At 39.6% G+C, this 129,272-nt stretch overlaps 4 protein-coding genes and 2 pseudogenes across 25 annotated transcripts; 5 read left to right on the top strand and 1 right to left on the bottom strand.

The window, feature by feature from the left end:
• The first annotated feature begins 5,752 nt into the window (after positions 1–5,752).
• LOC105034761 (leucine-rich repeat receptor protein kinase MSP1) lies at positions 5,753–10,052 on the top strand. Its single transcript, XM_073261323.1, is given in 4 exon segments — positions 5,753–7,757; positions 7,760–8,029; positions 8,032–8,265; positions 8,268–10,052. Coding segments are annotated over 4 exon segments (3,894 nt in total). The 5' UTR covers positions 5,753–5,824; the 3' UTR covers positions 9,725–10,052.
• A 9,904-nt stretch (positions 10,053–19,956) lies between these two features.
• On the top strand, positions 19,957–36,256 carry LOC105034763 (GDT1-like protein 4). Of its 2 annotated transcripts, none has more exons than XM_010910031.4 (9): positions 19,957–20,455; positions 20,544–20,615; positions 20,722–20,844; positions 20,952–21,050; positions 21,226–21,298; positions 25,900–25,934; positions 33,187–33,270; positions 33,556–33,615; positions 35,849–36,256. In XM_010910031.4, the coding sequence occupies exons 1-9, from the start codon at positions 20,354–20,356 to the stop codon at positions 36,035–36,037; spliced, it is 837 nt and encodes a 278-aa protein (XP_010908333.1). In that variant the 5' UTR covers positions 19,957–20,353; the 3' UTR covers positions 36,038–36,256. The 2 variants fall into 2 exon arrangements, with proteins under 2 accessions (XP_010908333.1, XP_010908332.1); XM_010910030.4 differs by having other exon boundaries at positions 19,965–20,455; positions 25,849–25,934.
• Positions 36,257–46,885: 10,629 nt separating this feature from the next.
• Positions 46,886–48,224, top strand: LOC140859332 (pentatricopeptide repeat-containing protein At1g06140, mitochondrial-like; annotated as a pseudogene).
• Positions 48,225–48,263: 39 nt separating this feature from the next.
• LOC114913151 (putative pentatricopeptide repeat-containing protein At3g23330) lies at positions 48,264–51,562 on the top strand (annotated as a pseudogene).
• A 90-nt stretch (positions 51,563–51,652) lies between these two features.
• Positions 51,653–53,962, top strand: LOC105034764 (CRIB domain-containing protein RIC4). Its single transcript, XM_029261713.2, has 3 exons — positions 51,653–51,971; positions 52,061–52,432; positions 53,717–53,962. Exons 1-2 carry the CDS (start codon positions 51,842–51,844, stop codon positions 52,426–52,428), a joined length of 498 nt encoding a protein of 165 aa, XP_029117546.1. The 5' UTR covers positions 51,653–51,841; the 3' UTR covers positions 52,429–52,432; positions 53,717–53,962.
• Positions 53,963–68,239: 14,277 nt separating this feature from the next.
• On the bottom strand, positions 68,240–104,833 carry LOC105034765 (uncharacterized). Of its 21 annotated transcripts, none has more exons than XR_012142907.1 (9): positions 104,419–104,708; positions 103,601–103,860; positions 90,912–91,547; positions 90,679–90,800; positions 71,530–71,587; positions 70,766–70,870; positions 70,653–70,681; positions 68,852–68,926; positions 68,240–68,697 (listed from the first exon to the last, which is right to left on the bottom strand). XR_012142907.1 is itself a non-coding variant. In XM_073261150.1 (9 exons), the coding sequence occupies exons 4-9, from the start codon at positions 90,932–90,934 to the stop codon at positions 68,904–68,906; spliced, it is 360 nt and encodes a 119-aa protein (XP_073117251.1). In that variant the 5' UTR covers positions 90,935–91,547; positions 102,514–102,864; positions 103,662–103,860; positions 104,419–104,811; the 3' UTR covers positions 68,240–68,903. The 21 variants fall into 21 exon arrangements, 11 of the variants coding, with proteins under 11 accessions (XP_073117251.1, XP_073117253.1, XP_073117255.1 ...); XM_073261150.1 differs by adding an exon at positions 102,514–102,864 and having other exon boundaries at positions 68,240–68,926; positions 103,662–103,860; positions 104,419–104,811; XR_012142913.1 differs by having other exon boundaries at positions 70,653–70,870; positions 71,530–71,594; positions 104,419–104,704.
• Between the last annotated feature and the right edge of the window lie 24,439 nt (positions 104,834–129,272).

Below are 129,272 nucleotides of genomic sequence, written 5' to 3'. Positions count from 1 at the left end.
ATTTTATAAACGAAAGGCAGATAACACGCTGATCTAGCTTTTCTTTAATAAAATATCGATCAATTTCAATATGCTTCATCCGATCATGCTGAACAGGATTATTAGCAATATTAATGGCTGTCTTATTGTCACAGAAGAGAGACATAGGAGAAGTCCGAAAAAGATGTAACTCAGTCAGGAGTTGTTTTAACCATATAACTTCACAGACCCCTTGAGCTAAGGCCCGATATTCAGCTTCAGCACTGGAACGAGCAACCACATCCTGCTTCTTGCTGCGCCATGTCACAAGATTATCACTCAAGAAAGTACAATAACCTGAGGTAGACTTTCTATCATCCAAAGCTCCAGCCCAGTCAGCATCAGTATACCCCTCGATCTTAAGGTGTCCATGATGAGAAAATAGAAGATCACGTCTAGGACACCCTTTAAGATAACGCACAATTCAATAAGCAGCTTCCTGATGTCTCTCACGAGGATCGTGCATATGCTGACTTACGACACTAACAGCAATAGTGATGTCAAGAAGAGTATGAGAAAGATAAATCAGTCGTCCCACTAGACGTTGATATCTCTCTCGATCAACTGGAGTACCACCATCTGTCATAAGATGATGGTTCTGCTCAATGAGAGTAGCTGCAGTTCTGCAACCCAACATGTCTGTTTTTATTAGTAAGTCAAGCACATACTTTCGTTGAGAAAGAAAAATGCCATGAGAGGATCTAGCAACTTCAATCCCAAGGAAGTATCTCAAAGGACTAAGATCTTTGACTTTAAATGACTGAGCTAAATGAGTCTTTAGACGATTAATCTCTGGAAGATCATTATCCGTCAGAATTATATCATCAACGTACACTATTAAAATTATGACCTTCCCATTGTTATGTTGAAAAAACATAGTATGATCGGCATTACTTTGCTGATAACCTATTTCTAGTACTGCATGTCAGAACCGATCAAACCAAGCCTGAGGTGACTGTTTCAAGCCATAAAGTGAGCGACGCAGCCGACACATCTTTCCAACAGTTGCAGCACTAGAGAAACCTGGAGAAATTTTTATGTACACCTCCTCCTGAAGATCTTCATGTAAAAAGACGTTCTTAACATCTAATTGAAAAAGACTCCAGCTAAGATTAGCAGCACAAGAAATAAGGGTCCTCACAGAGTTAATCTTTGCAACTGGAGCAAAAGTTTCATCAGTCTATTCCATATGTCTGAGTATAATCTTTTGCTACCAATCGCGCTTTATAGTGATCAACAGTCCCCTTTGAGTTTGTTTCACCGTAAAAACCCATCTGCAGCCAACAACTTGTTTCCCAGCAAGTAATGGAACAAGCTCCCATGTATTGTTCTTGGCCAAGGCCTTCATCTCCTCAAGCATTGCCTCCTTCCATTTTGGATCTGCTATAGCATCCTTCCTGACATAGAAGCCAGAGATGCAATAAAAGATCTATATGAAGGTGAAAGAGATTCATAGGAAACAAAATCAGCAATATCATGACGATAATGAGAAGGAATAATATGTGGACGAGAAGTTTTTCTATGAGTAATAGGAAGATGTAAATCAGTTAAAGAAATGTTACCGTCATTATTATTGGAGGAAGATACCAGAGCCAACTCTGAAAGAGACTGTTGGGTAGTAGGAGAATGCATATCAGGCTTTATAATAGGCTCTGTAACAAGTGGAGAAGACTGCTGCTCCCCCTGTCGATTAGAACTATTATCTACAGAATTACTATCTGATTGCTCCTATTCTTCAGACTCCTACTCCTCAGACTCCCCCTCACAATTGCTGAAATCATACGAAACATCGGGAGAGAAGAGAAAGTTAGATACCATAGTAGGTTGATTGGTGGGCACATCCACGGGATCACTGCTAAAGAATGCCTCAGACTCTCGAAATGTCACATCCATACTGACCAACATACGTCGCTCGAAAGGGTAATAGCATTTATATCCTTTCTAAGTAGCAAAATAGCCAACAAAAGTATATTTGAGAGCCCGAGGATCAAGTTTACCAATTATAGATCCATGATCTCGGACAAAGCATACACACCCAAATATCCGAGGAGGTATAACAAAAGAAGATACTCCTTGTAGGCACTCAAGTGGCGTGCGATAGTTCAAAGCTCGAAGAAGCATCCAGTTAATAAGATAAGCTGCAGTAAGAACCACCTCACCCCAAAGGTACTTAGGAACTCTCATAGTGAAGGACAAAGATCGAGCTACTTCCAATAAGTATCGATTTTTACATTCAGCCATACCATTCTAAGCAGGTGTATCAACACATGTAGTTTGATGGATAATCCCATGAGTAGCTAAATACTCACAGAACTCCTTATTCATGTACTCAATGCCGTTGTCAGATCTCAAAGTTTTGATTGTGGCATTAAACTATTTACAAACTTGTGGAACTCCTTGAAACTTCTGAGAATCTCATCCTTCGTCTTTAGTAGATAAACCCAGGTCACTTTACTATGACAGTCAATAAATGTAACAAAGTACCAATATCCAGAAAGAGAAACAGTGCTACACGGCCCCCACACATCAAAGTGAATAACATCAAAGATCTTAAACTTCGAGTACCAGAAATAGGATAAATAGTTCGTGTGTGTTTAGCAAACTCATATGCATCACAAACCAATTTATGACAGTCACAAATATTATATAAACTAGGAAAGAGTCTTGCTAACATAGAGAAAGATAGATGCCCAAGCCTACGATATTGTAACTGGAGTTCATGCACAGCATTCTCAGAAGAAGATACAATCAAGCCAGTTTCCAGATTATCTTTCTGTCCTCTTCCAGTCAGATAATAAAGCCCATCATGCATTCTACCATACCCAATCGTCTCCCTCATTGTCAGCTCCTAGAGAACACAATAGGTGGGAAAAAATGTTACTTTGCAATTTAAAGCAGCTGTAATGGAGCTTATAGAGAGGAGATTAGTAGAAAAATTAGGAACATGTAAAATTGAGGATGATGTCATGGTCGGTGTACAGTTGATAGATCCTTTCCTGACACGGTGGAGAAGGATCCATTAGCTATACGTATTTTATCCCGACCAAAGCAAGGTGAATATGACATGAAAGATTTGGATTGTCCTGTCATATGACTAGTAGCTCCTGAGTCTAAGATCCAATATTGAAAAGTATCTAAGGCAGTAAGTGCATTACTACTATCGAAAGTATAAGAATTAGTTTGTGCAAAACGAGAATGAAAAATAGAAGAAAGACTGGAAGAATCACTAAGCAAGCCCGTAGCAGATGAAGAGGTAGTGCTAGAAGAAGTGTTCAGCTTGGTCAAAATGTGACATAGGGTTTGTAGTTCCTCCATAGACAGAACCTCCAGCATCAGTAGTTGGAGTAGTAGAAGTAGACGAAATCGTAATAGATAGAGGAGCTGAAACAGATGAGGTAGCATCATGGATCTCAGAAAAATTGGCTTGATCACGACCGATTGCTCCTCCAGAGCACCCACCTCCTCGCCGACCTCCTCTACCACATGCCTGACCAGATGAAGGATGACAATGTAACTGCCAGTATGTATCACGGATGTGCTCCAGTTTGTTGCAATAGGAGCATATCCGCATATCTCGATCACCTCTACTGTGCGGCTGCGATTGTAGCTAAGCGACCATCGCAGAACGGACTATATCAGTAGAGGAGGCAATCATCACACGTCAACGAGTTTCTTCACTTAGAATTAGTGAGAAGATTTGATTGAGAGAAGGCAAATCAGAACTTTGACTCAAAATTTGAACTCTAATTGGGTCGAATTCTTCATTAAGACCGGCAAGAAAATCAAAGATTCGCTCCTCATCTGTAAATTTTTTGAACTCAGTAGCATCATTAGCACAACTGGCCTTAAAGGGGCGATAAAAATCCAGCTCTGACCATAAACGTTGAAGTTCTATCATATAAGCGGTGACAGAAAGTTCTCCCTGTCTGAATGCACGCATCTTACGTTTGAGCTCAAAAGCTTGAGTTGTGTTATCCTGCTGGGAATAAGTTTGGGCAGCAACCTTACAAATTTCTTGAGCGGTTTCAAAGTATGACATGCTCTGAGCAACTAAAGGCACCATGGAGTTGATTAGCCAGGCCATCACAAGTGAGTTCTCCGACTCCCATTGTACAAAAGCAGTGTCTCCTGTTGGTGGCTGTGGTTTAGCCCTGATGAGAAAATCTTCCAAACCGCGGGCTTTGATGAACAGCCGTATATTTCTAGCCCACAAAAAATAAGTGAGGGGTCCATCCAATCGAACAGAACTGATCTGAAGAGAAGAATTATCCATCCCAAATCGAGAGGTAGAGGCACGAGTCACCACTTCACTTATTGCCTTCTCCAACTCCTCCTTAGTGAAACCGCCTGACATCTTCAAAAAAGGCTCAAGAAAAAAAAAATCACTGAATGATAAAAAGAATCAACGCAAGAGGAAAGAGCTGACCTTCCCCCTTTCACGGACTAATTTCATGGGCATAGGCGGCAGGGGGGTGGGGGCAGAGGGAACGGTAGATGGGGCGGTGGCGGTAGGAGTGGTGGCGGTGGCGGGGAACGGGGTGGTGCCGGGAAGGGCTCGAGGCGGCGGCGGCAGCTTGCACAGAGGTGGTGGCGGCGTGAATGGAGGGGAGACAGGTGTACTGTGGTGCCGGAGGTGAGACGGGTGCACGGAGGGAAGACGGGTACATGGAGATGGTGGCGGCGGCGGCGGCGGCGGCGGTGTGCATGGAGGGGGAGACGGCGTGAATGGAAGGGTGGATGGGGGTAGTGGATGGGAACGATGATGGCGTGAACAGCAGCGGTGGCGTGCACGGAGGTGGAGACGGCGTGAACGGAGGGGCGGATGGGGGTAGTGGATGGGAACGATGATGGCGTGAATGGTAGCGGCTGCGGCGTGAACGGGCGGGTGCCGGGTTGGTGTCGAGAAGATGGGGGCACTGTGTTGCCGGGGTGGTGCCGGGACGACGGGGTGGTGGAAAGAAAGATGAGGGAAAAAATTAAGATGAGAAAGATGAGGGAAATATGAGAAAGATGGGGGAGAGAAGAGAAAAAAAAATTAAGAATCGAAAGAAAGATTCATGGATCAGAACCTGGGAGCTCTGATACCATGTTAAATGTAGAGAGAAGAAGAAGAATTTTTATTTTTATATATTGTATGGGGTGGAGCAGTCCCCATTATATACAATAATTTTGTCTTTTATAAGGAAATATCACAACCCATAGCCACCTTAACTATCCCTAATTAGAGTAGCTAATTAGGAAAATATATTACAGTCCATAGCCACCTTAACCATCCCTAATTAGAGTATCTAATTAGGGAAATACAACCTACTTTCCAACAATTAACTTACTAGGACCAAGCTGGGTCAATCAACACCCCTAAGCCTTAGTACGCAAGCATATCTGGGTGAATTTTGTTGTACTCCAGTAGAGCAGATATATCTTAGTTGTGATTGTCTGATTAATGTTGTTTTCTTTTTCTTCTTAAAATTGGAGGTAACATCTGTTGACCGAATGTTGCTTAAGGGCTTTGTGTGAAACAATCATGAGATGTGTTCATTTCAGCACCTAATCTGTTCTCACATCTGTCTTGCACAATGAATTTGCTCATTCCTCTGTCATGTGTTTCTACATCAATAATCTTTCTATTCATTTATTTGCAAGAGAACACTTTGATGAATCATCTAAATTGTTTGTTTAGTAAAAAGAATTTTCTTGTGGTTCTTATTTATCTTTCTTCTTTTGTGCAGATAAACTCCCTTCAATCCAAAGGCTGAAATCCTCTGAACCTTCAAAACTTCTCGTTTTAACTAGCAAAATCAGCTGCATGGGGATGATGGCATACACACCAAAGCATCAGTTGTCTCATTTTCACTCTTTTGTCGTCATTTGCTTTATCCTCTGCATATCCATCTCAAATGCAGATAATACTGGTGACATCAGAAAGTTGTTCAATCTTAGAGATTCACTTGCCCAAGCAAAAGATTTCATTCCAAGCTGGTTTGATGCACAAATCCCACCATGCAACTGGTCGGGCATTACCTGTGCAGGTCCTGCTATTCAGGCCATTGACTTATCCTATGTACCTGTTAATGTATTGATCCCGCGCTGCATTGGGGAATTCAGATTTCTAACACGGCTTAACATCAGCAGCTGCGGGTTCACTGGTCAAGTTCCAGAATCATTATATGACTTGCAGAATCTACAATACTTGGATTTAAGCCAGAATGAACTCTCTGGACCTCTGCCTTCATTTGCCAACTTGACAGAGCTCAAAGAGTTGGTGCTTTTCTCGAATTTCTTCTCTGGAGGCTTGAGCCCCAGCATTGGACAGCTCAAAAGTCTTACAAAACTTTCCATATCACAGAATTCCTTTTCTGGAAGCCTCCCACTAGAGTTGGGTAACCTACAGAACCTGGAGTTTTTGGACATCAGCATGAACTCCTTCTCTGGAATGCTACCCTTTAGCATGGGAAATCTTACCAAACTCCTACACCTAGATGCAAGCCGAAATGGGTTCAGTGGTTCAATCTTTGCCAGCATTGGTTCTATGGGGAATGTCCTGACACTTGACCTCTCATCCAATAGCTTGACAGGAGCTCTTCCAAAGGAGATTGGCAGATTGACGAGTTTGGAATCACTTTGGCTGGGATCCAATGGCTTAACTGGGAGTATTCCGGTGGAGATTGGCAACTTGAAACAGCTCAAAGTTTTTTCAGTCCATGATTGCAAGTTGACTGGAAACATTCCCCAGGAAATCTCCAACCTTAAAAGTCTAACGGATTTAGACATATCGGAGAACAATTTTTATGGGGAGCTACCTCTGGGTATAGGAGAGTTGGCAAATCTTGTATACCTGGTTGCTGCCAATGCTGGACTCACTGGACATATACCAGAACAGCTTGGCCACTGCAAAAATCTGAAGATCCTAGACTTGTCATTCAATTCTTTTTCAGGTCCTCTGCCTGACAATCTTGGTGCTCTAGAAGCTATTAACACATTTATTGTTGAAGGAAATCATCTGTCAGGTCCCATTCCCACCTGGATTTCAAATTGGAAACAGGCAAACTCTATAAGGTTGGGTAAGAACAAATTCACTGGGTCTTTGCCTCCGCTGGATCTGCAGTACCTTGGCTCATTCTCAGCTGATGCCAACCAACTTTCAGGAGAAATCCCATCTAAGATATGTGAAGCGAAGTCATTGGCTCTTCTATCTTTATCTGAGAATGAATTCACAGGCAGCATAAATGAAACCTTCAAAGCATGCTTGAATCTCACTGATTTGATCCTTATGGGAAACAATTTGTATGGTGAAATACCAAGCTATTTAGGTGAACTACCTCTTGTTACACTGGAATTGTCACAGAATAACTTCTCTGGGAAGGTTCCTGATCAGCTGTGGGAGTCCCCAACCATTCTGGAGATATCACTTAGCAACAATCAACTTGGTGGTCAAATTCCAGACAGCATTGGTAAAATCTCCGGTCTCCAGAGGCTGCAACTGGACAACAATTTCTTTGAAGGAGCTATCCCAAGCTCCATCGGGAAATTGAGAAACCTAACTAATTTGTCTCTCCGTGGAAATAGATTGTCTGGAGAGATCCCACCACAGCTTTTCAACTGCACGAGTCTTGTGGCACTGGATCTAGGTTCGAACAACTTATTTGGTCCTATTCCTAAAGCTATATCTCAGCTGAAGCTGCTTGACAATTTGGTTTTATCCAACAACCAACTTTCTGGCCATATACCCAGAGACATCTGTCTGGATTTCAGCAGGTGGCATACCCAGATTCTGAGTTCAACCAGCACTATGGGGTGCTTGATCTATCTTATAACAATCTAACAGGACAGATCCCTGCAACAATTAAGCACTGTGCTGTGGTAAAGGAGCTACGTTTGCAAAGCAACAGGCTCACTGGCAGCATCCCTCCTGAGCTGGTGAATCTAATGAATCTGACCTTCATTGATTTGTCTTTCAATTCCCTTGTGGGCCCAATTCTGCCTCAGCCTTTTCTTTTGAAAAATCTACAAGGTTCCTTCTTTCAAATAACCAACTTGATGGTCTTATCCCTGGTGATTTAGGCACCATGTTACCAAGCTTGGTGAAGCTCAACTTATCCAGCAACAAATTGACTGGTCCCTTCCCAAAGTCTATGTTTAATATCAAGAGCCTTACATATGTTGACATTAGCCAGAACTCCCTTTCTGGATCCATTCCTTTTCCTGATAATATGTCTGGATTCATCAGCTCCCTTCTTGTATTCAATGCTGTGAGAACTATTTCTCTGGCAGCTTATCAGAGTCAGTCTCCAACCTTACTTCCCTTGCTGTACTTGATCTCCACAACAACAATCTCACAGGATACTTGCCATCTTCCCTCTCCAATCTTTATTATCTAACCTATCTCGATCTCTCCAACAATGATTTCCAGGAAACCATCCCATGTGACATCTGTAATATTGTTGGTCTTTCATTTGTTAACTTCTCTGGCAACAACTTTGACAAGTACGAGCCAGAGAGTTGTAGTGCAACCGACCCCTGTGCAGCCAATCACCTTTCTCCTTTGGTAGCTTATCCATCTTCACATGCACTAACCCAAGCTTCTGTCTGGGGCATCGCTCTTGGTGTTGCAGCTGGCTTGCTTGCGCTGCTACTTTGTTTGCTTAAATGGAGGGCACTGAAGCAGAAATCTTTTGCTCTCATCTCTGTCAATAAGGCCAAGCCAGCAGCTATTGAGCCAGCATCCAGTGATGAGCTTTTGGGAAAGAAGTTGAAGGAGCCACTGAGCATCAACTTGGCCACTTTTGAACATGCTCTGCTGCGGCTTACACTGAATGATATCTTGAAAGCAACTGAGAATTTCAGCAAGGCCCACATTATAGGTGATGGTGGGTTTGGCACAGTATACAAAGCAGTTCTACCTGAGGGTCGGATGGTTGCAGTCAAGAGGCTCCACAGTGGTGGCCAATTCCAAGGAGACCGAGAATTCTTGGCTGAGATGGAGACAATTGGGAAGGTAAAACACAGGAACCTGGTGCCATTGCTTGGGTACTGTGTTTTCAATGATGAGCGGTTCTTGATATATGAGTACATGGAAAATGGCAGCCTTGAGGTGTGGCTGAGGAACCGAGCTGATGCTGTTGAGGTGCTTGGATGGCCAGCAAGATTCAAAATTTGTCTAGGATCTGCTCGGGGGCTTGCCTTCCTGCACCATGGTTTTGTGCCCCATATTATACACCGAGACATGAAATCAAGCAATATCTTACTAGATCGAAATTTTGAGCCAAGAGTTGCTGATTTTGGCCTTGCAAGGATAATCAGTGCATGTGAGACCCATGTGAGTACTGACCTTGCGGGAACATTTGGGTACATCCCACCAGAATATGGGCTGACAATGAAAGCAACAGCAAAAGGAGATGTCTATAGCTTCGGGGTGGTAATGTTGGAGCTGCTGACTGGGCGACCTCCAACTGGACAGGAGGAGGTGGAGGGGGGTGGAAATCTGGTGGGTTGGGTGAGGTGGATGGAAGGGCGTGGAAAGGAGAATGAAGTGTTTGACCCATTTTTGCTGTCAGGTGCCAACTTCTGGAGAGAACAGATGATGCAGGTGCTAGCAGTTGCTAGAGTGTGTACAGCCGAGGAGCCATGGAAGAGGCCCAGCATGCTGGAGGTGGTGAAGCTGCTTAAAAAGATTAAGATGATGGAGGTTAGCAGTGTCGTTTCCTGAGATATCTTATTATCACAGGTATGTTGTGAAGATGTTAAGAAACTAAATGCGATAAATTCATGTTTGGTAGAAGTTATTATGTACATAAGCTAATTGCAGGACAGTGTCAGTTGTGTGATTTCGAGAATCAACTCTTTTGACTCACTGTAACAGGCACTGAAGAGCTTGAAATAGATGCAGTATGTTTTCATGGTTGTTCTAATCTGAAGGCAGACTTAATGTAATATGGAATCAAAATCTTCTTTTTCTGCATCCCTCACATTACTCTTCTACTCTGGTAATGCAATTTTATCAGTGTGAAATTAGAGAATTGGGTTCCTTTATGTACTTGGGCATTTCTCATTAGAACTTTTTTTCTGTCTAGAACTAATTTTTCTCCTGTGATACTTAACCCAGATGGAGATAAAGGTCGCTCAGACTGTTATCAAAACTTTATCATGCTCACTTTTTCCTAGTTGCCTGCCAGGTCACTGTAATAAACTGAACATAGAAAAACAGCTTAACTGTTCTATTAACAAATTAAATGGCCTGGGTTTCATATGCCAAATCCAGAGTAGAAACAGCAACAAATCCATTTCACCATCAATTATTCTAGTAAATGTCATGATCAAAAGAACGGTTCAAAATACAACCATCCAAAAGCTGCTGTCGAAAGAATTTGAATAGAAATCCCCCCATATATCTGGTGCCAATTTACCTGTTTTTGCTACTAGTTGTGCCATCAAGAGATAAATTTATGCAGTGTTGCTCACTTCCATGTCAGTGATTCCTCGATGATTACTTTACTCTGATCTAGTGATTGTTTTTCATAATTAATGGGTCTGAACTACTGATGCCTTCGTTACTGCTTCAAGTCTGCTTGATACTTGTTTTAGGAAGAGAAAAATTGGTGGAAATTAAAGCCGTCCTATCTCTCAAGGCAATTAAAGCATGATATCACCCTTCAACAAGGGAAAGACTGTCATGGTTGTATGGTTAATTTTGACTGTTACTTTATTTTAGCTAGTGTATTGTAACTTTTGGAACTATTTTTAGAGATTAATTTTGGGAAGCCACTGTAGAAATGAAATAACTGCTTACTACATATAGCAACACTCCATATTAAGGGTATAAAGGAGAGTTGAATCCTTGTTTTTGACTGTTGCTTTGTGACTTTATTTATGGACCTACATAAGGAAGATGAGGTGTATGGAGTAGTAATACTTTCTATGGTCATGAATCTGAAGTGATTTCTTTGTTGAATGCGGTGTTTATACAGTTTTTTTCTTAGTGTCATAGCTTTTTCCCCAATTAGTTTTTATCTGTTCATTCATATCTTCTTCCAAATTCTATATTATGTACAACGATAATAATCCTATCAATCAGGGTTTCATTAGATTAGGATCAGAGAAAATCCCAAGTGGATTATTCAATACTGATTAATATGAACTTATAAATTTTAGTATGGACTACTGAAAACTACAATTGCAGTTTTAAGGTGGAGTTCATATATCATGTTGTCTTGTGGTGACTTTTTGGAGGCTATTTAACCTTCACTTTCTCTCATCTCTCTCTGGTATACCCATGTCTTTTAGTTTCTGTTTTCTGATTTTAATTCATTGACAATAGATAATGTTGTTATCAGTGGATCCGGTTAAAGCTTGGACTATTTCTTTCTTTATGTCCTGTCTCTTCGAACCCTCTTATACAAAAAAAGTGGAGGCACTTAGTTTACCTGGGCCTCAGCATTGACTATGATCATGTCATCTCTCTGTCGTTGAATCCTCCACCTATAAGTTTCTTGTAGTCATTCTTATCCTTGTATTTTAAGCTTTTTTGGGCAATTCCTTATTAATGCACTGTTCACAAAGCGAACAAGGCATTTTCAGCAATTGATTCTAGCTGCTTTATAAAAAAATATTATCTGAACAACTATCTATATGTGCTGCTCAACCCCATGATTAGCCTCTTGTTTTGATCTCTGCCCGGTGACTGGTTTCCTCTAAAAAGTGTGAAGGAACTGACTAGAAGCACTCTGATCATATCTGTTGGTTTTTTTTGTTTATCCTCTATGAAATAAATCGTCTCAGAGGATATCTAATACATGGGTATTGTATAATTCTTTTTGTATGAGGACATTTATAAAAAATCAAAACATGTCACGATTTTGCCCATTCAACACTATTGATGTTTCAACCATGCATTATTCCTTTCTCATCACTGCATGTAATCATGTCTCAACTGGCTTTAAATCTTTCTGCTCTGCACTCTTGTAATATTTACTATATTCTTTGTTTGCCTTCATTCTTTAGCTTTCTGGGGATTACATCTAGGGGTGGGATTGGGCCGGGCCCTACCCCTACCCGAGCCCAGTCTGAAAATAATTTTCGGGCTTCGGACCGGGCTTAGGCTCGATGAATATATAAAAATCCTGGCCCAAGCCCAGGCCGAGCTCGGCCAAAGACCTTTGGGCCGGCTCGAAGACTTTGTGCCAGCTCGAGTTTTGTTCAGCCAAAGCCCATGCCCGCCCACTCTCTCCCCTTCTTCGCCTCATCCTTTGGTGCCATGGCTGAGACCACATTCAAGACCCTCTCCGACACGGCGACACCTTCTCTGCCAACTCCACCCCCTCCCAGTCTATAAAGGCTCCGCCACCATCATCGTCCAATCACATGCCGCCGTCGACATCCGATCACAAGCCGTCGTGTTCTGGAGCTCCAGATCTTTCTTTGCCATCCTCCTCTAGCTCTCGATGGCGACGAGGGCCGTGTCGGGGTTGCTCGATGGGGTTTCATCCTCTTCGAGCTGATCGAGCAATGGGTGCTCTTGGTCCCGCTAGATGTCTTGCCTTTCTCCGACCGCTCACGAAAAAAAGAATCGGATATCTTGAGGAGGCTCTAGAGGCCATCACTCTTCCGATGAAGCCTCTCAGAGAAAAACCACTACCCTGGATGTCTTTCTCTGGCCATCGTGTTTTTCTCAATTCTCCTCCGTTGTTTCACTGCCCGATGAATCAAGTCCGGCAATGCGTCTCCTCTGGAGGAAATGAAGAATGGTGACGGTGACGCCACCACCTGCAACTCCTCCCACGTTCAAGAGGCTGAGTGACACGGCGAGAGAGGAGGTGGCCGAGCAGCGAAGGTCGGAGCAGATCAGGAGATGGGGGCTTGAGAGAGGTGGTTGAGGGAGATGGAGCTTGCCGGCTTCACGGCTTGGGAATGGCCAATGGGCTGCTTTGATGATCAAGTAGGGGCAGGGCAAATCTGAGAGCATATGGGCTGTTTTGATCGGGCTTTGATCGGACCCAAATTCGGGTTTCGGTCCGATGGGCAAAAAGTTTGCCCGAGTCTGATCCGAAATAAAACGGATCCTATTTTTTGACCCGAATCCGATCCGAATGATTTCGGACTGAGCCCAAAATCGACCCAAAGCCGGCCGGCCCGATGGGCCTCGAGCCGGCCCGAACCCATTTCCAATCCTAATTACATCTATGAACTATTGGGTAATCGATTAATGCACCATGGACAAGTGCTTGGAGCGTCTTTTATCAGAAACAATATCTAAGTACTATTAAAGCTGCTGCCCAACTCCATGAATCATGATTCACATCTTCCTGTGCTTTCTTGGCCCGCTGCTGGCTTCCTTTAACCTGAGGAGCTTATAAAGATCTCTCATTTTAACTGAGGCATTTTGGTTTAAACATCTCCAAATGTACATCAACAATTATTGCTTGTATCTGACAGAAGAAAAGTGTACCCGCGATGCACAACTACAGAATGTTTCTATATTTTTACATTTAGATTCCTTTAACCAACACTGGTGACTTCAAGGCCATAACCTGCCCAATTGGTGATCAATCATTTAAATTGATAAATAATGAATAAAAATGAGTCCTTCATGGCCAGCTTTTAAAATTATGAGCCAGAAAGAAGCCTGTCTGTATGAGAAGACCAAAAGCAGAGTATGTCAATATGGCCGCAGTGGGTTGAACCGGCATCTGTAACGGATCGGTCCGTTTCCACAGATTCGGAACCCTGGTGCAAATTGCCTTCACCTTTTTGCCATTGCTATACCCATGCCTGAGCTTGCTGATCTCTCGAAATTGGAAATCAAGCTTGATAGGAACTTGGAAGACGTGTGATGTGCTCTTAGTATTACAAAATTGTAATTTTGCTTGGGACGTATCATTCACCTGGATGAAAATATGCAAAGATAGCAAAGATTTATTTATGATTGAGGACTAGATGTGTTGACTGGATTGTGTTAGTCGATACCACTAATTGAGTTTAAAATCATGATCTTCAATAATTCATAGAATAGTTTCTCAAAAAAAAAAAAAAAAGAAAAAAAAAAAAAAAATTCTGTGATCCAATCAGGAGATCAACAGATAATTAAATGAGCTCCACCAACACGATATGACCTATGCATATCATTTACAGGTACACCCTACTATAAGTGCCTTGAAAGAGTCACTAATTATTTCTACCAAAAAAGAGCCATTAATTATAGTCTCGAATTAGATGAGTTACTAGGTTTGGAACATGATGTTGATTATTTTGTGATTTTGAATTGAATTAAGGTTGATTTTTTTTTTTTTTTTTTTTTTTTTTTTTTTTTTCTGTTTTGCTTCTTGAGAGACTGTAACTTGACATATCCATTTCAGACTACTACATATAATTTTGGCATTTCTCAATAAAACATATTCTTTGAATATGTTAGATGCTATGAACAAGACATCTCCTAAGCAAAGAGGGATTCCAACCGAGATAAGTTACCAAGCATTCAGGATAAATTTTGTTTGGTTGAATTAATACCCATGCCATGTGTCAGTACATGGCAAGTCATGTATCACAACCAGTAACTTTCTACGATGCCAGCATTGGTTTTAAATTCCTGATCAATAGTTTTCGAATGAGTTTAATAGTTTATAAAGGTTTTGCATTGCTCTGTCCATGTTGCAGGGCAAAGGCTATCCTAAAGACTTTTTCACATTCCACTTGACATTCTTATTCATCTTTGTCAAGGCCAGTCTTGCGCAAAGAGAAGGCCAGACCTTCTAAAATCTTCTAGTTTTAACGCTTAAGATGCATGATCACTTCAGTCACCTGGCTTTAAACATTTCCTTGCTAGAAGAAGAATTTAGATTTTAAATTAAGGAATTGGATGAAATAGTATATAATGGATTGTAAATTATTATAAAGGATGTATTTTAATATGAGAGAAGATAAGCAGACGACATCTAATGACATAACCTATATTCTACTACGAGAGGAAGAACCATACTTCTAATTTCTAGGTCAAGGAGAAGAATTAGATGAGTTGTGCTGTAGCACATATTTTTCTTTTTAATTAGGATATCTACAAACACTTAAATCTCAGCCATCAAAACTAGAAGATCAAGATAGGTGTCCTATATCTTTACCTTCAGTCAATAGTTTCAAAATATTTGAAAATCTATATTTAGGTGGGGTGCCCAAGCTTCAAGAGATTTTTCTCTCGTGCAAGCTGTCTTGGACCTCGGTCTTTCTTAATTTCTCGAACTCCTAAACCAACATTCTTTCTCACTTCTATCCTACAAAATTTCAGCGTATATCTTATGCTATCATGATATTAGGTATGTTAGTCTAGGTCTGATCGACATTTCTTTCTTGATTCAATTTTTATTAACCACATAATTAGGCCATATATATTATATACATATTATTATAAAGTACAATTTAATTAAAGAAGATTCCTTCTTCTCCTTCTTTCCTTGTTTTTGCTTTTTTATCATGGTATCAAAGCTTGACTGACTTTGGTTAGAGTCTAATTGTTGCTGCTCCTGTAGGTAATGGCCATTTTTTCTAAATGGATATCAAAAATATCTTTCTTAATTATAATCTTTGAGGAAAAATATATGTATAATCTCCATTAGGTTATCCTCATTCACCTAATAAGGTATGCCAATTTATCATACTTATGCAAGCTCCATGTGCTTTGTTTGCAAAATTTAGTACCATGATTTTTCAAGTTGATTTAACTCAATGGTATTATGACTAAGAGATATTACGGTATTATTATTCTATATGGATGACATAATTAAACCAAGGATGATCCCACTAGCATTTATGATCTCAAATAGTATCTTAGTCATCAAGAAGTTGCAATGAAAGATTTGGGAATAAGTTACTTCATGGGCCTTGAATCTACATCTAGCTCTAATGGATATTATTTATCATCGACCAAGTATGCATCTAATCTCATTTATAGAGTTGGATTAATATATAGAAAAATTACTTCTATATCTCTTAAGGCTCATATCAAATTAACATTTATTGATAGAACTCTTGTTTCTGTGCTACTCATTATAAATAGTTAATTGGTTGTTCTGTAAATCGCATAGTTACTCATCGGATATAGTTGTATTGTTCATATAATCAGCTAGTTCATAATAGCTTCTAGATTTATTCATTATGCTATTGCTTTGAAAATGTTATGTTATATCGAGGATACTTTTTGTTTATCATTGCATTTTATTGTCAATTCCTTCTTGTGTCATAGATAATTCTAACATTGATTGGATGGATTGATCCTACTGATAGACGCTCTACTATAGATTTTTATTTCTTTCCAATGACTCCTATTTCTTGGCATAATAAGAAGTAAACTGTTGTTTGTAGATCTAGCATTGAGGTTGAATATAGGACTACTGCTAATATTATGATGAACTTATCTAACTCAAATGGTTGTTAGAGGATATGGAAGTCATTTATCATTGTGCTATCGCTCTTTGTTGTAATAATCAAAGTACCATTTAGGTTGCACATAATAATATTTTTCATGAACATTCTAAATGTGCAGAAATTGATTGTCATTTTGTTGCCACATATTCACTTAATGCCATACATCTTTTTCTCTAATAACTAGATTGTGGATATCTTCATTGAACTATTTACTCGAATGCTTTCAAGACTTTATTTTCAAAAGCAAGCTAGCTTTTACTATACCACCTTGAGATTGAGGAGGGGGATATTAACATGATATTTGGTATATTAGTTTAGGTCTAATTGATATTGCTTTCTTAATGCACCTTACTAATTGGCCACTTCAAATTAGACTATATATATATTGACATACATATTATTGTAAAGCATAATTTAATTAAAGAAGATTTCATCATCTTTTTCTTCCATTGTTTTCCCTTTCTTCATCATCTTGTATTCTATCTCAATCATTCAACTCATTATTCCATATTTCATTTTCCCTTGTTGCTTTATTCGTCTAATGGGGAAGTTTGGATTTAAATTTAGCAAAGCATCACTTAGGGTCCAATAGGTCATCATATACTAAATAGTCAAAATTGTACAAGTAACGCAATGTTTTGAGCCCCAGTAGACTATCGAGAGCTTGCAACAACTTTAAACAATATGGCATGGATAAATTAGTCAATCATTAACATTGCAATGATATCTAATATTGGAAGCAAGTGTTTAAAAAACTCAATTTAATAATCTTACTCATCTTTGTCTTACACAAGCTCATAAATTTGCATCATGAAATTTTTAAAATTTTTTCTTACATTGCTTTCAAATGTTATTCATCATTAGCAAATATTATTCATCGTACACTTATCGTTCAAAAACTAAGCCATATAACATGCATGAACTTTTTATTTGGTACGAAGGATGGATTTAAGAAAAATAAATTAAGGATGAAGACGGATGAAGGAGAGAATGGAGGGATTTCTATCTATCCTCTGGTATATTTGGTGAAATGTGAAATATATAGGCATTATTCTCTTCTATATTTGCATAAAAAAATAAAAGAAAAGATGGATCAATTTATATGATATTTTTACTAAACTACTATTTGATTAAAAAAAATTATTATTATCAATTTATAATACTTATTTATACTAAATAAGTATGAAAATATATAAATTGATAATATTTAAAATTTATAATTATATAAAAATTATATAAATATTTAATTTAATTTAATAATTAATTTAATAAATTAATTATATATGAATTTATTTATTTATATATAATTATATAAATAATTAATTAATTTATAATTTAATTCAATTAAATAATTAATTTTATATAAATAGTTAACCAAAAAATAGATAATATAAATAGAAAATAAAAAAAATATTAAAATATTATCAAAAATTAATAAAAATAATTTTATCAATATAAGATGCATCTTATGCATTGCTTCATCCATCCTCTCTTGCATCTTTTCAAATTAAGAAGATGTAAATTTAAGAATCAAGATAAATTCGAAATATTTTGTTTCAATCTATCTTCTCTAAATTTTTTTTGGAGCCACACCATCATTCTTCTTACGCCCTAAGCAAATATAGGTAAATCTATAAAAAAATCCTCTTCAAACAATACTCTCACTCAAAAACTTGCCACATGCAAAGCTTCGGTATAAGCGGCACTAGATTTTTTTTTTTTTTGAAAAAAAATGCACTTATTTAGAATTTAGAAGATCTCGGCCATACATGCCCTTCCCTCGTCCGATTCGGACATGGATCCTGATGAATTGGCTCCAATAATAAAAAAAGTTGGTCAACTTTGGAGAAACTTTAGTGACATTTGGCAGCATAAAACTCTAGTGGACGGCATGGCAATGCTTGTCTCCCCCAAATTCTCGCCGAGCTGTTGGAAACCATCGTGCTTTGAAACCTCTAGTGACTACTTTTATCATTTGGTCTCCAAATTAACCTTCAAAGTCCAAGCCACCTACCACTCGCACGAAAAAACTGGGTTTATACTAGTGCGGGGAGATTCTCGGGGAACTATGTCTCCGACGGCTCTGGTGTCAACACCTGATCGGGCGCCCATCGCCACCCCACGCGCCTAAAAGAAGAGGGAATGGAACCCGGTGCCAAATCCGGGGAGGAGTCGAACACACCGCTCGCTCCTCCCATCCTCGGTCTTCCGAGAGAATAGCCATCGCATCTCGAGAAATCCCCCCCCCACCTCCCTTCCCCTCTTTGGAAGCAAGTGTTTAAAAAGCTCAATTTTAATAATCTTACTCATCTTTGTCTTACACAAGCTCATAAATTTGCATCATGAAATTTTTAAAATTTTTCTCATACATTGCTTTCAAATGTTATTCATTATTAGCAAATATTATTCATCGTATACTTATCGTTCAAAAACTAAGCCATATAACATGCATGAACTTTTTATTTGGTACGAAGGGTAGATTTAAGGAAAGATAAATTAAGGATGAAGGATGGATGAGGAAGAGAATGGAGGGATTTCTATCTATCCTCTGATATATTTGGTGAAACGTGAAATATATAGGTATTATTCTCTTCTATATTTGGCATAAAAAAAATAAAAGAAAAGATGGATCACATTTATATGATTTTTTTACGAAACTACTATTTGATTAAAAAAAATTTAATATTATCAATTTATAATACTTATTTATACTAAATAAGTATGAAAACATATAAATTGATAATATTTAAAATTTATAATTATATAAAAATTATATAAATATTTAATTTAATTTAATAATTAATTTAATAAATTAATTATATATGTATATAATTATATAAATAACTAATTAATTTATAATTTAATTCAATTAAATAATTAATTTTATATAAATAGTTAACCAAAAAATAGATAATATAAATAGAAAATAAAAAAATATTAAAATATTATCAAAAATTAATAAAAATAATTTTATCAATATAAGATGCATCTTATGCATTGCTTCATCCATCCTCTTTCGCATTTTTTCAAATTAAGAAAATATAAATTTAAAAATAAGATAATTTGAAATATTTTATTTCAATCTATCTTCTCTAAATTTTTTTGGAGCCAGACCATCATTCTTCTTACGACCCTAAGCAAATATAGATAAATCTATAAAAAAATCCTCATCAAACAATACTCTCATTCAAAAATTTGCAACATGCAAAGCTTCCGTATAAATGGCAGCAGATATATTTTTTTTTAAAAAAACCATATTATTTAGAATTTATAAGATCCCAGCCATACGCCCTTTCCTCGTGCGATTCGGACATGGATCCTAATGAATTGGCTCCAATAATAAAAAAAGTTGGTCAACTTTGGAGAAAATTTGGCAGCATAAAACTCTAGTGGACGGCATGGCAATGCTTGTCTCCCCCAAATCTCCCGACTGCTGGAAACCACCGTGCTTCGAAACCTCTAGTGACTACTTTTGTCATTTGGTCTCCAAATTAACCTCCAAGGTCCAAGCCACCTACCACTCGCACGAAAAAACCGGTTTATACTAGTGCGGGGAGATTCTCGGGGAACCATGTCTCCGAGGGCTCTGGCGTCAACACCCGACCGGGCGCCCACCGCCACCCCACGCGCCTAAAAGAAGAGGGAATGGAACCCGGCGCCAAACCGGGGGAGGAGTCGAACAGCACCGCTCGCTCCTCCCATCCTCGGAACTCCCAGAGAATAGCCATCGCATCTCGAGAAACCCCCGCCTCTCTTCCCCTCTTTGGACCTCCCGCCAGATCTGATCGCGTTCCCTGGGCTTCGATTCCTGATTTTGCCCCGATTTCGAGCGAAAAGATTCATTATTTTTATCTAGTTCTCGTAGATTTGGATTTCTTTTCCTTCGGTTTTGGTTTGGATCTGCAGCCCTAGTTTGAGGGCCAGAGCCATGGATCAGCTTATCGTGAGTTCTAGATGTAGAATGCCTCGGCTTGCTCTCCTCCTCCTCCTTGTCTCCATCTCTGCCTCTGGATTCTTTGTTTTGGCTCATGTAGTCTTCTATCTTCTTGTTATTCTCTTTTAATGGGCTTTCTAAATCGATGAGCTATGGATTTCATTAATTTCTTTTACATTATTAGGGATTGGAGATGGAGAAGGGGGGTGAGAACACGTCAACCGACACGATCAGGTCCTTGGATCGCCGGACAAAAGTGAGGAGACTTTTCCTTCGTTCTATTCTGCGGTCATTCTTGAAAATTTGCGAGAATTATTGCTTATTTCCTATATTAAAATTGTTTGTTGTAATTTATGTGGCAGATGTTTCTGCACTCATTTAGGAAGGATGTCACGAGTGAGGAAGGTGTTATTTCATTGGAGGAAACAGGATTGGGGCTTCTTGATGCCTTCTTTGCCAGCTTGTCTATGATCATTGTCAGTGAGGTGGGTACTGACATTTTGATCTTTCAACCAGTCTTTCAATGCTTGGAATTGATATATGAATCTTATTGCTAGTCGTTTTATAGGGTGTTTTTAATGCATGCTTTTAGATTGGAGATGAGACATTCATAATTGCTGCTCTCATGGCAATGCGCCATCCGAAAACAATTGTTCTGTCCGGTGCACTTACTGCCCTTATTGTGATGACAGTATGTTCCATATGTTACAGCTCCACCTTTTCATTTTTACTTTTATTTTTTAATCAAAAGTTCTTTGCTCCATGGTTTTTGAATAGTGCTCCGCCAAGTATCATTGGTCTTATTAACATTTCTGACTTCTGCGTGCCATTTGTTTCACATGTTTTTCCTTAACATTTATTTTTAGGTGCTATCAACGGGGCTGGGTAGAATCGTTCCCAACTTGATATCAAGAAAGCACACAAATAGTGCAGCTACAGGTGATATATTGCATACCAGTTCATCAAGCTGTACTTTAAACTATCTTTGTTGAGGCTGAATAATTTCTCATTCTAATTTTATTGTTTCCAAGCTGAAGGCTTATGAGTTTTATGGCAATTAATTTATTTAACCTTTATTTTTCCTCTCTCTTGAGTCTTGAGAGAGCATATTCATGTTTGCATGCATATGGATGTTGTACAAATGTTGAAATATTGACAGATTGGTCAGTCCTGTATATTGTGAAAATTTAATTTCATGCTGTAGTAGATTACAACAATGAATAAATAGTTAACCTAAATTTTTAGACACTTGCGATCAATTTGCATTTCTAAGTGTTTAGACTTGACCCTTGAATGCTTGCAAAAGAGTGACTTATTATATCCTTTAAGAAGAAATTCCAAATTTTATGCCAAGTGCTGCTGCTTCAGGCTAATGCAAGCATGATGCTCCATTTTGGAGTGCCAAAATGTTGCAGGCTATGGTATGTCATGCCCACAACTTTGCATTCCAGCAAGCTTCAAAACTGAATCATCTTGGGCACATTGAAACTGACAAACCAATATAGTCATCTTGGCATGTGGATATATGCTGCTAGTATGGGAAAACAATTTTTTGAAACATGTATACTTATTCTCCCAATATTCGAACCAATAAGTAATGCAATTTAATTTTTGCAAAGTATCAAATTATATTCAGATTCAAGACGAGGAGTGAGGAGTTTGATTCCATGACCAAGAGAAAACCCTTAAGTGACATAAAATTCAGAGAACTCACAATCCATTAACAGGGAAAAAAGAATATGCTGAATATTATTATAAAACTGAGACATAGTGCAATTTCCAATCATTATTTAATCTAACAAATGCCACATCAACCCTTGTCTTTTCCTTTCTAGAATGATCTCATCCTATATCTTTTCAAAATTGTTAAAAAATAGAATTTTTGATTATTACTGGCGCATGGCCTATATAGTTATAGGCAACTGCCCCCCTTCTCTCTCATTCCTGTTGTCGATGAAAGGTGGGAGTAGGCCATTTCTAATAAGAAGACATGCATTCCAAGGTCTGAGAACCTGCAGTTCATTTCAGTTGTGCTAAAAAGGCCTAGGATTCAGATTTCAAGTTTCAATGCTCGTGTTAAGATTGATAAAAATGAAAAATAGTTGATAATATGAATATTAAATGTCATTTCAGAGTATGTTTTATGGTTAAAAATTTCTACATTTATCATTTTGGTGGCTTAATATCTAAGTAACAAAAAGTTGTAACTTTTTGAAAAAATGATAAAAAAAAAGTTTCACATGATTTTGGATAGCAATATATTATTTTATTCTTTGATCTTAAACTAATTCATGGCACTTCAAACATCAATGAGATTTACCTCTAAAATAGCCGATCTTATGTCAAAAAGCATTTATTTTTCATTTCAGTTTCTCATAATGCAGTATTTCATATCTTTTAAAGTCTGCAAATCTTGATACTGAGTAATTATTAACCAACATTCAAATAAGTGAAGAAATGGGAAAGAATTTAGTAAGGTTCGCTGTACCGGTATCGGACGGCGTGCCGGTGCCGGATCGGTACGGTATGGTACCGTACCATACCGGCACATGGTACGCCTAGGCGTACCGGTCCGGTACCGATACACAATATTTTTTTTGATTTTTTTTTTTTTTTTAAATTTTTGAAGTTAATAATTGATAAATACAACCTCAATATGGCATTATATTGCATATTATTGACATATTTGGGTTCAATTTGGAGTTAGATTGCGGTACAAAGACTCTTAATCCAAAATTTCAAACATATATTTATTTACATTATATTTCAACTATATCATCTTAAAACTAAAGAAAAAATATATAAAATACGCATTAAAATGTATCTAAATATTTAAGTACAAAGCGCAATAACTGATATACGAATCTTAAGATGTACTCTGCATTTAATTTTTTGTCGAGTGTCTGTGATGCTCGTAGATGTCTGGATCATCAACATAGTCTGAAGGGATATCAGTCCAACCTCTAGCCAAACTGCACCGTACTCTCGAATATTCATCATCCCATAAGGCATCCTCTCTGGATTGTAAGACATCTCAGACCTCTCGCTAAAATTCTGACTCTGAGAAGTATCCTCGAGATGATGGTATGGTTGTGGAGGAGTCCATCCAAATATGCCAGTAGTAAAATCTGATCCGTAAGATGCTCCACGCTGCATAGGGTAGTAACCACTAAAAGATGATGCCTCGGATGCACCATATGCATATGGATCATAAGGTGGCTGTGGATAATAGGATCCATAATGCGAGGATGATTCAGATACATCCATGGACCCTACTTCACATGCAAGATCGTCCGCAGTATATATATAATTAAAATATATGCAAGTATAACAAAACACGATAGTTTAATGATAATTAAAATAATTATATATAATTTTTAAATAATTATAATAATTATTTTAAAATTTATAAATTCAAAATAAATATGTTATATGCTTCAAATAATATTTTTAAATTAACTAAAATATAATATTATTTTTATATATTTTTTATTTTATAATTAAATTTTTTTAATTTAAATAATTAAAAAAATAATTTTTTAATTTCAAACATTTGAAAAAAAATTTGAAATTAGATTTAAGTAGCTTGAATCATTCTAAACATGATTTCCAAACTCTAATTTTTTTTCCTAAAATTTATATATTTTTTATTTTTAAATAAATAAATATTTAAAATATTTAAAAAATATATAATTAATGAAAATTAACAATTTTGATGTCATCGTGTAGATCTTCCAAAGATCTATCACATATAATTAAATCATACCAAAATCATAAGATTTTGGCATGATTTTCTCCTATTTTTATTTTACCTCATTTTTATCCTATTTCTAACAACAAAAATAAAAAAAAATATTTACTAACAAGATAACAGATTATCTTACCTCCGGTCAAAGATCAGCCTCTTCTCAAATCACTCCAATTTCACGAAATTTTGCCTTCTTTTTTAATTTTTTGGAGGTCTCAACGATTAAGTTGCTCCGGCCATGGGTGTTCTCTGAGAACTCTCAAAGAACACCGAAGGCCTGGTGCTTATTAAAGCACCAAGCCCTCCCCCCATATGAAGTGGGCCATGCCCATTTCTCTCCCCCCAACCATGTGAAAAGGCCCCCACCTTCCTCCCTCCCCCTTTTCCTGGGCGGTACGGTTCGGTTCACCCCGAACCGGTCCAGAACCGAGCCGTACCGCCCGATTTCGGGCGGTATGGGTCCGAACCGCACCGAACTGGGCGGTTCGGTGCGGTTCGGGGTCCTTTTCCGAAAAACAGGCCTGAACCGGACCGGTAAGGGACCGGTCCGGCTCGATACGCCCCGTACCGGGCGGTTCGGCCCGGTACGGCGAACCATGGAATTTAGTATAATTTTCCTTCCATATACAATAAATTTGTCAATTTTGGCGAGACATTCTAACTTGACCATCGGTTTTGGATTGCTTTGGATCAAGGCTGTTTCAATTGTGGATTCCCAGTTGAAACTTAAATCTATGGTGGTAGCCTAGTTAGCAGCTGAACTCTATCCAAAGAGATGCAAAGCAGCGTTCATTCAATAAGTGAGGATCTTAGCTCGTGTATGCTTGTATGTCATATATTTGTTGACCTTTCCTCCTTTTTCTCTTAATGGCACATGATCTGCCTTTTACTGGAATCTCTTCACTAGAAGAAATGACTGCATGGCCCTAATTTCCACCCTATAACATTTGCCCCCCACACTACTATACATATATATATATAAAGGAAAACTTCTAGTAATGGTACTCATTTTGAATAACTGGATTTATCTACAGGTAACTGCTTCTTATACATAAAAATTATGTAAGTACATGTGAGTGGGAGAGGATACAGGTAATAATAGTGACCCAAAAAAATTTGACCCTATTGACTTGCTTTTGTTTTGTCAATCTTGCACATGTCATCCGTATACTATCCATCATGGTTCATCCTCCTCCATTTGTTCTTCAAAATGTCAATGATAGAGACCATACCATGCGGTTCCTTCCCATCAGTGTTACTTGAACACTTGGCACAGGTTTAAATGTCCAGATATTCCAAGCATTATAGACAGCAAATCCTGGAATAGGGACACAGCACAAATATATAATGCATATTTATGTACTTACATATGTGCATATGTATGTGCATAAACAGACACATGCATATATATGGAGGGATGCAGGGTTTCAGCATGTCCTGGACACATTCTGATATTAGGTTTTCCTTGCTTTGTAGTAACCCTGAAGTATGCAGATCTATTTCTAAGAAAAATACTTCTTGTTGAGCATTTATACATCTCGTTTCTTACTTGTGGCTATATAAAATTTGGATGGTCATATATCTTGAATAGCTGAGGAAGCACATTATTCATTCTGTTACAAGCACGATCCCATTAAAAATATTGCTTGATGATCTTTTCTGTTTTATGGGGTTTTGCATAGTCTCAAGCACCTTAGTTATTTTTCCTGTCTTATTTTTCTTTTTCCTTGTTCTCATGTAGTGCTTTATGCATTCTTTGGGTTACGTTTGCTATATATTGCTTGGAGATCAGATTCAAAAGCATCACAGAAAAAGGAAATGGAAGAAGTATGTCATTTGTGCTTCTTATCAAATGTATATATGCTAGATGTTAATATATACTCTTCTCTGTTAACCCTTTTTTCCCTTTGAATGTATAATTGGCTTGTTCTTAACTTATATGAAATCTAATGCCCTGGTAAAAAATGATGCAAATGCTTTATAGTGTTTTCTTTTTAAAGTTTTTCCATAATACTTGGAAACATATTTTGTACTGGATTGTTACTAAAAACATGCATATTTCCTGATAGTATGGGTTCTTCATGATTTTTATATGCATAGTTTATTCCATGAGGCACGCTGACATATTATGGTTCTCTAAATGGCATATTACATCTTATAAGTAAATGGACAAATATAATTTGACATGGAAAATGGGTTAGATGGGAACAATCATACACCAATCACATAATAAATAAAAGGATTCTTTGCATATATATGTTTATAGATATCTGACATTACATGCATATAGATGGGAACAATCATACCCTCACAAATTTACTATTTGGATGCATACCCTTATAATTATTACTTTTTGCATGTACACCGTTGTAAATGTCCAAACTTGCATGTATACCATGCAAACCTACTATTTGAATGCATGCCCTTATAAATTATTTCTTTGTATATGTATACCCTTATAATTTTTTTTTTTTAACATGTATACCTTTAACTCCATAAGGGAAGATGTGCAACAAGAAATAATTTATAAGGGTATACTAGTAAAATTGTATGTAGTTTTTGGTATTTATAAGGGTATACAAGCAAAAAAAAACCATTCTTCCAGATCTGGTTTAGGCTTGTCAAAATAGAAATACTCTGCTTGATATTCCAGACCTTGCGTTGCAGCTTGATGTGAATTTGGAGAGGAGTGAAGATAGAAAGAGGATCAAAGAAAAACTAATTATTGGGGGAATAAGAGAAGAAGATGCAGAGAGAAGATAAAAGAGAATAAAGAGAGTAGAGGAATAAAGATAGAAGAGATGCAGGGGAAAAAGGGCCTTAGGCCTTTCACTCATAATAACTCACATACAAGAGCAAGACCAACATTTACCACCATCATCCCGCCACAAAGGCCTTATCATAGAATAACTAGTCTTCTTCTGCACCCTAACTAGGACTCTCCAAATAGGAAATAATTCTCAGAAAAATCACTCACTGATTCCCTCCTGCTGGCCACCTTTTCTATTCTTATAGGGCTCCTAAGTTGGGAAAACAAACAGCAACTAATTCCCATACTTTTGTTTTGACGAACAACTTAATAACTTTTCACTTTGAGTCTGATTAGGATGTGTAAAAGGAAGGTAAGCTTTTTTCTATTGGGCACGCCAACTCTTAGTTCATTTAGTGTCCGTTGCATCTGAATAGAAGCCTTACAATATGTGAAAAGCCAATCTGAAAATAACCTTACAAAATCTGACTCCACATGTTTAAACTCAAAATATTAAGATCCACAGTAGCCCTTTTGGTTGACCTTAGCTGCTCCATAATCATAGTGAACAAGGTTGATTCCAAATTAAGATGTCTGATAGCGAATCCTGTAATGGATTTCATACTTCTTCCACTTCCACTGTCGGCAGGAAATAGATTCCAATAGAAATTAATATTTGAACCTAATAAAAGGAAGCCATGTATCTAACAAAAAAAATATTTTTGGGGGTTAAAGAAAAATCACCTTTAGTAACTTCTTTTGATAAATAAAGAAGAAAAGTTCTTCTTTTATGCTTTTTCTGGGCAGTTTCTTTAGCTGTTTCATTTGTTCTTCATTTAGTTCATGTTTTAGTCTGACAAAAGATTCTTGACCATTCGAACAAAAACAATTGGTTGCTCATTTGTTCCTTATTTATGCTTCTTTTGTGTTGCTTTGCCCTTTTCACATTATAACTCAGTTTGAAGTTTGAATACATTGTCTCCAATAACCAATTACAGAAGATCTGACTCTTTTCTTGTTCCTTCTTTTTGGCTTCTTGTCCTATTGCTTTAGCTTAGTCTTTTTAGGGAACTCATCTTTGAGTGCAAGTAAAGATCTACAAATGAGAATAGAGGATCTGAAAGGTGTTTGGTTTACGGACATGCTGTTGTATGATCGCATGTTAAATGTCATCATGCCTTAGCAGGGCAAACAATACCACAGCTTGTCAGAATTGAGTGACAATGTTTGTCGCTGTCATTACACTACTATCAAGAATTTTTGTTTTTCTAATTCTTATCTCAAGCATGCTAGTTGCATGTTCATGAACAGCTGCAGCTAATGGGGGTGGCAATTTATGACCTGACTTGCCAACTCGACCTGCAAGTGGTTCGAGATATAAGGGTTTAGGTTTGGCAAAAAGGAGTTTATATTGTAAAACAGGCGAACCTGACTCAACTCTTATTAAATGAGTTTGGTTTCAGGTTTAGAATTCTGATTTGTTTAAGACTTGTTAACCTATTTTAACTATTTAAAACCCATTTAACCTGATCCATGTTGTTTATTGAGCAAGTCTGGTTGGGTTACCTGTTGAATAAAAAAAGTCAGGATTTGCCCATTTAATAAACATGTTGGGTTCAGGTTGATAGGTATCCAGCCCGACTTGTATTTGACCTGCCGCTTATCCAATCCAACATGATGTTGGGGTAGATCCCTCAATTTGTGGAACACGGATCACCCGTCTAAGATCACAACAATGTCCGGAAAGCGGATGTTGATACCACACGAGAAAAAGAAGAAAAAAGAACAACAAGCAAATACAATAAAAATACATGGATTGGCCTCAAATCTACCTCCACGAGACATGCAAGCTTCACTATGAGAGAAACAAAATCAAAGAATATAGGAGAAACTCACCACTTAATCTTTGTACAAGAGTTTCTTAATAAGAAGCCCTAAAATCCTTTCAAAAGCTTTCTGAAATCTCTCAAAAAGCCTCTCTGCACGATCAGGACGTCACCAGCTATCCAATGCAACAAACGGTTCGTCAATTGGAGTTATATAGCCTCCAAAAATCTTAAAATAGTATTTCACTAGGAGATTGAGTTCAAATCAAACCTCAGATTCCATCTAGATCGTTCGATCATGATCGGCTCAAATAATAGCCGTCCGATCACGTGCTACAATGCTTCCCATCTCTTGATCAAACTTGGGAACGATTTGGACAGTCCGATTGCGATCGGCTCACTCCAGAGTCATCGGATCGTGCAAAATAGGTTTGTAGACCATGCGTAGATCGTGGCTGAACAGCGCCTCTGTGAACTGGCTGTGCATCAGACTTGCCAACATGTACCACATTATCCCTTCTCGCTGCGCATTCGCCCACGTGCATGTGGACCGTGCAAGCACCCGATGGACCGCGTGTGCTTGGGCCACGCCCGTGCGTCGCCTGGGCCTAGGCCGTGCACCACCGCTTGGGCCTGGGCCGCACGCTCGCATGCTGGGCTGTGCTTAGCCGGGCTGCGTGCTGTGGGTGGGCCTGCGCACTGGGCCGCGCCCGCAGGCCTGGGCCCCTTGCTAGCCTGCATCGTCGCACGTATCTCCTCCGTCTGGATTTTGTTTGGGCTGTTTTTGGGTTCGTTGGATTCCGTTCGTCGTCTTGAATTTCATTATAGGCTTATTATGGACTGAATCTAGAGGTATTTTTCTCAACAATCTCTATCTCGACTTGATGTTCGGCCTTCATCTGTCTTTGAGAACTTGTGATCCGTCTCGTCCCCATGTCTTGGAGCACACCTGTTGTCTCATGGATGGGCAAATGTGGGAGTTGAGCCAGATTGTTCGATCTCACTTCCATTGTTGGCTGTGTTCACTCTGATCAAAGACCTGCTCGGGGAAGTCTCCTACGGTAATAGGAACTTTACTTTGCGATGTCGTTCTCGTCCTTCCTAGTCTTCCATTTCGTGTCCGATCCACCTCCACCTGGAGCTCCATCTCGCACTGGGCTCCCCCTGGCTCCTGAAGCTTCACCTCGCATTGAGCTCTCCATCAGGTAATAATATCTTCCTCTGATCTTCTTTCCCTTCAATATCATCCTATCGCTGTGCATGATCTTTAGGATTCCATCACCAACTATCATCTGTAGTCGTTTGAATTCAGTTTGTTTAGTGAGATAAGATTTCGTCTAAAATTGAATATGTATCGGATCTTGTCCAATTTCTTACTGCACCATGTGTCCTCCAACTGACCGTCCCGATTCCCTAATCACATACCTCGATCCATCTAGCAGATGAACAATACCTTTACTACTCTTCAGAGAGTCAAACAGCTTCTCTCTACAATATACATGATAGGTGCATGCAGAATCTAAAATCTACTGATGGAAAGAAGTAGATATCTCATCAGATATCAACAGAACATCATCTTCTGACTCATTATTGGCCGTCGCTGCAGTAGTCCTGTTCGATTTCTGAGTTGTGGGCAATCTCTGACACGATATCCAACTCACCACATGGTAGCACCTGATCTTGCTAGGATCCCTCATCTTGGATCTGGACCGTCCTCCTCACGATCCTCTGCCGTTCCGTCTAGTGCCACCTGCTCCTCCAGAAACCATCAAAGCTGAGCTGCCGCCATCTGAGCTCAAAGTTTGTTTTTTCGTTTGAGAATTTTGTTTTGGAGAATCACCGTGATGACCTCGTTCATTTTGATGGTGCTATTCCTCACTAGAAGAATAGTCATCAAGGATTTATACGAAGGGAGAACCGACGCTAGCAAGATCAACATCTTAGTCTTCTCCTCAATCTTCTCACCTACACTGAGAAGATTGGTGAGAATCTTTTGGAAGTGGCGGAGATGTTCCTGCATGCTCTGTCCCTTGTCCATCCGCAGTTGGTAGAACTATTTTCAAAGAAAGAGTGTTGGTGAGGGACTTTGCCATGTACAACTCTTTGAGCTTCGACCATAGCACCATCGGAGAAGTCTCGTCAAGTACATGGATCACCACTTCATCCATCAGGTACATGCGGATGGTACTCACCGTCTGCATCTGTAGCCACTCTCAGGTCATCTCCTCTGTGGTGGCTGGTTTCTTCTCATTCAGGAGAACGTCGATCAATCTATGTTGGATGAGCACATTCTTCACTCTCGTTTGCCATAAGGAGAAATTGCTCTTCCTGTCAAACTGGTTGATCTCCATCTTGATTGTGCTTGTCTTCTTCATCTTCTATCTCGATCAACACCATCTCTGTCTGGACCGCCTGATATCACTTGTCATGGTAATTAGGCTCTGATACCGTTTGTTGGGGTAGATCCTTCAATTTGTGGAACCCAGATCATCTGCCCAAGATTACAACAATGTTCAGGAAGCGGATGTTGATACCACACGAGAAAAAGAAGAAAGAACAACAAATAAATATAATAAAAATATGTGGATCGGCCTCAAGCTTACCTCCATAGGGCGTGCAAGTTTTACTATAAGAGAAAAAAATCAAAGAATACAAGAGAAACTCACCATTCAATCTTTATACAAGAGTCTCTCAACAAGAAGCTTCAAAATCCTTATAAAAGCTCTCTGAAATTCTCAAGAAGTTTCTCTGCACCGATCAGAACGTCATCAGCTATTCGACGCAACAAACGATTCGTCAATCGGAGTTATATAGCCTCCAAAAATCCTAAAATAGTGTTTCACTAGGAGACCGAGTCCAAATCAAACTCCAGATTTCATCCAGACCATTCGATCGTGATCGGCTCATTGTGGCTGTCTGATCGCGCACTACAATGCTTCCCATCTCTTGATCAAATTCGAAAATAATCTGGGCCGTTCGATCACGATCGGCTCACTCAAGAGCCATCGGATCGTGCAAAACAGGTCTGTGGATCGTGCGTAGACTGCGGCTGAATAGCGCCTCTGTGAACCGACTGTGCACCGGACCTCCCAACATGCGCCACATCATCCCCTCTTGCTGTGCGTTCGCCTGCGCGTGCGTGGACCGCGTGAGCACCCGGTGGACTGTGCGCCTGGGCTGTGCGCGTGCGTCGCCTTGGCTTGGGCTGCATGCCCGCATGCTGCCGCTTGGGCCTAGGCCGGCTTGGTCGGGCCGCACACTGCGGGCGAGCCTGCGCGCCGGGTCACGCCCTGCGGGCGGGCTGCGCTCGTGGGCCTGGCCCCCTGCTGGCCTATCTTTGCACGTATCTCCTTCGTCTGGATTTTGTTTGGGCTGTTCTAGGGCTCGTTGGATTCCGTTCGTCATCCTGGACCTCGTTCTAGGCTTATTGTGGATCGAATTTCGAGGTATTTTTCTTAACACATGATCTCTTGCCACCCTTCAGCTATTTATCTTATGTTTCATGAATCAGAAATTTTTTCCGCATCAACTTGTAGTGATCTATCAATCATAAATTCTTGTTTGATCACTGTAGTGGACATACGCATAATATATGTTTATGTAGTTACAAAATGGACAAGTTTTGTCTGCCTATTTATCTATACAGCTGCCTTCAGATTTACCATTATAAATGGACATATTCACAATCTACTTTGTAAGACTTGAAGCCTAATCTTATACAGGAAACATGATGAGCAAATTGTATTGATAATTTATACCACCATCATCACCTATATGCCTAGACTAAATTAAACATTTTGAAGGTTTTTACCTATGCATCTAGCGGTCACAAAAATAAAGAATTTATGATGTCAAGATGAAACAATTTAACTTACAACTTTGGTCCTTTACATGTTTTAAGAATTCTAGGTGATGGTCAACAGCATGAGTTCGTGATCCATATGCTCCAAAATATGTTTTAGCACCCTGTCTATATCATTACTGCCCATTTTATCCACCTGATGCACATATAAGAAACCTGTGCTACATTTGTTTTCTGGTTTCCATATGTTGATGTCATAAAACATAAACTAGTGGAGTGGACACTTAATCTAGATGGCCTGTCATGTATTTTGAAAAATTAAGGAATCCAAATGCTTATGATTTAAATAAAAGAATATCTCAGGTACTTATCCGATTGTACATTGTTTCATGAAGTTGCTTTGTGAATAAAATATGTGACAAACTTATTTGAGGTTCAACAGGAGCAAAGATAAAGAAACATTATTTTGGTGAAAGAACTTAAATGTTGATTCATACAATAACTGCAATCTTTTTTTTGCTTATGGGTCTAATGCTTTGAAATTGTTTACTGATGTTCTAGAAGTTTATATAGATTCTATCTTCTGTTTTTATTAATTTATGGAAATATTCAAGTAATAAATAAACTTGATGATTGCAATTATTGAATAATTCATGAAACCTTTCCAGATACATGAATTTCTATCACCAAATTTTTATGCAGGTTGAAGAAAAGCTTGAGGGAGGACAAGGGAAAACAACATTTCGCCGATTCTTTTCAAGATTCTGTACACCTATTTTCTTGGAGGTATTTTCTTGATGTTCTTGAGGGATAAAATAGATGTTTAGTCTTGTCTTATGTTTGTTTTATTCTCTGTTTGACCACTAAAAAGATGTTTGTTCTAGATATTTTCAGCTATAATATTTGCAATTTTCCTGATCGCTCTTGTAAATAGTCATCTCGGTTTTATTAACATTAGCAAGTCTAACTTTGTTGATGATTCTTTTGTATTACACCTCACTAATCAAGTTTATAGATGACAACATTTTTCTACAATGTTTTTGATGTAACTATCTTATCTTTCATGTGCAGTCATTTATTTTGACCTTCTTAGCTGAGTGGGGCGACCGTAGCCAGATAGCGACTATTGCAGTAAGTTTTTATCATTCTTCAAGATTGGTTTTTCTCTTGGATTATCATACCAACAAAAATTTTAATATTAGACTACGTTGTGATAACTAGGTTATCGTTAATGATGTAGGTCAGCTGATCCATTGGTGTCCTTATTGTGTATATTGTTTCTGCATTGTTTAGGGATTGTTGTACATGAGATCTTTTCTAAGAAATAAGAAATTTGGTACTTCTAAAGAGAATGGACATTACTGCAGTTATGGTCCCAACAATCTGGGGTCTTAGGAGGGTAAACTGGGGACAGACCTAACCTTTGTTTTTTTTTTCCTTTTTCACACATGAGAGCTTTTCTGAGAAATAAGAAATTTTGTACTTCAAGCTAAATTGAATTTTATATTAATCTGTGCCACTATAAGTTGAATATTATATCTCTTAATTTGTCATTTATGAAGATTTGGATTTCCTTTTTTTTTTTTTTTGTTAAGTATTACTCTGTTGTGCAAATTTGCTTGTAGGAAAAAGTTGGTTAATTATGTCATTGGTGCATATGAAGGTCTTTAGTTGAATGAATTTTTGTTCACATATAACATAATAGAGTGAAATGATAAAAACATGCTCATTCCATTTATTTATTATTATGATTTTTGAATATGGCATTCCAATTCATGCTCCACAATTGGGCACTTTTTTATATTCTAACATTGCTGGAATGTGCAGTATATGATCCTTTTATACTAAAGCCGAGCAGGCTACCCTGCTTCGCGAAACATCATCCTTTGAGAATGATAGGCTTCAAAGCATGGCTGTAATTTTGTCCAAAAAGAAACACTTGGGTGTCTGGTAATCCAGACCCAAACAATGAGTCAAAATAATAGCACTCAATTAGGTCTGATTCTCCTACCCAAAAAGGGTCTATTCAGACAAACTGCATTTTTTGCTTGAGATGATTGTGTTCTAAATGAGCTTGTTCAGCCTTATTTGAAACTAGAATTCATTGGAAATGTACCGAAACTACCCAAAACCAGTTGAAACCATCCACTTTACTGTAGAATGTAGACTATGTTGTGTCATGAGCGTCTGGATCCTTGGTGGAATGAGGAGTTTAAAAACAAAAATTATTACTCTTTCCAAGATTTGCATTTCAATATACATTGTGGAACCCAAAAAATGAAACTAGACCTTTTTCATGTGCTAATGGGTTTACAATACCGTGTCTGTAATTGCTTTAGAGCTTTGCCCAACTAAGATTTAACAATTAGGTCATGTTGCTGCAATGTAGAGCTGCACGTGCTCCTTAGTTCTGAAAATATTTTACCCAGAGTAGTACTACTGCTTCGGGCTCTTCCTGCAATCTTGAATTTGCACCCACTTCCCAGGCATTACCTTGCTAAAAGTGATTCTAAAATATCTGCTTTCCTGCACCACCAGCCACTCCCAATTCTAGCAACTGAGGCTTGGACTTCCAAGAAATGATGAAGGAACCTGTTTTATGGGAATGCCTCCAAATTGCAAACCTCATTCTTAGCTAGTAAGAAACAGTGGGTGCATGGGATGGGTGCTTGCTGTAGTGTGAGTGTAAGAATTGGTAAATTCTTAAAATCAACGGAAATTATGGAAATTTATGTCAGAAGCACGTGGAAAATTGACACAATATACAATTCCACTGTTTTTAATCATCTATTTCAAGAGGTTTCCATCAGTATTGAGGGGAAACTGAATTTCATTTACTGCTTTTCTAGGAAAAAATTTTAAGGTAGGAAACGTTGTGTCCTCATAACCAGAATTTGTTATGACCAGAGTTCTCCATTTTGATGGGAAGGACTGATATTGTTCTTGGAATAGTCTCCCGCATGGTCAGATAAGTTTAGGTGTCACAAAAACATTTCTGAAAGATTTTATATCCTGTGTCCAAGTCTTTGTAACTTCCTCTTGTCTGAAAAATCAATAGTTTGTCATGTGAGTAAATTTTGTTTGACAATAAAGGAACAGATGCTTGGGGCGACCTTATCTGTTTGGCTTATCGTTGTGGTCCAGTAGAGCTCCTCTATGGCATGTCATAGATGCCGATTCCTGTTCCTTCATGCGAATTCAAGTCTATTAACTTTTGTAGAATTCTTCTCTCCCATTGTTCCTGTTGATTACAGCTAAGTTTACAAGTGTTGACAGGATACTATGATTTCAATTATTCAGCAGTTAAAAAAGAATTCAAAATTTTTGTTCGAAGTGGTAGATACTTATATTTGGATTCATGCAGCTGGCAACCCACAAGAATGCAATTGGTGTTGCCGTGGGAGCAACAATAGGACACGCTTTATGTACATCGCTTGCAGTAGTTGGAGGGAGCATGCTGGCATCTAAGATCTCACAAGGCACGGTTGCAACTATTGGTGGCTTTCTTTTCCTTGGGTTTTCCTTGTCATCATACTTCTATCCGCCATTGTGATTGTAGATTTTATTCTAATGCATTTGGAGCTGCTCGTTCCAACTCATCTCGATTTTTGTTGTTGTTTAGTGGTCGTCCATTCTTAAGATAAGCAAATCAGGCCAGTTCGGCTTCTTCAGTCAATTGTTTGTGCTGTATGATGTATAATAGCTAAATATATTCTCAAAAAAATTTCTCAAAGTAGCAGCTAAATCCAATTTTCTATTTGATTTTTTTTTATTCCTTCAGTTCATTTAAGAGAGGATTATAACAGGTAAAAGATAATATGGTTGGTTGTCTGTATTTATTTGAAATTCAACTGGGTTTTTGGATTTGGTTTTGATTAACATTGGTTGTGCTCGTAATTAGACCTGCTCGTGGGCTTGGAAAATAAGGTCATCAAATAAATGGGTCGGCCTTGTCTTGGGGGAGAAAGCTGGGCCTGAGATTTTTTTCCTTTTTAAATATTTTGCTGGTTTTATTTGTTTACGTTTGACGTATTTGTAAATTTGATTAACAATTGTTGTTGATATATAAACTTGATAGGATGATAGATTGTTGATAATATTTAATAATTCATATTTATTAGTATTTATAAAAAATATTTTAAGTATTTTTTAATATTTTTGAAAAATTCTCCCACAGTCTTAGCGTGATCCGCGAAGGTAGGCCCAAAGGTTGGGCCAGGCCAATCCCGGGTCTAAAATGTATTGATTTTTGGGCAATATCCAACCCAAGCTTAGTTTTTCGGGCCCATGAACAGGTCTGCTTGTGCTGATGCAAGGGAAATTCTTTATGCACCGTGAGCAGTGTATAAATAGATGCACGTTTATGTGATTGATCCACGTAGTCATCTTTTTTAATACGCATTTAATGTTTGTAGTTTTATTTTATTCGTTTAAAAATTTTGTATGACGAAAATATCTTATTTTTTAAAATAAAATAATATTCTGTGGTATATTATGATTTTTTGCATATAGGATGTCATCATATGGTCTAAGAAATTATAACATCTTGTGGTATATTATGATATCTGCATCAAATTATGATTTTTTGCATGCAGAATATTATAATATGGTTCAGAATGTCATAATATCGTATGGAATGTCATAATATAGGAGGGATATTTTTATCCAATCATTTTTTAACGCGTATTTAATGTTTACAGTTTTATTTTTTCGTTTAAAAATTTATGTGACGAAAATATTTTTATTTTTTGAAAAAAATTATGATGTTCTGTGGCATATTATGATATTCAGTATTAAAATTATGACTTTCGGGATTTCATAATATGGACATAAAATATTATATTTTTTTCAAAAATCAGTGATATTTTAATCATTCAAAATTTTTAAATGAAAAAGCAGAACTGCAGGTATTAAATGTGCATTAAAAAATGTTGTTTATGTGGATCAATCATGTAAAGTGATGTGTTTCATGTCGAATTTTTACATCGCTCACGGTGTACAAAATTTCTTGCTGATGCTATTCAAAATTGTTTTGATCTGCTTTGTGTTTCAATGATACAGTGGGCAATGGGATCAGTGTTTCCAATTTTAATGGTTTGAGAAATTTTTTGTACACCACCCATTTTAATGGTTTGAGAAATTCTTTGTGCTTCACGAGTGGTGTATAAAATCTATCATGGAGCATATCATCTTATTTCGTAGGTCCACATAGCCATCATTTTTCAATACATATTTAATGTCTGTAATTTTATTTTTTCATTTGAAATTTTGAATGACAAAAATATTCTTATTTTTTTAAAAAATTATACCATCTTATATTTATATTATAACATTCTATATATAGGAAGTCATAATTTGATGTGCAGAATGTCATAATTTGACATAGGATATCATAATATACTACATGCTGTCATAATTTTTTTCAAAGAGTAGGGATATTTTTGTCATTTGAAATTTACAAATGAAAAAATGAAACTGCTAGTATTAAATGTGCGTTGAAAAATGGTTGGATAAAAATGTCCCTTCTATTTTATAACATCTTGAGCCATATTATGATATCCTGCACGTAGGAAGTCATAATTTGACGTAGGATATTATAGTATGTCAGGATGTCATAATTTTTTAGGTCATATTATGACATCATGCATATAGAAAGTCATAATTTGATGCAGGATGTTATAATATGCCACAGGATGTTATAATTTTTTTAAAAAAAGAAGAGTATTTTTATCATTTAAAATTTCAAATGAAAAAATAGAACTGCAGATATTAAATATACATCGAAAAGTGATGGCTATATAAATCAATCGGATAAAATAGTGCACTACATGTCAGATTACTTACACCGCCTGTGGTGCACAAAGAATTTTTGTTAATGGTTTTCATAACGTTGCTTTGAAGCTTATTAGAGGAGTTAGTTGTATGGAATGGAATGGTGATAACCAGAAAAAGAGCATTCAACTTCTTGTTTGATGTAGAACATTATTTACCCCTCTCTTTTTATGTTTTTTTTGGCTTTCCTATCGTTTTACGTAGATGTTTTAACTGTGGCAAACATGTTTAGACGTGGTGAATCAAGCATATGGTACTCTTATGCCTTTAAGTTGGTCAGGACAGGTTCCCTTTTCTTTTGCGGAGGAAAGTCGAGAAAGGTTCTTACCTCCAGCTTTAACCTGAAGTCCAAAAGAAACGAGTAAATGAGCATCATGGACCAGAAGACCTCTCAGCTACGGGATGCAGCCTACTGGGGATTAAATCCAGGAATCTAATCACGAGACCGGGGGAATGGTGTCTCGTCTACAAGCAGCGATTCTTCATGGAGATCGGATCATGCAAGCATCCAGCAGCTGCTGTCTTGATGGTGATATGTATCGTTTCTTAGATATAAATGATTGCCGGCACGACCAAGGAATATGGTAAAATTTGCCTCCTATGCCTAATATCCATAAAATATTTTTTAAAATAAAAAATATATGAAAATCATATAAAATAATAAAAGAAAACATAAGTTCTCCTTGCCCTCCCGATAATGGCATCCAAACTTCCACCACCGTCTTCCATGGCTCCTACCACTTGGGTAGGGCCGGCGTTCACGCGACGCTTCGCTTCTATTAACAAAATGTGCCGATGGTTTGTTCTTTTCTGTGATACTTGTCATCACATCATTATTAAGCTAAAGAAAATTATCATCATTTTATATTGGGCGATGGTATGCCAAAATACAACTTGATCACGGGCTCGAGTGACACGGACATCTTCAGAACCTCCACCGAAACAGTCATTTACCATTAAAATTCGATTAATTGTTATTTACCATTTTATCTTTAATGAAATTTGTTTGGAGATAAAATAGTGATTGTTATGATTGTCATTAATGTTTGTTGAAAATTTTAAAAAAATAAAAATGGTAGTGCTAATTGCTCAAGCCACTGTTTGCCCAATAAAAAAAATATTTTTCTTCAAATGGCAGAGGGTTTGTATTTTAGAAATATTATTTTGTTCAAATAAACTATACCAATGTTAAAAATTGGTCACCAATAGCGATAAGACACTGGTCACTTCTTGAATCTAAATTTCATCCTTTTTACTATATAATGCAATTGATTTTGTGTCCAGCCACATTTGACTAACTTGAAGCATTTTACTTGGAGAGTAAAATCGTGCAATAATGGAGCAAATCAAAGAAAGGTGTCTATTTTCCACGCCTATAGATGCTCCTATCTTATGCGTATACCTTCTTTGTCCTTGAATTCCATTATAGAAAGAGCAAAATATATTCGTTCCGATCAAGAATCTATCTATTAATTTATAGAGTAAGAGAAAAAAAAAAAAATCTTCAATCAGATCGTTAAATAATCTCGTAGCACCATTTTGATCTACATTGCGTCACTCATGCCTACAAGCAAATGCTCCACCTCCAAGATAGGTTGTATACATCACGTGTCAAATACTTGCATATGTAACAAAAATCCCCCAACATTGTTACAACAATGACTGAACCTTATTTGATCCAGACCTCTGACCAGATCCTTGAAACCCTTCATTTCTGATGTGGTGTAATATCTTAAGCTCTGAGGTAAGGTTTTCTGACTGATTGTTCCCAGATCTGAGCAGATCTAGGTACAGTGAGTGAAGGAAAGGGATTTCAGGTGGATCTGAGAGAGAAATAGAGAAGGAAGGGAAGAATTCAGAGGAGAGGAAGAGGGTTCCGAGAGTTAGATCCGAAGAGAAAATTTAGGATGAAAGTTCTTATTCATTCTTTTTTTTTTACTTGAAAAAATCATTAGCTCTGTATTATATGCTATTTATACTTCAGCTGTTAAGCTGAGATTACGGTAAATGGGCATGTATGGACTTCTGCCGTCTTGAGCCTGGGCTGCACTTGCTTGCTTCTTAACGGGTTCGGAGTTCGGATCTGGATTTTACCCATTTCTCACACACTCGTGGATCCCAGATATTTTGGATTAGGTCGGCCGAACACTCTGGAATCCTTCAGTCCTATCTTGTCTGTCTTTCCTCTCTTTTCCTCTTTCCGACTGCAAATCCTAGCCGCTGTCTATAGTTTAATCTCCTTCGTTGGCCTCAAATCAGTACTCTAGATAGACAAAGAAGCTCTTCCCATCCTTTGCACTGATGTTTCTTCATAGATAAATGCTTTTTCCTCCCTTTTTTAGCTATTTCTTTCCTTTATACAATTAAAGGTCTCTCTTTTATTGCAGAGGGTATTACATCCCCTCCTACTCCAAAAGATCTTTGTCCTTAAGGATCAAACTGAGGGTATTGACTCTTGAGGACCCAGTAGTCCTCCTAGATAGCTTCTCTTTTGCCTAAATTACTCCATTGGACTAACATTTGGGTAACTGCCTCGTTCTCTCGACGGATCATTCTATGGTCCAGTATTTTTTTTGGTTGTTCCAGTAGCTGTCCGTCTTCCCCTGTGAGGAAAACTGTTAGAGAGGCCTGTTGTGGGTTCTGTATCCCTTGTTTAAGTAGGAATACATGAAATACTGAATGTATTTAGGATTTTTGGAAAGTTGTAGCCTGTAAGCCATCGGTCCCATCCTTTCTAATATTTTGAATGGACCGTAGTATTGTGAGGTAAGCTTAAGATTCTTACGGATGGCTACTGTGCTTTGCCTGTATGGTTGAAGCTTAAGGTATACCATGTCTCCAACTTGATACTCTTTGTCTATTCTTTTTCTGTTTGCATTTTGTTTCATGTGGTTTTGAGTCTCTTTCGGTTTATCTTTCAATATCTGTGTCATCTTGCTTCTGTCCCTGTTCCAGTCTTCCACTATGGTGAGTACTCCCATTCCCAACTGGACCATGAGATACATTAGAGGAGGCTGCCCATACAAGGCTTAATAGGGTGTCATCCCTAAGAAGGAATGGTGGTTAGTGTTATACCACCATTCAGTCAGGGATATCCACTTGTGCCATTTGTGCGGACTCTGGAAACAAAAGCAGTAAAGGTAAGTTTCTAAGCAGCGGTTCATCCTCTCTGTTTGTCCGTCTGTCTGGGGATGGTAGGCTATGCTAAGTTGTAGTTTGACCCCGATTAATTTAAATAGATCCTACCATACTTGGCTGGTGAATACTTTGTCCCTATCCGATATTATGCCCTGAGGCATTCCATGCAATTTGTACACATTATCTAGAAATGATCTTACTACCTCCTGTGTTGTATAGGGGTGTATTAGGGGAATATGATGTGCATACTTTGTGAGTCCGTCTACTACCACTAACAGGGTATCTTTATCTTATGATTTGGGCGGTGCTTCTATGAAATTCATGCTGATTTTTTGTCAAGCCTGAGTTGGAATTTGTAGTGGTTGTAATAGACCTGCATAAGGAGTTCCATCAATTTTATTCTTGATATAGATTTCACATTCTTTCATCTTCTCTTCTGCTTCTCTTTTCATTCCAGACTAGTAAAATAGCTGCTTAATTCTCCTGTAGGTATGACTCATTCCAGAATGGCCCCTTAGAGATGATGCATGCATTACTTCTAATAGTTTCTGTCTTAATCATCTTGTGCTTCCCACATAAATTCTTCCTTTGAATTTGAACACTCCTTGATGATAAGAGTAATCAGGTTGGATAAGTTTCTCTACTATGATCTGTTGGATCTGCTGATTTCCTTTATAGCTATCTGTAATCTCACTCTCCAAGTGGGTACTGCTGCAGTTATAGCCTTTGTGCATCCTTCTTCTAATCTCCATCTTGATAGGGCATCAGTTGCCAGATTTTTTTTCTCTTTTTTGTACTGTATGTAATGATCCAACCCTAGGAGCTTCAGTATTTCTTTCTACTGAATGGCTATAGTAATCTTTTGCTCTAGTAAATATTTTAGGCTTGGTGATTAGTTTTAATAATGAAAGATTTGGAGCTGATGTAATGCTTCCATTTAGAGATTGCCATCAGTATGGCTAAAAATCCTCTCCATATATGGTAGCCCTTTGTGCTTTTCACTCAATCTTTTGCTAAGGTAAGCTACAGGTCTTTTTTGTTGAATGAGCATTGCACTAATTCCATATCTACTAGCATCCACTTCTAGTATGAATGGTAAGGTATAGTTGGGCATTGCTAGGACTGGGGCAGTTATCATTACCTCCTTCAATTTCTCAAAGGCTTCTTGAGCCTCCTCATTCCAATGAAAGTTATCTTTTTTGAGAAGTTCAGTTAAAGATTTACTGATGTTTCATATCCTTTTATGAATCTCCTATAGTACCTACCCTATGAGATCCAGAAATCCTTTCAATTCTTTGAGTATAGTTGGTGTAGGCCATCTTCTCATTGCTGCCACCTTATCTAGATCATTGGCCACTCCTCTTGTATTGATGTGCCTAAAGTACTCCATTTGTTGCTGTTCGAAGAAGCACTTGGACCTTTTGGCATACAATTGGTTCTTCCTCAATAGGTTTAGGACCTCCTTGAGGTATGCTCCTCCAATATTTTACTGTACGCAAGAATATCATCAAAGAAAACTAATACAAATTTTTCGAGGTAGGAAGAAAAAACCTCATTCATGATGGTTTGGAATGTTGTAGGTACATTGCTTAGCCCCAAAGGCATGACCAAGAACTCATAACATCCCATATGAGTCTTAAATGCAGTCTTGTGCACATCTTCAGGGCTCATCCTCACCTGGTGATATCCAGACCTCAAGTCTATTTTAGAATAATATTGAGACCCTACAAGCTCATCCAGTAGATCATCAATCAGTGGGATGGGATACTTGTCCTTCACAGTTGCCTTGTTCAATTGCCTATAGTCCACATAGAATCTCCAATCGTTGTCCTTCTTCTTAACTAAAAGTACAGGTGAGGCATAAGGGCTGGTACTGGTTTATATGATTGTGAATTTAAGCATTTCTTGAATCTGCCTTTCTATTTTATCCTTTTGCTCAAAGGTGTGCCTGTATGGTCTAATGTTAACAAGGCTGGTTCCTGGCAGTAGAGATATTTTGTAATCCTGTGGTCTACTAGAGGGCGATCCTTTAGGTTCTTAGAATATATCCGAGTATTATTCTAGGACCTCCTTCACTTTATAAGATATCTCAGCTTCTCCTTTGTCTTTCACAATATTTATCATGTGCCCAATAGCACAATAAATTTTTTTCAGTTCAGTCTTATACCATTGTGTAGCTGTAATCATTTGAAGTTTGATCTTAGTAAATTTTAGTTTTGACCCTTCGATTATACCTCTAAGTGTCATCTATTTTCCATCCTTGGTAAATATAATAGAATTATTTTGATAATCAAAAGTTACCTTCCCATAGGTTCTCAACCAATCTATTCCCAAAATGATACTAGATCCATCCAGCTTGATCACCCTTAGATATGCCTGATATGGTTCTCCTTGCATGGTCCACTAGAAATTGGCACATTTTAATTTACTTAGGACCTTGTGTCCATTGGCCACAGTCACTATAAGAAGGGTTGTAGGGGTAAGAGTAGCCTTCACTTCTTTAGTTACCTGAAAATCTATGAAGCTGTGAGTGCTGCCAGTGTCAATCAAGATGATCACCGTCTTATTACCTGCTTCTTCCAATATTTTGATGGTTTCATACTGATTCTGTCCAACTAAAGCATAAACTATAATTTCCAACTCATTTTCTTTTTCATCTTCCAACATGGTTTTCTCTTTTTCTTCTTCCTCATGTAAAAGATGCTCATCAAATACTTCATCTGCCTCTACTGTGGCATTGGTGGAATGGGCTGACTTCTATGAGCACTAATGGCCTACATGGTATTTTTTTCCACATTTAAAATAGAGGTCGGTAGCCCTTCTCTGTTCCCATTGTTGCTTGCTGACTTCCTGAGGTAAGTTGACATTTCTGATACTTTGAGGTTTGTGGTTTTCTCCTTGTGCAGCAATTCTTAGAACATGATACCCAGCAGGTTGTGAGGTGGTTGTTCTATTAACTATTTTGCTCTTCCTCCACATTACTGCCAATGCTTGTTCATATAATTTGACTTGTTCATATACTTCTTTCAATGTGGTAGGATGAGATAAATCAATAAATGGTACCCGCTCTTCTTTTAATCTATTAATGTAGCTTTCTATGAAATACCTTTTGGTAAGTGCTGGATTGTAATACAGCATTCTAGCTCTCAGATCTTCAAACTTCTCCTGATACTCCTCCACAGTCCCTGTTTGTACCAATTTGTTAAATTCTCTAATTAGCTGCTTCATACTGCTATTATCAAACCTTCTGTTCACTGCTTCTACTAGCTCCTTCCAATTCAGATTTGATTTATCTATCAGGTATTCTTCCTTCCATCTGTGTGCCTTTTCTATGAGATGCATTGTGGCTATTTCTACTTAGGGAGTAATAGGGATTTGATATATTTTGAAGTATTGCTCTCATTTACTGTCCCATTCTCTAGGTTCCTCTCCACTGAAGGTTGGGAATTTCAACTTTAGATAAGGTATATGAAAGTTTGTTTTCCCTGGAATGTCCTCCATCCTGTCCATTGGCTTGTACGGAGTGGGTAGTATTCCCTTATCCTTATCTTCGTCTGCTAATGCTGAGGAACTTGCATCAGGTTGATCTTGAACATTTGTCTGTCCACTTTTTATAACTATGGGGGTGTTGTATGCAGAGATTGGAGTAACGGATTGAGATACTGATGGCTGGGATGACATGAGCTTCAGCAACTGCTCATGCCTACGATTCTGTTCCTGCATCATGATTTCATGCCTCTTTGCTGCTTCAATTTGTAATGCTTCATATTTTTGCTTTTCTTCTAGTTGTATCTCATCTAACTACCTTGTCAGAACTTCGATTTTGGTGTTATATTCTTCAATAGCTTGTTGAATTCTTCCTTCTATCTGACTATGGCATTCAGTGATAAGTACCTGCAATTTTTTTTTCTAAAATTTTGAGATTTTCACTAATTTCTCTCAATCTAATTTGCTCAGCCATTCCTTCTTCTTCCCAGAAGAATTGATTTTGATATTTATTTCTGTTTCTATTTTTCACCCCTATTTTGAATTCTTTTAAGCTACTTTGAGTAAATTTTTATACTACTTCTCTCCTGACTACAAAAAATTTATAGCCAAGATGGCCGATGATGATCTTGAGGCCTGGTTGTTGTTTCTAACTTTTTTTTTTGAAATAGTAATCACTCTCAAATCTTGGTACATGTCAGATCTAATGCTATTATTGTCTACTATGTGAAGTTCAAAGATCAAACTCTTGATTCAGATCAAATCTATTGCTATTTCTATTTACTGTGTGTGAAATTTAGAGATCAACTGAATACCTATTGCTGATCGGCTAAATTTGATAGATCTATGTGAGAGTGGTGTCCGCGCCCTCAGATCCAAGGATTTCATTGCTTTGATACCAAATTTATAATATCCCAAGCTCTGAGGTAAGATTTTTTGGCTGATTGTTCTCATATCTGAGTAGATCCAGGTACAATGAGTGAAGAAAAAAGATTTCAGGTAGATCTGAGAGGGAAATAGAGAAGGAAGGGAAGAATTCAGAGGAGAGGAAGAGGGTTCCGGGAGTTGGATTTGAAGAGAAAATTTAAGATGGAAGTTTGCATTCGTTCTTTTTTTTATTTGAAAAACTCATTAGGTCTCTGTTACATGCTATTTATACTTCAGCTGTTAAGCTGAGATTATAGTGAATGGGCCTATATGGGCTTCTACCGTCTTAGGCCTGGGGTACACTTGTTTGCTTCTTAACGGATTCGGAGTTCGGATCTAGATTTCACCCATTACTCACATACTCGTGAACTTTCGATATTTTCGGTTAGGTCGGTCGAACACTCTGAAATCCGCCAGTCCTATTTTATCCGTCTTTTCTCTCTTCTCCTCTTTTCGATTGCAAATCCTAGCTATTGTCTATGGTTCAATTTTCTTCGTTGGCCTTAGATCAGCGCTTCAGATGGACAAAAAAGCTCTTTCCATCTCTTGCACTGATATTTCTGCATAGATAAGTGCTTTTCTCTCTCTTTTTTTTTTTTTTTTTTTTTTTTTTTTTTTTTTTTTTTTAGTAATTTTTTTTTATATATAACTAAAAATTTTTCTTTTATTGCGGAGGATGTTACGTATGGTTAAGTGGTGATCACTGCAGCCTAATGCAAGGCTGGTGGCGTGGTTTTTTCATTTCATTTATTTTATTATTATTCTTCTTTCTTGGAGACTTGTAACAACCTTCAATAATAGTAGCCCATCATTTAGCCCGGGAAATTCCGGATGCCACTGTTGAAGAGCGCAACCGTTAATTCTACCAACGATTTAAATTTCCCGCGCCCTTCCTCCGTCGATCTCTGCTCTTCTTTTTCAACACTAATTTATCACTCTCCAACCAAAATTTTTAACCTCACTCCATAAATAACCCTTGGGGAGCTTTCATCAATTTGCTTAAAGATTTCCAGAGTAATCAAGGCAGGGCTTGGCTCGAGATGGGCAGGTGGGCGCTGGTCTTCTCATTCTCTATGTCAAGTGCAGCTGTTTCGATCTTGCACACAACTTGTTCGGGGAAATCTGCGAAAGAGATGTGTCCACATGGACTATTCTTGTCTTGGGTTTCTCTCGGAATGAAGAGTGTGAAATGGGGCTAAGAGTTTTTATGCACATGCTAACTGATGGGATTTTGCCGAACTGCTTTACTCTGGCTGGTGTCTTGAAGGGTTGCGTGGGATTTAATGATCTCAAAATGGTTTGAGAATCCATGGATGTATTATAAGGAATGGGGTTCAATTGGATGTTGTGTTGCTGAATTTGATTCTTGACTTCTATGCTGAACGTGGTGCCTTGGAATGTTTGGAGAGAGTTTTCAGTATGATGAATGAGAGGGAAACTGTTTCATGGAATATTGTGATTTGTGCTCATTTACAGAATGGAGATATCAATGGATTGATGAAAACATGGTTCGCCGTACCAGGCCGAACCGCCCGGTACGGGCGTACCGAGCCAGACCGGTCCCTTACTGGTCCGGTTTGGGCCTTTTTTTCGGAACACAATCCCGAACCGCACCGAACCGGGCGGTTCGGTGCGGTTCGGGCCCATACCGCTCGGAATTGGACGGTACGGCTCGGTTCTGGACCAGTTCGGGGTGAACCGAACCGTACCACCCAGGAAAAGGTGGGAGGGGGGAAAGTGGGGGCCTTTTCACATGGTTGGGGGGAGAGAGAGGGGAGAGAAATGAGCGTGGCCCACTTCACATGGGGGGAGGGCCTGGTGCTTATTCAGTGTTCTCTGAGAGTTCTCAGAGAACACCCATGGCTACTGGTATATTTGGATGGGCTCCTTCACAACCGTACCATCATCTTGAGGATACTTCTCAGAGTCAGAATTTTAGCGAGAGGTCTGAGATGTCTTACAATCCAGAGAGGATGTCTTATGGGATGATGAATATTCGAGAGGACGGTGCAGCTTGGCTAGAGGGTTGGACTGATATCCCTTCAGACTATGTTGATGATCCAGACATCTACGAGCGTCACAGACACTCGACAAGAAATTAAATGCAGAGTACATCTTAAGGTTCGTATATCAGTTATTGCGCTTTGTACTTAAATATTTAGATATATTTTAATGCATATTTTATATATTTTTTCTTTAATTTTAAGATGACATAGTTGAAATATAATGTAAATAAATATATGTTTGAAATTTTGGATCAAGAGTCTTTGTACCGCAATCTAACTCCAAATTGAACCCAAATATGTCAATAATATGCAATATAATGCCATATTGAAGTTATATTTATCAATTATTAACTTCAAAAATTCAAAAAAAAAATAAAAATAAAAAAAAAAATTATGTACCGGTATCGGACCGGTACGCCTGGGTGTACCGTATGTCGGTACGGTACCGGTCCGGCATCGGCATGCTGTTCGGTACCGGTACAGCGAACCTTGGATGAAAATGTTCAAGATGTCACCCCTTTGTGATGTCTCAAGTTCGAAAACAATCATTAATGGGCAAGCACAAAATGGGTTGGTTATGACTACCCTGCAACTTCTGTTTAACATGGTGGAGATTGGGCTTAAGTTTAATCTGTTCACCTTCTTCATGGCATTGGTGGTAGCTGGTACATTAGCTCTGCTGGAATAAGGAAGCTCAAAACCTAAGAATTGGGTAGTAGCACGTATCATTTATTAGGAATTCACTCATAGACATGTCTTGCAAGTGTGGCAAACTGAAGCTTCACCAATCATTTTTAATATTTTGTCTCAGTGTATTGATGGTCTAATAGCAAAAATGTTTCATGGAGTGCTATGATTGCTGCGTATGTGCAAAATGGTAACGGTGAAGAAGGTCTGGAGCTCCTTTCCACAGGATGTTTCACAGAGCCCACAACCATCATTGCAGCTTGTTTTGATGCTGGAATCTTAGAACAAGGCAGGAAGTTGCGCGCCTGCATTGAAAAGCTAGGCCATGGATTTGATGCCTTTCTGGCATCGGCTAGCACTGGCATGTATGCTAAATGTGGTAGCTTGGCGGATGCCTGCAAAAGTTTTAACCTTTGCATGTGAGGAGGAAGGCTATCACTGGCATGTTGTGTTGTGGACTTCAATAATAGGCTCCTATGTCTTTACATGGGCAGGGGAAGGAGGCATTCAGCTTTTTGAAAGGATGCTGCAACATAAGATAATTCAAAATGAGATAACCTTTGTGGGTGTTTCGTCAGCATGTGTCCATGGTGGTTTGTTTGAAGAAGGCTATGAGTATTTCGGATCGATGCAAGAAGATGGTGGCATATTTCCAGATATCGAGATACACTTGCTTGGTTGATCTCCTTTGTCAACCAGGTCTACTTGAGAAGGCACAGGACTTTAACCATGAAGATGACATCAGCCATCATATTCTTGTTGGAGAGCATTGTTATCAGCTTGTCTTCACAAGAATCACAACAACAGAGAAATTGCAACAGGGGCTTCTGAACCATTGGTTCAACATGAACCATGTGATGCTGGATCTGATATTTTACTGTCAAAATACATGCCTCCAAAAGGAAATGGGGGCAGGCTTCCAAGTTGATGAGCTTGATGTGAGAGAAAGGGGCCAGGAAACAACCAGGTTGATCTTGGAATTCAGCTAGAGAACAAGTTTCACACATTTGTTGTGGGGGATAGGTCACATCCCCAAAGGGATGAGATATATTCGTATTGGGAGAGCTTAACTGTGAGACTGAAGCAATTAGGGTATTCAAGTAGAACAAACTTGGTTCTCCATGATGTGGAAGAATAACAGAAGGAATCAGCTTTTAATTACCATGGTGAGAAGTATTGCATATGGGATCTTTGGTACTGCTGGTGGATCACCTCTAAGGGTCATGATGATCCTGTGCATCTGTGTAGACTGTCATGAGCCTATCAAATATATTAGTCAAGCCACCAGTAGGAAGGTTATTATTTGAGATATACACATGTTTCATCATTTTAAGGATGGCAAATGCTCATGTGGGGATCACTGGTGAATGAAGCTGAAGTATGTTATACCTGGCTGACCTTGCCATTATGATAATATTATAGTGGATTGACCTCTTTAAATTGAAATATAAGGTATGTGCTCTTAAAACCACCATAATTTGATGGAACACCTAATGGAATATTAAATTATTTGCTTGATGCAATTCAAATTTTCATTTTATATGTTTTTGGGTGATGCAGTGTTTGCACCTTGAATCACAGTTAATGGCTGTTTCAATCTAAAATTCTATGCAGTTATTTCTGATACTATTTAGAATAATTATAATTATCTTTTGGTAGTGCAAATAATTTTGGTAACTTTTCAGCATTGCTCTGGACATCTGTCGCTGTTGGTTCTGTCTAGTAGGCTGACGAATTTTTTTTTTTAAATTTTTTTCTGCAAAATGTTTTCTTGGATTTCGAGTGATATTTCACCATCAAAGTTTGCCTAATAACTTGAATCACATGTAAAGTCCATTGGACCCACTTTGAAGAAAAGGAAATCTCACCTGGTATGCGTATATCCGAAACACTTTATACTAATTCACTGCATTACTCATTCCAATATCCTGCTTGCCTCTTCTACATGGTTATCACAGTTACCTTTTACATAGTACTTTAAGCCAAAATTTTTTGAACAAATTGTATTCACAGGGAAGAAGTCTTCAAAAAGTAGGTGGGACTAGGCGGAATTCAGAAGTATAACAGAAGTAACACCCCAATCAATTGAGAGGCACATTGTCATATGCCATTTTTTTACTATGGCCCAATTAAGTGGTAAGTTGTGATGATTTGAAGTCTTTATATAACCTCCACTTCTACTAATTCCTGCCTCTTTAATAGATCGTTCAAACACCCTTTTTCCTTGGAGGGAAAGGCTCCAATGAGGCTTGAGTAGTGGCTTTAGCTTAGGGCTTCAGAGTCGTAATTTAAAAGCTTCACTTTGTGTCAACCATGGGAGTAATTTGTCAAATGTAATGAGGTGGTGGTAAAGGTAGAATTGCAGTCCATGGAAGCAAGCTAAGATCTTGGGAGCAACTGTTGTGTTCGGTAATCGGTACTTTAAAGGACCGCAACAGATGCCTTCACTAGACTTGTGAGGGGCATTTCTTCATGCTGTCAATACTTTTTCTAGGGAGACAGCCATGATCAGTTAAGTGTCATCACCCACCGATCATTCCCAGTGAAACCAACCATTCTTGTTCTGAAAGCTTTTTGACTTAATGGTGTTATCTCAAGCCAATACAAGTGTAAGAGCTTTCTTCTGACCCCAAATGTACTTCATCTCTAGGCAGAGGAAAACTGCAAAATATGTATGACTTTCTACTAACTAGGCAAACAAGTAAGAAATACTTAACCCTCCATGAAATTGGCAAATCTTTAGGTTCCTTTACTCTTAGACTAACCTTACACTGATCTAAATATACTTTGTTGAGACCTGTCTAGTATTAGTATTTTAAATTGCTTGTACTTTACTCTTAGACTAATCTTAACTTCCTAATTTAGGAGTAGTTGTAAGCTGGGAAAAGCAGAGATAGATCATAATATGATGGCTTGGTGTTCAAGGGAGGTAAAAAATAGAAGACCCTACATGATAAGGTGTAGCAGGAGAAGGTTCTCAAAACAAACAAAAAGCACTTGGTGGGCTCAGTGCCCTACAAATTGGACCTGCAATCGGCCAAAGGTAGGTACCAAAACCAACCAACCCAAACCACTCCATAATATCCCCCTTCTGTCTGCCTTCCTCTCACCAAACTTGGATTCCTCATATGTGAAATCATTCAGTCTTGCTAACAAAGCCAACACTACCTGATATATCAAATGCACTTGCACTTCATTTCTTTCATTCCATAAGCACCCTTCTCTCTCTTTCCCTCCTACATCACACTGTACCTTTTCTCCTCTATTCCATTAATGAGGCGATGAGGGACCGCCGTATGGAGAGGTTTGTCATCCTTCCATTCTCCGTGGGCTGCGTTTCTCAGTCGAGCGTCGCAGTTTGCGAAAACCAACCAAAGAAAGCACAACAAGAGCCAGTTCCACCGCAGCCATGTAAAATTCTTCTTTCTTCTGTTCTTGTTACGATATCTGGTAGAGGTATTTGTCAGTTCTGCCCCCTTATCTGTTTGTTCTTTTGGAAGGTGGAGAAGGTGAAAGCCAATCCAGTGGGAAGACGAAGGGCTCATTTGGGCTTCCCCCACTTCCTAGGCCTAGCATCTCTGCAGGGTTCCAAAAGCTGATCAAAAGCTTCAAGAACTTATCTCAATTGTTTGTAATTTTCAAAGAGGATGCTGAGGAGATAGAGATGGAGATTGGATTCCCGACGGATGTGAAGCATGTGGCCCATATTGGATGGGATGGATTCAACAATGTTAGCAGCATGAAGAGCTGGGATAAAGCTCCAGATTTCCTCTCTATACCCTCCCTTTCATTGAGGCAGTTTGAGCTGGCCATGGAAGCCCAGACTGGTGCTCCCCCACCCCATGGTCCCCTTGGGCAGCGACCATAGTGAGGTGTAGTTGCCCTGTTCTTCTCTGGTTCTTGTTTGTTGCTGGCTATGCTTTGGTGACTTGTGATGAGAGGTGCATGTGAACTTGTATAGCTTGTTTTGATATGGACTCTTTTAGCATATTCTAGTCCTTGTATACATGTGAGGTCTTGGTTTGTTCCCAGACCACAAGAAGAACAATTGTAGGGCTTGTGACCACAGACTCTACGACCTTCGGTGGTGGGAATTTCATGTCATCTCGAAGGGGTGGGGGTGGGGGTGGCATCTTTTTCGTAGTTCACGTGATTTGACAGCCCACCGAAACACCTCTCCGATTTTTATCATTTAAGCCCAAGTCTAAAATATGACGATCTAATCTTGTTTGTATGCAAAGCTAAACTGTTTGTCCTTTTGTCCTAAAAGAATCTAATCAAGATGCTGCTAGATTTTAAGGTTTTTTTTTTTTTTTCTTGATTTCTCCAGATCATTTTTGAGAATTAATTGAAGGGTTAAGAAATGGTGTTTTGTATTCTGGCTGCACACCACATCAGGGTGGAAGCACTCCATTCCAGTCACCATTTTATAAATCTTAAAGCATAGGTGATAAAGAATATATCAGTGTCTCGATTCTGCCACGTCAGCATCCTAAAGAATAAGGCGTGGATATAATAAAGAGTAAAGAATAGGTGAGGATCCGATAGAATCGGTCCAAGAAAGCCTTCCATTTCTTCTCCTCCGAGTCCCTTGCCGCCAACTCCAACCATCCTTCCCAAATCGAGTTGACATCGATGTACTTGAGATAAAAAGAAAATGTATTCTCAGCATAAAAATTTGAGAGAAGGAATCATGAAGAAAGAATATTTTCTTATTTCAAAACTCTTATTTTAATATATAGTATAGATAAAGGTTTCGAGTGGTGGAGTTTGGACAAAGAAAACTCTTAATTCTCATGTTAGGTCTATGGTGACACTTTGATTTCCACAACATGTAACGAATCTTTCAAAAAGTTTCAGCACCTATTGATTTCGATCCATCAATGGTGAGTGCAATTTTTTGTTGTTTCAAAGTGGATTATCATATGGAGCTTGTTCGAACTTTTTTGCATAAAGGTTGTAGAGGCCAGCCCTTGTTCCAATTGGAACAGAGATGTGTCTCCAAGGAGACAGAGAACCAGTCCTTTTGATTCCCCTAAAAACACCAAAGGAATCAAGAAGAAGAACCTTAAGAAGTCTACTCCACCATATTGAAAATGCTTAAGTAGGATCATGAATTGCTTGTTTGGTCTTATAGGAAAATGTTTCTATTGTAGGTGGGATTGAAGTTGATGGTGACCAACTGCATATCTTACTACTTGTGATGGTCTCTCAGGACGTTTTAGGCTCGTTAATTCAAGATAAGTTCTGTGTCATCCTACTCACTTCATTTATGGTTGAAATAGCGTATGATCAATTGCATTGTTGGTCTTCTTTTTTTTGTTTTCATTTTATGAGATATTTTGTAATTTGAGTGAAACTTTAGATACGTCTGGTTTTAGATGCCATTGGATTTGTTGCTATCTTGTGGGTCTAAACGTTTGTCAAGATGCGTTTTGCTCGATGTCTCAGCTTTTTCATTTTTCATATAATTAAATTGCATGTAGTTCTGCAATTGGATTTAGGGGTATGCTGCTAAAATTTTGAGTTTACGCATGTGATTAGAACTTTTTCCACTCTTTTTAGTTGTGATTTATTTAGACCATATTTGGTTGGGGGAAATGGACTGGAATAAAATGGGAATGAATTATTTCCATTCATTTTTTTTTTTTTTTGGATAAGGCTTCCATTCAGTTTTTGGTTTTGGAGAATTCTTGTTTCGATTCCAAAGAGATGAGAATACCTCCGTCCCCCAAACCCAATCTCTACTCTTCCCTAAAATATAAATTTTATTTAATTTTAATTCTAATTGCAAACCAAATATGTTAAGGAATATTATTTTGATTTTTATTTCAATATTTTGATTCTGATTCCGAATACGAACTAAATGCATCCATAAATTTAGAATCTACCGCATTTTCAATTCTTGTGTACCTTGGATGGGCAAAGCAAAATAGTGGATGGGTAGTGGTGGTGGGCTCCATAAGAAACGTAGAAGAAGAGGAGGGCCAGAGAGGGGGAGAAGAAAGGGGTGAGGGCAGTTTAGAGAATATTAGGGCGACGTCTAAGCCCAAGTTAAATATTATGCTGGATTTCGGCCGAAGGACCTTGCATCCAGATGTGGACTATCATGGGTCGCAATGCATGCTATCTAAAAAAGAGAATAAGAGTTAACAAGTTCTCAAGGCCTTTAGGCAACTTGATTTTCCACTCCTTTGCTTGAGTGCCATGTCATGATAGTTGATGCACAATTAGTATTCTAGACTTAATCCCTTACACACAGGCTTGTTTCTATACATAAATTTGCCAATTTTATTTTATGCATTAATTTAGGGTTGGACCTCTATTTTACTCTGCCCTTTTTCTATTTTTTCTGGGAATGAAAATTTTGTATTCCAAATGAGATTTGAATTGCCTTTATGTTCATATTCGTGATGTGCTTTATATACAAGTTGAACTCTTGACTCCGGAGACCAGATATGGTAGAATATACCAACAAAATCTATAGCTATGGGAAAGAAACTAAGAATCTAATATAATATAATACAATAGCAAAAACGATTATTTGGTACATATACTAATTTGAACATAACAACTGGATCCCATGATTTTTGGAGATTGCTCTGAGATGAAATACCAAGATTGTGCATGCATTATGCGGCAGCTACGATATCACAGATCCTACATATTATAATAGATGAAGTTTTACATGATTCTGGCAACTGTAATACTCTCCCTCAAGTCGATGTGTAGATCCACAACACCCAACTTGTCTGGTAGATAAAAAAATAATCATAGCTCAAAGCTTTGGTAAAAATGTCAGTACTTTGGTTGTTATACGAAGGAAATCAGTCTAAATTGTGCTTGCTTGTAGTTTTTCTGAATAATATGACAATCTATTTTTATATGTTTTGTCCTCTTATGGAATACAAGGTTAGCGGTAATATGAAGTACTACTTGAATATCATAATAGCGAGACATAAGTTGAGTGTGATGAATAGCTAAGTTAGAGAGTAGAGTTTTGAACTAGATTAATTCACAAGTAATAGAGACTATTGATCGATATTCAACTTTAGCAGTGAAGTGAGAGATGCTATTTCTTTGTGTGTTATGAGATAGGACTGTCATCAAAAAGCCGTAATAACTATGACAGAGCAGCGACTAGTAGGATAACTCGCTCAATCAGTATTACAATAGGGACTAAGATAAAAGTTGTTTGAAGTAGGCATGAGGACACTAAAGCCAAGGTATGATTTTATATATTGTGAGACTTGTAGAGTAGCATTCATATGAGGTTGGTGTGGTACCTGTATAAATTGACTAAACGGATTGACATCATAGGTAATATTTGGATGGGTGACGTGAGATAGATCAAATGAGCTATCAAATATGTATATTGTCCAGGATCATGCAAAGCTCCATAATTGTGGTAATTTTAAATTTTGCTCCATCAAGATATGTGCGATTTAGCACCTAAAGCAGCTACATCTTCGAAAATATCTAAGGTATATTTTTATTGAGAGGCAAAATTGTCTTTATTGAAGTGTGCAACTTTTATGCCAAAGAAGTATTTAAGTGTGCCAAGATCTTTGATTCAAAATTGATCTTGGAGGAAGGGTTTAGTGAAAGTGACTGAAGAATGATCACTGCCAGCAATGAGTTTATAATTATCATAAACAAGCACAATAGTGATGTTGCCCTTGGATTTGAGGGTAAAGAAAGAATAATTATCAACTGATTGAGTAAATCTATCACGCCCTAAATTTAGTACATAATACAGTCATGCGACAGGGTACCCATGATAACATGAAGCTAACATTCATTATCTTAAATAGAATAAAAGATGTAATCAAAATAGAATGTGATATAGATGCTTAATTCAAATTATTAATTAAACCAAGACTGGTTCAAAATATTTAAATCCAAGATCAAATGCCGAACCCATGTCTCAGAATCCATAAATAGTTAACTATAAATCGATAGTCATCCAATAAACTAAATCCAGCTATAAAACTTTCCAAGCTTGCTAGTGTAGATGTCCTAAGCCTGTGTCATCTGTCGTTTCTAATCTTATTCTTTATAAAAAAAAAAGGAGATAATGGGCTTCACACTCAGTAAGTAAAATCTATACTTCTTTACCATATTAAGCATAATTTTTTATAATAATATAATATTAAAAAAATAGATACTACAAAAATAAAATATTTTATAGAATAATATATTAAAGCAAGTTGTCAAGCAAATCATGCATACATAAATCATGAACATTTTAAATAGGATTCATACATCATCCTTGTATGTATTCATGTGTTATTTCAAAATATTGCTCACATATATTCATACTATGGTCACTTTATACTTGTGACAGAGTCTATCTTCTTAATTGACAGAGTTCTTATTTTATATATCAATTTTATATCCACTGGCAGGACTGTGTTCTTATAAATATTAGCTCTGAGTGTTGACTTTTCTAATTTTAAAATTTATTTATAGTTATTTGAGAATCTTTAAAATCTTTATATTTTTTTTAAAACATGCATATACATATATAGAAAAAATAGTAAAATTCATATTTCATAAATATGTTATTTTATAAAACATATTCATTGAATCACTTGTACAATAAAACATATTTTTTTATACCTTATATGCTGATCTTTATTTTATGAAAAATATGATTTCATCAGCAATAGATCATTTACATAAAAGACATAGTAATTTGAAAATAAATAAGAGGCATAAGATCTAGTTACCTTGTTCGCCCTAGAACTTCAGACTTTGCTAAACAAATATATTTATCCTATTTAAAATATCAAAAATATGATCAATTTCTATTTGATAAATTCTATAGAATTAAATCATAAAGAAAGAAGATTGTTAATCAGATGGTCGTTCCGATAGACTGTTCGAGCACTGAGATAATTCAGGACCTTCTACCAAGATCAGATCTAAGTGACTCGATTAAAAAATTATTAAATATAGATTGAATCAAAATCAAGATCAATCAACAGAATTCATCAATAATAAATTTTAAAGATATTCAATATGGCTAGGATAATCAGTTCAATAGGCTACGTAGGCATTAGGATGATTCAGGGCCTTTTTACCAAGGGTCAACTGGATCCTTAAAGCAGAAAGATGAGACTCTATTTTGAGAGCATGTCTTTTTAGAGAGAGAAAATGGATGAAGAGAAAAAAAATGGAGAGAGAATGAGTTTTATTCTTCTTATTTCTTTTCTTTTCTTTTTTTTCAAAGAGAAATAAGGGACTAGAGTCCAGTCATCGTCTAGAGGCAGAGAGAGGGAGGAGAGAGACAACTTCTCTCTCTTTTCTTCCTTTGTTTTTTTCTTTCTTTCTTCTTCTTTCTTTTCTTTTTTTTTTCTTCTTCCATTCTTTGGCCGAACAGGGGAGGAAGCAGATGTGGTGGCTAATGGTTGGAGGATCGACAATAGGTGGCAGCAACAGACGGCCGACAGTGGGCAATAGTGGATGGCTGCAATAGTGATTAACTGCAAAAAAACCATGAAAAAATATCCAAAAATAGGAGCTCACTGAGTTATGGGGAGGCCTGGGTACTTGGCCTGGGGTTCGGCTTTAAGGGACGGTGACATCGATGGCTAAAAAAGAAAAAAAAAAGAATACGGTCAAAAATAGGAGATGAAGTTGAACTCCCTTTTCAATGAATTTCTGACAAAACCAACGGCCTACGACAGTGCATAGGATTATGGGAAGAAGGGAAATTAAGAGAGGAGGTGGGATTGGGGCTTAGCATGGGCTTTGACGGTGTCTTCAACCTTGATTTCAAGTGGGCATGGTAACGATATGTCTTGGATTCAAGCGAGAAAAAAGATCTTTGCTTAGTGGAGTGCCTTGAAGGGAGAAGAAGAATGGGATTTATGGAGGATTTCCTAAGGTTTGGTAGCCTTAGGAGTTCGATTCCATGTCGACTTGATAGAGATGAAGACTCCCACTTGGCTTTTTTTTTGTGGGCTGGGACATGGGCCAACTTGTGACTTGGGTTGGTCCAATTGGACTAGGCTATCACAAAACCAACCTGGAGTAGTGTTGTGAAGAATTTGAAAAACCAATTATGGAAGGCTTGTTTAATACGATATAAAGATTTGTTGAGTCTATAGGCTAATTGTTCTCCTTTTTCTCCCTTTCGAGAAAAAACTTGATTCCCTTATTTAAATTGCCATAGAGAAAGGCATTATTGACATTAAGTTGATATAAAAGCCAATATTTGGCTACTGCAATGGCAATAAGACAACAAACAATAACTAATTTGGTAATAGGAGTGAATATTTCATGATAATCTAGGTCTTCAGCTTGAGTGTAACCTTGAGCAATAAGCCTCACTTTATACCATTTGCATCCAATGGCATGGTGGAAGTGGCATCACAGTCCAAATGTGATTGAGCTCTAAAGCCTTAATTTCATTGGCCATACCATCACACCAATAAGCATGTTTCATTGCTGAGAAAAAAAACTTGGATTCTTGAGAAGAGGCAATATTAGTTACAAATGCATAGTGAGAGCTGGAGAATTTATCAAAAGAAAGATTATTTTGGAGTGGATATTTTGTCCAATTGTGGGGCTGTTTTGACATGAGCTGTTTTGATGTGAGCAAGAAAAGGATGAAATTTGTGAGCATTGAAAATCATGAAGTCATTAAAAGGGCATCAAGTCCTTGTGGAGCATTTTGGAGCTAGATCATGAGATGTTGTTTCAAAAGAATCCTGATTAGAATGGGAAGAAGGTCGAGTAGCTAAAAATGGATGATCAATTGAAGGATTAGAGAAAATGAGTTCATCTCCATTATCAATATTGTGAGGAAGAATTGGAGATTGGGAAGAAGGGGAAATACATCCCTACTAGTGAATATTTTTTTTCCTCAAATAGGTCATAGACATAGTAGCCCTTTTGGTCATAGGGATATCCTGCAAAAACACACTTTCATGATTGAGGTCCAAATTTATTTTTGACTTGAACAGGAGCAAAACAAAAACATCCAAAGGCACATAGATGGTGATTAAAGCATTTTTAATCAAACAATATTTTATTAGAAGATCTACTATCTAAGATGGGGGAGAAAAGTCAGCTAATAAGATTAGCAGCAGCTAAAACACGCAAATCCAAAATTGGATTGATAGGCTTACTTGAAGACATAGTACTCGGGTTACTTCGAGGAGGTGCCTATGTTTGCGCTCAACTATACCATTTTGCTATGGTGTGCTAATACAAGATGTTTAATGGATAATTTCTAGAGAATCAAGATATATCTGCAATTGATAATCCATGAATTTCATTCCATTATCACTCCTAATCATTTTAATTTTATTAAAAAATTGATTGTTTATAGGTGCAATAAATTTCTTAAGCAAATAATTTTTTTTATATTTGAATCATAAGAGAAAAATCTATGTGCAACATGAAAAGTCATCCACGGTTGTTAAAAAATAACAAGCATTAGTATGAGATAGAATAAATTAACCTCCCCCAATATCCATATGAATAAGTTCAAAAAATAAAGTAAGAGTATTTGCAAGAAAAGAAACTCTAGTCTATTTAGTTGAAAGACAAACAATACAAGAATTTATTTTATTCAAAAAAATAGAAGTGGAACATAAATTATATTTCCCTAAAATCTTTAATGTTGAAGTGGATGGACGACCCAAATAGTTGTGCTAAATACTTAATTGGATACAATAAGCTATAGAAGGAGGAGAAAATTAACTTCCTCGTTGACATATCTAATCATATTGATGGAAGTGATGGTTTTGTCAGTGTTTAATATAGATAACAATTGGGCATTACTATTTTAATATAAGCTAGGCACAATAGATGAGCTAAGAGAATTTTCACCATTGGCAACATAACTTGTAGTAGGAGTAAGAGTTTTAGGTTCTTTATGATGGTTCAAGTAGCTGTTTAATTTATAACAACTGTCATATGTATGACCAAGATTGCTACAATAATTATAGTATGATCATCCTTGACCACCACGACCTCCTCATTGGTTATCGGAGTGATCGCAACCATGCCTATCAAAATACAAAGCAACCATGTTTGCACCTTCAAGAGTTTGTATCTATTTGATTTGTAGTGCCTTCTATTTTTTCTTTTGCAAAATCAAAAAAAAGTCTTACTTACCGTAGAGAGTCTATGGTAATTATCTAGCTCCAAATAGTTGAAAATGAGTCATTAAGACCCATAAGGAATTGAAAAATTTTTCATCGTGAAAGATTCAGTTCAACTCTTTCATTACACCATAAAGTTGAATGAAAAATGGATAAATTGTTGATTTCATCCCATTATGCTTTAAGTGTGATAAAATAAGAAAGAAAAGAAGATTAATCTTGAGTATGCATTGAGACATCTACTCATATTGATACGATATATTTGAGTAGCCTTACCCTACTCTAGATTTTTCCATGCCTCAGCAGTTTCAAAATAGACTATCTTTGTGGATTGTATTCCAAATTTAGAAAAAGCACCATAGTATTGCGACGTTGCCATGTATCAAGTATTGTCGAACAATTATCAGGCTTCTTAAGCAAGTTATAAACAAAGCTAAATTTATTCCTAACTAAGAGAGCAATCTTGATGGTATGTCTCCATCAAGGATAATTATCACTAGTGAGGACTTGAGTAACTAGAATCATACTTGAACTATCCGAATAATAGGATAGAATAACATTACATCAACACTAAGATAAAAAATAACTGTAGAAGAGGTCATGATTATTAGATGGAGAGTATAGGACCAGAAAAACAAACACTCGGAAGATGATAGGAAAATAAGAAAGAATGGTTGATTGATCAAGAAAAAATCTTACTCTATCACCATGAAAAATTTATATGCGAAATAAGATTTGAATTGCATTTTTATGTTCATGGCCTTGATGTGCTTTACATACAAGTTGAGCCTCTTGACTCCGAAGATCAAATATATAGCAACAAAATCCCATGATTATAGCAAAGATACTAGAAGCCTAATACAGCATAACATTATAGCAAAAACTCATGATTTAATACACATACTAAATTTGAATATGATAATTGGATCCTATAATTTTTGGAAATTGCTCTAAGTTAATAAACCAAGATTGTGCATGCAACATATGACAACTGTGATATCCAAGATCATACATACCACAATGGATGAAATATTGCACGATTCTGACCACTATAATATGGCATATTATGGAATCTATTTATTTGAAACTTCTACAGATGAAATGTCATGTAACTACTTGATGAAATTAGATGGTTCTATAGTTTTTTTGAGCGAAATGGAGAGACAGAATCCATATTATATAATTTTCCAAGTCGAGGTTCATGGAGATGCACCACAATCCAACCCAGGGAGCCCAGGGATGTGACCTCGGGGGCTTGCCAAAGACATGGATCTATATAGATTAAATTTAAGGAGATATGATCGGAGTCTGCTATTATTACCTTGCCTCATGTTTGCTCTTCTACTAGTCAGTTTCAAGCAGCTCCATCCGCAAAAAATTTTTCTCCACCACCGACAGACTTGAGCAAGAGGCCATTACTGACATTGAAGATGAAGTAATAGATAGAGGAGGAACCATTATCATAACACTTGCTTCTAATCTACAAGGGTTATTGGCTTGCATGGTGACACAACTTCACAGAGAGCATCAGGCCAATCAAGTCTAGTGACAGAGAAGCCGTTGATATGAAACTTGGACGCAGTAAAGTAGAAAGGCATGTCTTGGATACCTTTCTTCTTCACATTACTAGCAGTTGCATTCTACACTTCACCATACCCAAAGTTATCGATCGACAGCTTCTCCGTCACTAGATTCGATCAGACAACCAATCTGACACTCACTCTGAAGTTTGTTGTCACCATCCAGACCAAGAACTCAAATAGATTATATGTTAAGTCGTCACAACAGCTCTGTCTCCATCCATTACTTGGTTTTCTTTGTCAGTGGCCCTTCTCGTCCTCAAGGCTGCTGCAAATCTTCCACTCCAAGATCTGTTAGAGAGATGAAGGTTGTGCGTGTCCTCCTTTGACGGTAGAGCATGGCTTTGGCTTTTCATCAGAAAAGACAGTGCATCCTGGCTTTATATAGAGAGGAAGAGCAGTCCTTGAATAGGAATCACCATAAAAGAATCTTCTCATGATATCTCTGAATACCAGGCAGACATGGTAATAACAAGATAAGATACCTTATTAGACCAAAAAGAATTTTATTTGACAACAATAACCGAAAGATTCGAGATCTCCAAATTTAGGTTAGATATAGCAATAAATAGATTAAGTTCCGGGTTAGGCATTTTGCAATATAATATTTAAGACATTAAAAGAAAGATTAAATATCTTGGCTGATAATATTGATATGGTATCATATGATATCTCAGGATATCATGAAATAATAAAGAATGATATTATTATATTAAAAAAAATGCTAAACTTAATCTTTTGGAACATACCTTTTCTATTTCATCTGTCCACTTCTATTTCAAAAATGCCCTCTCAATAATCGTTATATGAAGTTCTTATAACCAGCAAATCCATCAAATTGATAGGCGGTCACCAAGATAAACTGAGTTCCAGTGATATGCATCCATCCTCTGTTAGTATTGCAGCATGCACAACGTTACATTTTTGTCCTCTCAATAATCGTTATATGAAGTTCCTATAACCAGCAAATCCATCAAATTGATAGGTGGCCACCAAGATAAACTGAGTTCCAGTGACATAAATCCATCCTCTGTTAGTATTGCAGCATGCACAACGGTACATTTTTTGATTTCTCTGTCTGAACTTTTGTCAGAAATCGGGAATACAGGGATATGCTTTCACTCTGAAAGGAATTTGGAATGTTTATTTTGTCAGGGAGAGGGTACTCTGTGCCAGCAAAGGAACAGATTTGACGAAATTCATCATTAAGAAAGAATCAGTGAATAAGACAAAACAATAAGAAAAATTATCCAGAAACGTAAACATACTTGATAAAAATCCAGCAGATGGAATTGTCTTTCTATGGTAATATTATTGATAAGATAGAATATCTATTATTAGGATTTGACGTCTCGAGATTCAGCCCACGTTGAGCCCACAGTGAGGTTCACGATGAAAAACGAAGTCCAACGAGACAAAGATCACTCAAAATGAAGCTCGGATGGAGAAGATACGGACTTTTGAAGATTGCACGAAGCCGAAGTGGTGGAGGACGGTCGGCGGCCGGCGGCGGGCCGGCGGAGCGGCGGCGGCACGGCCACAGGTGGCGGAGAGCGGCCCAGGCGGGGCCAATGCACGGGATGCGTGACCCAAGAGCACGGCCCAGGTGGGCGCGTGGCCTAGGCGGGCACGCGGCCTAGCCCTTGCGCGGGCCCTCGTGCCGGTGCGGCCCAGGTCCACGCGCGGGGGCCGGCCCAGGCCCAGGTGCCTTGCCTGGGCTCTGTGCCCCGGTATACCATGGACCGGGTGGTCCATAGTGGACCGCATAGACGTTTCTCACGTATTTCTCGCGGTCTAAGGTACTATTTCGTAGACCGGAGCGTGATCGGACGGTCCAAGAAGTTTCCGATCTTGATCCAATGGTTCAGATCATTATATGGGTTGATTAAGAAGTCTTAATCCTAATCTAATTGGGTTTTTAGCCTTTAAAAAGGTCTGTGAGGTACAGAGGGAAATAGTGGTCGTGTGCTCGCCTGTGGTCGTGCAGAAACCGAAGATTGGAATCCCGTGAAGAAGAGAGAGAGGGTTGTGACGCTGAGAAGAGAAGCAAGAGCAGGCTCTAGAGAGGCTTCTAGACAGCGGACGCCAAGTACTTCAGGGGTTCAGAGGGTCTTCCAAGAGAGAGAGTTTCAGGAGGGAGAACTTCTTGTGAGAGAGAATTGGGTGTACAAGGATTGAGGGTGAGGTCTTCTCTTATAAAATTTTTTTTCATAGTGAAGTTTGCATGTCCCGTGGAGGCGAGCCCTTTTGTGGCTGATCCACGTATTTTGATTATTTTTTGTTTTATTTCTTCTTTTTTCTGCTACATTGTGTGGTACTGAAAAGGTCCTGGGAGGTGATGTCCTAGCCAGACATCCACCCAACAAGTGATATCAGAGCGAGGCAGTACAAGGATGCAGATTGCAGCGGTGGTGAGCAAGACTGAAGATGGAGAAAACAGGATCAATCAAGATGGAGATCAACAAATTTGATGGTAAGAGCAATTTCTCCTTATGGCAGGCAAGGGTGAAGGACGTGCTCATCTAATAGGAGTTGATTGATGCTCTCTTGTGCGATGAGAAGCCGACCATCATGGAGGTGCGGGATTGAAAATAGCTACAGATGCAGGTGGTGAGTACCATCCGCATGTACCTGACGGATGAGGTGGTGATCCATGTGTTGAGCGAGACTTCTCCGATGGTGCTGTGGTCGACGCTCGAGGAGTTGTATATGGCGAAGTTTCTCACCAACACTCTTTTCCTCTGGAGGCAGTTTTACCAGCTGCGGATGGCTGAAGGACAGTGTGCAGGAGCATCTAAGCCACTTCTAGAAGATCCCACCGACCTCTTCAGCGTTGGTGAGAATGTTGAGGAGAAGACCAAGGCACTGGTTTTGCTGGCGTCGCTTCCTCCTTCGTACGAGTCCTTGATGTCTACTCTTCTAGTGGGGAAGAGTACCATCAAGATGGATGAGGTCACCGCGACGATACTCCAGAACGAGGTTCTCAGGAGGGAGAATCCAGCTTTGAGCTCAGATGATGGTAGCTCAGCTTTGGTGGCTTCTGGAAGAGTAGGAGGTGGTAGACGGAGCGACAGAAGATCGCGACGACGGCGGTCCAAGTCCAGGAGGGACTTGAGCAAAATCAGGTGTTACCGGTGTGAGGAGTTGGGGCATCTAGTCAGAAATTGTCCTCAACTCAAAAATCGGACGGTGGCTGCTGTAGCGATGGCCGGCAGCGATTCAGATGGAGATATCCTGGAGATATCTGACGAGGTATCTACTTCTTCCCAACAGTGGATATTAGATTCTGCATGCTCCTATCATGTATGTTGCAGAGAGGAGCAGTTTGACTCCCTAGAGAACAGTGAGGGCACTGTATATCTGCCGGATGGATCGAGTTGTGCGATCAAACGCATCGGGATGGTCAGCTGAAGGACACATGACGGTGCAGTGAGGAGATTGGGGGAAGTCCGGTACATTCCCGATTTCAGGCAAAATCTTATTTCATTTAGCAGACTGGATTCGAGAGGCTACAGGATGGTAGCTGGTGGAGGAATCCTGAGGGTGCTATGCGGCGATAGGATTATGCTGGAGGGGAAGAAGGGGAGCAGAGGATATTATTATCTGACGGGGAGCCCAGTGCGAGGTGGAGTCTAGAGCGAGGTGAAGCTCCAGGTGGAGGTAGATTGGGCACGAGACAAGAGACCCGAGAGGACGAGAGGCGACGTCGCAAGGTGAGATTCCTATTACCGCAGGACGATTCTCCGAACAGATCTCAGATCAGGAGGAGCACAGCATACGATGGAGATGAAATCGAGCGGCCTGGCTCGACTCCCATGTTTGCCCATCTATGATCAGTAGGTGATTGCCCCAGAGCATGGGGACGAGGAGATCCAGAAGCTCTTGGAGTTTGGAGGAGGCCGAATATCGAGTCGAGGCAGAGATTGCTAGAATTTGATACCTTGAGATTCAGTCCACATTGAGCCCACAGTGAGGTTTGCGATGAAAAACGGAGTCCAACGAGACCAAGATCACCCAAAATGGAGCTCGACCGGAGAAGATACAGGCTTTTGAAGTTGCACGTAAGTCGAGGTGGCAGAGGACGGTCGGCGGCCGACGGTGGGTCGGCGGCCGACGGCGGGCCGACGGAGCGGCAGCGGGGCGGCCGCAGGCAGTGGAGCATGGCCCAAGCAGGGCCAACGCATGGGACGCGCGACCCAGGCGCGCGGCCCAGGCGGGCGTGCGGTCCAGGCCGACGCGCGGCCCAGCCCATGCACGGGCCCACGCACAGGCACGACCCAGGTCCGCGCGTGCGGGCCGGCCCAGGCACCTTGTCTGGGCCCTGTACCCCGGTCCACCATGGACCGGATGGTCCATGACGGACCGCGTGGGTGTTTTCCATACATTTTTCACTGTCCACGGCACTATTCCGTGGGTCAGAGCACGATCGGAGGGCGTGAGTTGATCTGGTTCTCGATCCAACGGTCCAGGTCATTATATGGATTAATTAAGAAGTCTTAAACCTAATCTAATTGGATTTTTAGCCTTTAAAAAGGCCCGTGAGGCACAGAGGGAAATAGTGGTCGTGTGCTCGTCTGTGGTCGTGCGGAAACCGAAGATTGGAATCCCATGAAGAAGAGAGAGAGGGTTGTGATGCTGAGAAGAGAAGCAAGAGCAGGCTCTAGAGAGGCTTCTAGACAGCGGACGTCAAGTACTTCAGGGGTTCAGAAGGTCTTCCAAGAGAGTTTTAGAAGGGAGAACTTTCTGTGTGAGAGAATTAGGTGTACAAGGGTTGAGGGTGAGGTCTCCTCTTGTAAAATTTCTTTTTTATAGTAAAATTTGTATGCCCCGTGAAGGCGAGCTCTTTTGTGACTGATCCACGTATTTTGATTGTTTTTTATTTTATTTTTTTCTGCTGCATCGTATGGTACTGAAAAGGTCTTGAAAAATGATATCCTGACCAGACATCCACCCAACATTTATAGTGCTTCATAGTTGATAATAGCTCAAATCAAAGATCGAGCTCTTTGATTTGGCTCTTAAACAAATTTAACTCAATTATCCCTCTCGTTTATCTTCTCCCAACTGTAAATTGTGCATGTCTAGCTGCCAGCAGAATTTTATCCAACTGGTTTACTCCAAAACCATCTGTATTCGTCCGCATGCAACCATCTAAAATTCTATGTTTTGCTGCTTGTGATTTTGTGTTTTAGCCAATCAGTCAGATTAGGGAAAAGAGAAAAAAAGGCACAAACCATGTACTCGTCGTAATTGAGAATGATCCTTAACCAAACACTTGCCAACCAGCGTTTGTAGTCCCACGGTTAGGATAATTGCCTTCCAAGAAACGCAGCGCAGAAAAATAACAAAATGAAATGCTTTTAATTTTTTTGTCTTTTTGTGTGTACAAATGACTGCAGCGCAGAAAAAAAGAGTCATTTTTTTCCTGCAGATCATCAGCGTACAGCAAGAGGGGTCATTCAAAGTGAATAAATTTATCAACCTTGCTACCATTGTAAGGGAGCCCCCGATGTGAGGCCACTTGGATACTTGTGAATACAAGCAACAAAGAAGACAATTTTCTTTTAGCTATCCAAAAACACCCTCAGATAACTATTACAAAGCCCATGCAGCTAGCAGATCTCTTTTTTTTTTTTTTTTTTTTGATTAATAGACAGTTGACACACCACAATGAATACCCATGATTGTACACATAATTATATGACAACAAGAAAACTAGAACTCCAATCTTGATTGATACCCGGTATTTTGCAAAATTAGCCAGCTAGAGAGAGCATATTTTAGGAAAAAGAATTGAGCTTGTTCATTTTGCTTTTATTTTTCTTCAATAAAGTGTCTAGGTTTCCATAAAAACAAATAAAAAAAATCATATAAAAAAGAAGCAACCCGCCTCTAAGTTGATGCGGCCCTGCCCCGATGTGAGGATGCATGCATTTATCAGTTCAACTGATCAAATATCACCACCTGATTACATCACAGCTACCGATCAAAAATAATTCCATCTTTCTCATTCATCCGAACCATGCATAGCAGACCACCTGTACAAAAACACGTCATCCTAATCCAGTAGAATTTTGGTCAAAACAAAGATTTCCAATACCAAGTTCCTTATTTGATTAAAATTATTTCCAACTATGTACAGGAAAAAAAAAAACATATCAAGAAAAGAAGCGGATTGGCTTGCAGATTTTGGACTCGCTTTAGTCTGCATCATTGGGTGATGATGATGTACCACTGGAGTTGGCTGACCTGTTGTATGTGGACAAGTCAGTCCTCAGTTTACATCAGAGGATGATATAATTATCGCATGAAAAAAAATGACTTCAAGTATTGACAGGAAAGCAAAGAAAGAAAAAGCACACATCAGGTGGCCAAGTATCCAAGACCGCAGCAAGAAGTCTAGCGCAAGCACTGCCTCTTCTGTATTGGCTCTCCTCTCTGCATTGTTTAAATTAAGCCTGAGAGCTAGTTTCATGGTTTAACATAACACTACAACAACTGCCTCAAGCTCATGGAATGATAGAATGCTCTACAAACTGCTGAAGACCAACAGAAGGGTTTGATTAAAAGTCATCTCAAAAATCTATGCAACCTCCGAGTCGTTATATCGGCTTCTTAGACACATTTTGCACCATCAACTTGCATCAAGCGAATTTGCTCAAGAAACCTTGCATAAAGACATCATGAGAAAAAATAAAATCATTCCCAAGCAAAAGTTTTGTAAAATATCTCACTGAAAATAAACAACGTTATTACTAAGACAATATTGCTCATTATCTCTTTTTTGATGGATAATATTGCGCATTGTCTCATAAAGAGTACGAGTAAAAGATGGACAATTTTTCACTGTTCAATGTGAAAGGGATACTTCTGCAGAAAAAATAGAGTGTGAAACACATCACTCAAGGAACCTCATGTAGCTATCGATAGACGAATGGTAGAAAATCCAGGGTAGAGCCAGCACACAAATAGCGTGTCTTTCGTGGACATACAGTTGTGGATAGAGCATTTTCATAAGTTAATTAATGGAACCCGAGTCCCTTAGGTCCTCAGAGGTCTGGAATTTCAATAATTGGATGTTGGCAATTCCTTGTAGGGATCATTACATGTTACAGAAATGGAGGAAACCAATATACACCCCCACATTCTACAGATATTACCAACCTAAACACACAATTTAATCTTTAGAGAATTGCAATATTTTACAACTAGGTGAAACGCTGCACTCATCTGACTTTATCCTTTTCTACTCTAGCATTGGTTTTTATGATGGATGTATAGGATAAAAATGATCGAGATTACTACAAGCACTAAATGACTATCAGTATTCAAACTACGAGCAATCTTAATTTAAGTTGCAACTAGGGTTTCTCAAAATGGAAAAGGAGATTAGCTCATTGAAAATCTCGCATGCAAAGAAAAAAAAGGATGGTTCAAAGTGGAAACCCTGTTCCATGGTAGACTTTTAAAATATTAAAAAGAACTTCTCCTTTAAGATATCTGTTCATACTGGATAAGTCAAATGATATCGAGGGACATCAGATCAAGCATTCGATGGACCCAGTTACCACTTGTGCTTCAGAAAAATGGTGATCCAATGATCATTGTCTCAAGGATTTAATTTATAAAATAGAACCGAGATAATCATCTTTGTGCTAGACACTCAAGTTGAAGCGAGAAAAGGCTGAAGGATGAAGAGAACCATTCTTTTTTTGGATCAATGGCACTATCTCCTGTGGACCTTAGGCATCAAGAAACCTGAAGAACGAAATGGTGTTTTCTGACCTCCAAGGCAGATAGACAGGGGGCAAAGGCATTAACTTAGGGCCTTTTGTTTGGTGTAATTGTTTCTTCTGTGTTTTTGTTCAATATAAATTAGAGAAATACAACATGAAGATTGATGTTGAAGATGGCATTGTACATAACTACTGGCCTTCTATTTTCACTGTTTTTGCAAGCAATAAATCTTTGATACAAAAGCCAAGGAATACAAACAATTTTTTAAAAAAATGAAAGGCTTCCATCATACATGTTGTTCAATCTAGTTCATTTTGCTTCTCGGGTTTTTGACAAGGTTTGCTGTATCGGACTGTATCATCCAGTACTGAGGTGCACCGTACCATATCCATAGACTACTGATACTCAGTATGCCTTCCTACCAAGTGCCAGTATCAAAGCATGTATTGTACTAGGCACTAGCACTCAGTTGAGTACTGGAGGGGGTCTTTTACAAGGTAGCAAGCTTTGATTTTTGAAAACAAAAGCAAGAGAAATACGTAGCAGCCCCTTAATTTTCATGAAAGCATGTCTCATGGACGTTTTCACTAATGTATCTTCTCTAGGCCAGTCTGCAGTAACTTTCTCATTTAGAAGGATATCATTATGATACTTACCAAGGAAAATGTGCTGCATATATGCAAATCTGCATAGAGACACAAAGGATCACAAAGTGCTTTCACAGCCGATTCTCTAAGCATCTCCAAATCAAGGATGTGGTCTGAACTACCTAAAATTTGCTGATAGAGTAAGTTGTGCTTGCTTTCTTTTTGCTTCAGTCTGCTGGTATAAGTATGTTGCTTTACGGTTACCACAGAACTGCAGATTCTTGTGTCTAAGTACAAAACATCTAACAACTTGTGAAATTATATTTCTAGGTATTTGCATAAAATAGTAGACAAGCATCTAGCGCATCAAATAAACAGTACAGGTTTTCTCACTTAATACAGTTAAATCGAATCAAACAATGTCATCTTGTGCATTGGAACACACTTTCAAGTTAGAATATAAGTGTACATCCAATGGTTCATACTGAATCTGTTATAGCCAGGAGATATCGTCTCTTAATCCAACATTCGCTAAATTCAGTCACGTCATGCCCATTCATGATGGCTATCACATGTAAGATAATTTAAATCTCACACTTAATATGCAACTGCAAAACAGCAGCTTTCTCCAAGTCCTCGATATCCTGAATCCAGTATATCTTACCTAGGTTTTTAAATCAACATGATCATACAGAATTTTCTACGAACCCAGAGCTTCTACAGAATATACAGAATTTTCTACAGAATATAAAGCAAGCAACTCAATTCTGATAGCTTTTTTTCCTTTTTCTAACTTTTTTAATTTACTCATCAAGCAACATGTGACAAAGTTTCCATGCACCTATTCACAGAGAGGAGGAAGAGAGGGAGGGTTCCAGACCATGGAAGCATAAGATAGACCATGCATACTCAGATAATAAAAGAAGAAAGCAAGTACCCAAATCACCTGGTAATTCCATAAAATGCAGCATCCCTATTTCTTGAATCGCATGTAATTGAGTCATCTGCAAACTAGAAATGTTGAAAATGTTCATCATGCATCATGTGATACAAGACAACCCTTGCATATATTATTCTAAACAATAAAATCATCTGCAAAAGTATAGCAGTAATAATATTTTGTTTGACATCAAAAAGTGACACTATTTAAAAACAAAAAAGAGTCACTGTTTAGAAACAAAAAAGAGTCCCTGGTAATGTGGAAATGAAGCTTTGTTCTTTGGGTCTTTCCTGATATCATACCCATAAGGAACAGATACCGATAGATCATAGAACAATAAAATGAATGCCAATGCTTTGTCTAATGAACATGGTTTTAAAAGTTTGAAAAATTTATTGAATACTCTCCAACACTATCATTCAACCATTTGATGCATTCAAATAAGCCACTAGTGTTTTAATGATGGATAAAAGAATTTAGGAGTTTGAAAATAAGATGTTCAATTGACTAATAGTTAGAAATAAAAACTACTGTGAGTGCCTGTGTTTAACTGAAGAAAACATAACCAAGTAGGCAAGGACAAGATGAAGAGAAAGAACCAGTAGGAGGGAAGGAAATTGTTTGGATGGTTTATGTTGGGTATAAAATACCCACAGCCGAAGTTCTCAGCAGAATCAGCTCCAGGAGGACTCCGCCCGGACTCCTACGGGAACCGGGCTCCGATCGCAACATCAACTCCAGGAGGACTCCGCCCGGACTCCTACGGGAGCCGGGCTTCGTCGCCAACGTCAACCGCCGATAAGATCCGTCAGGGCTCCTACGGGAGCCGGACTCCGCACCTGACTTTAATTGCAGGGGACTCCGCCCGAACTCCTACGGGAGCCGGGCTCCGCCCGGACTCCTACGGGAGCCGGGCTCCGCCCGTGACTTCGACTCTGAGAGGACTCCGCCCGAACTCCCACGGGAGCCGGACTCCGCCCACGACTCCAACCTCAAGGGGGACTCCGCCCGGACTCCCACGGGAGCCGGGCTCCGTCGCCAACTTCGACTGCCGGTAAGATCCGTCCGGGCTCCTATGGGAGCCGGACTCCGCACCTGACTTTAATTGCAGGGGACTCCGCCCGGACTCCTACGGGAGCCGGGCTCCGCCCGTGACTTCGACTTTGAGAGGACTCCGCCCACGACTCCAACCACAAGGGGGACTCCGTCCGGACTCCCACGGGAGCCGGGCTCCATCGCCAACTTCGACTGCCGGTAAGATCCGTCCGGACTCCTACGGGAGCCGGACTTCGCACCTGACTTTAATTGCAGGGGACTCCACCCGGAATCCTACGGGAGCCGGGCTCCGCCCGTGACTTCGACTCTGAAAGGACTCCGCCCGGACTCCCACGGGAGACGGACTCCGCCCACGACTCCAACCTTAAGGGGGACTCCGCCCGGACTCCCACGGGAGCCGGGCTCCGTCGCCAACTTCGACTGCCGGTAAGATCCGTCCGGACTCCTACGGGAGCCGGACTTCGCACCTGACTTTAATTGCAGGGGACTCCGCCCGGACTCCTACGGGAGCCGGGCTCCGCCAGTGACTTCAACTCTGAGAGGACTCCGCCCGGACTCCCACGGGAGCCGGACTCCGCCCATGACTCCAACCTCAAGGGGGACTCCGCCCGGACTCCCAAGGGAGCCGGGCTCCGTCGCCAACTTCGACTGCCGGTAAGATCCGTCCGGACTCCTACGGGAGCCGGACTTCGCACTTGATTTTGGTTGCAGGGGACTCCGCCCGGACTCCTACGGGAGCCGGGCTCCGCCCGCGACTTCAACTCTGAGAGGACTCCGCCCGGACTCCCACGGGAGCCGGATTCCGCCCACGATTCCAACCTCAAGGGGGACTCCGCCCGGATCCCACGGGAGCCGGGCTCCGTCGCCAACTTCGACTGCCGGTAAGATCCGTCCGGACTCCTACGGGAAACGGACTTCGCACCTGACTTTAATTGCAGGGGACTCCGCCCGGACTCCTACGGGAGCCGGGCTCCGCCCGTGACTTCGACTCTGAGAGGACTCCGCCCGGACTCCCACGGGAGCCGGACTCCACCCACGACTCCAACCTCAAGGGGGACTCCGCCCGGACTCCCACGAGAGCCGGGCTCCGTCGCCAACTTCGACTGCTGGTAAGATCCGTCCGGACTCCTACGGGAGCCGGACTTCACACCTGACTTTAATTGCAGGGGACTCCGCCCGGACTCCTACGGGAGCCGGGCTCCGCCCGTGACTTCAACTCTGAGAGGACTTCGCCCGGACTCCCACGGGAGCCGGACTCCGCCCACGACTCCAACCTCAAGGGGGACTCCGCCCGGACTCCCATGGCAGCCGGGCTTCGTCGCCAACTTCGACTGCCGGTAAGATCCGTTCGGACTCCTACGGAAGCCGGACTTCGCACCTGACTTTAATTGCAGGGGACTCCGCCCTGACTCCTACGGGAGCCGGGCTCCGCCCGTGACTTCAACTCTGAGAGGACTTCGCCCGGACTCCCACGGGAGCCGGACTCCGCCCACGACTCCAACCTCAAGGGGGACTCCGCCCGGACTCCCATGGGAGCCGGGCTCCGTCGCCAACTTCGACTGCCGGTAAGATCCGTCCGGACTCCTACGGGAGCCGGACTTCGCACCTGATTTTGATTGCAGGGGACTCCGCCCGGACTCCTACGGGAGCCGGGCTCCGCCCGCGACTTCAACTCCGAGAGGACTCCGCCCGGACTCCCACGGGAGCCGGGCTCCGCCCACGACTCCAACCGCAAGGAGGACTCCGCCCGGACTCCTACGGGAGCCAGACTCCGTCATCAGCTCCGACCGCTGTCGAACTTCAGCCGACGGATCTGCACTCCCAGGCAGGCCACAATAACGACCACGATCCTGCTCCACTTCCTGCGGTGGATTCCGCGCAGCTCCATCGCTCCCTGACAGGCCGCAGTAACGGTCACAGCACTGCTCCACTTCCTACGACGGATCTCGCGCAGCTCCATTACTCCCTGACGGGCCACAATAACGGCCACAATCCTGCTCCACTTCCTGCGACGGATACCGCGCGATTCTCCCATCCGCTGGCAAGTCGCGACAACAGACGCCGCTCCACTCCCCGCGGCAGACTCCACGTGGCACACCCGATGATAGCCACGGGTCCACTCCACTACTCTTCGCAGCAAACTCCACTGACCCTGGGCAGCCCACTGCCAGACGGTTACAGATGTCACTATCAGGCTACTGCCCCCTCCGCCTATAAAAGGGGCTCCAGATACGTTATTCGATAAGCTCTCATCTTTCATCTAAAAACTCTGCTAATTTCTCCGTTCGAGCACTCCATTCTTGTTGAGGCAGAGAATGACTTGAGCATCGAAGGGTCTTGCCGGAGCAACCCCACCTCCGGTTTAGACTTCCTTTGCAGGTCCCGGCGGCGACCGCGACTTCCTCGACTCCAGCTTCTCTGGCGCAAGCGATTTTTGCACCAACAAGATTGGCGCTAGAGGAAGGGCCTGTGTCTTCGCAGTACCCTTGTTCTTGAAGGAGCGTTCAACGGAGCCGCCCCCGATCGTCTCCTCCGACACCCACTCCTTGTTTCCCCCACGGGATCCATACTTGATGCCTCCTCGCAAGGCGTCCACGCGACGGTCCACGGCCTCCGCGGCCAGATCTCAGGCTCCGGCCTCCCCTCCTGTTTCTCAACCTCCTCCTCCTCCTCCGGCGGCGGCGGTCGGCGCGGAGCAGTTTAACCTGCTGGCGCAGCAGGTCAGAGGCCTCACCGAGGCTGTGCAAGCTATGCAGCAGCAGCAGCCGCAGGCATCGGTACGCCCGGAAAGGGCATCCCCGGAACACCAGAATCCGGCGGCGGGATGGGCCACCTGGGCCAGCCGCCTCGTCCTTCCTGGGAAAACGCACCCGAGGATAGAGAGCCCCTCCAGAATCCGCCCTGCAATCGGACCACGGACTGGACCGGAGGCTCCAGGAGATGAACCGGCGGATCGAAGAACTCCGCCATGCGCCCCCGCTTATGGTGAGGATATTTGTACTGACCCTCCCTTCTCCCAAATGACCATGCAGGAACCAATCCCGCCAAACTTCAAGCTCCCCCAGTTCGAAAGCTACGACGGGACTTCGGACCCGGTTGATCATCTGGAGGCCTTCCGGACGATGATGCTGCTTCACGGTGCTCCTGATGCATTTTATGCCGGGCCTTCCCGTCCACCTTGAAGGGAGCGGTGAGGAACTGGTACTTGGCTTTGAAATCGGGTACCATCTTTTCCTTCGATCAAATGAGCCACCAATTTGTGGCCCATTTTGTCAGCAGCCGGCACCCCCGGAAGGGTTCGGAGTCCCTCATCAACATCAAGCAAAGGGAAGGGGAGTCCATTCGGGCCTACATCAACCACTTCAACATCGCGGCACTGGAGGTCCGGAACTTGGACCAATCAGTCGCAATGGCCGCCCTGAAGGGTGGCCTTCAGAAGAATGATCTTTTGTTCTCCCTGGAGAAGAAGTATCCCAGGGATTTTGCTGATTTGCTGGCCCGGGCCGAAGGATACGCCCGAGCGGAAGAAGCCTTCAAAATGAAGGATGAAGAGACGGCGAGGGAGCGGCAAGCGGGAGACTCGAGTAAGCCCGCAATTGAAAAAAGGCCAAAGGAAGTCCGGCTGCGTTCTCGATCCCCTCCTGGGCATAAGCGCGCCCATACTCCACCCCGGGCGCGCAGGCAGAGAAGCCCGGATCGCGGGGTTCGGTGGGGTTCCCCACCAGGGAGATTCCGCAATTACGCCCCCTCAATGCCTCGAAGGCCCAGGTATTGATGGAGGTCAGGGAGCAACTCCCTAGGCCGGAGAGGATGCGCACACACCCCGGGAAGCGCAACCCCAACAAGTTCTGCCTCTACCACCGCGACCACGGCCACGACACAGAGAAATGCATCCAGCTCCGGGACGAGATCGAGGAGCTCATTCGGCGAGGTCGACTCGACAGGTTCATCCGACGCAGGCCTGAGGGTAGAGGAGATCGGCCAAGGGCCCTTCCGCAGCCTGAACCGCCAAGAAGGGAGGAGCAACCCGGGGACCGGCCTCCCATCGGGACCATCGACTCCATCACCGGAGGGCCTCAAGGAGGAGCGGACCACCCGCGACCGTGGAACTCGAAAAATCTGTAAATGTATCACTTACGATTTCACCTTGAATTTAAATTTCTTTCTACTTGACGTACTCTTCCCATCTGGCGTGAATTTATTACGACTGGATATGACCCCTCCAAACGCTTGAAACAAAGTTATGTTAGGAACGGGGGAGAACCCCGTCCTAACATACCTAAAATGAAAGTCCGACTATCTCGAAATCGGATTGGGGGAGAGGCCTTACAACGCCCTAATGTGCCCCCACGGCCATGTCGGGAACAGGAGGAGAACCTCGTCCTGACATGAGCAAAGTCGAAGGCCCGGTTCTTTTAGACCGGATGGGGGGAGAGGCCTCACAGCGCCCTAATGTGCCCCCACAGCCATGTCAGGAACAGGAGGAGAACCTCGTCCTGACATGAGCAAAGTCGAAGGCCCGGTTCTTTTAGACCGGATGGGGGAGAGGCCTCACAGCGCCCTAATGTGCCCCCACAGCCATGTCAGGAACAGGAGGAGAACCTCGTCCTGACATGAGCAAAGTCAAAGGTCCGGTTCTTTTAGACCGGATGGGGGGAGAGGCCTTACAGCGCCCTAATGTGCCCCCACAGCCATGTCAGGAACAGGAGGAGAACCTCGTCATGACATGAGCAAAGTCAAAGGCCCGGTTCTTTCAGACCGGATGGGGGGAGAGGCCTTACAGCGTCCTAATGTGCCCCCACAGCCATGTCAGGAATAGGAGGAGAACCTCATCCTGACATGAGCAAAGTCAAAGGTCCGGTTCTTTTAGACCGGATGGGGGGAGAGGCCTTACAGCGCCCTAACGCACCCCCACAGCCAAGCCAGGAACGGGAGGAGAACCTCGCCCTGGCTCGAGCAAAGTGGAAGGCCCGGACTCCTACGGGAGCCGGGCTCCGTACACGACGCCAAGAAAGACCCCACCCGGACTCCTACGGGAGCCGGGCTCCACCCGCGACTTCTGCAGCAAGGCTGATGGTGGCGAAACCCGGTCGCCCAACAAAATCGGATGAAAGAAAAAAGCCCCTCAGCGGCACCTCCTCGCTTCTATGCAACCCCGCGAAAAGCGGGGGAGGGCCCTCACTCTGAGAAGAGGAGGAAAATTAAAAAGGAAGGATGACGAACTACGACGGAACAGATGAAGGATGAACCACACCAAAAGACCTAAAGGACTTCATCCCAACTGAAATGGGGAGTTCCTACCGAACACCCCCGGCCTCTAAAAAGACTTTCGACACCGGTTAGGAAGACAACGACATCCCCGAAGTAATGCGGAGCCCGGATGGCCAAGCTCGGGCTTGCGGCTATGTAAGACGAGGAAGGCGAGCTAACGCATCGATGATCGGGCGCCCCCCAACGACGTCTACATCAGACAGGTCAAACGACAAGAAAAGTTCGGCGGACGGCAATTTAGTGCAACGCGTGGACGAGGTAACACAAAACACCCTTTTCATTCCATTTCCGATATACACGCTACAAAGCCCGGAAGGCCAAGGAAAGAAAGGCAAAACAACAAAAAGGGAAGTAAATACATAAAAAGACAGAAAGACGAAAAGAGCTCTAAGGAGGCCCCGCTCCCTCCGACCTAGAATTATCTACTCCATCCCTTAACCAGGACTGCCTTAGATTCTCAATTTCTTCTTCTAGCTCTTCCCTTTTCTGCAACGCGTCCTGGAGCGCCCGACGAAGTCGCTGGCTCTCGGCCTCCGCCTCTCGATGCCTCTTCCTCAAGACCTGGATTCCGCCTCCGCATCCGCGACGGCCCGCTGCTCGTATGCCAGTTGGATCTTCAGTTGTTGCAGCTCAGCTGTCTTTTCCCCGAGGAAGACAGAAATCCCCTCAACGGTGCCTCTTAGGGCTTGGAGCTCATCAGAATCTCGGGCGGAAGTAAGCTGTGCCCTGCTAGCCAGCTGCCTCTGGAGACGGACGACTTCGTCGGCCGCCGCCCTGAATCTCCCTTTATATTCTTCCACCTGCCGCGCCAGCTAGCCGATGCACGTCGTGGCTCACCTCGGCGTCCTGAAGCTGCTGCTGAAGGTCGGAGACCTTCGACCACTCCTGGTCACCGTCGACCCGGGCCAAGAGCCGGGATGAATTTCCTTCCAGCTGGCCGATCTTCTCCTTCGCAGCTGACAGTTCACCTTGAGGGCGCTGATCCTGGTGGCCTGGGCCCAAATTCGATCGCTGGCGCTCTTCTTGCATTCCTCGAGTTCCTTCGCGAAGTCCGCCTTCCTCCGGCTATACTCCATGATCCCCTTCACGTGGAGATTCCGAAAGTGGGTGGCCTCAGCGGTGGCTTCAGAATGACCTTCTCTCAATCTGCGAAGCTCGCCTTCCATCTTCTTTAACTTCTTTGTCAGGTGAAGGACTTCATTCTTCAGCCGCTGGATCGTCGATTTCAGCGGGACCCCCAGGGGCAGGGGGAGTGCTTCTGCAGGACACTGCCATCGGAAGGCAAAAGCGTCAAAGCACGACTCATTGCAGGAAGAAGAACAGAGAGAAGGAGGGGGGAGAGGAGAAGCCATCCGCAACAAGAAATTCAACTTTATTAATTGGATGATTTTTGAAGACAAACAGAAAAGAAAAATTGCGATGAAATAAAGGTACAAGATCGGAGGTCTTAGACCTCGGGGCGGGGGTTGGAGAACTCGGCGTCCTCGACAAGGGGGCTGCGACAGCAGTGGCGGCTGGCGAGGGACCGATCTCGTCTTCAGACTCCTCGCCTAGGAAGCTGAGGTCGAGCTCTGAAATTTTCTGGCCACCTTCTCTTGGCAGAGCTCGAACCCCCTTATGAACGCTTCCTGGCCAAATTGGACCTTCAGGTCCCTCATCTCCGGGAGGCCTTGAATTCCTCTACCGCAAGGACTCTGACCTCCGAGACCAGGACCGAAATTTGCTCGGCCAAGTTGGCGACCTCGGCCTCCGCCTTTCTCGCCGATTCCTCCAAGGTCTGCCTCTCCTCCTCCCGGGCTCGTTTCTCTCTTTCCAGGGCCTCCTAGAGGGCGACTACTTCGGCCGTCTTTGCTTGGAGGCGAGCAACCTCGGCCTGACAGCGTTCCTCCACCTGGAGGATGTCCCTCCTCGCACGGTTCACTGCCTCGATATAGGCGAGGAGCTGGTGCCCAATCTGCAAGGGCGGCTAGGGAATTAGAACAAAGACCGAATAGCCATGTAAATGAAGATTCGCTTACCTCAAGGAAGGACCCAAAGAGTCCCAGGCCCGCTGCTCAGGATCGGCGCGGTCGATCCTCTCAACGACGTCAGGCAGAATGCAACCGTCGATCAACCGCCTGATCAAGTCCCTATCATTGAAGGGATTCTCCGACCCCTCTTCGGAGCAGAGGGACTCGTCCGCAGCAGTTCGGCGGCTACTCGCCCTGCGGGCCACCGATTTTCTTCTTTTCCTCTCGGCTATGGGCGCCTCCGTGGAGCGGACCTCCGAAATGGGGGCCCCAGTCGGCGGACTCCTCGAGGAGGCCCGGGGAGCCGTTGGCTCGGCATCCGAGGGAATGTCGATGGCCGGGGCCACCTGGACGGGTGCGGCTAAGCTCGACTCCTCCGCCCTAGCCCTCTTCGCCGATCCGGAGGTCGCAGCACCCTTTCTCTTGTGGGCCCTAAGGCCCCTGGCAAGCATCCGCGCTGCTTCGGCGTCCATTTCTAAAAAAAAAAAAAAAAGAAAAGAGAAAAAGAGAGAGAGAAAAGGAAAGAAGAAAAAGAAGCAAACCAATCAATCAAGAGTAAAAAAAAAAAAGAGAAGGGGAAGAGGGGAAAAAGAGAGAGAAGGAAGAAGAGGTAAAAAGAGAAAGGAAAAGGAGAAAGGCATGAAAAGAGAAGATAAGGTAAAAGATGAATACTCGCTGGATCCTGGGGACTCAGGCCGATGTTGAAAAGAAATTGCTCCCTCAGAAGATTGGGAAGGGAAGGAGCGGAGTAAGCTAGAAGCTTCCGGGCAGCCTGGAGGTCATCCTCCCCCAGGCTGGGGGCCCGACGGACAGAATCCTCAGAGAGCCCCAAGGGGCAGGCCCAGTCTCAAGGTCGGGCAGTGGACGAAGAGATATTTCCCCTTCCAATTGTGGATTGAAGAAGGGGCGCCTTTCAGCAACCCCTTCTTGCCGAACTGGGGGGAGAAGTTCCACCAGTCCTTCGCCGAAGGATGGCGCTTGAAAGTATAGAAGTGCCTAAACAGGGAGAGGGACGGTTGGACCTCGACTACGTGGCAAAGGAAGAGGAATCCTATCAAAAATCTAAAAGAATTCGGGGCCACGGAAGCCAAGGAGATGTCTAAGAAGCGGAAGAGGGCAACAACAAAGGAAGGAAGCGGAAGCCGGAGTCCGGCACGGAACGCTTCCTGGTACAGACAAAAACGACCAGATAGGGAGTGCTGGCCCGGTCAGAAGGGCCAGGTAGCTCCAGGTCGTACTCCAGAGGAACTCCATACTGAACCCTTATCAGAAGGAGTTCCTCCGAGGTCAGGGAACATGGAATGGCGCCCGGTGCAAAAACCGGGCGGAGCCCAGCCCCAGACGCAGGTTCGTCTACAGAGCAGGGGATCTGGGGGTTTGAGGCGGAAGAGCTCCCGGAACTGCAGGGAGCGGAAGAGCCGGACGACATTTCGGGTAGTTTCGAAGGAGGGCTCTAAAGGTCCCTAAGAAGATGGACAGGATGGGGGACGAGAGGCCACAGGAAACTAACTCGGAGGGATGCAAAAAATAATGACAGAGAAGAAGTCCCTAGGCGGTGGAAAGAAGGTTGAAGGTGCTGGAACTAACCTACATCACTCTGAGGGACCAGAGGGACGAAGACAGGGACGATTTGGAAGACACCTACGGCTCGAGAAGATGCCCACTGAAACATGGCTCTCGAAGAGAAGGCAGACACTGATAGAAACTCTGGAACGGAATAGCGCACCTAAAGGTGGGAGGACGGGTTTAAATAGACCCTGGGATCCGGCGCCATAATGATCACGAATCTCCCCAAGCCAGTCCACACCCGGCACGTGTCCCACTCCCCCCGGCGGGCGGCTAAAAGCGGCTGATGGATCAGCAGGGCCATTATGGCACCGTACCTGGGCCAGTGTACTGACGAGAATTTCGAAGGGTCCCTTCGTATCGCCCCGATCCGAAAAGACTCCAGCACGCGCACATTTAATGCCAAAATATGTGGGGGCGGCAGTGCGCAGGATTCGAGGGGACGGTTTCGGCTGTGCCCATCTCTCTGTACTTCCTTCGTTCGAAATTCAAACTCGGAAGTAGGGGGACTGGTGTTGGGTATAAAATACCCACAGCCGAAGTTCTCAGCAGAATCAGCTCCAGGAGGACTCCGCCCGGACTCCTACGGGAACCGGGCTCCGATCGCAACATCAACTCCAGGAGGACTCCGCCCGGACTCCTACGGGAGCCGGGCTTCGTCGCCAACGTCAACCGCCGATAAGATCCGTCAGGGCTCCTACGGGAGCCGGACTCCGCACCTGACTTTAATTGCAGGGGACTCCGCCCGGACTCCTACGGGAGCCGGGCTCCGCCTGTGACTTCGACTCTGAGAGGACTCCGCCCGGACTCCCACGGGAGCCGGACTCCGCCCACGACTCCAACCTCAAGGGGGACTCCGCCCGGACTCCCACGGGAGCCGGGATCCGTCGCCAACTTCGACTGCCGGTAAGATCCGTCCGGGCTCCTACGGGAGCTGGACCCCGCACCTGACTTTAATTGCAGGGGACTCCGCCCGAACTCCTACGGGAGCCGGGCTCCACCCGTGACTTCGACTCTGAGAGGACTCCGCCCGGATTCCCACGGGAGCCGGACTCCGCCCACGACTCCAACCTCAAGGGGGACTCCGTCCGGACTCCCACGGGAGCCGGGCTCCGTCGCCAAATTCGACTGCCGGTAAGATCCGTCCGGACTCCTACGGGAGTCGGACTTCGCAGCTGACTTTAATTGCAGGGGACTCCGCCCGGAATCCTACGGGAGCCGGGCTCCGCCCGTGACTTCGACTCTGAGAGGACTCCGCCCGGACTCCCACGAGAGCCGGACTCCGCCCACGACTCCAACCTTAAGGGGGACTCCGCCCGGACTCCCACGGGAGCCGGGCTCCGTCGCCAACTTCGACTGCCGGTAAGATCCGTCCGGACTCCTACGGGAGCCGGACTTCGCACCTGACTTTAATTGCAGGGGACTCCTCCCGGACTCCTACGGGAGCCGGGCTCCGCCCGTGACTTCAACTCTGAGAGGACTCCGCCCGGACTCCCACGGGAGCCGGACTCCGCCCACGACTCCAACCTCAAGGGGACTCCGCCCGGACTCCCACGGGAGCCGGGCTCCGTCGCCAACTTCGACTGCCGGTAAGATCCGTCCGGACTCCCACGGGAGCCGGACTTCGCACCTGATTTTGGTTGCAGGGGACTCCGCCCGGACTCCTACGGGAGCCGGGCTCCGCCCGCGACTTCAACTCTGAGAGGACTCCGCCCGGACTCCCACGGGAGCCGGACTCCGCCCACTATTCCAACCTCAAGGGGGACTCCGCCCGGACTCCCACGGGAGCCGGGCTCCGTCGCCAACTTCGACTGTCGGTAAGATCCGTCCGGACTCCTACGGGAAACGGACTTCGCACCTGACTTTAATTGCAGGGGACTCCGCCCGGACTCCTACGGGAGCCGGGCTCCGCCCGTGACTTCGACTCTGAGAGGACTCCGCCCGGACTCCCACGGGAGCCGGACTCCGCCCACGACTCCAACCTCAAGGGGGACTCCGCCCGGACTCCCACGGGAGCCGGGCTCCGTCGCCAACTTCGACTGCCGGTAAGATCCGTCCGGACTCCTACGGGAGCCGGACTTCGCACCTGACTTTAATTGCAGGGGACTCCGCCCGGACTCCTACGGGAGCCGGGCTCCGCCCGTGACTTCAACTCTGAGAGGACTCCGCCCGGACTCCCACGGGAGCCGGACTCCGCCCACGACTCCAACCTCAAGGGGGACTCCACCCGGACTCCCATGGGAGCCGGGCTCCGTCGCCAACTTCGACTGCCGGTAAGATTCATCCGGACTCCTACGGAAGCCGGACTTCGCACCTGACTTTAATTGCAGGGGACTCCGCCCGGACTCCTACGGGAGCCGGGCTCCGCCCGTGACTTCAACTCTGAGAGGACTCCGCCCGGACTCCCACGGGAGCCGGACTCCGCCCACGACTCCAACCTCAAGGGGGACTCCGCCCGGACTCCCATGGGAGCCGGGCTCCGTCGCCAACTTCGACTGCCGGTAAGATCCGTCCGGACTCCTACGGGAGCCGGACTTCGCTCCTGATTTTGATTGCAGGGGACTCCCCCCGGACTCCTACGGGAGCCGGGCTCCGCCCGCGACTTCAACTCCGAGAGGACTCCGCCCGGACTCCCACGGGAGCCGGGCTCCGCCCATGACTACAACCGCAAGGAGGACTCCGCCCGGACTCCTACGGGAGCCAGACTCCGTCATCAGCTCCGACCGTTGCCGAACTTCAGCCGACGGACCTGCACTCCCAGGCAGGCCACAATAACGACCACGATCCTGCTCCACTTCCTGCGGCGGATTCCGCACAGCTCCATCGCTCCCTGACAGGCCGCAGTAACGGTCACAGCACTGCTCCACTTCCTACGACGGATCTCGCGCAGCTCCACTACTCCGTGGCGGGCCACAATAACGGCCACAATCCTGCTCCACTTCCTGCGACGGATACCGCGCGATTCTTCCATCCGCTGGCAAGTCGCGACAACAGACGCCGCTCCACTCCCCGCGGCAGACTCCACGTGGCACACCCCGGTGATAGCCACGGGTCCACTCCACTACTCTTCGCAGCAAACTCCGCCTGACCCTGGGCAGTCCACTGCCAGACGGTTACAGATGTCGCTATCAGGCTACTGCCCTCTTCGTCTATAAAAGGGGGCTCCAGATACGTTATTCGATAAGCTCTCATCTTTCATCTAAAAACTCTGCTAATTTCTCCGTTCGAGCACTCCATTCTTGTTGAGGCAGAGAACTGACTTGAGCGTCGGAGGGTCTTGTCGGAGCAACCCCACCTCCGGTTTAGACTTTCTTTGCAGGTCCCGGCGGCGACCGCGACTTCCTCGACTCCAGCTTCTCCGGCGCAAGCGGATTTTTGCACCAACAATTTAAAATGAAAGAATATATAAACAGGTACAGGAGGAAAGCATGACACAGAACAAAGGAGGAAGACACCCATTTGAGCAGTTGCAAAAGAGAAAGACCTTTTTTCTTTCAATGATGTGCTTATAGGCATGGGTTGCTTATAACAACAGCAACGACAATAATTGGGTCAAAGGCTAAAGATCATTCTCTCTTCCTTCAAAATTTGGCGTACCAACATGTAACATATTCTAGGTTATGAATTGTCTCAGAGAACACCATCCCCCCCCCCCCCCAAACTCCCAAAAAACAACCAAAAAAAAAAAAAAAAATTATGATTTGCAGGATGCTGTTTTTAACACTTACAAGGCCCTGTAAATTTTGGACATTAAATTTACATGTAATATATATGCAGAGCAAGATGTTTGGAACCATCCAGTTCGGGGCGTTCCGAACTGAACCGGCAACCAAACGGCCCGGTTCGGCCGTGAAAACCAGCATAGAAAAAAAAAATAGTGAACCGTCTGGTTCGGCCCCGAACCGAGTGGTTCGGCCTTATTTCGGATTGAACCAAACAATTCAGCTGTTTTAAGAGGGAAAAAGGCCTAAGAGGAAGCCGAAAAGCGCTCTCTCTGTTATTTCGACGTAGCAGAGACATCTTTCATCTCTTTTTCATTTCAAGAACGACCGAAAAATGCAAGATCAAGCTTAATTAGAGGTACATATTCGATCCTAGGTCCCGTTCTTCATCTTTCCTCTTTTTTTTTTTAATTCATGAAAAATAAAAAATAAGAGGAAACTATGTCAAAATTTTATTTTTTTATTTAATTTTAATTTATGTTGTATATCTATGGAAGATCTACACAATGACGCTAAAATCATTAATCAAAGAATAGTTTTATTAATCAAAATTTTTCAAAAAATAAAAAAAAATCATTAAATACTTCTAAAAAATAAAAAAATAAAAAAATGGCATGCTATATCGTATGCTGGTATAGTACCAAATTGGTATTGTACCGTATTGGCCAACGACTGAAATGACATTCGGTACCGGTTCAAAAAATCTTGATCCAGAGGAATTCTATCTTTTGGCTTCCAAGGAAGAAACTAGGTATTACAAACTAGGTTTATACTTGGTGACCCCTGGATCACGGAGGCGGCGAACTCCTAGTGTTAGGACACCTCATATGCAAAAGCAGCTACTAAGATAATTTTTAAATGCATTTTTTATGTTAGTCATATAAATGAAACAATAATGGTACTGGGAGGAAATCAGGTATTACAATAGTACATTTAAACTTGGTGACCCTTGGATCACACAAGTACGGAACTCTTGCTATTAGGAACACCTTCTCATATGCAAAAGCAGCTACTAAGATAATTTTTAAATGCATTTATGTTAGTCATAGAAATGAAACAATAATGATACTCTAAAAACCAATATGGTTCTAATAGAGAAAAAAGACTATGAAAAGGAGGGAGGAGGACAAGAAGTGTAGTTGATTAGACAGAAAAGATAAGAAACAAACTACGAAAGAAATTAAGAAAATTTTCTTGATAGGAGAATAATATGATTAAGGAGAAAAATTGTGATCCAAGGGATGGAATAAAATGGTTACGGAGTACATGGAAATTTTGACTATTATAACATTTATAGAAAATAGATTACTTTTATCCACACAAACTTGTCAGACTATAATATATTTTTTGCTTCATAATAAAATATAATTGTCTAAGCTAAACAAAACATTAGTTGAGTTAAAGTAATGGTTAAATTGGAAAAGCGTGAGTTACACAAATCCAAAAACAGTTAGGTAGGCAAGTAGGGAAAACAATGGAGAAAGAAAAGCAGCATCTGAGCAATCTTTAACTTTGTAATGCCCAAACTGTGACATTGAATAACCCGGCATAATCAGAGGGCTTTTAGGAGGACAGGTATTTTAATTTATCAGGTGTCCAAACTAAAGTTCATTGATCCTTTTTAAGTGATGGCAGCCATCTTGAAATGTATTTCTAATATCCCATTTGCCGATGCATGACATAAGGAAACAACAATACAGAAGTATAATAACACTTACATTGCCTCGAAGTGGATGCATAGTTAACTATGCCCCAAACATTATCAATCGGCATCCCTGCCCACCATTTCAAGATGCCAGGACAGGTATGTTCACAAATCAACAATTAAAGTTTGTAGAGAATGACATCCTTATATAACCCATGCAATATCTATATGGGACCCAATGTAAGGCATTACTCACACTTTGAAGAGTTATTCTATGGAATAGAAGAAAAATTATGAAGTGCAGTTCCAAGCCATGCAGGAATACGTCGATGTCATGTCATGATAGCAGCCTTTAGGTGCGTTTGGTTATACTTTTTGATTTTTGATTTTTAAAAAATATTTTTTATTTTTTTTGATTTTTACTATTGAATAAAAGCAAAAAATATGTTTGGTAATTACGTTGCTATAAAGCAAAAAGCAATGTTTGGGGATGGCAGGTGAATAGCTCAACGAGGGAGAAAGGTTCGGGAAGAGAAGGAGAAGAGCGTGAGGAGGTGAAGAGCTCGACGAGAGAGAAGGGTTCGGGCTCTTTACTTTTTGGTTTGGCATTTTAGACGTGGAAAAGCAAAAAAATCAGAAAAGCAAGTTTTGAAAAACAAAAAATTTTTGTTTTATATATAAAGCAATTATTTTGATTATTTTGAATTTTGCTTTTTGCTTTTCATGGTGTTACCAAATATTGCTTTTGATTTTTGCTTTTTAAAAATCAAAAAGCAAAAAATATATTTTTTTAATGGCTAACTAAATGCATCCTTAGGTTTCAAAATCTCAAATTAACTGCCTATAAAAGGAACCACGTTGTTCTGTCAAGAAAACAAATATTGCAAGGAGTAAAGCAGCTAGAAGAATTTGAATCATATAAAGGAGATAACTGCCATTCTGAAGCTTCAAAAGAGGTTAGAATAATTGGAAGTTAAAGAAAGCGTACATATGTACACACACATATATATGTATATGCACGTGCGTGCGCACACATATATGTATGTATTGATTTTTGTGTGTGTATATATATGTATGTATGTATATGTTTAATTTTTTTCAATACTCATGCTCACCTCTCCACTTCTTGCTTTCTTTCATTAAAAGGACAGCAGAAGCATACACTGATGGGATGATGATACTACATTAAAAGGTGTACAGCCTAGGGATTTTGGATTTAATTAGTCAACTTTATCAAGGCATATAATGTACTGGTTTTATGCCTAAATATAGTTTAAAACTGACTTCTAGCCGCCACTTCATTTCTGTGCAGCTGGGCAATCATGGTTCTCCAAAACCAGGTAAACTCTAAGAATAAGAGAAGTGAATGATCGATCTAGTGACTTTCTTTTCATATGTTATAAATCACAGGCCCACATCACTCAACCGTTACTTTACAGTCGAAGAAAATAAATAAGTATAGGATCCTCCAAATTTGAGTGAACTCTGCAAATAAGGGTACTGAAGGGTCAAATTAGGGACCTTCTTCACATGAAATAGGACAGAAAGAACCAATTTACAATCTATTCCATCAAGTGGACAATACAAAAGTCCGTAATCCTATGGAGAAATGTGAAGTAAAATGGGCTACAGACCTAAAAAGGTGGATCGGCATCAAGAAGTCAAAAGATATAATGATCAGGAAATTCGACTCCTAAGCTTTTGACTAAAGAGTAATATTCACAAGACCTACATATTATAAGAAAATAGAAGTCTTTAACAATAATGTTAGTGTCCAATAAGTAAAGAAGCAAATATCCTCATATTGTAATTCCATTTTGGTACCAAACCAAAATTAAATGAAAAAGTTAACATCAAAGATATCTTTTGAACCTTGAAAGTCAAATAATAGAAAATGGAGTTCAAATGATCTTCAAATGTGGGCAAATCAAATGCAACTGAAGCTAGAACTAAACATATAAAGTTCTAGGATGTTTGTTGTAGAGATATTAGGCTTATATGTTCCATTAAATTGAGTCAATGGCCTTTTTGAAGGTTCTCAACATGTAACATTATGTATTTTCAGCAAGTCAGCATTGTTCCCTGCAAAATCAAAATAGGTAATTCCTAGACAATAAAAGAAAAAGAGGGGAGAGAGGAGGGGGGAGACCATTGTGACAATAGTTAATAAAGAATTGATAGATTTTAAATATACTAGTTTTTGGATGGTGCCTTGGACTTGAGCCACCCTTCATTTTTCAACTCAATCCCCTATTCTTCTTTAAAAATTTAAAACTTATATTTCAAAGTCACACCACTTTACAGAAGACACAAAACTAACTACTTTAAGCAGGCAATATCTTAGAATCATAGGATTATAGGTGAGAGAAAGATATGTGAAGTTTGTCCTTGAAGTACCATCATAGTCGGATACGTTCCATCTGTCTTGGTTAGAAGCTAAGAATGAAGAGAAGACTAATTTGCTGGTTATAGATACAAAGTACATAGAAATGAGTATGGTGAAATACGGTAGCTTCTCATTAAAAAATGGTGATACTTCAGAAATGAAAAACAAATCTCATATGAAGAAAAGGGAAAAAAGTATAAAAATATTTTATAGCTAGGAAGAAAGATTAAGGTGAACTACAAGGAAAAGATTAGGTACTTGCATTTTGATGTAGATAGGATCTATGCAAAATTCAATAAGGAAATCATACAGAATAAAGAAAAATAATGGCAGATGAAAGATTCACAAGAGTTTCGAAGGAGATTACTCCTAAAAAAGAAAGGAAAAAATAAAGTCAATGTGAGATCAATAGGAAAAAGAATCTTACAATTATTAAGAAAAAGGGAAAAGCATTTAATCTACTGCTAGATATATGCTTTGCAACCTTGTTTATTAATGATGCTAGTGTATGCTTAGCTTGAGTGTGCCAACTTGCGGCTATGCATATGTACTTAAAGTAATGGTAGCATTCACTAATACAAGTTGTCACTGAGACAGAGTAAAATTGACTGAATAAATTTATACATGCTCAACTTTGACTAAGGTATCAAAGCAAGACCATGGACAGTGAACAGTAAAACCCACAGAAGTCTTTTGCTGCTTTGCTTTTTGGGGGGAGGGGGGAGGTGAGGTGGGGTGTGGAATGAAGATGGAAAATGGATAATTTGTAAAAGGAACGAGCTCTAAAGATTGCCTTAACATCAGGACACTTGGAGCCTTTCAACAACATGTCCATTTATGATCAGAAACTAGAATGACACTTCAAGGATCTGGTTGCATGATATAGGTCCATGCCGTATTAAAATGCATTACTTAGGACCTTTGGTCAGTCACTTTTGTCCCTAAGTGGAAAATTTACTAAAGGGTAACTATAGATAAGATTAGAGGTGAAGTATTTTCCAATTTACTTAATAGCCCCCAAACCGGCACCCCACCCCCACACACAAAAAAAAAAAAATTGCACCACACAGTCCTATATGAGGTCTAAATGAAATCATACTTCTCCCACTTTGTCTCCCTCCCTGCATATCCTTTTCTTTCCATTTAGAAAGCAGAACCTAGTCCCCATTCACATCCTCCTAATCTAGGGTTCTTCATGATGTGGGACAAAGCTAGTTCTAGAGGCAAGCAAGCAACCAAATTCATTAATACTCAGTAGTCAACCAGCAAGCAAAGATAATGGAGGTGATTAGACTAAAATCAGGAAGAGATTATTGTTATGCATGCAAGTAGTTCAGCCCCTAAATCTACAAAAGGACCGTAGACGATTGAGAAACCGTTCGTGATTAGGGCATCAGATCACGATTAAAAAAATTCAGATCTAATTAATAAAGAAATAAGGGATTAACTCTATACAATAACGATCTATTCAGAAATTTATTTAGAAGCAAGGAATCTCACAACACGCTGATGAAGACTTCCAGATGAGGGAGGATTCGGATGCCGAATCAGGCCACGGTTGTCGACAAATTTTTCCGTTGTCCAAGGTCATGGGATCCGATCCGAACTTGCAAAGAACTGTCCTGCAATAATAAAGGTAAGTTTCACTTTCAGCATTCTTGAAAAAAGGGATCTATCAAGGGATGATGGGAATTTGGGGGAATAGGAAGTCAAAGGGGCGCTGAAAAATAGACCCGTAGATGGCTAAAGATGGCATAGGGAGGATGCAGGTGTGGGGAAGAAGGGTGATGTGCTAGGTTCCTGCAGATTGGTGGGAATCTCCAAGCCTTCGTCCTTCAACTTCAGACCTTGAAAGAGGATCATGCGCTGCTGCTAGGGATCTCTGTTTTTATGCAGATGTGATGAGGTTGTCAGAAGAGAGATGGGAGAGAGGAAGAGGGAAGGGAAGAAGAGAAGGAAGAGAGGGAGGGAAGAAGAAGATTAGTAAACAGAGAAGGGAAGGAAGAAGAGAACATGCAGACAAGGTAGAAGCCGAATTTTTTTATTTCCCAATCAATATTCTGTTTTACAAGACTCCTCGTGCCCTTTTTAAAAAAAATTCTTAACAACCCAAATAGAAGAAACAATCCAAACAAAAGAAACAACCCAAACAGAAGAAAGTGCGATCCTCCAGGATGTGTGTGAGAGGGCGTGCATGGAGATGGGCCGCGTCATCTGGTTGGCATGTGATTTTCAAGGCTGCCATGAAGATTTCCATGCACGCAAGAAGCAGTCTCAACTAATCTGGGCATTGTTTGAATTTCAAAGGTCTTCCACATGTGTGAAGAGACTATCGCAGAGCTTTCAATTGGCGGTGTGCTTCCAAGTGGCTGAACACAATAACCAGTTGATTTAAACTCCTCCAGGAAGTTGATTCGAACTGAACTATCTTGACTAAACAAGAAATTTCTCCAAATAGTTGACTTGCATTAGGATTTAAATTACAAATCAAAGACTCAATCACAATCGAGCCCAATTTAAAAGCTCAACTCCAAATAAAAACTACAGGACTCAAAATAAAAATGACAGGACTCCGAATAAAAATGACAGAGACTCTATCAACAATCGAGCCATAAGAAATCACGATGATGGTGCCCACACTACTTCACCTCTGACACCTAATATATATATACATTAAAATGGAGGCTCTACTTTGGCAAAGCCCTCTATCCACCTAGGTGTGTAATTGTTCATCCAGCACATGTAGAAATGGTATTTAATTTCACGTAGAAATGCTTCATGGGTATTATAGTGGAATCCTTTGGCTCTTTCCTCTTGGGTATTATATTTCACACAGTCTCAATGTGTGGAGATTGGGTGGTCCACCATGATGCTTGGGTATCAATAGTAATGATTAAGGGTGAGCACTGGTTGTATGGACATGTGGCACATTTTGCGGGGTTTTAGCAATATGATTTGAATCATTTCACAAAATTATCTCCTTCCTAACTGATAAGTATTTCGTCGAGATAATCGGTATGTGCTATATAAGGTTGGTGTCGAGTTCAAGATAGATTGGGATGTTGGTGTATATTTGCTGAAATGGAAATTAGGGAAGAAAGGAAGCACCAAGATATTGATAGAATCTTGGCTGGTAATTTACAAAAGAAGATATGAGAAATCTCAATAAATAAGGTAAATTAATAATAAATAAAGCTACAATAATAATTAATTAATCAAAAAAATATTGGCTGATATGAAGTAATTCAAGTCTATTGAATAATATTGCTTGAAATATTTAATGTATCTTACAAGAGAGTGCCAAACCAATATCTTAATTGAGATGAAAACTTATTGCTATACGAGACAATATACTATTTATTAGGCATATGTGTTGCACATTAGATAGAGCATGGTTGGTTGCATTCTTATTTTGATTACAAAATGCATTAGAATGGTCATGCATCATCATGTCTTGCATACTTCGACATCGACAGTCATCACAAACCTATTGTCACACTTTCCATTCTTATCCTCCTTTGTTGGTTTCCTCCCCAGTTATGGAAATTTGTTATGATAGGACATCTAACATATCTTACACACACATACTAAAATGAAGGCTCTGCTTTAGTAGAGCTCTCCATTCGCCACATATATATATACACATCTCAGCCACATGTTTGTTTGCCACCTGTATATAATAATCATGTTGTTCTCTACCAAGAAATGCACGAGATAAGTGGCCATTGCCTTCTTAGGACCACCTCCAGTATAACAAACTTCTCACACTATCTCTTCAAATTCTATGAGATGTTATATTGGGAAAATTTGTATGAACATGTGTCAATAAAGCAATGTATCATAAATAATGTAATTTTAATACGACGGCTACAATCGATCCTCTCCATTCCATTTCAGTTTTGGAACGCGGTTGTATCCTTCATGTGAAATAACGATATGCCTTCCTTCACGCCCAACAACCGTTGGATCATCCACTGCATAGATCTCAGAGTCTTCATTTAACTACCTACATAAATTACATTCACAACTCTTAAAGCATTCTGAACTCTATCTGCCATCCTCCTATGCATATCTCAAAGCAAGTAGCAGATGATCCAATGGTTACTCACTATGAAGGAAAGCATCCTTCTTTTGTGCAAAGGATACAACTACATTCCTTCATTTCTATCCTTTGGCCTAATCAATGTGAATAGAGATAGCAGGCATGGGGCTTACACTGCACTCAAATGCCACATCACTATATTGGTCGAGTCATCCTAATGAACCATCCATGCCAGATCGAAGTGAATTAATTCCATTGTCACTTTCTTTCCCCACTCGACCCCCTTAAAATAACCAAGAAGGACAGTATGCTGGCCAGTACTATTTATTAGTATTGTAGCCTACCTATGTCCTATGCAGGTCATTAGATTACACTAATATTTTATTATTTTTTATTACATTTTTATGTTCATGCTCTTACTTAAAAGTGAAAGTACAATAACCAATAGACCCGCTATATTGCATTTAAATATCCCTAAATGCAATACTTTTCTATTTCTTATTTATATGCGGCTTAATTACTAAATTACTCGAGATTTGGGGTGAAAATTATTTCAGTCCCCAACCTTTTAAAAGTTGCAATTACATCTCTAACATTATAAGTCAAATTCATTTGAGCTGTTACCATCACTGCTCTATTGGTAATCCAATAGAATTGTATAGGTGGCATGTTTTCTTGACGTGGCAATAGGACACCACTTACAAGTCCAAGGTTAGAGAGAGTCAATTAGGAGGAAAATTGCCACATCAACGAATTGATGGGGGAAGCTTGAAGGATTTGGGAATGTTAGGGTTCGTATGTCAGTTAAAAAAGAGAAATCAAAAGGAGAAGAGTCCAAAACCTCGATTCCTTTCAATTCATCCAATCAAATAGCATTTAAACCCTCAATTCATTGTTTCATTACTAATATGCGAGTAGGGAAGGGCATAGTAGATTGCCCGGCGAGGAGTTAAGGTGTGCAAGAGAAGTAAATAAAGGAATGATCGAGGAAAAGGAGGTTGTATTGCATAATTTCACATCCATGTTGTGTCACCCTCGATATGATAAGAGTAATGCCTACATTTTATCTATTGTGAATGCGTTTGTGGATTTTTTTTAATTGTTCTATTGTTACCATATCTATCAAGGTTCACCAACTCAAAACACAATCCCATGTTGACCGGCCAGCAATACGAGTTGGTATGCCCCCATGTCGGACCGTACTGAGCCCGAATTGACATGAAAATGAGGGATAAACCAGGACAGAAAAGAAAGAGAAAGAGGGTGGGAGGGGGGATGAAGGGACAGGGAGGGAAGAAAAGGAAGGCTAGTGGAGGCACCGATGGTGGCCATCGGAGGGCCACGGAGGACCGTCGAGGCCTCTCGAATGCTGTGGTCCTCTACGAGATGAAACGAAAGTAGTGAAATAAAGAGAGGAAAAGGGAGAGGGGGAGTGCGAGAAAGGCAGTAGGGAAGTCATCAGATAGCCACCATGGCCGTCAGACTGTCCATTGTCAGCTTCACTATTTATTGCATTTAAAAAAAAAAAAAACATGATGAAACAGGTGTGTTATCCCTATTTCGAATGTACAACAATCGCAAGATGGATTTGGACCATCCGATGGCCACCTAGCGACCCTCCGATTGCCTCCATGCCATCTTTTCCTCACTCCTCTTCTCTCTATCCTGTCTCTATCTCTCTTTCTCACATCTTGCGAAGAACCGCAGAGCCTAGAGGCCTCAACAGACCACCGTTGGCCTTTCGCTCTCCTTCCCTCCCCTCTTCTTTCTCCTTCTCTCTTTCCTTCCCCCTCATTCCATTTTTGTCGGTGTTTCAATTCGAATGTCCGAACTGCACCGGTCAGTCGTCGATATGGTTTGGCACATCTTGAACCATCCGATTCGAGCCAATTCCATGAACCATGATATCTATGAAGCTAATTACTATTTATCTATTGTGACTGCCCATATTTTTTTATTTGTTCTATTATTATTATATCTGTTACGTTGGTGTGTGGGGACTCGACATAAGAATTGTTACCAATTTTAGTTTTCGAAAGGATTGACAAGCAAAGCTACTTTCAACATAAAAAACTTTTGAGCTATTTGTGTCCATGCTCTATTTGTTTGTAGTCTGTATAACATGATTAACTTGAGTTTCAAATCTAATAAAGCCACTTTCATCAAGTCCTTCACTAAATTGTGAGATTACCTTATCTGTTGCAATAATTATTCACTTATTTGCTACCTTATCCTCTTATCTACTCCACTAAATTGCTTATCTACAATGATTACCTTATTCTTTCCATTAACCTCACCACATTGACCTCTAGGAATGTATCTATTTGTATTTTTATCCCTTTAATTGTGATTAGACTATAATAGAGACCTAATAATTATAAAAAATGAGGATAAAATAATGTAAAGTCCATTGTTTATTTTTACAATCAAATAAATGTTCCATTGTTTTTTATGTTGAGCACATTGTTTATATCTTTTTAAAATTGGTCTTTTTCTGATACGGTACATGTTTCATTGTTTCTTTATGTGATTATACTATTTCTATATTTTATGTATGGCAAATGATTCTGACTATTTCCCAGTGGTTTTACATCATAATAATCATTTTGCTCAAGTGCCAAATAAATCATATATTAACGGCAAATTTGACTTTTATGACTTATAATATAGACACAATGTCTATGCTTGAAATTGATGATATGTTAAAGAAATTAGGATATGATAGATTTATGAATATGAATTATTACTGGAGAGATCTAACAAAGACTTTAGATGATGGGTTAAGACCTTTGAGATGTGATCAAGATGTAATAGAAATAGTAAAGCATATCTCTGCAAGTAAGGAGATTAAAATATACATGCAGTAGGTATCTAGGGATATTGCTATGAAGAATATGTCTTAATGTTGATATGAAAGGTGAAGATGAGGATGATGGAGTGCAAAAGGATTCAAGTATTGATGATGGAGTGCAAAAAGATTCAGGCATTGATGGAGTGCAAGGATTCAAGCATTGATGATGGAGTGCAAGGCTTCAAGCATTGATGATGGAGTGCCAAGGATTCAAGCATTGATGATGGAGTGCAAAAGAATTCAGACATTGATGATGGAGTGCCAAAGGATTTAGGCATCAATGATGGAGTGCCAAAGGATTTAGGCATTGAAGATGGTGAATCTAATTTTGATGATGGTGACTATGGCTTTACAGATGATAATTTGAAATTTGAAAAAAATGTGGACCCAGGGATTGAGAGAGATAAGGGGAAGCAAAAGGAGAAAGACAAAGAGCCTTGCCTATTTAGATTTTAAAGCAATGTAGTTGATGATGGAAATGATTTTTTCTATTAAGGATTCAAATAACCTATATAGCATTGCTAGTTCAAGTGTTAATGATGACATTGGTGGACATAGATATCTTGAGTTTAGAGAGAGTGATATGAGCAATCCCAAGTTTATGGTTGGGATAAAGTTCAGTAATACAGACCAGATCAAGATAGCCTTTAATGTATATGCTTTGAAGAAGATGTATAACATTAGGTTTATTAAAAATGATAGGAGAAGAGTTTATGCAAAGTGCAGAGGATGCAAGGGGCAATTTTTGTAAGCAATACTCCCAAAAACTCTATATACCAAGTGAAAAGTTATGTTGATGAGCACAATTATACTAAATCCCATATCAACAAAAGACTCAATCCAAAGATTCTTGCACATTACTTAAACAAGTTTAAGTTAGATCCCAAGTGGTCTATAAGTTCATTTGAAGATGCTGTTAAGGAGGACTATAATACCTCAATGCCTACAAGCAAGCTTTGGAGGACTAGAACCCAGGTACTAGAGATGCAAGAGAGCAATATCAGAGGATTGGTGATTATACAGCTGGGCTCAGAAGGACAAATCTTGGGACCACCACTATTACTATGCTAGACATATTGCTTTTAAAAGATTCTACATTTATCTTGACGCTTGTAAAAAGGACTTTCTTATTGGATGCATACCCCTGGTTGGTATTCATGATTGTTTCCTCAAGCATACGTATGGGGGTCAATTGCTATCTACAAGATAGATGCAAATGACTGCATGTACTACATTACATATGCTGTACTTGAAACTAAGAGCAGAAATTCTTGATATGATTTTTGAAGTTCTTATCAAAGGACTTGAAAATGAAGAATCAATATCACAAAACCTATATTTCTTGATCAACAAAAGATACTATTTATCTTGTTTCTTAATTTTTTATTTATCATTAACTATGTTTACTTATCATCTGATGTTTATGCATCATATGTGAGAGATTGGTGCCAACACTTAAAGAGCTATTCGCAGATAGTAAACGTAGATTCTATGTGAGACATCTATACTCTAACTTCAAGGCAAAGCATACAGGAAAGGGGTTAAAGAATGCTTTGCAGAACTGTGCTAGGATAACATATATGGAGGAATTCAAGAAAAGGATAGACAAATTGAAGGAGTCATATGAGGATGCTTATAAGTGGCTTCAAGACAAATTACTTTTTCATTAGTCAAGATCGCACTTTAGCACATTCCAAGTGTGGCAATTTATTGAACAATCTCTATGAAGCTTTCAACATGATTATTTTAGATGTGAGGAAGAAGTCCATTTTAACAATGCTTGACCTATAATGAAAAGGGGCATGACCAAGAAAAGCAAGTTGATGAGATTCAAAGGAGAAATTTTTTCCAAATTCAAAAGTTGGATAAGAATAAGGATCAGTTTGCCAGATGTTGCCTAGCCCTTCAAGGGGGTCTAAAAGTGGGGATAAGCTCTCTAAATATCTTGGATGGCTTTGTATTGAGAGACCACACTTGCACCTGTACGAAGTGGGACTTGAATGTGCACATATTGTTGCAGCAATGTGGAATAAATGGAGAGGAGCTTAAGACTTATGTAGGTGACTGCTTCGAGAAAGACACCTATCTAAAGATATATGAACCAATTGTTAACCCAATTAATGGGCCTAAGCGATAGCTAAAATCTGGTATGGAAGAAATAAAATCTCCTATGATTCCTAGAGGACACTAGGTAGGCCCAAGCTACCAAGGAGGAAGGAGCCAGATGAGCCATAAAATCCAACCAAGCACAAAAGGAACTTCAAACTATGCTGTGGACAATGCGGTGGAGAAGGTATAACAAGAGGACATGCAAAAGATGCATTGGTAGGAACTTAGAACCACCATCAACAAATCAACCAAGTGGCTCAAGAGGAAATAATGCAATTATAAAAGTAATTCATATTTTTAACATTTTTTTTTAATACGAATCTCTTTCTTAAGTACAATGCTTACACATCTTTCTTAAGTACGATGTTTATATTGATACATGACTTATTTCTTGACTTCATTGATAAAAAGACTCGTGGAAGCAGCTTACATTTCCCATCAAGTAGTCAATCAAGTGGACCAATAAGAGAAAATGCACCTATAATAGTTTATAAATGAAGATGATCACATAGAATTTTTAATCTCTTAATTAAATACCATCTATAAGTTCAGTTTACATATTGAATTTTTTGAAATAAAGGTCACAAAAGACTACCTATGGAGGGGGTTTATCATATGTTGCAGGGAACAATCACCATTAGATGGATGCCTTATATGATCTTACCCATGCCCCTATTATAATTTCTTTCTTTTATCATTCATATGTGTTCCTATATCTTACATGTTAATTTAATTATTGTCATTTTCCATTTCAGGACTCTAGCTAGTATCAAAAATTACAATCAAATAGAGTTGCACCATCTACCATACTTGATACAATGCCATGATATCCAGCACAAGTCAATCTACATAAACTCTAGCTCAACCCACAACAACCTCAAGCATGCAGCAAAGCCAGAAAGTGTCAATGGCACCATATTTAGTACCAACTAAACCCATTGCATTGCAAGCAAAAGCCTATAAAGGGAATTCATTGATAGATTCCAAAACCTTCTAGACTGCCAAAACCAACTAATGTAGCAATGCAAGAGAATAGATGAAGTTGAGGATTTTTTAAATTTTGGGATATACTGTTTTGTGTTGCAGGAAGCACTCCTTGTTAATGGCAGCATAATTATTTTGGGTATTTTTCGGTTGATATAGGCAGATGTTATATGTTGATGCCTTTTTTGGGTAAAGATTGGTATTAAACTATAAAGGCTGGCAATGAATTGTCGAACTTCTTGTGTACCATTTTTATCTCATAGAAAAGAAATGAAATTGAAAAGTTTTTAGTAACAATTGTGCTCCTATTATTGATTATATGAAATTTTAGTCTTGAGCCAAATACCTAGGTTCAGCATGTTATCATATTATCCCACATGCTCAATGTTCCATAGTGGGAAAGAAATGGAGCAAGGCATTTTACTACTCAAAAACATAAAACTAGCAATTGATTACATGTCATTGTGGTCATTATAGGGTTACTGTTGCAAACATAATCTATATTACCCTAATTGATCTACAAAAAAGATAATCCTCTCCATCATAAACATTGCAAGTCATCTATATCAGCTTACACCATACAAAAAAGGTATAAGCCATAAATCACCAGTGGTGCTCATAGCCATCACAACCCGCTGCAATTTTATATTCCAACTCGGCAGAAAAGAAGACAAACAATAGAACACATACAGAAGCCAATGCAAACTTCAACAAGAAAACAACATAGTTTGAAGCATTTGTCTCTTATTTTTTCAGCTATATTTTCCATCTCCATTCTCCTAAAATTTCACAGAAGCCCTATGACAACCTATATCTCATGATCACTGACTAGAGCATCATACCAAGTAAAGTACCCACATGCACCAAATTGCTAGAACTAAAAACAAAATAAGAGGGTCAAGTGTTTAGTGCATCAAACAAAGAAACAAAAAAACAAAAGTCTTCAATGAAAGAAAAAAATAAAGACTATCAATCCGACTCTTGCATAGAGAAATCTTCTTCCTAGATTGGCCTCTATCCATGAAGTCTTCAATGATGCACTTTTCCACAAAAACAAATGGGGATGAACATTAGGGGCTTCCATATTTGCAAACAAGATAAATTCTCTCTCTCTCTCTCCCCCTCTCCCTCTCTCTCAATTTCTTATTTTTTTCACTATAGGAGCTCTTTTCTCTCTCCAATCAGAGCTCCTTCCATCTTATTTTGGCAGAAATCTCCCCCCAACAACCCACTGACATGGCAATTTTCCTCCTAATTGAGACTCTCCACCACATCTTAGCCTCGTAAGTGTCATCCCCTTGCCATGTCATAAAAAATATACCACCTATACAATTCCATTTGATTACCAATGGAATGGTGATAGTAATAGCTTAAATGAATTCGATTGATAATGTCAGGGATGCAATTGCAACTTTTTAAAGGTTGGGAACTGAAATAATTTTTACACCAAATCTTAGAGACTAATTTAGTAATTAAGTCATTTATACACAAGTTGAATCGTGATCTTATTATTTTATACTATTATACAAATTTTATTGTATCGATAGTTATACATATACTATTAGATTTATGTATGCTGATAATATATCATAATATTAATATCACAAGTTTATTTTAGAAAATAATTAGGCTCTAATATCTATTATATTTTCATTCTATTTTATTTATCTATTCTATTATACCTATCAAGGTTTTAAATCTCATGGGACAGAGGAATCTTGGTATCTCCATAGAACAGGACATCCCGCTGTCCCATTCCGTCTCGTCCCGACAGCTGTTCCAGTCATACATCCCATTAGATATCCTCCTTTTCTCTCCTCTTCTTCTTTCATTTCATTTCTTTTTTTCTTTTCTTTCTTTTTTTCTTTTTCTTCTATTTTTATTTCTTTTCTTTTATTTTTATTTGATTTTCTTATCCCTTCCTTTCTTTATTTTTTTCATTTGCCTGATTCTTTCTTTTTTCTTTCTTTCTTCTTTTTCTTCTTTTTGTTTTTCTTTTTTCTTCTTCTTCTCTCACTTTTTTCTCTTATCTTCCTTTCTTTCTTTTCTCTTTCTTCTTCTCTTCCTATATAGATGGATTTCGGAGTCTCGGCCTCATACCAGTCCCTTTTTTTCATAAAAATGGGACAGGATGGCTGGGACACCCCCCATCCTGTCAGGACGTAAAACCTTGATATCTATTCTATATTATATTTCAAGAATAGTTGGAAAAGAAAAAAAAACTACACCCTACGCATTGTGCAGGTTATAAGCTAGTTTTATTTTAAGCTAAATCTTTAGGGATATCTCATCCACTCACACTTCTCCGGTGTTTTTCCTTCAGTTTTCTTTTATATCAATTATTCAATTCACACCATATCTATTGGTTCATATAAAATTAGAGAAGAGGTGAAACAAAAGGATGAACACGTTGAACAAGAAAAAAAGGACTCTTTCTGCCTTCTGAAAAAGTATGCGGTGCTAGACTCAAATAGTCTTTGGCAAGGTTCCAAAATAAGGTCATGGTATGGAGGTGGTTGGGGTGCCACATGATGCCTGTGTGGTATGCAGCCGCTTACGTGGTTCGCTAGGCACTTTATATCTACAAAAATTAAAAAAAAAAAAAACAAATGGACTCCTAATAAGAGATAAGTAAAAAAAACAGAGAATATAAATTCAGCCGGAGAAAAAGAGATGGAAGAATGCATATCCAGTGCTTAATGTCATGAGGACCACTTAAGCATCCACCATGCACCCTGTCAATATACAAAGGCAGACTACATCCTATGCTGGGAAACCTGAGGGCCATGTAAGCACATGCACTGCATAGATTGCTTTTTGAAAACAGCTTTTTTTGTAGCGTCTGATGAAAAGATGGAGTACCCTCTTCAATAAGCATGTAAATAGAAGTTTGAAAAGATGTCTTAAATTATTGGCATAGCAAATGACTAAGAGAAATCAAATAAAGGTTTGCTTAGTTATGTTGGTAAACTTGACATCTCCTACTCTTAATATTCTCTTCCCTTTATATTAATTTTGTACCTCCTCTCACTTCATTCTAGTACACTACCACTTTGAGAGGCACAACCCTTGTGACTCCATATATATCAAATTTGTAATGAAAGCATTTATGGCATTTTATATCTTATTGTTTTGATTTAGGTAAGGTGACTCCCAATCAAGTCTAGCACATTTTATGGTGAGAAAAATTATGATAGTTGAGCTTATTAAATTTTGTGTTTACAATGCTAAGGCTTATTTTGAATCACAGTCTTATCAACTTCCTGCAAAGACTTTGGACACCTTACAGTAGGTTTTAAGAAATGCTAGAAATTGTGAGTTCCCATGCAAAAGTGGAGATTCTCCTTACATCAAAATTCACTAAATATCTTGGAGGCGTTTGATTCTCACATGTTGATCCAAGGAATATCATTGTGTGGCATTGATGGAAGGATCTTGTCATGTATTGTTAACCAGGAGTTTGTGACCGACCAAGAAAACACTAATGTCTACAGATAGCTTCTTGAAGATACCATAATCTGCTGATTTTGCTCCATAAACCATACGCATCTTTATGGATATCAAATGATGCAGCCACCATCACCAACTATGAAATTCATTTGTTAAATGTGTGGATTCAAAAGCTGCTAGTGTCTTCCCTTTATGTTTCAGACTTTGTCCAGTTAACTCTCAAACATCAGCCCATTTTACTGACAGATCTCTGAAGAATATCATTATATTAAGTATTAAGCACTGAAGGTATCAAAATGAAATTAACACAACAATCCAGATCGGCTAAAGCAAAAGAGGGCACAAGCTAAGTGGCACAAACATGAAATGAATTCCAGGTTGATTTCATTTGCAGTTTCAGGGAACTAGTAGCTTAAAAAGAGTAGATATGCATCAAAGACAATTAGCAGTCATCACAACAGAAGCACTAAAATATCAGACATAATATCAAATAACTCAAGAGCAAAAAAAAAAAAAAAAAAAAAGGAAGAATATAAGAAAATCATAGCAATAAACGCATGAAAAGAGGAACTCCAGGAAACTTTCAGCCCACACAAATTTCAATCTAATCAAAAGAGCACTGTCAACACACAACTATCAGAAGCCTGCTACACCAACATAAGTCAGAAGCGTATCTCTTATAAATGAAAGCAATGAGATGTCCCATAACAAGAACAAACATGGCATGCTCAAGCAAGTTGGTATTGGGGGACGCATATCAAATATGCATATGAAATATTGCTTTAATTTTTAAAGGAGATGTACTCCCATGATTGTTTGCAAGTTTCTGATGCTTCTATTGGATTAAATTACACAAAAATAACCCAATAAATCATCAGATTTAGAAACTTGACAAGGAGAATCAATCGCTCAATAAAGTAAGTTGGCTCAGATAAAGGTAAAAGTTACTTTCCTTTTACTCAAAAAAAAAAACAGGTAAAAGTTACCTAACAAATAACGGGAAACATATATCCAGTTAATGTGAGTTTCGATCATGGACCGAGATACCATTCAATTGGTGAAACCACTGACGCCGGTTAGCGCGATTTAGTCCACGAACAACGGGAAGCATCTTTGGTAGGTGGAGCTGAGTGACAACGAGAAAAAGCACGCCAGTACGCAGTCATGACGATATGCATGGTTGCCGACCAGCGTGCTCTCTCTCGTTGTCATCCAAAGCCAGGCCAAAGCAGAAACCCACTGTCATCTGCCAACCAAAACCAATTTTTTTTACATTAAAAAATGGATCCCACTAACAAATCGTTATCCCCTAAACAAGCGTGTAAACATAAATAATCTTTCACAAGAGAATGAACAAGAATTGCCGAGGAATACATAATATGTCTTCTCTCGGAAACCCACGCAAAAGATTTATAAGTTTGAGATCCACCGATCCAAGTCTGACAATTTAAACAGCAAAACACTCGGATAAGTTTCAGAAAAAAAAAATTATATATAGATGGTTAAATAGTTATCAGATCAACTACTTCGATCCACCACTCCCCCTACTTCATCGTTCATAAAATCCAAAGACTTTAAAAATTAAAAACAAGAAGCGATATCGTCATCAAAAATTATCAATAACTCAAGGAAAAAGGTTAACTTCTAGAAAGCCCGCCAATAAAAATCACTTAAAATCATTATAAAAATTGTTCCTAAAATACAGCAGAAGCGGAGAAACCACATCCATGTATCAGCAAAAGAATCCATTTAATTCAAGAAAAAAACCAATTAAAACCCAAGGAAAAGGAAAGTGCTTCCAGACCTTCAAATCTTCTACCGGATCTCCGATCCAAAACCAATAAAAGAAAACCCCTAAAAACGGGGGTAGAAAATTTTGAGGGAGGGAGTCGACCGTATCGAATGAACCACGGAAATTGCTGGAAGAAAACGCTGGAAGAGACGGTAAGAGTCGGTGGAGCTTCACTTTGAGAAGGCCAGGAAATAAAATGAAGTAAAGCTTCGTAGTAATTAATTATATTATTATTTCGTATGGTTAGTATTTATTTTAAGGTTTTCTTTTTGTTCTGTTTTGTTTTGTTTTTGGGAGAAAGGGAGCAACGACACGGGGTGAAGGGAGGTGGGAATGTGTCGAGCTCGCTGGACGGCCGTGGTCCTCCCGGGCGTACTGGATCGACACGTGTCCAATTTCTTAGAGGCCGGGCGAGGGGCCAAGAGTACGGAATTGCCCCTCCTGAGGACGGAGAATGACCGGTGAGGACAACGTTTTGACGCTTGGAAGGAGGGGAAGGTATACGGGGGGATTGGCGTGACGGGACGCTGCCCTTTTTGGTCATATCACAAACAGAGATAAGATCAAATCTCTCTCTCTCTCTATCTCTTGTTGCAAAATATCCTATGAAGAAAAAGATGGACGTAAAAAGAGTTGTTTCGTTTCTTTATGTTATCTTTTACTCATTATTTTATTTGATCCAATGTTAAGAAATTTAGAACTCAAAACATATTCTTACAAAGCCCTCGAATGTCTTATCATTTTTAGCTTATTAACACAATGTCCTTCTATGGCTGAAGTTAATTTAAGAAAAAGGTCCACAAGGAATGAGCAATCCTATGACAAGGAGCCCTTTCCAAATATCCATTTTCTTTTCAAAATTTAGCGAAAGCAGAAGTTGGAAGAAAATATTTATTACAACTTAAAAGTTCTACCAGCAACGTAGTGTAGCAAATTCATATGAGTGGATAAAGCCAATGAAATTAAGAAAAAATGTAGACCAATCATATCTGATTCCAACGATTTGAGACGGTGATCTTACTTATGGGCTTTAAAGTTCTTGAACAATTATAGCAGTACAAAATGCCAAAATCAATTAAGAAATGTTATTGAGATATTTTAGTTTTAAAACATCTTTTGGTTCAAAAATAAAATGATTTCAATTTTTTGTTACAAATGACTCCAGAATTCTTCTTTCTCAAACCTAAAATTTTCAGCACCCATGAAAGTAGTAGATTAATAAACTTAGTACTACCATCCAAGTAGATGTTCTCTTTCAAATGTATAGATCCATGAGACCACTCAAATTTAACATCAAATGATAGCTGAATCATAAGCAACCAACATTCAATAATTTTACCAACTCGACCAATTAACATCTTCCAAAAGATATCAATGAATATCAATAAACAACTTCTAACTTGAACCTTTGCAAACAATTTTCATATTTACCAATCTCCCACTACTATCCTAACTCTAAATCTAACAACATCTATAAAATTTTTTAGTGATTCCAATAATCGATAAGTTTGATGCACTAATGCATTATTATTTTATCATCCGCACCATAACAATGAAACGATGTGATATAATAGTTTATTACATTAATGCTTTTAATGTAGATCCACATATATCAAACACCTGAATAAGAAATAGTATTTTTTGCCATAATATTATCCATTCGCTATTACATTGTTTTTATAACATATAACAGCAATCTTTGGGCACGAAGGTAAAAATAATTTAATATATCTAATTATATTATTTAATCAAACAATAATCTATTAAAACATATAACATCCGAGAGGCAATATTTTCTAATATTAAAATATTGATGTCTTTCGGTAACCATAATCTTCTATTATTATTATTGTTATTATTATTAAATGGCCGCAATCCTGCATCACGGTGAACTCATCCGACAATGAATATATACGGATTATTTTCTCCTCCGTTTAATTGGACGGTATACAAGCTGATGCAGTACAACTCTGATGATTTCATCCCAGCCGTTGGTTGGCTACGGTCTGTGGGGCCTGAATAATGAACTGTACAACGACAACATAAGTAACCGATGTGCAATCAAATGAATTGGACCGCGGCGTCCCTGTCGTTCCACGTCCAAGTTTATCAGGACCCACGATGTGGGACAAAAGTGGCACATGGGGCGGCCACAAATTTGAGCCTGACCGAGGTCTGGGCCCTGTTCGTCGCTGTTAACTCCAGATGAGTTATTATTACCAAACAAAAAATAATAATAATAATTACTCCACGTGAGCCACTGGCACACTGGTAGTTGTAATTAATTACATTCGGAGCAAATATTGTCAAGGTCCTTGGATCATAGGGAGCAATTTATTTAAATTGAAAATATTATATAAAATATAATTTATGTTGTATATTTCAAAATATTAAGAATGAGTAATTTATATAAGGATCTATTTTGGAAATGCAATTGGATTGGGTTGGATTCTCTATATTGGGTTTGTTAGTCTGTTCGGCTCATTTTTTCTAAAAGCCCATCCTCATCTTGGCTTCAATCTCATCTATATGCCTATTGGACTGCAGGATGAAAAAAAAAATCTCCGCAAGATTTGGGAGAGAAATTAGGTTGACATGGGTCTTACTTAAATAGATTATACAATTCACAATCCAATAAAAAAATCCAGTCCAATCCTATTAGCTTTTCCAAGAAGCCCTACATGAATCAACAAGAATCTCTGGCAAGAAGAAAAGATGGCAGACAAGCAAAGAAGCAAAAGAGCCATTAGAGTTGGTAAGGTTTGCAAGGATGGGGATCTTGGGGATAGAAAAGTTGGTACGGCCAGTGATTGTACAGGAAAGATATATGCTCTCTCTCTCTCTCTCTCACACACACACACACCACCGCGGAAGCGAGATGGGAATACTTAATTGTTTAGCCTATTTAACTTAATTCAACTTATTATAGATTGAGCCAGGTTATCTATTTAATAAAATGATCAAGTTTTAATTTAAATTATTGACCTATTTAATAAACATGTTGTATTCTGGTTGATGAATTTTTGACCTATCATGTATTTGACATAACCTATGTCTGATTTGAGTAATAATGGTGATTTTACAAAAAAAAATAAATGTATCTTTATCAATATTGTCATGATGAATATTAAGCCTATAGTTGTAGCATCATGGTCCACTAACCTTACGTCCTCATCATTGCCTTGGCTACTATAGTGGTGACCATCAACTTTGTTTTGACTAGCAATATCAATTAATTGACATCACTATTACCAATAGCATCAACATTAAGAGAAATGATTCAACTATTGAGCTAAGAGAAGGAAGAGAGGCTCTCATCCATCTCCACCATTAAGCTTACCAGCAACGATGTAGGCCTATTTTTGGTCCTTTTACAAGTTGCAACCCATATTTTCTTTTTTCTCTCTTGCTTGGTTCAACAAGTAAAAGTTGTGAGGATTTGCTGCTTATCTTTTGGCATCAAAATATGGTTAGGTTATCAAATTTTATCTAATATATTTAATTTAGAAAATTGGCATTCTTCGTGCAATCGAGCTAATGGCTATCTGTTAGTTAAAAAATACAAATATTATGATTCAACTTCTACACGACAACACTAATCACGTAATTTGGTATTTTCCTGAATCAAACTTGTCATCTAATTAGCAAGTTACTTGAACCACGAGTAATATTCTTAGATAGATTGAAATGGAGCTAATTTGAAGATTTATCAACTTTCAAGGTAGACCTTATAAAGACACTTTCAATTGAATATAGAGATCCTTAATATATTCCAATTATATTACTATTCTTGATTCTAATTATATAGATTCCAATTGAATGTTGAAGATTAAAAATTTTAAATCTAGAACATTCAAAAAAATTGATGTAAGACACTCTCACTTGTGCTTATGGGATCATTAAATACTATAGCAAAGAAATATATTAGTAATCCCTACTTGGAAGATTATTTTGTGAAAATTAACCTAAAATATTTCAATATTTTTTGTCTTCTTTTAATTTTTGTTATCCAAGATATTGGTTTGTAGTTTGCATTTTCTAACAACTAGCAAGAGAAAATCAGTCTTAATTTTAGAGGAAACCAAAATGTCTATTGAATAACAAGATTAAAAATGGAAAAATGATAATGCAAATAGTATATAGTTATGACAAAGTAAATTAGATAGTAAGAGATGAAGGAGAACAAAATATAATAATCTAAATATACAACAAAAAACACTTACATGTTTACTTCAATTCCCCCTTCACTAGCTCTCCAATTAAAAGATAATGAAATAAACTAAAGAACAAACACAAATAACAACATATATATTACTATTTCTTATGTAGACTTGTCATCTTTATTATAGCAAGCATTTTTTGTTTTGGTAATAATTATAGCAAGTGTTTTGTGACATGAAATTATACTACTCATCAACAGATTGAGAGGGTGGTAGGCTACTTCTCTTTCTATCAATTAATTTTTCGACTTTATATTTCCTAAAATGTTTGGACAGGGAGAGTGGAAAAAAAATTATAAATTTGGTAGGTCTTTTAATTTTTGTTGAAATTCTAATTTGAGAAAAATTATCTATGAGTTGGAAGGTATGATATCCTCTAAAGAGAAGCCAAGAGTCCTTCGTGATTGAGTGGTGCTTAGTCATATATTGAATAAATTTTTTTCCCTTTTGGTAGCAAAACCTTCTCCATTGAAGCAAGAAAACTCCAAATAGGTCATGGTTGAATACTACCTCCAACTTCAACAAATCGACGAGTCAGGACTTCTATAGAGGCATATGTCCACCAAGGAATCCTTTGATGATAAGGTCGAGCTTCAGGATTATTTATACTTGAGATCCAGTTGGTGACCCAGTTTCACAAATCACTGATGGCACTTTAAGTCTCCTTCACATTCTTAAATTATTTTATTCTTGTCATTTCCTTCAATTGCTTCATCTTTCATTGCAAGTCTTGTTGACAAGGATTTGAGATGGGTGAGATCAAAAGCTCCAATACTATATTATATGGCATTATGGTACCAAAGTGGGGATCAATTTCTTTGAGGAGATTGGACCTACAAGTTCAAGAAAATAATAAGAAATTTATACTGATCTCATGCACCTTCTTATCAGAAAAAATAAATAAATAAATAAGAGAAATTCATACTCTTGCCATTGTAAATAAACTTAAATATTAATCACTTAGTAGACTTCTAATGGACTTTTCAAACTAAAGCAGGTACCAATTTCCATCGTATCAATAGCTAGTCCAGAGAGTTGTAGGTTGGTAATCTTGGCAGAGATATGGTTACGAGGTTCTGAAACAGATGAGATTACTATATGATGTGGAATTCTTCTATTGAAGAGATGATCAATTCATATTCCTACAACTCTTTCAGTTGGAATACTTTGGATGATTTTCTTAGGCTCAAACTTCTTATTATACTTACATCGTAGAGATGCATGTTCACAAGGCATACAATTTTTTCAGCACGGGTGCTGTTTCTTTCACAAATTGATAGAGTGGATCTTATGGCTTTACTTATAAGCTACATTACTAATTGGGTTCCAAAACATCATTTTCCGTACATGTCATCTATTTGGCATAGACATATAGTGTCATCATGCGGAGTCTATTACTAGGCTCTTGTTTCAGAATTATCTAGATAGGCTACTGCAGTTCACATGGATTTATTGTGATATGCTGTTGTGCTTATCAAGGAAGTTCTTGCATTATCCTTATTTTTGATAGGTATCCATATCAATTTCTAATAGGTGGCTTAATGATACTATGTGGATTTCTCCAGAATACATGCCCTTTTTGTCTATCAATTTTATTTTTGCCTAGGTGTTAAGCAGACTTTTGTTGCTCCTTCGGATACAAAAACCAATGGCTTGAAAGGTAGTTCTGCATCTTGTCTCAAATATAACACTTAAAACTCCAGTGGCCTGCTTTGTTCAAATTCCTCAATGATGTTTTCCACTTTGCTCTGTACTATAGCACAATGATTTTTATCTATTATGGCATCAGTTTTTTGGATCTTATTATCTGAAACTTGTCCCTTTTTTGTTTGTTGGCTGCAAGCCTATTTTTCTGTAATATGGTCCGTATCCTCGACTTTTCATCTATATTAATGAGCAGCACTCTTTTACCCAAAAAAAAAGAGAAACAATTCCTTTAAGGAGAATTTGCCTCCAAGTTCAAAATCAAGCATCAAGCAAATTTTAATGATTTCTTCAACAATATAGTAGCTATAACATATACGACTATATAACTAATAAAATAAGAAAATACGTCAAAAAAACCTCTTGTATTAGATACATAATTTCTGTTGTGATAAACAAAACTAGATGTTAATAGCCATTATTAGACTCCTCCTGTGCCAGAGCAATATAGATATCAATCTATATCAGATCATTGGTCCAAATGCTTCTAGGCTCATAGTGTTAGTAGCGAGCCTCAATCCCTTTCCCCAAAACCGTCAACAAAAAAGAAAAGGAGAAAAATCATAGAGAGAAGGATCAATTGAATTCAAGAAAGATACTAAAAAATTTTTCCTTCGAATATTTTTATTTTAAAGTCCGGCCATCTTGATGCAATTGATTTCAATTATCCAACTAGAACTCGACTGTATTTGATAAAGAAAGGTTCATGTTGATATGAATTCCACCAAATCTTGAAAATGCTAATTTAGACTTGGTTTCTCTCAAATAGCCGAGAAGGGTTGGTAGATCTAGGTCATTATGAAAAATAATGACAAAAATAAAAAAAAAAGTAATGCTATAGTTCACTAGTATCAATGTTCAGCCAAAAAAAAAAAAGCTATCAATGGTCAACATACAGACTCAAGATTTTATTCTTTTAGATAAACTATTTTTCTACCTATTGTATAACCACTATGATATTTAAATAAAGGTCTAACAATCTTATTTCCTGCTATTATTTTATATCATATAATTAGAAGACTCTGAAAGGTAGCACCAAACAATGACCATTATTTAAAATATTTCAAAATACATAGAATATATTATAGAAAATATATGTAAAAATTAAATAATATGGACCTTTTTAGGTAAATCTTGTTAGATCAACAAGATAGACTAAAGAGAAGAAATAAATGGATAGAGCATGAGAGAGGGAGGGAGAGCACGAGGAGGCCATGGGTCTCGATCCCTGTAGAAAGATAAAAGACCACCAACCTTGCAACCTCTTACTCTCTCTCTCTCCCCCTCCCCATCCCCCCCCAACCCTCCCTCCCTCTCTCCACTCCATTATTATCTCTCCTATATCGCTCTCCTTTATTATCCATTGATCTAGTTGGATATTGCTTAACATGCCCTAAATAATATTTGAACCAAGTTGAAAAATCATGCTTAATTTATACATATTTTGCTGGCAGTGGTCATTGTATATTGTCTTATTGAATAGGTTCCATCTAATACAAGTGGGACGATATTTCATATTTTACTTTAATCAAGTTGCATGATAATCCAAAGAGGGAAAGGTGAGAGTATAATATGGTAGGAGAACTGGCAAGATCATAGATCTCAAACCCTTTAGAAAATATAATAATAATGAAAAAAAAAAAAAAAACATCATGCCCTATGACTTATCTCCTTACACCACTCTCTATTTGCAAATCTTCTTAATGTGGTAGGATGTTGCCAAACAAGCCCTAAATAGTATTTAAATCAGGTTGAATAGTCATGCCATATTTGTAAGCCATAGTTGGCTAGAACTAATAGTGGTTATTGTGCATTATCTTGATTTATGTTGGGTAGGCTAAGCTAATACAAGTAGATCAGCTTGTAATATTATACATTGATTAGTCTATGTTAAGTAGGCTACAATATTAACATATAAAAACATATACAACATAATATAAAATTAAGATAATATATACGAATATTAGCATTACATAATATCAATCTATTAATTAAGTATTTAATTATTATAATAACATATATTAAATCATCTAAAATATTTAGGATTTTTTTGGAACCTTGCAATTTTTTTGGACCGTCCATGTCTTTTAAGCCAAAGATCCAAATCAAATCCTTCTCCTAGTGGTAACCTATGGTGCTTGTTAATGGTACTGGGTTAAATTTTATTTATGCCAAATTATGAGTCAACAAAATCACTCTCAAAATCAGTTTTTGAAAACCTATACATTTCTCTCTCCTCAACAAAAGCTCTATCCCTTTTCATCTCTAAATACTATATTGCTTGTATTGTCAAATTTATAACCTTAGCTTTCTATCTTAAGATTGTTATCTCACCTATTTGTATTGAATTTGATTTCCAAGCCTCCTGTTATTAAGATTGCCTTGGGGGAGATTTGTGGAAGAAGGGAGCTAGGATACAGCAATGATGGGAATTTGGATAGGATTCAATCTTGGAGATAGCAAGGACTTTTTGATGCTTAAGTGCTTGTCTTTGATTGGCTTTGAGGATGCTCCATTTTTTCTCATAGAATTATGGGAAGAAGCAGCTTAGGACCTTGGCTTTGCTGAGTTCTGATAATACCTAGAGAAAATAACTTTAGATTATAAAAATATTATCAGTGGAGCAAGCTAAAAATAGTGCATACAGAAAAGAATGTATGTGAGAGTCATATAAAGATATAGAAAGCTAGTTAGTGCATTAGACTAGGGAGGAAAAGGAGCTTCGAAGCAAATCTTGCGTGAGAATCCAAAAGATTTTCTTGACTAGCCGAACCAATAAATAGATTAAATACCCAATTTAACCTCTTTCATTTTAACAAGTAAAGTTGCCACTATGCTCCTTATAGAAATACAGAAAATATCCTGACTATCCATTAAATAGAAATAATCAAGGCATTTCATCAAATCAATCAATCTATAGTACTTTTTTTGTTTGTTGGGGGTGGGTGGGGGGGTCTTCCCTGATTAAAGAATTTTCATGCACTAGCCACTTCTCCATGCCAACAGCCTCCAAGCACTGGCCTAGCCACCTCTCTGCATCGGCCCTATCTATCACATTATCCATTGTCTGCATGCACAAGCTACCTCTTTACACTGGCTATCTCTCTGTTCTACCCCCTCATTTTCTTTTTGAAAGAGAATTGACTTCCTTTCTCATCCATTGCACTCTCCCTCTCCTCACTTGCTGCCTTCATGGCCAACCATCTCTCTGCCCTGGTTGCCTTCCCACGCCAATGACTTCTTCACCTCCTCTCATCCATATTTTTTTTTGAAAGAGAATCAACCATGAACCTCATTTTTCATCCATCGCATTGCCCCCTTCCCTTACATGCCGCCTCCATCCACCACAATTTTGTCCACCACGGCTTCTCTTCCATGCTTCTAAGTAATCGGAGATCAAGAAATATTGGCTTCAAAGAACAAATCAAGAATTAGTAGAGAAAAAGATTTTAAAAATATTTTTACAGTTTTCAAAATTTACCGCATCAACCATTATCTTCCACTATAGATTAGCTCTAGTTGCCACAAGGCTTCAGAAGAGCACTGCGGTTGGAGCTAGGTGCCATCTGAGATCCGAAAGTGAGAGAGGAACCTACAAGAAAAGTCCACATTTGCTGGAGGTATTTTGATGGGGGACCCTCCAATATTTAAGTTAGCCAAAGCTTTGAGAACAATAGAAGGAAAAGAAAGAGAGGTTATGAGAGAGCAGAATGTCCTTCTCCTAATCCTCTTTGTAGTTTTGCTTGCTTATCTTGGGATCTTCTTTGTACCTTTTTTATTTAAAGATTGAGCTTATAGGCTATTAGCCAGAATCTATATATTTGTTAGGTTTGATTCTCTAAGTTGTTGGGCCACATTCCAGCCATTTATTTAGAGAAAAGTCTACTTGCCAACTATAGGATCAAGGCTGTTAGTCATGGGTATTTGTCATGAGCTTCATCCAGATGGCCCATTGAGTAGGTGGTCTGAAATGAGCACAAGGTCAAGGTCTTGAGCCTGCATTTGGTGTGGCTTTGTCAAGTCACTTTGGATGCTTTTCATAGAAACGGTTGATCCAGTCGGTGGATCATCCTCAATACTTGTCCCTACTTCTAAATTCGAAGTGATCTTTCAACGTCAGATGAAAGAAGTAATTGTCTTGGTAGTTGAACTGTTGATCTGGTTCTCTCATGAATGCATCTACTTTACTATTCTTTGAAAGAGTTTTTGAGGATTAATGATGCATCATTTCATGACTTGTGCCATCATTATTAGGGAGGGAGTTCGAGGAGTTACAGAACAATGCTCCAAAAGAAGAAATATGGGGATTGCCTTTGGACTTGCCGGGACTTGCCACATGAGAGGTGGTGGTAGTTTCTAGGCATACTTTGAAGGTTGTCTCACATAGTTGTTGGATTTCGATGGCACAGCAGAAGGGCAAGATATTTAAAATTTTTATTCAAAACACCTGACACACTGAAACCCTAATGCCCAAAAATCCTTGACTATAACAATCAAAGTATAATTAATGTAAACTATGATAAGAAGAATACCCATAGTGCTAATCCCAATTTTCACTAGACATCTAAGTGTTCGTCCTCCAATGATGATCCACACGAAAATCGAACCAAAGACAGCGCTCCTCCTTCATCTTGCTTCAAGAGTTCTAGTCCCTAGAACTCGATTAGCCTCGTATCGATCATATTTCTCCAAGAACCTGACTCGACTCTCTTAGAACCTCCTCTTGACTTCTGAATCTCCTTCTTTAGGACCTTTACAATCCTTGTCAGAATCTGATTAGGCTTTGTCTTAAATTTCAAAATCTTGTCCTAAAACTAAGATAGGTTGTAAAAAAGAAAGGAGAGCATTGGAGACAAATTAGACAGTGTTTTTGAATTGCCTCGAATACTCGACGCACACACCTATTTATAGGTGTCAGAGGGATGCCCAGATATAAGGACATGCCCCACTCAAAAGCCTTATTTGATCTATGTATCAGGAAAAATAAGGGTCTTTAGACAGAAGGACTCTTCTACCTGATATACCGATCAGCACATCACCCATGCGTGCAACCAGAGAAGGGATGTTTTCGCATTCCTTCTCAAATTAGAAAAATTCAGAACTTGCCATGTGGCAAGAGGATTTAATTTTTATCTTAGATTGCCTGATAAAGAGATAAAAAATCCCATGAAAGGATCATTCCTCGCATCTCTTCATGTGAATCCTAATCACCACGTGTGCGCACGTGAGGAGGGGCTTCTGGCATCTATTTGTCCCTCTGATAAATCTAAAAAAATTTCAAATAAATCTCCATAAAAAAGTTGATAAAAAATAAAATATTATCTAATAGATGGCATTCCATTTCAATCATATTTGATCTGCAGAAGGACTCTTCAAAATGTGAAGAGTCGCAAGACTCACCGCGCATGCGTGAAGACCTTCTTTCTTTCTAATTTTTCTCCACCTCATATTATTCAGAAAAAATACATCTCATACTTTGAGATGTGCACCAGAGGATGGAAGGTGATGTGGGCTACCACACATGTTTGAATCCCAAGCTAAAAGGACTCTTCCTTTTGCTCATGCCAACACACGCACAATTTCTTTTCTTTGCTCCAAGAGTCCTCATCCAAGAGGACTCTTGATTTTTGGTGTCAACTTGAAATGTGGTGCCCCTTTTTGGGCTGCTTTCAGGTGGCACGACTTGACCCAATTGTTCACTAAATTGACTTAGCAAATTAGCAAAGTATGAGACCAAATTGATCTCCCAAAGAGCTAGGATTTTCACATATGCTAGCATACTTATTGGGAATCCAAATTGGATCCAGAATTCCAATTAACCTTATCAAAAGGATCCTTGGTCAATTTTTTTTATGTGTATGACCCATTAGGTTCCACATTTAGTTAGCAGTAGGTCCGAGTATAAGTTGACTAGATTTCATTAGATTTTAATTTAACCGATTTAGGTCCAATTGAACTAACCCGAGTTCAACAATTAGAATCTTTTCTAATTGATGATTGAATTAAACTCTTTAATTTGATCAAACCTACAAGTCAAGATAGATGTCTAGCAACATATCATGACTACCTAAAAAATATAAAATTTGATGAAAATATCAAATATATCTTTTAATAGCAAGTTACCGTGCAATTCAATCCTTTGATCATCCCTTCATCCCGAATATGTTCATGAGTATGAAATTATGTCAAATTTAAACACATATTCATATTGATTCTCGATTAACCAATGTTGACTTTGATGATGAAATATTAAAAATTCTTTCTAATCTTCTTCTTGTTTTTGGCCAAAAGATTTTTTTTTGAGTCATGTAGAGATAAGAATTCACTGGATGCGATCTTCTCTTACTAGGAGTGATCGATTCTATATTGATCGACTTATAATTTTCATACACACTCCATCATATCCAGAATATTCCATACATGTCTTAATGCCATGCCTGGGTATGAACCAAAGTATGGATTCATGTGCACAAGATTTCATAGTTATCTTAGGTCTAAGGATCACATATACAACTCTCACTTAGAGAACCATTTTTGACATGCAAATAAAGCTTCCATAAGATGTTTCCTATCATTGAGTTAATTCAATAGACTCATATCTAAATGAACACCCATATTCTTGTATTAGTATCCCACACAAGTGGCTAGTGAGATCAGCCACCCTCTCTATCGAGCATACATAGGATGCGTCAGTCTATTTAAAATATTGATCCTCGACTCAATACTCCTATGATCAGAAATATTTAAGATTAGAGTTTTAGATCTCACTGGCATGACCCATTCATGTCTCCTAAAATCATTGCTCTAATATTTGGGGTTCATCATAATCTTAGACATGATAATATGTAGCTAAAATGATGAATCAATATCTTATTTTATTATCAAATAATAAATATCATTATATGAGTTGAAAAATTATGAAGAAAAATTTTATTGCAATATACTTGCGATTGACTTTTAAGGCACTCTTCTTTCAATCTCTCGCTTGCATTAAAGTCAATCGCCTTTGTATTTCAATCCCATACAATCAAGATGACAATCAAATAGTTGCTGTGGTATGGCCTTAGTGAATAGGTCTACTATATTATTCTTTGTGTCAACTAGTTCAAGGACAACATTTTATTTTTCTATAATTTTTTGAATAAGATGAAAGCATCTGAGGATGTGCTTAGATCTTTGATGAGACCCAAGTTCTTTAGCTTGTATAATGGCCCCAGTGTTATCATAATATAGTGGCACTGGTCCTTCAATCTTAGGAATGACTGTTAATTCCATAATGAACTTCTTCATCCAAACAGCTTCCTTAGTGGCTTTACTAGCAGTGATGTACTCTGCCTCAGTGGTTGAGTCAGCTACTGTCTGCTGCTGGAAACTCTTCCAACTCACTGCTCCACTATATAGGATAAACATGTATCTTAATATTATCATGTTATCATCTGAATCAGATTGAAAACTAGAATCTATATATCCCTCTAGTTTCAACTTTGATTCTCCTCCATATATGAGAAAAATATCTTTAGTCTTAATTAGGTAGTTCAAAATATTTTTCACAGCTTTTTAATGATCCTCTCCTGGATTAGCCTGAAATCTGCTAGCTATGCTTAAAGTATAAGCTACATCAGGCCTGATACATAGCATGGCATACATTATTGATCCCACTGTCAAAGCATAAGGGATTTCGTTCATCCTCTTTCTCTCCTCTGGTGTCTTAGGATATATTTTCTTAGAGAGACGTATACCATGACTTGCAGGCAGATAACCTCTTTTACTTACCTCCATATTAAATCTCTTTAACATGAGATTTATGTACCGTGACTGGGATAAGCCTAACATCCTGTTAGATCTATCTCTATAGATCTTTGTATCTAGTATATAGGATGCTTCACCCAAGTCTTTCATGAAAAACTTATTCGATAACCAAGTTTTGACCGACTGCATCATTGGGATATCATTCTCAATGAGCAGTATGTCATCGATATACAGAACCAAGAAGATAATAGCACTTCCACTTATCTTCTTATACACACATGGTTCATTCTCATTTTTAATAAAGTCAAACTCTTTAACTATCATATCAAATCGGATGTTCCAGCTCTTCGAAGCCCGCTTCAATTTATAGATAAATTGTTTTAGCTTGCATACTTGATTTATCCTCCCACTTGAGATAAATTCTTCTGGTTGAGTCATATAGATCTCTTCCTCAAGATTACCATTGAGGAAAGGGATCTTGACATCCATCTACCAAATCTCATAGTCGTAGTATGCCGTTATAGCAAGCAAAATTCTGATGGACTTGAGTATAGCCACTTATGAAAAGATTTCATCGTAGTCAATTTCTTGCTTTTGTTTGAAAATTTTCACCACCAACCTAGTTTTGTAGGTTTCTACTTAGCCATCTGCTCCAATCTTCTTCTTGAAGATCCACTTGCACTCTATTAAAGTCACACCCTCAGGTACATCAACCAAGGTCTACACTTGGTTAGTGTATATCGAGTCCATCTTCGATTTCATGATTTTCAGCCATCTGTCTGAGTCTCTACTCATGATAACTTTCGAATAGGTCGGTGGATCATCATCCTGAATGATGTTGATTGAATTATCATTCTCAATGATAAAATCATATCTCAGAGGTGCTTGATGCACTCTATCTGACCCTCGAAAAGGAGGTGTGTATTATGGATATACCTTATCCTTGAGTACTTCTGATTGAGAATCTTCTTATGGTTCAACCACAGATATTTTTGAATTGATTTGTAGATTCTGAACTTTCGTAAGTTTAATATTTCTCCCACTGTCTTATTCTTGGATGAATTTATTTTTCAAAAAAGTACTGTGTCTGCTAATAAATACCTTTTGTTTAGTAGAGTGGTAGAAGTAGTATCTATTAGTTTTCTTAGGATACTCTACAAACTTGCGCTTGTCTGATCTCGCACTAAGTTTATGTCCAAAAATATTTTTGACATATACAGGACAATCCCAAATCTTAAGATGTTTAAGATTAGGCTTCCTTTCCTTCTATATCTCATATGGTGTACTTTCAATAGACTTTAAAGGCACTCTATTTAAAATATATGCGGCAGTCTCTAAGACATATCTTTAGAAAAATATTAAAAGATCAGTAAAGCACATCGTAGATCGTACCATATCCATCAAAGTGCGATTCTTTTTTTCTACTATACCATTTAATTGGGGTGTATAAGGGGAGGTCCATTCAGAGAGAATACCTTTACTTTTAAGATGATCAAGAAATTCACTAGATAAGTATTCTCCTCCTCGATCAGATTGAAAAATCTTAATATTTTTTCAGTTTATTTCTCGATCATACTTTGATGCTCCTTGAACTTATCAAAGACTTCGAATTTATGTTTCATAAGATACACATATCCGAATCTTGATAGATCATTCGTAAAGATGATGAAATAAGAGTATCCTCCTCTGGTCTGAGTTATCATCGGTCCACATACATCTGTATGTACTAGGGCTAATAACTCATTTGCTCTCTCTCCATGTCCAGAGAATGGAGTCTTGGTCATCTTACCCATGAGATAAGATTCATAAATTTTCAATGATTCATAATCATACAGATCAAAGAATTCTTCTTTATATAACTTGTTTATCCTTGACTCACTAATATGACCAAGATGGTAATGCCAGAGATATATGATATTTGCATCTTCTCTCTTTCTTTTCATATTTCTTTTAATATAAAAAATATTTTCATTGAATATAAAAATTAAAAGATTATTATCAATATAACCACTGCCATAAAATTTATTAGAAAAAAAATGTAGCATCCATTTTTCATTGGCCTTATTTCATAACCTTATTTTAATAACAAAGGTATAGAAATAATATTTCTAATGATCTTTAGTATGTAATAATAATCTTTTAATTCTAAATTTTTTTTTTAAAGATAAATCAAGCATACAGATTTCCATAGCTTTTATACTAATGAACTCTTCACTTGCACCATAAAGCTCAAGATCATATCTTTTCAGACTTTTGATATTCTGTAGTCGCTATAATGAATTGCAAATATGCGATCTACAGACGGTATCCAATACCCAAGTATTAGAGTTTGAGCCACTCAATGAAATATAGGTCTGTATCATATACATATCCTTTGGTGCTATACTTGCACCCTATTTCAATCTTGCAAGATAATTCTTGTAATTATTCTTCCAATGTCCAAATTTACCATAAAATCAATAGATAATATCCATGAAATTTTTTTTTGCCTTCTTATTTTTGTAAACATTATTGCTGACCGATCCAGGATCAAAAATATCTAGAACATTGGAGTTCTTCTCCGATACGAACCTAATTTACAAGTTCCTCAATCAATCCACATAGTTTGGATCGATCAACATATTTTTATTTATGATTTCATACAGTAAAAATAAAGAAGCCATAATATAGATTTAAATCTATATAAATAAAGAACAATAGTATAAGCAGACCACTCATGTTTGACATGTATAACTAGATGATGTCTTTTAATTAGTTATGTCTTTCACTATTTTATCAAATACCATAGCCCTCTCTTATGGTAAACGAGAAATCCTAATCTGATTTCTTAATGGTGTTGAGACCCTAATCACTCAATGAAGCCTTGTGGATATCACAATAAATCTCAATGAGTTCAAAGGTAGAAAAATCTATTCAATTGCATCTCATGCAATTCTCAACATAATCCTTGCCTTTAAAAATATTCATAGTCTTATGGATATCACAATAAGCTATAATTTTTTCTAGTTAAGTCAGATCCTTCATTGTCATACAGTCATATCTGAAAAATACTGTCCTTATGGATATCACAATAAAGCAATATATCCAAATATATCATAAAGCATATAATATGCACCAAGACAACCCCACATCAATTCTCATAGTAAGTCTTGTGAATATCACAACAAACCTATTATGATCTTTGATAGGATATTGACTAGGCATGAAGGAAGCCATATGTAGTGTTCAAAATACTGAACAACCTTCATTCAAGATTCGAACTAATTCAATTGATCAAAAAAGTGTTAAGATTGGTGGGGGTGCCCCCGTTGCTTTTCTTAGACACCAATAAATTGATCAGACCAGCAAATGAAACTAATTAAAGAACCACTGCACTTGAAACACTCCTTAGCTACCAATTGATTAATTGATTCAAAAAATAGGTCAGCTACTAATTCACAACACTACGACTTAATATGATTTTTAGGAGGGCTTTAATGGTCTCATGCACATCCTAATTCATCCAGTCATAATGATGCACTATTATAGTTGTATCTTTATAAACATAACAACTCATCATGGCATCTAATCATATCTCTAAGATATGAAACCATAATCATACAACATGATTATAACATAGCAACTTAAGCATATTATATACATGAAGTATGAATAACATGTATCAATATAAAATACTCTTTTCATGATTTTTCTTCTTGGGACATCACAATGGCACTCCTACATGCCATAAGAGTATCCTATGGAAGAGGAAGAGAGGGTCTTTGAATCTTACTTGCTCTTATGATCGGACAGTCTAGTGATGAACTCCAATTCGAGTACTAAGCTATTAAGAAGAAATTCTATACGTACATCATGCATTTAATATTATGTACCTAAAATATATCTCTAAGACATGCTAGGATTTGGATGTTCAATGGGTTCAACCATTGACCTGATTAGAATCAAACCAAAAATTCAAGCTTGATCAAAATCAAGATAATATTTTAACCTTTAATTGTATCAATCAAGATAGACTTTGATACCACGATTTAGTTCTGGTGGCGCAGCAAAAGAGCTAGGTGTTTAAAGTTTTTATTCAAATTACCTGACACACCAAAATCTTAATGTCCAAAAATCTTTGACTGTAACAATCAAAGCATAATTAATATAAACTAAGATAAAAAGAATATCTGTAGTGCTCATCTCAATTTTCATGAGGCGTCTAAGTATCCACCCTCCAATGGTAATCCACATAAAAATCAAACTAAAGACAGTGCTCATCCTTCACCTTGCTTCAAGAGTTTTAGCTTCTAGAACTCGACTAGCCTCGTATCGGTCAGATTTCTTAAAAAATCTGACTTGACCCTCTTAGAACCTTCTCGAAACTTCTGAATCTCTTTCTTTAAGACCTTCACAACTCTTCTCTGGACCTGATTAGGCTTTGTTTTAAATCTCAAAGTCTTGTCCTAAAACTAAGATAGGTTGTAAGAAAGAAAGGAGAGCAACGGAGATAAATTGAAAAGTATTTCTGAATTGCCTCAAATACTCGGCACGCACACCTATTTATAGGTGTCAGAGGGATGCCCAGATGTAAGGACATGCCCCACTCAAAAGTTTTATCTAATCTGTGTATCAGGAAAAATAAGAGTTTTCAGATAGAAGGACTCTTCTACCTGATACGCCGATCAGCATATTCACACATATGCGCGACTAAAGGAGGGATGTTTTTGCATCCCTTCTCAAATCAAAAAATCCAGAACTTGCCATGTGGCAAGAGGATTTAATTTTGATCTTAGATCGCTTGATAAAGAGATAAAAAATCCCACGAAAGGATCATTCCTCGCATCTCTTCACATGAATCCTTATCACCACGCGCGTGCATGCGAGGAGGGGCTTCTGACGTCCGTTTGTCCTTCTGATAAATTTGAAAATATTTTAGATAAATCTTTATAAAAAAGTTGATAAAAAATAAAATATTATCTAATAAGTAACATTTCATTTCAATTGCATTTGATCTATAGAAGGACTCTTCAAAATGCGAAGAGTCGCGAGACTTCATCGTGCTTGCGCGAAGACCTTCTTTCTTTCCAATTTTTCTCCACCTCATACTTTTCAAAAAAAAAAATATCTTATGCATTGAGATGTGCACTAGAGGATGGAGGATGATGTGAGCTACCACATGCATTTGAATCTCAAGCCAGAAGGACTCTTCCTTCTGGTCACGCCAACATGCACATGATTTCTTTTCTTTGTGCCATGAGTCCTCATCCAAGAGGACTCTTGATTTTTGGTGTCAACTTGAAATGTGGCACCCCTTTTTGGGCTGCTTCTAGGTGGCATGACCTAACCCAATTACTCACTAAATTGGGTTAGCAAATTAACAAGGTATGAGACCAAATTGATCTCCTAAGAAGCTAGGATTTTTACACGTGCTATAATTCTTACCGAAAATCCGGATTGGATCCAGAATTTCAATCAACCTTATCAAAAGGGTCTTTGGCCAATTTTTTATGTGTGTGACCTATTGGGTTCCATATCTAGCTAGCAGTAGGTCCGGATGTAAGTTGATCAAATTTGATTAGATTTCAATCTAATTGATTTAGATCCAATCGAGTTAATCCGAGTTCAACAATTAGAATCCTTTCTAATTGATGATCGAATTAAATTTTTTAATTCGATCAAATTTATAAGTCAAGATTGATATCTAGCAATATATCATGACTATCCAAAAGATATAAAATTTGATAAAATACCAAATATATCCTTCAGTAGCAAGTTACCGTGCAATTCAATCTTTCGATCATCCCTGCATCCCGAATATGTTCATGAGTATGGAATTATATCAAACTCAAACACATATTTATATCAATTTTTGATTAGTCAATGATGACTCTGATGATGAAGTATTAAAAATTCTTTCTAATCTCCTTCTTGCTTTTGGCTAAATTTTTTTTTTCAAGTCATCTAGAGATGAGAATTCACAGGATGCGATCTCCTCTTACTAGGAGTGATCGATTCTATATTGACTGACTCATAATATTCATACACACTCTACCGTATCTAGAATATCCCATACATGTCTTAATATCATGCCTAGATATGAACCAAAATTTGGGTTCATGTGCACAAGATTTCATGGTTATCTCAGGTCTAAGGATCACATGTACAACTCCTATTTAGAGAACCATCTTTGACATGCAAATAAGACTTCCATAAGATATTTTCTATCATCGAGTCAATTCAGTGGACTCATATCCAAATGACCACCCACATCCTTGTATTAGTATCTCATACAAATGGCTAGTGAGATCAGCCACCCTCTCCGTCAAGTATACATAGGATGTGTCAGTCTATCCAAAATATTGATTTTCAACTCAATACTTCTACGATCAGAAATATTTAAGATTAAGATTTTAAAATTTTAGGTCTCACTAGCATGACCTATTTGTGTCTCCTAAAATCATTGCTTTAATCTTTGGGTTCATCGTAATCTTAGATATGATAAGATGCAGCTAAAATGATGAATTAATATCTCATTTTATTATCAAATAATAAATATCATTACATGAGTTGAAAACTTACAAAGAAAAATCCCATCACAACATTCTTACAATTGACTTTTACGGCACTCGTCTTTCAGTGGCTTGATGAGAGAAGGGTGCGATGAAGAGCTGTAAGATCCGTTGCTCCCAAGGTTGGCCAAACGATAAAATCTGACGATTTGATGGTCAGATCCATATTGTCGATAGTCTATATAAATACACCACCTATTTGATTAAACTTTCTGTCATTTGACTGCTAGTTGCTTTTTGGTTGTTGTAGCTGTCGGATGAAATTTTTTTTTCTTATCTTGAAGTAATGAAGCTATCGCTGTCATCCATCAAATTGGTGGTGAAGACGAAGATAAGCTCTTTGAGCAGAGAGTCCTCGTCCAAGAGGATGAGGAGCACTCAATCGGAGGTTCTTGCTCCTGATCTATCACAAACCCTAGTGGGACTAGGGATGAGTCGATTATGGTCGAGTTGCCGCAAGCTACCACATCGGTTGCATCAAAGATGCTTCAGGCTCCTCTTCTTTAAGGGCTAGGCCTTGTCTCCCTCTACAATGTTAAGTGGGTTAGAGAGGCTCAAGGTGGACCCTTCTTTACTTGGAGGCAAAGGGAGGGTCACCGAGGTTGTAGTAGAGATTTTTGTTGAGGTCAGATTTAGGTGCATCAAGGAATACAAGGTTTCGATGGATTTTGAGTATGAAATCATCAAGGCATCTTTGGCTGCTTTCATTCAGGGCTTCCAGAGCTGCAAGGCACGCCTGCGAGCGAATGGTCCCGAAGCTGGACCTGAGATGCCTTCACCCCAGCAACAATGATGAAGAAGTTGGGATATTTTCTTCGAATGAAGACTCTTTCTTCCTCCTCTTTGTATTTGGTTTTGGTGCCTTCTTTTGACAAAATTCTATCAATAAGCTTTTTAGTTAATGAAAAATACACTTTCATTGTGTTTACCTTTCAGATGAAGTCTTTTACTTCTTTATGATGTTTGTGTTGATTAGCTCTTATTACAGTCAAGGACTCGGATGGCTCCGATAGGTCAATCTCTATGCTTGAGCCAGGGTCTCTCTTGACTCTCCTTGAAGTGCTTACTTCGTCACTACATCGTGAGTAAACTTTTCAACATTGTAGACTTATTTGTATGCCATATGTTGGATCTTGATGAGTGCTATATCACCTTCTACAGATCAGAGAATATGATTTATTTTAAGGATTGTGCAACAGAGAACCATACGATCTAGAGGCCTAGTGGAGCTCTACCTTTAATGCTAGTGCCATCTGATAAGGATGGTACATTGAAAAAGATCATTAGTGCTCTTTTCTTCAAGAGGCATAGTCTTTGAAGCCTCTCGGATCGCGACACTTGTCACATGATCAATGGGGCATTTGAATGTGCTTAGACCTAATTTTCTTTTATAAATAGGGGTCCTATTGCTTAAGACCGATCATACCTTGATTATCTCTCAAAATATCATGGTGACATCATCTCGTCCGACATCAAGGAAATGCCAGAGCTTTCCTTCATCTGGGGGAGTCTTCTTCTTCCTTTAGCCAATCGTAGAGTGCTTCAGAGAAATGCACCAGTCAACATTCTAGCTTGGCATGGAAGTGCTAGAAAGTTTCGCCACTCCGACTGCAAAGCCACAACGACTATCATCTGGGGGTTGGTGATGCATTGTCTTCTCCAGAAAGGTCTTAGACCTTTCTAGAGGGTCATCTTTTGTATTCCCTAAGGTAGCTTTCTAACCTTTCTTAAAGAAATATCCTAGAGGTGAACAGTTTTCGAGGGAGAATCGATTATGCCATCCTCGATATTCTTTAGCAGGGGCTAGTAACCACTAGGAAAGGGCTCCGCTTTGTGTGGATCATCGAGGACGGTGTTGAGTAATGCTCGATTCTTCATCTAAAGATGTCGGCTAAGCTCGAACCTTGTATTCTCTTTTCTTTGTTGTAATGAGCCTTGCTTGGATGAAATTGATTTGTAATAAACTTTTTTGTAATATGTACGAACCTTTTGAATGAAGTATCTCTGTTGATATTTTCTTCATGTATCTTCTAGAGTTACTTATTCTTCATGGTGGGATTCTTAAAGGGTTAGCCCCTCTATTGTCATTATCGTCGGCTTCTACAGGCAGTGTAGGATCCCAGAGGGTTAGCCCCTGTCAGCTTTATGGGGCCATGTCGGGTCTTCAAAGAATTAGCCCCTGTTGGCTTCAGTAGGCTATGTGGGGTCTCTGAAGGATTAGTTTCTGTCAGCTTCAGTGGGTCATGTGGGATCCCCAGAAGGTTAGCCCCTATTGGCTTCAGTAGGCTATATGGGGTTCTCGAAGGGTTAGCTCCTATCTACTTCAGTGGGCTATATGGAATCTCCAAAAGGATAGCCCTTATTGACTTTAGTAGACCATATGGAGTCCCCGGATGTTTAGCCCCTAATGGCTTCAGTGGATCGTGTGAGGTTCCTAGAGAGTTAGCCCCTTCATCCTCATCATCATAGCCTCCGCTTCGACTTGTCCGTGGGCAAGAAGTGCCATGTAGCCTAGCAAAATCTTCGAAGAATTGGCCCCTTCATCCTCATTGTCGTGGCCTCTGCTTCGAGCTGACCATGGGCAAGGAACACCATATGGCCTGATGGGGTTCTCAGAGGGTTAGCCCCTTCATATTTATTGTCATAGCCTGCACTTCGACATGTCCATGGGCAAGAAGCACCATGTGGCCTGACAGGGTCTTAGGAGGGTTAGCTCCTTCATCCTCATCGTTGTGGCCTCCGTTTCGATCTGTCCGTGGGCAAAGAGTGCCATATAGCTTGACAGGATCTCAGGACGGCTAGCTCCTTCATCCTCATCATTATGACCTCCGCTTCGATCTACTCACAGGCAAGAAGTGCCACATGGCCTGATAGAACAAGGTGTCGGCTTGAGTATCCTCAGATCTTTGTATTAGTAGGATTTTCAGATTCTGAAAAGCCTTAGAGAGCTTTTCACCCTTTCTTAGATACCAAACCACCTTCAGTCTTCGAGCCTTAGGAGATTCGAGGCCTCATCTACATGAGAGGTCCAATAGGGGACCCAATCTCCTTGGTTGGTTCAAAGTTGGCTCCTTGTTGGGTTGTTACGAGCCCTAGGAGCCTTTCGAGGCTACCTCGAAGGCACTGCCATTGGAGCTGAGCCTCATTTGACTTCGCCTCAATTTTGTCTGTCTCCCTTGGATCGGCTGACAATTTTATCCTTCAAAAGGTATGATAAAATAAAATATCAATCAAATTTTTATTATGAACTGAATTATATTTACATTATGGCTGACTATTGTCAGTTTTGTGATGATGGCATTAGTGCGAGAAATATACTTCCCTCGAAAACCAAAGAAGAAAATAATGCCCTCTCGAGTATTGTCTCTTATTCTTCTTTAATTTGGTCTCCTGCCCCCTATGTTGGCAGCAGAGGCAAAGATGGCATTGATTTCCTCATTGGGTATTTGATTTTGTTGCTTTCGAATATACTTGCTGAGGTAATCTCTCTGAATCAAGACCTCAATCTCATCTTTGAGCTAGTGGCACTTCTTGATGTCATGGCCATAGTCACAATGGAAGCGATAGACCTTTTTTTTGCTTCTCCTATCCAGAGGGGCCTTCATTGGCTCGGATCGTCGTAAATACCTCTAGTCCTCGATCCCCATCAGGATCTAGGATCGGAGAATGAATAAAGGGGGTATAGCTATCAAACCGATGGGATGGGCTTTTGGACCTATAGCTCTTTGGTGGTTGGAAAGACTCCCTTTTGGCTTGGACTGCTCGATGATCCTTCTGACCCCTCTTCTTGTCAGAGGTCTTCTTTTCTTCTACCTGCTTGCACACCATCAGCCTTCTTCTATCTGGATGTATTTCGAAACTCGGACCAGCAAGTAAGCATAGTCTCGTTGGAAATTCTTATCGTGGGAGAAAATATGGTACTTATTTTGCAGCCCTCGCTTGAGTGCCGACATCACCACTGACTCATCGAGGTTGCAGATCTCGAGCATGGTGGCATTGAATCTAGCAACATAGTCACATAGCAACTCGCCTTCCTCTTGTCAGAGAGAGAAGAGACCATCAAAATTTCTTGGTTGAGCTCAGCTACTACCAAAATGAGTAATGAATAGCTTGCCGAGCTATTCGAACGAATGAATGGACCACGGTTGGAGTCCTGAGTACCATGCCCATGTCGACTTCCTGAGGATTGCCGAAAAGATAAGGCAAAGGAGGGCATCGGAGATGCCCTATAGCATCATAAGGTCTATAATCCTATATGTGATCAAGAAGATCCGTGGAGCCATCATATGGCTCCAGCTGAAGTATGTTGAATCAATTTGAGATCCGTTTATCTAAAATGGTCTAAGAGAATGGTGGTTGGAAATTGAAGCTAAGATCGTTGCTGCTGTAGTGAGACCCACTCTGGACTTCATCAAGATGGTGCTCGATGTCGTGAACTTTCTTTTTGAGCTCTTCTTCTTGCTAAGATCTTCCGAACCTATGGGAGTGGCCTGAGGTCGAATTACCAGTGGAGGAAGAGCTTCTTGTTTATGCCTCCTCTATTGGGCTCCGATGGGAGGAGGACAAAGCTGAGAAGGTAGGAGAACAATGTGAGTGCCATTGGGAGATGGATCTCAGACTTTGGAAGCAAGAGCGCCGACCG

Source organism: Elaeis guineensis, chromosome 7 (assembly GCF_000442705.2).
Source record: "Elaeis guineensis isolate ETL-2024a chromosome 7, EG11, whole genome shotgun sequence".
Taxonomy (NCBI): domain Eukaryota; kingdom Viridiplantae; phylum Streptophyta; class Magnoliopsida; order Arecales; family Arecaceae; genus Elaeis; species Elaeis guineensis.
Note: the sequence above shows the minus strand (reverse complement) of the source record. Positions and strands in the feature narration are given on the sequence as shown.

Bases quoted from the DNA above. Each gene is read 5' to 3' on its own strand.
- LOC105034763 (XM_010910030.4), top strand. From the start codon at position 20,354: ATGGATCAGCTTATCGTGAGTTCTAGATGTAGAATGCCTCGGCTTGCT. The intron at 20,456-20,543 runs GTAGTCTTCTAT...TTACATTATTAG, and splicing joins GATTCTTTGTTTTGGCTCAT to GGATTGGAGATGGAGAAGGG. The intron at 20,845-20,951 runs GTGGGTACTGAC...GCATGCTTTTAG, and splicing joins CTATGATCATTGTCAGTGAG to ATTGGAGATGAGACATTCAT.
- LOC105034764 (XM_029261713.2), top strand. From the start codon at position 51,842: ATGAGGGACCGCCGTATGGAGAGGTTTGTCATCCTTCCATTCTCCGTG. The intron at 51,972-52,060 runs GTAAAATTCTTC...TTCTTTTGGAAG, and splicing joins GCCAGTTCCACCGCAGCCAT to GTGGAGAAGGTGAAAGCCAA.
- LOC105034765 (XM_073261156.1), bottom strand. From the start codon at position 90,934: ATGCCATCTTTAGCCATCTACGG. The intron at 90,801-90,911 runs GTCTATTTTTCA...TTATTATTGCAG, and splicing joins CCATCTTTAGCCATCTACGG to GACAGTTCTTTGCAAGTTCG. The intron at 70,871-71,529 runs GTGATTTGGGTA...TTTTGTACTTAG, and splicing joins GCATTTTATGGAATTACCAG to ACACAAGAATCTGCAGTTCT.